The following is a 121,896-nucleotide window of genomic DNA, read 5'->3' as shown; positions in this document are numbered from 1 at the left end:
CTACTTTTAATTGGGGTTCCTGAGGGCCCCGAAAGGGCCAGAGGGCCAGAATATGTATTTGAACAAATCCTAGCTGAAAACTTTCCTAATCTGGGAAGGGAAACAGGCATTCAGATCCAGGAAATAGAGAGATCCCCCCCTAAAATCAACAAAAACCGTTCAACACCTCGACATTTAATAGTGAAGCTTGCAAATTCCAAAGATAAGGAGAAGATCCTTAAAGCAGCAAGAGAAAAAAAGTCCCTGACTTTTATGGGGAGGAATATTAGGGTAACAACAGACCTCTCCACAGAGACCTGGCAGGCCAGAAAGGGCTGGCAGGATATATTCAGGGTCCTAATTGAAAAGAACATGCAACCAAGAATACTTTATCCAGCAAGACTCTCATTCAAAATGGAAGGAGAGATAAAGAGCTTCCAAGACAGGCAGGAACTGAAAGAATATGTGACCTTCAAACCAGCTCTGCAATAAATTTTAAGGGGGACTCTTAAAATTCCCCTTTAAGAAGAAGTTCAGTGGAACAATCCACAAAATAGGACTGAATAGATATGATGACACTAAACTCATATCTATCAATAGTAACTCTGAACGTGAATGGGCTTAATGACCCCATCAAAAGGTGCAGGGTTTCAGACTGGATAAAAAAGCAGGACCCATCTATTTGCTGTCTACAAGAGACTCATTTTAGACAGAAGGACACCTACAACCTGAAAATAAAAGGTTGGAGAACCATTTACCATTCAAATGGTCCTCAAAAGAAAGCAGGGGTAGCCATCCTTATATCAGATAAATTAAAATTTACCCCGAAGACTATAGTGAGAGATGAAGAGGGACACTATCTCATACTCAAAGGATCTATCCAACAAGAGGACTTAACAATCCTCAATATATATGTCCCGAATGTGGGAGCTGCCAAATATTTAAACCAATTAATAACCAAACTGAAGAAATACTTTGATAATAATACACTTATACTTGGTGACTTCAATCTAGCTCTTTCTATACTAGATAGGTCTTCTAAGCACAACATATCCAAAGAAACGAGAGCTTTAAATGATACACTGGACCAGATGGATTTCACAGATATCTACAGAACTTTACATCAAAACTCAACTGAATACACATTCTTCTCAAGTGCACATGGAACTTTCTCCAGAATAGACCACATACTGGGCCACAAATCGGGTCTGAACCGATACCAAAAGATCGGGATAGTCCCCTGTATATTCTCAGACCATAATGCCTTGAAATTAGAACTTAATCACAACAAGAAGTTTGGAAGGACCCCAAACATGTGGAGGTTAAGGACCATCCTGCTAAAAGATGAAAAGGTCAACCAGGAAATTAAGGAAGAATTAAAAAGATTTATGGAAACTAATGAGAATGAAGATACAACCGTTCAAAATCTTTGGGATGCAGCAAAAGCAGTCCTGAGGGGGAAATACATCGCAATACAAGCATCCATTCAAAAAATGGAAAGAACTCAAATTCAAAAGCTCACCTTACACATAAAGGAACTAGAGAAAAAGCAACAAATAGACCCCACCCCCAGCAGAAGAAGACAGTTAATTAAAATTCGAGCAGAACTCAATGAAATCGAGACCAAAAGAACTGTGGAACAGATCAACAGAACCAGGAGTTGGTTCTTTGAAAGAATTAATAAGATAGATAAACCATTAGCCAACCTCATTAAAAAGAAGAGAGAGAAGACTCAAATTAATAAAATCATGAATGAGAAAGGAGAGATCACTACCAACACCAAGGAAATACAAACGATTTTAAAAACATATTATGAACAGCTGTACGCCAATAAATTAGGAAATCTAGAAGAAATGGACACATTCCTGGAAACCCACAAACTACCAAAACTGGAGCAGGAAGAAATAGAAAACCTGAACAGGCCAATAACCAGGGAGGAAATTGAAGCAATCATCAAAAACCTCCCAAGACACAAGAGTCCAGGGCCAGATGGCTTCCCAGGGGAATTCTATCAAACGTTTAAAGAAGAAATCATACCTATTCTACTAAAGCTGTTTGGAAAGATAGAAAGAGATGGAGTACTTCCAAATTCGTTCTATGAGGCCAGCATCACCTTAATTCCGAAACCAGACAAAGATCCCACCAAAAAGGAGAATTACAGACCAATATCCCTGATGAACATGAATGCAAAAATTCTCAACAAGATACTAGCCAATAGGATCCAACAACACATTAAGAAAATTATTCACCATGACCAAGTAGGATTTATCCCCGGGGCACAAGGCTGGTTCAACACTCGTAAAACCATCAATGTGATTCATCATATCAGCAAGAGAAAAATCAAGAACCATATGATACTCTCATTAGAAGCAGAGAAAGCATTTGACAAAATACAGCATCCATTCCTGATCAAAACCCTTCAGAGTGTTGGGATAGAGGGAACTTTCCTCGACATCTTAAAAGCCATTTACGAAAAGCCCACAGCAAATATCATTCTCAATGGGGAAGCACTGGGAGCCTTTCCCCTAAGATCAGGAACAAGACAGGGATGTCCACTCTCACCACTGCTGTTCAACATAGTTCTGGAAGTCCTCGCCTCAGGAATCAGACAACAAAAAGACATTAAAGGCATTCAAATTGGCAAAGAAGAAGTCAAACTCTCCCTCTTCGCTGATGACATGATACTCTACACAGAAAACCCAAAAGCCTCCACCCCAAGATTGCTAGAACTCATACAGCAATTTGGTAGCGTGGCAGGATACAAAATCAATGCCCAGAAATCAATGGCATTTCTATACACTAACAATGAGACTGAAGAAAGAGAAATTAAGGAGTCAATCCCATTTACAATTGCGCCCAAAAGCATAAGATACCTAGGAATAAACCTAACCAAAGAGGTAAAAGATCTATACCCTAAAAGCTATAGAACACTTCTGAAAGAAATTGAGGAAGACACAAAGAGATGGAAAAATATTCCATGCTCATGGATTGGCAGAATTAATATTGTAAAAATGTCAATGTTACCCAGGGCAATTTACACGTTTAATGCAATCCTTATCAAAATACCATGGACTTTCTTCAGAGAGTTAGAACAAATTATTTTAAGATTTGTGTGGAATCAGAAAAGACCCCGATTAGCCAGGGGAATTTTAAAAAAGAAAACCATAGCTGGGGGCATCACAATGCCAGATTTCAGGTTGTACTACAAAGCTGTGGTCATCAAGACAGTGTGGTACTGGCAAAACAACAGACACATAGATCAATGGAACAGAATAGAGAACCCAGAAGTGGACCCTGAAATGTATGGTCATCTAATATTCGATAAAGGAGGAAAGACTATCCATTGGAAGAAAGACAGTCTCTTCAATAAATGGTGCTGGGAAAATTGGACATCCACATGCAGAAGAATGAAACTAGACCATTCTCTTGCACCATACACAAAGATAAACTCAAAATGGATGAGAGATCTAAATGTGAGACAAGAGTCCATCAAAATCATAGAAGAGAACACAGGCAACACCCTTTTTGAACTTGGCCACAGTAACTTCTTGCGAGATACATCCACAAAGGCAAAAGAAACAAAAGCAAAAATGAACTATTGGGACTTCATCAAGATAAGAAGCTTTTGCACAGCAAAGGATACAGTCAACAAAACTAAAAGACAACCTACAGAATGGGAGAAGATAGTTGCAAATGACATATCAGATAAAGGGATAGTTTCCAAAATCTATAAAGAACTTATTAAACTCAACAGCAAAGAAACAAACAATCCAATCATGAAATGGGCAAAAGACATGAAGAGAAATCTCACAGAGGAAGACATGGACATGGCCAACATGCACATGAGAAAATGCTCTGCATCACTTGCCATCAGGGAAATACAAATCAAAACCACAATGAGATACCACCTCACACCAGTGAGAATGGGGAAAATTAACAAGGCAGGAAACAACAAATGTTGGAGAGGATGCGGAGAAAAGGGAACCCTCTTGCACTGTTGGTGGGAATGTGAACTGGTGCAGCCACTCTGGAAAACTGTGTGGAGGTTCCTCAAAGAGTTAAAAATAGACCTGCCCTACGACCCAGCAATTGCACTGTTGGGGATTTACCCCAAAGATTCAGATGCAATGAAACGCCGGGACACCTGCACCCCGATGTTTCTAGCAGCAATGGCCACAATAGCCAAACTGTGGAAGGAGCCTCGGTGTCCATTGAAAGATGAATGGATAAAGAAGATGTGGTTTATGTATACAATGGAATATTACTCAGCAATTAGAAACGACAAATACCCACCATTTGCTTCAACGTCGATGGAACTGGAGGGTATTATGCTGAGTGAAATAAGTCAATCGGAGAAGGACAAACAGTGTATGTTCTCATTCATTTGGGGAATATAAATAATAGTGAAAGGGAATGTAAAGGAAGGGAAAAGAAATGTTGGGAAATATCAGGAAGGGAGACAGAACATAAAGACTCCTAATTCGGGGAAACGAACTAGGGGTGGTGGAAGGGGAGGAGGGCAGGGGGTGGGGGTGAATGGTTGACGGGGACTGGGGGGGGCACTTGACCAGATGAGCACTGGGTGTTATTCTGTATGTTGGTAAATTGAACACCAATAAAAATTAATTTTAAAAAAATGAAAAATAAATTTTTTTTTCATCATAGGATGGGGAAAGAACTCTAAAGCAAAAATGTCCATTTACAGCAACATTGAAGTGATATCAAAACTAACTTGATTTGTATAATAAATTCTCTAACTGGCTGAAGCTTGTAAAGTAGCCTGAACCCTGAATGATGTTTGAGTGAGCACAGCAGACCCATACTAGATCTAACTATGAACATCCTTATGACCAATGATCAGTGAGACATGTTTTAACCAACAGTCCACAGACCTATATACTAAATACTTTGTCCTATTCTGGGTGCTGGTTTTCAATATGTAATTAACATATTCAGAATGCACCGCCCTTTTCTGGAACTTGACATCTCTGAGTTTGTCTCTTTAATGAACCACACATTTAATTTATTCAATGGATGTGTTTAGTTGCCATGCCAGTTAGTAAATTCAGTTTTGTAAATTTTTTAAGTTACAAAAATCACATCACTTGTCTGCAGAAAGTATAACAGTTTCTTTCCTGGAGTCAAATGATTTCTTTATCAAAATCCTATATTTCTGGGTCCAGGCAAGAGTTCCCCTATCCCAGATGGTATATGACTTCTGACTTTAGACTTCTGCTCATCTGCACTCTTGATTTTTGAGTTACAGGAAGAGTAATTTACACATGTACACTTTGGGGGTGGGGAGTCAGTGAGTGGGGACGTGAGGAATGGCAAGGGTTGTAAGAATGAGGAATAGAATTTGAGGACCCGAAGCATGCATATTCTAAGAAATAAAACCAGAAATAATTATATACTTTTACATTTTTGTCTCTTGGGAGCAATGTTTTGTTTTAGTCATTAGGTGTTGCAAAGTGACCACGCCTTTTACTTTACAATTCCCTTTTGCCTTCATATAAAAAACAAAAGGAACCAATTATTTTCCATTTTTGTTTTGACAAAGTATGTTGACATTAAATTCATAAATTATTTAAAGGAAATAGTACTGTGAATCAGTGTCCAATGTTTCAAGACCTGGCTCATTTTAAAAAGATACCTTTAAAAAAAAAAAAGATACCTTTTTATGAGTGGCAATGAGAATACACAAATAAAAATAGGATACAGGTATTTTTTAGCAGAAAAAAAATTCATAAATTTACTCAGGAAAGAAAGTTTGAAGCTGCAAAATCATTTTAATATGCATATAATTAATTGTCAAACTTTATATTGTGAAATTTAATTAAACATGTTCTAGCCATTTGGATTTCAAAATGCTAGGTACAATACTAAGTGGAAGATGTGAGGAATCGATATTATCCTTCTGGCATTTTTGTTTCAGCTGTATAATAGCTTTCTTATGAGGTGTGTAAGAGAGCTACTGATATTTTTACCTTGATCTACAGGAAAACGAACATTCTATAAAGGGTAAATCTATTAATTAGAGACCCGCACAGCTTTCTTTCTTGCTAGTATAATCGTTAAATTGATTTTTCCAGTCCATCATGTAATTGTTCCAGCGATAGAATCCTGCTCTCCATTCTCGTTCTGCTTCATCAATATTTCCTGTAAAACATGCAATAAGTTGTATAATCTAAATTTTAATCTGTTTACATTAATTGAAAAATAATTTTGGTTACAGATGCCATTTTCTCCAAGAACATGGCACAGTAATTTTTAATTTTTTATTATTTATTATCAGCTTCTTTCACTACTTGGAAACCTTTTAATAAAATTTTATACATTATATGAAATTGCAAATAATATACATGTATAAATTGCATATATCATAAAAATATGGAAATACATTGATATATCTAACTAGGTTACATAACATGTATTTAGTTTCTAAGAAGATGCATAGATATTAATACCTTTTCTTGAGCTTTTTTACGTAACAGAAATCTCACTTAATGTCTTATTTACATATGTAATTCTATAGCAAACTATTATTCCCGATGAAAATATTTATATATAGGTATTAATGCATAAGGGTAACTATGTATACCCTCCATATATATTTTTCTCTCACTCTGTATCAGTATACTTTAGTTCTGAAAAATGCCTAGTCATTGAAAGCAGTTTATTGAAACTACTACATGAAAGCAATTTATTAATTGCTTTGCAAATTAGAAAGATGACTAAGACAATCTCTGCTTTCCAGTAGTTTGTAAAGTGTATACATGTGTCAGGGGAGGGGAGTGTTGATGCCAGGAATAATGTGAGGCAATGAACCAAAAATGGTCTATGTACTACAAGCACCTTGAAATCTTGATTAATTTGAAAATGTGTTACACTAAAGAATAAAGTTTATGAACAACAGAAACTCTTACATTACAGCCTCTAAAATCATATATTCATGTTCCTAATATAAATACACATGATAAAGCTGGAAGATAGTTTAAATTATTCAAATCTATTAGTATTTTACACACTTGTAGTTCTCACACTTTTAGGATTCTGTGCAATCGTCATTGAATTAAAAAACATTTTGCGGTATTTTGGCTATTCTGAAAATAAGGAATTGACAATTTTTTGAATACATACTTTTCTGTTAGGAATTTTTTAAATTAATTACAACTGTGAGGTATTGATTTGGGGAAGACAGTTCATGTGATCTCACTACATTATACATGAAAATGTGTCTTTTCACTCATACTGTTAACAATGGAGCACACTCAGTGACTGATTTTTAATTTATGAAAATCAAAATGCATAAAATATTTTTATAGCTATTATAATATCCCCTGTAATTTAGGATATATTTAAGTTTAAAATGTTCATACTGCTTGGACTTTGGACAAGTATTTGCAAATATATACAAAAATGTCTTGTTTTAAAAATGTCTTTTAAAAGGTCAATGACTGTACTTATTTTGTGAATAATAGAACTTTTCTAAAAAACATTAGATGTGAAAGACATTAAATATCATACAAATAATCTAGTCTTATGGTGTTTTTTAGAATTAAATGCTTTTTAAAATGTTATGCAAAATAAGGGCTCTAAAGTTCAGAAAGAAAAAACTTATGTTATAACAAATAAATGATTGGTAATTTACAACTTACACCATGAATTTTAATACTCAGAGAAAACCTTTTAGATTTGATTTTTTTCTTGTTCATAGAATGATATCAAATTCATTGATTCATATAAATAAAAATTTATTTCCTTTTGTACCATAATCAAACACTATACAAGTTAGTGTACTGAAATACTTTGCTTTCTAGTGTACAAATGTTTTGTAATCCTGAGTATTTTTTTCTTCAATAATACTGAACATTGCTTGAGATAATAAAATATAAAACTTGATTGTTTTTAATACAATGTCGACTGAATACACCATAATAAAAAGATAACAAAGATTTTTAGTCCCATGACATAAATAAAAACCAAAATTAGAAGTTTTTATTTCTTCCCACACTTCTCTTCTTCCTCCATACTGGAATACTACTTAGATGGCTAGAGATTTATATTCTGTGAGATGTAGATCTATTATCTATTTGTTTTGCAGTTAGTGAGGTACTACAATGTGAAGTAAAGGACATTATATAGGTTTTGGGGTGACATGGGTTAGATTCCAGTTTGACTACTTACTCTGTTAGTGACATAGAAAAAATTCTTACTTTTGAAACTAGTTTTCCAGCTGTAAATGGGGTCAGTGATCACTATTTTGCCGTGTTACTTACCATGAAGGATAAATCAGTTGGTTTGTACATTATGAAATCAAGCTCTATAGACCTATTAGGAGCTCCACTAACAAATTTACTGCCCTGTTACAAAAATTTATTCTTAACTTTGCTCTTTATTGAATCCATGTATAGCTAGATCAATACCAGTAGTTTATAAACATATTGACACAACTTTTTCAGGACTTTTGTGATGTTTGATTTGTTCACATCATTGTCTCATTTGGAAAAGAAAAAGTCAGGCTTTCTTCCCTACAGAAAGAGTAATACTAATAAGGCTACTCTTTGACTTGTCAATTAAAAAAGAGTGAGCAATATTTCACCAGTGGAATCTATCAAGTCTGAGGTGTTAAGAAAGAATACAGGAGAGGTGAGTCAACTCAAAATTAGTCATGAAGGTAAGCTAGAAGAAAAGATTAAATTGGATATGAATTGTGCTAATCATTATAATAAAAAAAAATCACGTACTTTGAGATTTCATTGAAAATCTCTTTTGTTCCCATTACTTGCTTATTTTCCTGTTATCCAATTATTAAAGCTACCAAGGAATGCATAATTCTTTACGTTCTCTTACGTTCTTACGTTGCAGATCAGAAACGTATTAGTTGTCCTGTTATATTTCTGAGTGTGGGATGACAGTGAACTATGACTAATACTGTTGAGTGAACTACTATAAATTCAGGCAAAACTTTGTGAAGGCTTCGCATATAGAGATAATTATTGTATCGCACTTCACTATATTGTGCCTTGCAGATACTGCATGTTTTATAAATTGAAGGTTTGTGGCAACCCTGCATCAAGTAAGTCTATCCACACAACTTTTTCCAAGTGAGCATTTGCTCACTTCTTGTCTCTGTGTCCCATTTTGTTTGGTAATTCTTGCAATGTTTCAGACTTTTCATTATTATTATCTGAATTGCTGCAGTCTCGTGATAAAATTTTAAAGGATAAGGAATTGCTTCTTTTGGATGAGCAAAGAAAGTAGTTTCTTGAGCTAGAAGCTACTCCCAGTAAATGCTGTGAAGACTGTTGAAATGACAATAAAGAATTTAAAATATTACATAAACTCTGTTGATAAAGCAGCAGCAGAGTTTGAGAAGATTGACCCCAGTTTTGAAAGAAGTTCTACTGTAGGTCAAATTCTACCAAACAGTAACACATGCTACAGAAAAATCATTCGTGAAAGGAAAAGTCACTCAATTGTGCAACTTCATTGATGTCTTATTTGAAGAAATTGCCACAGCCACCTACCTCAGCCTTCAGCAACCATCAACCCTGAACATTTTGCAAGACTCTCCACCGGCAGCAAAAAGATGATGTCTCATTGAAAATTCAGATAGTGGTTAGCATTTTTAGCCATAAAGTGTTTTTAAGACTTTTTTATTTATTCATGAAAGACAGAGACATAGGCAGAGGGAGAAGCAAGCTCCCTATTGAAAGCTGATGCAGGACTCAATCCCAGGACCCTGGGATCACGATCTGAGCCAAAGGCAGATGCTCAGCCACTGAGCCACCCAGGCACCCAGCTATCAAGTGTTTTTATTTTATTTATTTTATTTTTTTAAAAAAAGATTTTACTTATTCATGAGAGACACCGAACAGAGGCAAAGACATAGGCAAAGGGAGAAGCAGGCTCCATGTAGAGAGCCCTATGTAGGACTGACTCCATATTGGGGCCTGGGGATCAAGACCTTGAGCCCAAAAAAACCAAAAAATCCTGAGCCAAAGGCAGAAGCTCAACCACTGAGCCACGTAGGTGCCCCCATAAAGTGTTTTTAAATTAAGATGTGTTCATTGTTTTTTAAAGATAATGCTCTTAAACACTTAATAGACTACAGCACAGTATAAATATAACTTTTATACGCATTGGGAAACCAAAACGTTCATTGACTCGCTATATTGCCATAATTGCTTTATTGCTGTGGTCTGGAACCAAACTGGCAATATCTTCCAAGTATGCTTATAGTTTTAAAATAAAACAAAGGAAAAACTACTGGAGCTAATATTATTCTTTCTTGGGAGGATTTAAAGGTCAAAGTGGTTTTTCCTTTAAATTTACTCTTCCACTTTTAGCGAAAAATGCTGATATCTTATTGGCATCAAATTGGTCATTTCTCTCTTTTCTTTTTCAAACAATTGTTAAATATTATGCAGTTACATTTTTAGGGAAAATTTTGAATTTGGTAATATTTAAAACAAATATCGCACATTTTATTTCTTGCAGGTGCACGCACTAATAGCACAGGCATATGCTGAAGTGTAGTCTGAAAGTTAAGTGCTAGAATTCCTGTGTTTAAACAAGTCTTAAGGATCATTTTATTTGAGAACATTTATTGCTCAAATGTAAACTACTGCTCAAGTGGTACTTATAAAGCTCATTGGGTTTCCATCTTGAGTGAGGTAAACATCTCTCTCTTTCAGAAACCCCGTCAGTAGTTTTTCTTTGAAATGTTCCTTTACATATAGAGTTGCTTTTTTAAAACATAATATTTCCATAGGAACTTCAGTCCAGGTCATGGGAATAACTCCAATTTTCAAAATACCAAATACTGAAATGTGTGAGGTTTTGCAACTTGAAATACACAAAATATGGTAAGAATGTGTGTTCTTAATCTTTTTTAATCCCCCTACATTATTCATTTATAAAATCCAAAAAACATATAATTTCAAAGTGGTTTTGTTTAAGTGTAAAAAAAAAAAGGAGGATGTTGATGTTACCACAGTCATATCATGCATTTACTTTACATCTTATAAAGTATATTTTATATAACTTTTACAGGGGAATTATCTGAAAAAAAATGCTAAAGCATAAAATGATGTTTTTAAGGGGCTTTGGAACTATCCCAGAGCACAATACTACCCCGGAGCAAGACCTGCTATGTCCATACAGCTCAATGTTGCTCAAACTAGAAAATCGTTCGGCACTGCACAGGCAGGAGTGGCAGCTAGCCAAAAACTTAGGAGTTTGTTTATTCAACCTGCTTTATGGCAGTTGAGTATTTAGAGACAGAGATTTTGAAGTAACATCTTCAAAAATTGCTGATACTTAAATCGACAAATAAATTGCAGGAGGCCACAGACGCTCGAACCAGAACAAATCAGTTTGGCTTGTAATAATAAGTTAATCATTTAAAATCCTCCCCATTCCCTCTCATTGTCCCTCGATTACGACCTTCACATTTAAAAATATTTTAAGTAAAGATTAAGAATGTGTAGTCTGTGTTATGTTAAATGGTACCTCTTTTGGTCTCTTGGCAGATTAAACATGTTACCTCATTGTTATTCACACCCGGAGGACACAAGGGCAGCACTGTAGCTTTGCCAAGGGATGCAGAAACCCATCTCTGGATATATATTATGTCACAGAACATTTGGTAATACACAGAGCACTGGTATATCAGAAACATCTCCCAAACAGATGGAGTACATAATTATAATTTTGGTGAGTAATGTCTGATCATTAAAAAGCATATTAAACAAGCAAATATAGCTCTGAGATGCCCATGTTTGCCTGAAACTAACCCCCACCTCTCTAAGAGGAAACTAGGGCATCTACTATATTGTGATACTGAACAGGGCCTGAAAATCACAGAGAGTATTACGATGAACGGAGTGGTAAAGTCTAAGGAAACTGGGCAGCAATCTGTCTGATGGTTGAGATTCGATTACTTTTCCTTTGAAAAATAAAGGCCTGAGGAGTCACATGAGTTAGAAACAGCTGGGCTTTTAAAAACTGGCAAGTGAGTGAGATATGTATGTCATTTTCCTCACAGAAGAGGCGATCATTCAAGCTGATGGTTCAAGTTGATTTAAATATTTTCTTTCTAATGAAGTTTGAAATAACACAATGATCTGAACCAACTTTCCTAGTGTTTCCTTATATAAGCTTAAGGATTCCCTTCCCAAAGTTAGGTAACTAAATCACTGTCTGGTTATTGTATTGTGTATTATATGTATGTGTTCATGATAAATGTCTCTAAGCTCAGAATATTTAGAAATATCTGGACTGCATCTTTAAATATTCATATTCTGGAGGTTTTTTTTTTTTCCTCTTAGAAATCAAGAGTTCTATTTATCAATAAATTTGTGTTTACCTCTCTTTGAGTATAAATTATATTCATTCTATATTTTAGTACTTATATTTTTAGTTCTATTCACTGCTTATTTTGTATGTGTATTTATTCATTTATCCATTAGTTAATTCCAGAAAGATGAGCTGAAGAGCAAGTAGTGCCCTATTTTAGTTCCCCTACTAGGTTTTATGTTCCTCTGGGGGAAAATTTCTACTTTAGTTTTCTTTATTTAACTACTAAAGTGCTGCTCATATAGCAAGCCCTCAAATATGCCTAAACTTGCTGGAAGAAAGTTGTGAAAGTGATGCACTCACTGCAATCAAGTAATTGTAAACTCATAGATTAACACCATCACTGTGCCTTGGACAATCTAGCGTTTCTTCCTTTTACATAATTCACAACCAATTATTTGACCAAATACTAAAAATACACACACCTGTCATTTCCAAGACTTTGGGAAAAAATATTGTCCAGAATCGGCATTGTTGAGCACGCAGTTTAGTGTATACTCGTGGTGAATCTGTATTCAAGGTTAAATATTTTTGGTCAGTGTTTTCAAAGGCAGGCCATCTTGTGCTATTGTTCTGGGTTCCATCTGGATGTCTAAAAAAATTAAAAAGAGATGTTATAGTTCTACTGAAATCATTTTTATTTTTAATTTTTTAAAAAGATTTTATTTATTTATTTATTCATGAGAAACACAGAGAGAGGCAGACACATAGGCAGAGGGAGAAGCAGGGAGCCTGATGAGGGTACTCGATCCCAGGACACTGGGATCATACACTGAGCCAAAGGCAGACGCTTAACCACAGAGCCAACTCAGGTGTCCCTGAAATCATTTTTAGATAGAAAGAATATTGTTCTAAAAAACCAACAACAACTTTTAAAAAGTCAGAAAAAATGTGGATTTGTTTTGAAGATGTCAAGTAAAAATGAACTGGGTGGAATGTTTTCAGTAACTCGAAGCACTAAATTAAAAGAATAGGAATGAAAATTTAAAGAATAACTTTCACATGCATTTGTGTTTACCATACAGGGAGAAAAAAATATTTCCTATTTCAAGAGTGCTGATGTTTTCTTCACACTTAAACATGCTCGAAGGGCAGTGTTCCTTTTGTTTCCTTTTCTCCCTTTACGTCAGACCCAATCTCACAGCAAACATTAATGCCATCTACTCCATATCTTGCATCCATGTCATTCCATATGTTCTTGCCATTACTGCCTGAGCTTGTGACCTATTACACAACTTATTATGTAATAACCATTACTGTAGGAAACTGCCTTCCGTCTCCCTTTCAGGTTGATCCTACATTCTTATAGATCTGCTCACCAATGAAAATTGTTTCAATAATTCCCCAATGAGTTCAGGTAAATTTACTGAATGTGGTGCCTCCCATATTTCCAAGCTTACTTTCAGATAGTCTTTGTATGAGTCGACCAACAGGAATTAGAGACAGTTCCCTAGGAATTCCCTCCTCTGTTTCACCTCTTTGCCTTTGTGCAGCTATTCTGCTTAGAATCCCTTCTTTTCCCAAAGGTAATTCAGATTCTCTTTTTCATATTCTCTTTTTGTGCTGATATTTCCCATATCTTTCATTGTGATTTTTGTATCAATAACACTTGGTTCTAATTTTTAGAAATGTATAGTTTGGGGTTTGTTTACCCCAAACACTCAATAATGTCTTACCTAGATCACACAAACATAAACTCAAAGAGTAAACATTTTGCAAGTGGCTCCAGATAGTTTAGTCCCTGGCAATTCTATAGATTTCCCTCTAATCTATTTTTATGCTATGATAATGAGTTAAACACTGCCCTAGGATTTGGAAATACAAATAAATATGGGAAACATATTTTCCCTCAGAGAATTTACAAGGAAGAACATTCATGAAAACAAAGAACCTGGTAGCCTAAACCAAACATAAACAAAGGGATACAAATTATCAGAAGAGGAAACAATCACTACCTGTTTAAAAGGTAATTACCTGAAGGAAGGAGATTCTAGCTTGAAGGAAGGAGAGTAAATAAGGAACCGAACCAGAAAGAGAAGTTGGGAAAGCTAGAGAAAGGGAACAGAACGAACATTGTTATAAATAATGAGTGTTTATCTCAGGTCAAAACACAATGAAAAAACTAGTTTCCTGGAATATAAGATAGAGGAGATTCTATTAAAGTCATAGATTTAGAACATTAGTGTTATCACATTAAGATCTAACAGCCCAGGAAAATGGTTTAGACTTTAACTGTAGGCATTTACCATTCTTGAGGCATTTTTGACTAAATGGCTTATTTTGAACATAACATTTTAGAAATGTTGACCTGGAGACTATCCAGAATAACCAAGAAGCCTATAAAATAGTCACAGCTTCTTCTATCATAAACGGAAGACTAAAGTGATAAGGATACGTAATTCGTTCCTTTCTCTTAGATTCATCCTACCTTAAAGTAAAATCATGTAAGAAAAACTCTTGGTTGACCTCTTCTAAAAGTTCAGCACGTGACTTTCTTCATCATTCAGATAGCTCTGTGGATTGGTAACAGAAAGTTGGGAGCAGTGACAGGAGATACAAGATTTCTTTTTGCCACAGGCCTGTGAATCCAGTAGATTTTGGAAAGAGAAGCAAGCATTCACTGAGCATGGTTATCTAGAGCAGATTTTGCCATCAAGAACTTGTATCGAATAAGCACCACAAATTCATATTTTATCGTAGAAGCAGACATATCCAACCATGAATTCAGGAGCTTTGGAGATAAATAGCTTCTTGATGGACTAGTTGATTTTATGTAGGAATTGGATGATTAAAAAAGAGTTATTAATAACCAGAGCTATTCAAGCTAAACCAATATCATAACAGGATTGAAACCTCCTGCTTTAGGGTATTATTTGAGAGAGGTCATGAAGAAAATTTCTCCAGATCACAGATGGCACACTTGTCTAGGTGAATTATGTCGTCTTTTCCCTTTCTTTTAAAGCTTTAGAAACTAACAAGTACAGCTGCTGGAGGCTGGATATGAAACCAGGAAAACCATTGGTCTGATTCGGTACAGCAATTCTTATGTTCCTAAATTGCCCACTTTCCTTCTAATTCCACTCTAATTAACTTATGGCACCATTTTAACTGCTCATTCATGTCTGGCTTCTGCAAATGGTGACTTGAACAAAGCTGACTCGTACTTGAGTTCAAGAGCAAAGCACTATTGGCACTGCCCGTGTTCATTTGACAAACTTTGTTCTGTGAAGTATCTGATGACATTCCAAAACGCAATTCAGAGATAATAAAATCCCTTTGCCTATGGATGCAGATACAGTTTTCAAAAAGTTATTGAAATAGCTATTGAAGTGATGGAGCATTTTACTGTATAATTTGAAGAAATCTTCAAAGACTTTAAAACTTAACAAGAGATATAATTCTCTTTCTATCTGCATCAATTAAAGCCTGTGAAATACAACATATTTCCCAGATACACAATTCTGAAACACTATATGAATTTAATCCCAAAATTATAAGGTATATTTAAACATCTTGGCTGTGTTATTTTTCAAAAATATTTCCTGCTCTTGTCACAAAATAAAGACTTTGAAAGGATAATACCTAAAATTTTCCATGAAACAGAGAAATCTTGCTCTATTTTTACTATGAGATTTTTGTTCTACTTTGTGGTATGCAAAAGTCGTCTAAAGATCATCTACTACACTTTTTCTCTTCAGTAGATTTGAAAAGTTTTCAAATGTAGCTTATTTAACAAAAAAGGCAGAGTATTTTCCTAACATCCATATTTCAGGAAATTACTTGCTTGTCATCGATATTTGAGCACAGATTTGATCTTATTTCATGAGTAGATTTATAAAAAAAGACATTAATTGACCCAGGATGTCAGATATGAAAAACTCGCATGTATTTAACTCCATATGTTTTCTTCGGATTATAAATCTCAGGGTTGCCCATCAATTCTAACATAGGAATTAAGATTCTTTTTGAGTAAGAATTCAGAGACAATGATGTCTAGGCAAGCTATACAATGATTTTAAAGTAAATATATTTCAGTGTGCCTTACAATCTAATAAAATAAAGCCAGGATTAGTACTTGTAAATTAAACGGATATCCAAAATTTTCTACCGTCATGAGAGGGCAAAGGGAATACAGATTATATTGGATAATTTCTCAAATATACAAGTATCCATAGATTTATATTTTATGCCAAGTCACACTTTAATAATATTGTATTTTAACTTAAAGAATAGAGGGGCTATAAGAGAATCTGAATTAGAAAAACAAAATTCATCTATTCATTCAACCAATATTAATTGAGTGCATATTATGTCAGGCTTACTTAAATTACAGACAATCAACAAAGACAAAAATGGAAATTCTTGCCCATTGCAGTTTTCTTTCTTTGAGGAAGATAGACAATAAAAAATATAAATAAGGAAAATATATAATATATTAGATTGTAAGAGTTGCTAGAGAGGGAACAGTGATGAAGGAATATGTGATAATGAATTTCCTTGGCCTTTGCCCATAGTTCCTGTGAGATGACCTCTAAATCTTTGGAATTTTGCACTATCTCTAATGGTTTACGCTAACAAAGCAACTCATGGTGAGCACCTTACAGCTTTTAATAAAGGCATGACTCAGGATGGGCCTGCTCACACTGATGATCTTGTGGAAGGAACAGCCATGCCAGGAGACCAACCGTGTGATTAGAAGGGTGGGACTTTGAGTCTGGTGATATCAACCTGACCTCCAGGAAGGGAGGGGGCTGAAGATCGAGTGCAACCACAATGGCTAATGATTTAATTCATTATGCCTATATAATGAAACTACAATGACACTCTGGACCTTAAGCTCAGGTGAGCTTCCTTCCTCCATGCACACATTGACACAGTTAATGCCCTGAAGGTAATGCATCTCTGAGGTGATAGAAGCTTTACCTTTGGAATTCAGTGAGTAGTACCAGATGCTACTTATGTGTCTCTTCTTTTGACTGGTTCTGATATATATCCTTTTATTATATAAAAATCAGAATTATAAATATGGCACCCTCCTGAGTTCTGTGAGTCATTCTAGGGCATGATTAAATCTGAGGAAGTCCTTAGGGATCTCAAATGTATAGCCAGCTAGTCTGAAGTGAGGGTGGCCCTGGTGACCTTGAACTTGCAACTGGTGTCAGAAATCTTGGGCCAACTTGGAAATCTGAAGGCCTAAGCCCTTAACCTTGATTTTGGCTACCTCTGGGTAGAGAAACTCTGCAATATTTTATAAGAAAGGAACTTTTAAGTGGAGATTTGAAGGAGAGGAGTGAGATATAGAGTGTTTTGGAGGAAGAGCATTTCAATAGAAGGAATAGAAAGCAAAGGGTGTAAGACAGATGAGCATCTGGAGTTTAACATGAAAAGTGAGTGAGGGAGTGTGGCTAGAGTGGAGCCAGCTAGGGAGGGAGTAGTCTGAGGCAAGACTGGAGAGGTGACAGGAGGCCACATTATTTAGTGACCTGTAGGTCCTTGTAAGCTTTTTATGTCTACTCTCAAGGAAGAAGTAATTGGAGGGTTTGCACAAAGAAAGGACAAGGTCTCACTTAATATTTTTCAAAAGATCATTTAGCTGGAGTTCTGGGAATAGTCTGCAGAGAATCCAAAGCCAGAGGCAGGAACACCAGCTAAGAGACTACTGGAATAATTTAGGTGAGAGATGATGGTTGCATGAACCAGGGAGGTAGGAGTAGAAATTGAGAGAAGTGTTTAGATCTTGAATGTATTTTGAAGGTATCTAACACCCTTGCAATTAGGCAGTGGAGTAGAAATAGAGAGAAGGCAAGGATGACACTAAGGATTCTGGCCAGAGAAATTGGAAGGATGAATGGAGTTGCCATTACTGAGATAGAAACTGCTGCAAGAACATGTTTGAAGGAAAATATTGAGAATTCAGCTCTTCACATATTAAATTTGAGATCCAAATACAGATTGGAATTTAGTAGTAACTTTTATTTTACTGAGGGAATCCCTGCCTTCCAAATGGATTCACAAGCTCTTTAATGTAGTATTTCTCAGGAACACCAAAATTGTGATGCAATTTCCAAATTTCAATATAGAAATGACTTCTAGAAATATATACATTGCAATATATTAATTCATAGCATACATAGCACATGTCCCTTCCTGGATCGTAGCTCTTTGTCCTATGCTTATCCTACCATCTCTTTAGATCTTCCCTTGATGACTCCATTAAAATAGCCAATCTTAATTTCCTCATGTTACTTTTTTTCCCCCAATTTTTATCTAAATTCCAATTAGTTAACATACAGGGTAATATTAGTTTCAAATGTACAATATAGTGTTTCAACACTTGCATCCAACACCCAGTACTTACTACAGCAAGTGCCCTCCTTAGTCCCTATCACCTATTTTACCCAACCCCCCACCCACCTCCTCTCTGGGTTTGTTCTCAGTTTGTTCTCTAGAGTTAAGAGTCTATTTCTTGGTTTGCCTCCCTCTCTTTTTTCTTTTCCTTTTGTTCATTTGTTTGTCTCTTGAATTCCACATATGAATGAAATTATATGGTATTTGTCTTTCTCTGTCTGACTTATTTCACTTAGTAATTTCTAACTCCAACCATGTTGTTACCAATGGCAAGATTTCATTATTTTTTATGGCTGAGAAATATTCAAAACTGATTTTAACTGTAACTTTTTTTCTTCCCTTATTACAGAGTGCTATGGTCTGAATGGTTGTGTGCTCCTGAAATAAGGTGATGGTACTAGGAGCTAGAGACTTTGGGAGATGTTTCAGCTGTAAGGGCAGGCCCTCATGAATGGGATTGGGGCTTTTATCTAAGGGGCTTCAGAGGGATTCTTTGTCCCTTCCACTATATGAGGACACATATATGTGGGACACATATGAGTGAGAAGGAGCTGGCTATCCATTGGGTCCTCACCAGAAGGAGACCATGCTAGTGACTTAATCTTAGACTTCTGGTCTCCAGAACTGTCAACAATAAATTTCTGTCATTTATAAACTAACACATCTATGATATTTTGTTATAGCAGCCAGAATGGATCAAGACAGAGGGTAAGTTCCATGCAAAACATCATTTGGCTGTTTTGTTTACAACCTGGAATTATGCCTGTCTTATAGTATCTAGGCAAGAAATATGAATAGAAAAATAAGAAACATCACAACGGATAGTTCAAGTTAGCTCATTTTTGTTTAACTATTGTGAATCTTCACATTTAGAAACTACCACCATGTGAGAAATTATACTCAAAGATGATCTTTTCTTCAATTTTAGTAAAATCAGTATCTGGATCCAAATAATATCAAATTATTCTTCAAATAAGTTTTTAATATGGCTATAAGAGACCATGGGATAGTTTTAACACATGCCTTACACATAAACTATTTTTATTATGATAGTTTAACATGTAAATAAGATAATTGATAACATAAACTTGTGCCTAGAAGATTGACATTTAACAAGGGAGATGTGCAGATTTAGTATTATTAGAAAAAGAATTAGGAACCAATTGAGCAAAAAGAAAATAAAAAGGAGACATTTATTTGGTATGATTAGTAGTCGTAGCAACAATGAAAATTTCACAAGTTGCTTCTATTATTTTGACATATTTATATAAAGAACAGGCAAAGAAATTTTCAAATAGTAAACAAACTTTCATATTTAAGTATATGATGATGAATATGAATCCATAATATAATCTTTCAGAAAAATATGAAGACACTGGTAAAACAGTGGTGCTGACAAATAGCAAAGGATAAAATCCTGTTTCTCTCAAGATCATATTTTTTGCTTCATTTTGTATAGGAAACTCCTTAGGATAAATACAGACATTAAAGACATTTTGAAGTAGTTTTTGATTCCTTCTAGAGGAATTTTATGTGACTATATTATATCTATAAATTTGACCAAGTGCCATTGCTGATTTCATTTAAGTGTTTTAGAATCTCTTCAGTCTTTAAAACTGACCCAACAATAGTTTTCTTAAATGAAAAAAAGTATGTGTACACTTATTCTTAATTATATAACTGACTAAATATCACTGAATTCTATTCAAGGCAACTTAGTATTAATTCATGAATGCATTCTCAATAATTTATTCATATTGGCTCCATTTGATTGGTTTCATAAAACTTATACTGAATTTTCTGGTTTCCAATCAGCTTCTAAGATGAATCTTTAAAGACAAATATAATCATTTAAATAATTTTTTTGCAAAAATAGACACATAACACACAGGCATGCATATTTCCATGTATCTGAATCCCAACATCGCGTGTATATGTGTATGTGTGTCTGTATGGATTCTGCAGCTTGAATATTAGAGGCAAAACAATTGAACAAATATCACTCACATACAAATTTAATTTATATCATCCTATTGAAACTCACAATAGATATACCATGTTATATAAGAGATTCTTTTTCTTTTTTTAAAGATTTTATTTATTTATTCATGAGAGACACAGAGAGAGAGAGGCAGAGACAGAGGCAGAGGGAGAAGCAAGCTCCATGCAGGGAGCCCAATGTGGGACTCCATCCCGGGTCTCCAAGGTCATGCCCTGGACTGAAGGCGGCGCTAAGCCGCTGAGCCACCGGGGCTGCCCTATACCATGTTATATAGATTTTGGGTTTTAGAGCAAATCACATCTTATTTACTTTTGCATATTCAGCATCTGTCATAAGGCTGCACAGAAAGTACATACTCTATAAATGAATGCTAAAATACCTAACTGAATAGCCTTCAGAATTTTGGATATATTTTAGATTAATTCAGTATCAGTTATAAAATACTAATTTTCACTGTATTAGAAGAGAGGAATTAAATTTAATCTCATGAGTTAAGATGACAAAAAAGGGCTTGTAAATAATACTATTTTCAGGTTGAAAACTTGAAAACTCATTGATTCTTCAGTGTCGGAAGTAATAATCCATTTGATGTCAAAGTCCTACATCAACTGAAGTGGAGTCACAATATGCTTGAGTTTCTTGTAAGCCTTATTTACAAACTGAAACTCAATTCTTTTCCAAGGCTCATTTATGCCCCTCATCTGCCCTCACTGCAGTTCGTTAGAAAGATTTTTATGATTGTACTGTTTTCCCTCTGTAGGCAATCAGGGCAAAAATATTAGTTACTAAAGCAATATGTAGTGTATAATAATATAATTGTGCATAGAAAGATTTTTATAAGTAGATTATTTGCAATTTATATTTAATGCAAATATTTAAATCTAGTTCACTTTTGTTATTTGCTTCCTTCTGCCTCCTGACATTTCCATTGCAAACTGTGGAGATGAGAGAAGTAATGATTGAAGAACAATTCCCTAGATTCATTGGTTTGTTAAGTTTCCTCCTTACTTCAACAGGTTTGTTTTTCTAGGTAGGAACCTGGGTACCCAGAGGGGCAGGATTGTATTAGTACCAGAGAAGTTGTCCGTGATTCAGAAGTGCTCTAACAAGGACTTCTTGCATCTGCACCTTTTGCGTGGGTAGAGTCCATGGTCAAGTTGGTTATTAAATTTTTATTATTTCATCATCCTTAAGTAGAGGATTGGGATACATTCTCAACCTCACTGAGAAATAGGGATACGGATCTTTATGAGAGAAAGAGACAACGGAAGAAGGGGAAGAGAGAGGAAGAGAAGGGAAGAAAAGAAAAGAATCCTAAAGGAAATATGTAAACTGTATGATCCTGTGACGGAATCTGCTCAAAAGGCAAAACATATCAATGGGGGTAAACCTTCTAGGGAAGAAAAAAAAAAGAGATTTATTTTCACTCAACATTAATAAAAAGAAACAGATGACATTTCCTTAAATAAACCCCATTAGGGAAGTGAGATATGTTTAATCGCAGATCATCTAACTTTGAGAATAATTAGCAACTGCTGTAACTGAAGGTATGCAGATTCTAGGCTGAGGTGTCAGTCCCGGCAATAAGCAAAGGCCAATTATGATATAAGGTAGCTAGAAATGTGCTATGAAAGTAGATGCCTGGGAGTAAGAAAGAAAAAATCCTATTTAAAGGATAATCCTAAAAAGCCAAGCTGGTGAATATTGCGTATAAAGTGAGAGCACTTGAGTACGTCCTGGTATCAGGAGCCTTCTCTAAACCTTTTTTTTTATTATTATTTTTTTAACTAATACCTAACAAAGAACCTGGCACTGATTATCAATCAGTATTGTTGGACTTAATTATATTTAAGAAAATAATAGAGAGTAAATAAATATCCCAAATACACATAACTTGTTTCTCATTTAAATCCAAATCTAGATCTCCCTACACATCTCCACCTTTGCTGAGGTGTAGTATTTTTTTTTCTATATTTGTAAGTAGAAAGAAGATGCTCACTTTAAGGCACATTTTCTGTTTCATAAGAACTTCTACACCTTAATTAGTATTTAAAAGTTCCTATTGTACTTAACCTACTTTCCTAAATACTTCACTGGAATAGTTGGATAGAGTCATGCAAATAAATTGTTTCCTAATGCTCAGTTCCCATTTAGCAATTGGGTTGCCCTGCACATCTTCAGTTGTTAATCAGCTGAAAGGGCAAAAGGTTGCCAAACAAAAGATCTCTAAGATCTTTACTATTCTGGCAAAGTATGGTATGATGGATGAACAAAGCTTTCATGGTCTGGAAGATTATTCTTTCTTCTTTCCTCTGCATTGTTTGGACAGAAGGATTTGCTTATCTGGCCAGTTAAAGAGGAATAGCAGACAATGTGTAGTGTCTTCCAAGCCTCCAGAAAATGAAAGAGGCTCCAGAAAATGAACTGGGCTGAGCACTAGACTGATTTATTAACTTATTTAGCATTTTAAAAAGTTTTTATTTAAATTCCAGTTAGTTAACCTACAGGGTAATATAAGCTTCAGGTGCACAATACAGTGATTCAACACTTCCATAGGATCCCCAGTGCGAACCACAGGAAATGCCCTCCTTAATCCCCATCATCTATTGTACCCAACCCCACCCATCTGTCTTCTGGTAGCCATCAGTTTGTTCTCTATGGTTAGGAGTCTATTTCTTGGTTGCCCTCCACTTCTCTTTCTTTCCCCCCTTTGTCTATTTCCTGAATTCCATATATGAATGAAATAATATGTATTTGTCTTTCTCTATCTGACTTATTCCTTAGCAGGATAATTTCTAGCTCCATCCACACTGTTGCAAATGACAAGAGTTCATTATTTTTTTATGGCGGAGTAATATTCCATTATATGAATACATCACCACTTCTTTACCCATTTATCAGACAATGGATTTTTGGGCTCTTTCTATAGTTTGGCTATTGTTGTTGCTGCTATAAACATCAGGGTGCATGTGCCCCTTTGAATCAATATTTTTATATCCTCTGGGTAAAGGCCTACCAGTGCAATTGCTGGATTCTTTACTGAGGAAACTTCATATTGTTTTCCAGAATGGCTGTGCCAGTTTGCATTCCCATCAACAGTGGAAGAGGGTTCCCCTTTCTCCACATCCTCACCAACCCCTGTTGTGTAGTGTGTTGTTGATTTTAGCCATTCTCACAGGTGTGAAGTGATATCTCATGGTAGCTTTGATTTGTATTTTGTTGATGATCAGTGATGTTGAACATCTTTTCATGTGTTTCATGTATTCATGTTTCCATGTGTTTTCTTCGGAGAAATGTCTGTTCATGTTCTGCCCATTTTTAAACTGGCTATTCATGTTTGGGTGTTGGGTTTTATAAGTTCTTTGTATGTTTTAGGTAGCAACTCTTTATCAAATATCTTCTTCCAACCTGTAGGTTGCCTTTTAGTTTCATTGACTATTTCCTCCACTGTGCAGAAGCTTAGAGAGAAGCAGAAACCTGTTCTTCCTGTCTTTCTCTCCTCTTCCGTTCTTTTCTTTCTTCTTTTTTATTAGCTTGGCAAGTGCATCCAGATATCTTGCCTAATTTCCAAGCGTCAAAATGCACCATATTGTACCTATTTTGTTTTCTAGTGACAGTAGAGCAACCGTTATCATTTGGATATGCTTACATGATTAGAGGCTACAGTCCAAGGGTCTGTAGAAAGTTCAAAGTCACTTTCACATAACGGCATCAATTACGGATAAGAACATAATCCCAAACTTGAAACAAATTGGCTTCTCTTTTGAGTCTTCAAATTCTACCAGTTTTGCTCTTCTTCGTGTTCATTTGCTCTAGTCTCTGCCATAAAATTAATGGCAGTGAGCCCACAGTTTCAGGAATAAGCCTAGGAAGTGCCAAGAAAAAGTCCTGGAAACTTAGTTTTGTAGTAGCATATATAAGTCTTAAAATAGCTGGATTTTAAGGGAACACTTAAACATTAGAAGGGACTTGGGAAATCAAATGCTCTAAGAAAATTATACAAAATTGTAATTATTGCCATTTTTTTTCCTTAATGGGTAGTTTGAGCTTATCAAATAATTCTCCTTGAATTCCAAGTTATTTTCCTTATATCACTATTCACTGGAGGTCCCTATATTTGAGTAATCACTTCCATTAGACTGAAAAGCTCCATGAGAGCAGAGAACGTGACTGTTCATTCCAGTGCCTAATAAAGTCAGTGCTCAGTAAAGCTACTTGGTAAAGGTTTTACCTACTAGAACTTGCTTAAGTAAGCAAACCATTAAACTGATTGTACTGGAACTTGGTGTAATTTTATGTATAGATATGCAAATATAAATTTTTAATGTGCAAAAAAAGATTTAGCTAAATGATGGATATATTGCAAAAGAAAATTTAAAACATATGTGTATGTGATTTTATTTATATACATATACAAGGCATTGTTTCTAGGGAAAATAAAGTAAAAGAAACAAATGTGCCACATTAAGGTACATGGAGAGCAATTAATATCATTTTTGGAGAAAACTGTCAGCATGAGAAATAATTTAAGTATAATTTATTGTAATATGCATACATACGGAGCTTCAAAATATGCTTAATGAATTTTCCAAAGTGAGTACCCAAGCATATTGAATTTCAAAAACATTAAAATAGTTATACATACAAAATAGTCTTATTTTATTTTAATGAAAGGTGAAAACGTGATCTAAGTGATATTAAATCTCTGTGAACATTGGAGAGATAACAGTACTTATGTGTTTGCTACCTACCATATAAAATATGATATTGTTTTTCAAGAATTTTTGTATTACATTAATCATTTACCCAATAATTAGTAAATTAAATTTTTTCCTGTCCACATTTTCCATTATTTAAAACTTTTTTCCTATCCACAGTTTCCATTATTTAAAACTTTTAAAACTTTTAAAACCCCTTTCAGCCTCCAATTATTTCTTATTAAAGTATTACATTTTACTATTTATTAGCATGGAGTTGGAAATATTTCATAATCAATGATTTTGCCATTCTTAACTCTTTTCTGGATATTTTTTCTAACTTTTCTGTTACTTAAATATCTTTTTTTTTTTACTCAAAGATGAATAAGTTTCTTGAAATAATGCTGTCTAATCTCCTGTGCAGTGTTTGATTTTTTTCTAAATCTGCATAAAGCACTTTCCATAATAGGATGTGCCTCACATTCTGGTGAAGGTCATTCCAATCCCTGAGAATTTTATTCACTACTAACTCTACCTGATAGAACTGTATTCAGGTTCTACTAGAATTCCAGGCATGGGGGCTATTTTTTAGTCTTTCTCAAAGAGAAATAAGTGTTTTTTTTTAATACTAAGCTAAAAAATATCTCTATATGAATTTTGCCCAAAGGTTCTCTGCTTTGTGTCTACATAGAATATACCTAAACTGTCTTTTATAATGCAATTTTTATTTTACTTAAAGCCAGATACACTCACCCTGTCAGCAAACACCTTTTTGTTGACCTTCAGAAGAAACATAAGCTTTTCATTTGTGAGACAATGAGGTTATTCTTAATCAAAGATGTATCACATTGATAGTGTTCTGTTGAATTTTTTAATCCACAAAAAATATCAAACTAGTTTTTCTTCAGGAAGCTGTTATTTATTCATTGAATTATATTGCATAGCATGTGCCAGGAACTCCTCTCTAGACAATGGATATGGTAGTGAGTAGGACTGAGAAGGTCCATGATCACAGAGATCCATTATTTTAATTTGTGGAGATAGACACTATATAAACAAACTGATAGATATTAAAATAGATATTAAACATTCAGATAGTAATATTGTCTATGAAAGAAACAAGTAGTATAACCAACATTTTTGGGAAGCATGTACTAATTCAGAACTGGTTATTTACTGAGTCATAGAAAAGAGTCTGAGGTGAACTGAAGGATATTGTAAGCAAACCTTCCTTTATGTGCTGCATCTTGACTCTAGCTTCCTGGCCTTTCCTTACAAAAGGAAATGTGGGAAGGATGAACACAGTGGACTGTGCAGTTCTCATAGATGCTAAATACAGCTCAGACAATTCCTTCCAGACTCTTCCTTAGTGACGATGATGAATGTAACTTCTGAATGACTTGCAAATTGCAGTCAAGTCAGTCACAGGATTTTATTTCTTATATCCAAAGCAGATGTACCATAATAAGAACTAAAAAGATAATTATTTTATACTGGCAAGTAGGGTTTAATAACTTATGAATATAAAGGAAGTGTTCCTTGGACACTTCTTCATGAATTTCATGCAAAAATATCTGAGGTAATGCTGAAGAATTAAAAATATTTTCTCTATTAAATTGTGTACTATTTTATGATTAAAGCTAAAGAAATAATTATCTTGCTATGATCAGATATATTTTTAATATTTTATATGAATATATAATTATGAAGTAAATGTAAATTGTGAAATATAGCATCTAAAATTAATAAATATATGTATTTGAAATTAGAAATCCTAAAATGTCCTTAATCTGAGAGGTGGGATTAGAAGTTTATTTTTTTACATAGAAATAGTAGCTATTTAAGAAGATAAGGAGTATCCCTGCCAACAATATATTTATCTCACCATTTATAGTTTTCTAAACTGTTATTTCAGGTACCATAATTTAGAAACAATTTTAGTATCAAGAAATGAGGCAGAAGAAGTATTTATTGAAAATGTTATAGGCTGTGTGACCTTGGGCACTTTGCCTAAACCCTCCAATCATCAACTTATTTGTAAAATAGGAATATGAATGCATTTTGCATAGGTTAGTTGTAAAGAATGCATGAAATTCCTATGCAAGACACTTAAAGTCATATCAGTGTCTTGATAAAATATTTAATAAATGACAAGTGTGATGATGAAGTGGATGACAACAGCAACAGTAAAGATAACAGTGTTCTACAACCACCAAAACCATTCTGGCTATTTCTTGCAGGCTTTCCACAGTAGGTTACATATGACTCACTGGACAAGTTTTCCCAATAAAGATGTGAGGTAGGTTTATTAGGGAAACAGAGACCCAGAAGAACTAATCACCTTGGAAACTGTATGGCAAACATGGACTTCAGTATCAAATGTAACTTCACTAATGACCATATCCTTTCTGGTCCATCATAGTTGAAAACTGAACAACAAAGCCAAAGGTACTTTTTGTTGGAGGTGAGAGAAAAACCAATAAATCCGCAGTTCAGCTCTTGTTTGAAATTTCAATTTTTTAAGAAAGATTTTATTTATTTATTCATGAGAGACACAGAGAGAGGAGGCAGAGACATAGGCAGAGGGCGAAGCTGGCTCCCTGTAGTGTGCTTGGTGTGGGACTCGATTCCACGACCCCAGAATCACACCCTGAGCCAAAGACAGATGCTCAACCACTGAGCCACCCAGGTGCCCCCAGATTTTCACCTTTTAATGTAATTTATTTCAATATTTTTAAAATTAAAAATGAAATAGCGTTTCATCTTTTAAACATACTTGTAATTTTAAAAAATCTTCATTCCAGCTTTTTTAGAAAACACATTCCTTCAGACGTGCATTTCCAGTAATTTATCTTATCTGCTCATCGAAGAGAATATTATTCATGATAGAATTTTTTAAAAGATTTATATATTTATTTATTTGAGAGACAGAGAGGGAGAGCAAGCACGAGTGGGGAGGGTACGCAAGAGGGAGAGGGAAAGGGAGAAAGTCTCCAGCAGACCCCTGCTGAGGGTGGAGTCCCACAGGGTCAATCTCAGGACCCTGGGATCATGACCTCAGCTGAAATCAGGTGTTAGATCTTACCCACTAGCCCTTTCCCCGCCAGCACCCATGTGACATAGCTTTTAATTTAAATACATATCTTTATGCTATGTCTCTTTTGCTACTACCATAATTTTTTTCTTATATTAACCAACTTTTTGTCGGTGTGGCTTGAGAAAATATTTTAAATATGTTTCTGTTTCCTATGCTGTAAAGCAGTGATTCTTAATGGGCAGAGAAATAAGAGAGGAGAAAGCAGTGGTGATAACTCTATTTAAGGGTTGTTCAGATTTATTCGCAGGACTTTTAAAAATTGCCCATGCTCACCTAGAGATTTTTATCAAGGTGTATGTTCTCTTCCCTATCTTTACAGTCACTGTCATTGTGCCCTAATATTCCAGAAGCAAGTTGTTATTCAAATGTTTGCAATAAACTAAAAATCAAACTGCCCTTTGGTTCTGGATTCGCAAGGGATAACTTTGACTCAAAAAATTTTTTTTAAGATTTTGTTTATTTATTCATGAGAAACACACAGAGAGAGGCAGAGACAGAGGCAGAGGGAGAAACAGACTCCCTGTGGGGTGCCCCATTCAGGACTCGATCTCAGGACCCCAGGATCACCCCCTGAGCTGAAGGGAGATGCTCCACCACTGAGCCACCCCGGTGTCCCAACTTTGACTCAAATTCTTTCTGCCTCTGTCTGTTCCCTTGACAAACGTATCCATTCTCAGTTGTAACTATTCTTGTCCATGATGTCTCTCTCCAGATTCAGTTCCTACAAACACTGTGCCGGGCTCTAGTCATGAAATCCCAGCCACCGCATATACACCTACATGCATCATTCTGCTTTTCCTCCAACTCTATGGGACCACACCATATTTAACCTCCACAAAAGCACTTTCTGTGTTCTCAGATTCAATTAATGTCCCCAACTTGCTCCCAGTATCACATTATACCCCGAGGGGCTGCAAAGTACGTGGTTGGAAATCACAAGCTTTGAAAACCAGACACTACTACTAAAAACTGCTTGAACTTGCATGATGTTATACAATGTCTCAGAGCCTGTTTATCCATACATTTTTAATAAGTGATCTCAAGAGGACCACAAGGTTGGCTGGAGCATAGTGAGCAGGGAGAGGATCTTAATAGAGATAGCCAAAGAACATGTCTTATAGGCCCTTTTAGATAATGATAAGAAATTTAGATTTTATTCTAGATAAAATGAGAAATCACTAGAGAGCTATTATCTAGGCAGTGACAAGATCTGGCTAACATTTTAAAAAGATAACAGCAACTATAAAGAAGGAAAATAAACTATAAAGAGACAACGGAGGGACCAGGGAGACTGGCTATTGTACTAAACCAGAAGAGCTACAACGGTGGCATAGAACAGGCTTATCTCTGAAAACAGTGAGACCTACGTTATATTTAGATCATTTTTGAAGATTGAGCCGATAGAATTTGCTGATGTAGAATGGAGGAACTAAGGATTTAAAAAGAGGGAAGGTTTAAGTTCTAGACAACTTATAAATGGATGAAACATTTCCAGACCTATAAGTAGAATTAATGAACATATACAGTGTTTAGCATCATAGAAATAGATAAGATTACTTAGGCTCCTTCCACAGTTTGGCTATTGTGGCCATTGCTGATAGAAACATCGGGGTGCAGGTGTCCCGACGTTTCATTGCATCTGAATCTTTGGGGTAAATCCCCAACAGTGCAATTGCTGGGTCGTAGGGCAGGACAAATACCCACCATTTGCTTCAACGTGGATGGAACTGGAGGGTATTATGCTGAGTGAAATAAGTCAGTCGGAGAAGGACAAACAGTGTATGTTCTCATTCATTTGGGGAATATGAATAATAGTGAAAGGGAATATAAAGGAAGGGAGAAGAAATGTTGGGAAATATCAGGAAGGGAGACAGAACATAAAGACTCCTAACTCGGGGAAACGAACTAGGGGTGGTGGAGGGGGAGGAGGGCGGGTGTTGGAGGGGAATGGGTGACGGGCACTGAGGTGGACACTTGACGGGATGAGCACTGGGTGTTTTTCTGTATGTTGGTAAATTGAACACCAATAAAAATTAATTAAAAAAAAAAAAAGATTACTTAGGGAAGAGTATAGAGAACGAAAAGGGAAGAGATCTAAGAACTGAGCTCTGGAGAGCTTTAGACCTAGGGAAGTTGAGAAGAATCCATTTGATTACTTATTTACTCCTTGACTACCTATTATGTGCCCAACAATGTTACATGTCCTGGATATACAGTTCTGAGCCAAATAAACAAAATCTCTATTTTTTCTGGGTCTCATATTTTGATGGAGACTGAGATGATGAATAAGATTAACCTGCTAAATAATACATGTTAAGAGGACAAACATACGTAGAGAAGGAAAATGTTAAACCCATAGAAAATTGAGAGTGTGTTAAGGCAGCCGGGAAAGGCTCCAATGAAAAGGTGACTTTTGAGTGACCTGAAGAAAATGGAGGGGATATTCATGCAAATATCTGGAGAAGGAGGCAAAGAGATCAGTGAGGAACACTCTGCAGAAGTTCTGAGCATAAATGTGTGAGTGTGCCTTCAAGAAACATCAAGGAAACATCAAGGTGTGGAATGGAGATGCCCTGTTGAGAACAGATGAAAGTTGGAGTGAACCCAAGAAAACAAATACCAGCAGAAAGCTGGTGAAAAAAATATATATGGGACACGATGATGGTTTGAACCCATGTAGTAGCAGTGAAGGAGTCAAGAGCCTTCCATCAACTCCTTCCACTCATTTATTTGTTTTATGCTGTAGTACAGACACTACATTCTTCACCTAAGTGATTTATTTATTTATTTATTTATTTATTTATTTATAAAGATTTTATTTATTTATTAATGAGAGACAGAGAGAGACAGAGACAGAGACACAGGCAAGAAGGAGAAGCGCTCCATGCGGTCCTGATGTGGGACTCGATCCCGGGCTCCAAGATCAGGCCCTGGGCCAAAGTCTGCGCTAAACCACTGAGCCACTCGGGCTGCCCCACCTAAGTGATTTAGCATGCATTTCCCTCTCCCTAAAATGGATATATTCCTACTTAGCTAAAACAACACTGTCACACCTAATAAATTTAATAACAATTTCTTAATATCCCTGAATGCCCAGCCTCTCCTGATGACTATTTTAGATTCAAAGATATGTAATGGGCATTAATCATTATAAGCAACACGTACTCTTTAAGAGAATTCTGGCTTGGTTATTTTCTGAAAGGTCAAGTTGACATAATTTACTGACAAACTGGATGTGAAGAAGGTTAAAAAGGGAGACAGCAACATTGTCCTGAGGTTTTAGGCTTAGGCAAATGGAAGAATGGAGCTGTTCTTAACTGAGATGAGAAAGCCTGTGAGGAGAATATGACAAGAAAAGTATGGCTCTTAGTTTACGATACTAACTATCTAAACAGACACAGACGTAAGGTCTGGAGTTCAGGGAGAGATCTGGTCTGCAGATACAACTTTGGGAGTCATTAGTATATTGATGGTAGTTCAAGAGATGAAGCTGGATGGGATCACCTATGGGATGAAAATGAACAGAAAAGAGAACACATCCAAGGACTAAGGTTGGGAATGCTCCAACATGCAGAGGTGAGAAGAGGAGAAACACCGAAGGGGACAAAAGTAATTTTGGAAAGGTTAGACAAAGCCTGGTGATGGCTGGGTTTGTAGGACCCAACGGGAGAGGATGCTTCCAGGGGGAGAGGATGCATGAAGACCAAACACTGGTGACAAGTTAAGCAAGAAGATTGAGAAATGGTTATATAATTTACTGACCATTATGAGCCTGGTCAATTTGGGGTGACTGGGGTAATGGAATAGTTTAAATATACAATGAGTGAAGAAAAGTAGGCAATTGTTAGAGATAACTCAGAGAGTTTTGCTGTCAAAGAAAATAAGAAAATGAGAAAGTACCCATTGAACAATGTGAAGGCTTTTTTTTTAAAGATAAGAGATATTATATATTAATAAATAATAGGAATGATACGTAGAGAAAAATGATGATGAAAGGGAGAAGGAAAACAATTTAAAACCGAGTTCTTGCAGAGTTAGGAGTGGAGGAGCTCTACGGAATCCCACTCACTGTGGGGATGGGAGACAGAATGTTAACTACAGAAGGAGGAAGGGAGGGTGCATGAGTTCTGATAGGCTGATTGATTCGGTGAGCTGACTGAGTCTGGGTTTATTTGTTTGTGTGTTCATTTGGTGTTACATGCAAGTTTTTAACTGAAAGTGTGACTGGAGGAGATATTTTTAAGCTTTGAAGGGTGAGAAAAATATACATATTCGCTAGAGAAGCTGGAGAAATAAATTGGCTAGCGACACTAAACACCAGGTAACATTAAAGATCTTGATTTTTAAGGTCTTGAATTTATTAGCTCAGTGTGTGTGTGTGTGTGTGTGTGTGTGTGTGTGTGTGTGTGTTTACAGCCACATTAAACTGTTTGGTTGCAATTATATATTTAGACATAAATAAAGCTGTGTTTCCTGCAGGTGAAAAAGATTGAAAAGTGTCAAAGCATTGGATGGATTATTGTTATGAACACTAAGATAATTAAAAATGCTTACAGGATTTATGGTAGAGAGAGGGCAAGTAGGCTAGATGCTAGAAATCTCCAGTGAATGAGTAGGATTCACCAGGGTTCATGCCGATGACTACGGCAAAAATGGGGGAATGAGTAGCATAGTCTGAGAGTGTTTCATAGACTTTGTTTCAGAATTGACTTATTCTGAGGGAAATGGGAGGAAAGATGTTTTGGAAACGGTGATGAGCACTCAGGTAGATATTTGTACAATTCTGTGCTACATGAATACTGGCATAAAAACACCCTCACTTGAATGGGCTGAAGGCTAAATGAAATCTTCAGGATCAGCCAGGTATCACTGAACACCAAAGAAAAGTTTAAAAACTAAAACTGCCATGAATTTTGTTGCCAGATAGGGGATCCCAGAAGGGAGAGTTGGAGAGGTTTGGAAGCTTAGAAAAAGTGGACATTTGATTAGTGCATATTTCAGTATAGGTTCCAAAAGACGTACAAATATATTTCCAAAGGGATTTTTAGTAAATACAAGATTGTTGCATAGTGGTATAAGATGTTTTATTACATATTTTGAATATTTAACTCGGTGTTTACACACTCATATGTATATAGGCAGAAGAAGAGACATTTATATTTTTTCATAGGATTCTAAGTTACAGCACAGATGAACGACACCAATGGCCTAGATCATTAAATATATAAAGGGCATTTTTGGGTGCTTATTTTGCTCATTTTTTTTACCTTTCTTTTAAAAAAAATGTACCCCCATTGTCTTTAGAAATGCCATAAATTTATTTTCCTTTTTCTTTCTAATTTTCTAGCCACTTCTTTCTACTCTGAATTTTAGCTTCCTTTTCCTTTGCTTCCTAACATTGGTTATTGTCAAGTATCATAGGCTTCTCACTGTACATAAAATATCTTACTGATTACCCTCATTTTAGTTGATTAAATCACTATTTATATCCAAGTACCTATCAACCTATTTCCTTGGTTGTTTCATAGGCACTAACTCAATGTATGAAGGACTGAACTCATTAATTTTTTTCTATTTTATTTAAATTCAATTTGCCAACATATAGTGTAACACTCAGTGCTCATATCATCATGTGAACTCATTAATTTAGTCCTTTTATCCACATGTACCTAACTCTGGAAGAGGCCCTGACTACTTAAGTCTGAAAACTAGGTAACATTCATTGATTTCCCCTTCTTTTCAAATGCCCGATATATCTAAGTAATAATCACCAAACCCTATGGCTTATCTCCACTGAACTTCACAAATCCAGTATCTGATTGGTCTTTTCATTCTCACCAGAATCCTTCTAATATAGGTTTATTATTGCTGCCCTGAATGATTGAAACACATCTCTAAATCATATTTCCTGTCACCTCTCTTGCTCATCTCTAGGCCATCCTTTACCCAGCAGACAGGATGACCTTAGTAAAATGCTAATTTATAGTAATTCTACCCAGACTTAAACAAGCAGAGAAACAACAAGACAAAATGTTTCCACATAGTACCCTTCTGATATAATCCCAAGCTACCAGGGTGGACACAATTATGATATCTCTGGTTTCTGTATATCTCTCCAGACTCATGTCCCTCCACATCAGCCTGCCTTCTTTTTTTCACTTCTTTTGCTCTATCATCTTTGGGTCTTTGCAAATACTATTTCATCTTCCCAAAGGACTCTCTCCTTGAGAAAGGTTTCCTTAAGACTCTAGGACAGACTTGAGGTTCTTCTAAGTTTTATTCCCCAGAAGTCTATTTTTCATACATAGTATAACCCTTATCACTGAGCATGGTAAATTGCTATTTGCTGCTCTCTTTCAGCAGTAAGTGGCGCCTCCTCGATGGTAGTTCTGCATTTTTTTTCTGCAGTGTATTTCTACTGACTCTACAGCCTTTAGCAGTGCCTGGCTTATAATTAGTGCTCAATAGTTTCTTCAATGAATAAAATTATAAAATATTATAGAGATGTGGGGTAAAATTTAATACAAAATATTTGATTTTTTATAATCATAATTTTGGTTCATAATATTGCATGAAGCAAAAAGAGACTAGAACCAGATGCCCAAATAATGGTATAATTGTATCTTGACAATCATGATTATGTAGTTTATTTTAATCTGCCTGAATAATAGTCAAAATGGATGAAATATTGTTCTGATTATTTTAATGACCAAACTAGGTTCTTCCCATGGCTGTGTTGCTTGAATATCCAAAACTCATTCGTTAAATCAGAGAAGAATAGTGTGACTAGAACACTGTAGTCTTATAGAAACAACTGTTATTTTATGTGGGCTATTTGGGGAGTTAGATGGATAACATTAAGCCAATATAACTGAAAATAGGTACAAAAAATAACTAAACCCAATTTCTACCTGGTTTTAATTTTAAAAATTTGATTTTTTTTCAACTTTTAGGTTGAGACCAAATTTGAATATTCATAGACCTCTTGTGTGGCATACTAAATACAACTCAAATACAGGACGCTTTCAACATTTTTTTTAATTGTTATATAATAAGAACATATGATGAATGAGTAGATTTTAGAGAATTTTTTTGACACTCAAGAAGCTTTAAATGACATTCAAGAGGTAGGTTACTTCCCTACCTCTGAAACTAATAAGACACTCTATGTTAATTAATTGAATTTAAATAAAATAAAATAAAATTAAAAATAAATACTAATAAAAGAAATATCTTACTTCCCATTACATATGTATCTACATAATCACACACGCATTACTGTTTAGATCCAATGCTTATATTTAGCATAAGTTTAGCAGGGTTAGTGAAGGCCAATATTTGTTAGGTATATTTTCCTCTATCTCATTCATATTATGATGCATTTTTATAATTCAGGTACACCATACTTTCATATTACAGTATCTTCTAAAGTAAAGTGCATAATATGATGATGTTAATACAAGTTCTCTAAGAAAAGTGATATGGTTTTTCTGATAATTAAATGAATAACAGTAAAGGGTGCCTTTAAGCACGTCCAGTGAGCATGGCCCTTAGTTAAATTTCCTGAACTGTTATGCTTTAAAAACAAAAAGTGTTACCAAGCCAATTCTTTTATTATAATTTATTGGAAAATGCTCCCTATTTCTTTGGTATTTTAAAGAAGTCACTAGAGTTTTACATTCCTAGGATGCACTTGTATTTATGATTATCAATAATATTAAAAATTATTGTTCTTAGTCATGCTTACTATATGATAGACATTGTATTAGATGACTTTGAAAAAAATATCTCTATTTTCACATCAATTACAGAAATTGATATTTATTTCAGAGACAAATATAGTAAGTTTCAGGCAGGCTATATTCTTGCATGCTGAGTTTTTAAAAATAAATCTCTGATAATAACAGTTTTATTATCTATAGTTATACTGAGTATGAGTTGAGGATAATATTTTTCTGTTCAAGTTGTGATTTTCTAGCAGCTGATTCCAATTCACAGAGCAAATATGTATGACATTTTGCATACTGATGCTACCAGGAAGATTATGTCCCCCTCAAAATATCCGAATATATTTAGTGTCCTGGGAGCCTGCTCTTTTCTAGTACTTACACCTCCTTTTCTTTATTCTTGTGCTAATGTTGTATTTGGAAGGAGTCTCTGTATACTTTGCATAGCTTTCTCACTTTATAACATTTGTTTCCATTTTTTTCCTTGGGTGTGTTATTTTGTTGCCGGTTTTTCAGTTTTGAGACGACCCTGTGATATTGTGACAAATACCACTAACCTGTGGGATTAAGGATGCATGGTGCCATCAGCTCTGTCTGGGTAGACATTTGGAGAATCACGTCCCTCCACTTGAAATTGATAGTAAATTGCTGGATATTGGTTTCCTTAGCAGCATTTGAAGCAAGCTGTTATTCCTTTTATCTCTTTTAAGAAGTTTTCTTCTTTAGTATACCATTAAAAGAATTGATGTGGAGCTCTTATCTCAAAGGACAGACTGTGGCAAGATTAGAAGATAAAACTAAGGGGAAATTTTTGGAAGAATAGAAATATCTAACTCAGTGTTAATGCATTAAAACATGCAGTTAGCAAGCACCTCTTTCTTGAAAAAAATTGCTTAAGAGCTATATGTTAAATTGACTAAAATTTACTTCACAGTGGTGATAAAAATAAAGGTACACAATAACCTAAGATACAATAAATCATTAATTTAAAAAATCAGTCATAACAGCCATGATGTTAAATGTTAATTAGTACAATACAGCAACTCAAGAAATGAAACAATCTCACTCTAAAGTGAAAGAAGACCCAAATTGCAAATGAATCTAAAGTTGAGAGATTTAGAATTCCATTTAATATTTAATATGCAATGAAGAGGTGAAAATTAGAAATGACTCTGCATATATAAGTGGAGGTCTAATTCTTCTTTTAACCAAATTTTCTTTTAATACCAAAGGACAACAGTCTGAAATAAAACTGAAGACATATCTACCTATATATTCATGAATAGATGCCCACCTTGTGCAAACATGCTTAACAGAGGAGTATACGTGTGTGAGGGTGTAGAGAGCAAAATGGAGTCTCTCATGTCAAGCAGGCACCTGGGTCAAACAGTGATGCAAGCAGTGAAAAGGGACTACGGTTGAGACATCGCCAGGACCAGCCTCAGCTGGCACCCAGAACTGATAACAAGCAGAACCAGAAGAGGTCTGCAGTGACCTAAGACTGATTAAATCCCTTTCAAAAGGGGAGAATTTTGGCAGCAAACTGTCACTCTTCAGACTTGACCTCTCTGAATCTGATCACTTAAAAAAAAAAAAAAAAAAGGCAACTACTGCCAAAGGCTCTGCCCTATTGATCCCCAAACAATTGAGATCCTTCATTGCTTGAACACAAGAAGTAGTAAGTGTGGACAGCTGACCTAGACAGACAGGACCTTATCTCAGCTGAGCCCCCTCAGATGGACTTCGTATTTGGTTTGTTAACTTCCTACACCCTTCTGATACCTTGTTTGTTGTGTGGTTTGTCTTCTGTCCTGCTCTGTGTGCTGAGTAAGAAGTCAAGTTTTTTTTTTTTTTTTTTTTTTTAAGATTTTATTTATTTACGAGAGACAGAGAGAGAGAGAGAGACAGAGACACAGGCAGAGGGAGAAGCAGGCTCCATGCAGGGAGCCTGGAGCCTGACATGGGACTCTATCCCAGGTCTCCAGGATCAGGCCCTGGGCTGAAGGCGGCACTAAACCGTGAGCCACCTGGGCTGCCCAAGAAGCCAAGTTTTATCACATGGTGAAATGTCATTGAGTTTGGAATTCTGAACCTGCTATGTAATTGTGATCGACTTTATAATTGAATAAAGCTGACATTGTGGAAAGACCCATCTTGTGTGTATGTCTTCAGAGCATGTTCATGATGGGGAGATTCAAGAATGTGGCATAAGGGAAAAAAATTACAAAATAATTTTACTGATGAGAGAGAAGTCTTGCATGAACGAACAGATGATGATAATGTTTCAGGAATAACTGAATTTTCTGCACCTACCAAAATCAAAACAAAACAAAACTCTTCAACTGACCAAAGACATTAATTTGATTTGCTCTTCAAAAATTCCCTTTTTGTATTTCTACTTTTAACATTAAAATTTTAATTTGTAAATTTGAAATAAAGATAATTTAATCCAATAATTCAGACATTATTTCCTCAGTAAGATGGGAGGGCATATAGATAGCCATTGTTTTACCTTTCTATTGCATGGAGTGCCAGTCTCAGCCCAGAATTATAAGTACTGAGCAGAATGGGGGTTAGCAAATCATAGTTAAAATAATAGAATCTAGAGTGATGAGATGGTTAGATGATCTACTGGCAAGAAATGGGCTTCGATGTCAAAACAGCTTCCATAAGCTTTTTATTTCAAATCATGACTTTGCTCAACTTAAGTCACCCTACATCTTCAATTTAATCAGTAGAGACAATAATTTCTTAGCAAATTTGTTATGGAAATTAAGTGGGTTAATATGTGAGTCCAAAGCTAGAAAACCGATAAAGTTTCCTCTTTTCATTTATTTCCTTTCTTCTTTTTCTCATCATTCTCTTTTTAATGCAGATTGGCTCAAGAGTTCAAAGTATCTTCAGGCTGGATCCTGAAGACTGTGAATATTGACTTTCAATAACAGATAAGTGACCACTTCAATTTATCAGGAACAGATTTTAATAAATAAACAGTTTTGATTTTATCCATTCTCAACACTTTGGTACCACATCTGAAATATGCAACTTTACAATAGTTAAACAGTTGGAAAAGAAAAAAAAAACACTAAAATATCCTCATCCCAAGATTTCTTAGAGATGAATCTATAACTGGAGAAAAGTTGGATCTCATAAGTCTTTTACTTTTTTGTTCTGCTACAAATCTGAAAATGCAAGCATATTTAACACCATTTATATTTTATGTTCAAGTTTTAGTTATTAATTTGCTCTTATTGGAATGATAATATGGCCACAATTATTTCACATGCTAGACATGAGAAAACTATAAAGCTATTATAGTTTCAAATAAACAGCATGTTCAAATTTTAAACTGTGTTTAGATACACCTTTCTAATTTTGTGGATTATAATACTTTTATTTCTTTTTAATTTATCTCTTGCATTATATTTATAACTCAGCTAATCTAGAGCGCCAGGGAAATAAAAAGAAAATTAAATATTTTCCAATTGTTTACTAGTTACTAGTAATATAATTGTTACTTATTTGTGCTCTCTTTAATGTGGTATTTTCCCATGATGAAAAATGTTTAACTAATATTCCATAAAAGAAACATGACACCATGAAGGCATACAGTCTAATAGTGTGGGACGGCATGCCCTCTTAAATAGGGATGAATATAATCTAATCATTACAGACTATATGCTCCAAAGTATTAAAAATTAATATTAGTTCCTCCAGATTTTGTCTAGACCTCTTTCTGTATTGTCTGTCATTTCAAGCTATTAAAAACCTTCCAATGTCTTTCATAATGTCATATGATTTCCACAATTCTCTAATTGCCAGACCATCTTTACTTCTCATTCTCAACTATTCAATAGGGATCATCTGCATACATTTTTTGTAGGGTTTGGGTGCAGTTTTTTTTTTTTTTAAACCAGGAAAAAAAAATGACAGGAAGAGAAGCTACTGTGAATTAAACAATACAAACTACAAAATTATAACAAATCAGTGCTCTTTGGTATGCTGATAAACAAGAAATTAAAGTTCACTTTGATGATTTACCAATAGAATTTTAAAGATACTTTGTAGGTAGAATCTTTTTGATGTTGAAATAAGTTTAATATTTTTGTAGGTATTGAATTATCAAATATTTTTGTTGATCATTTTACTACAATTATCCTTTATGGCCTTTGGTTTTCTTCCTTATTAAGTAAATAATTTTCAGTTCCTAATCACTAAAAATTGAAGATCAATTCTGATTTTTCCATCTTATTTTCCATTTGTAGATATCTAATTATATCAAGAGTACATTCACAATGAAATAACTTAAATATGTATACCAATATTTGGTAAAGTCAATACTGCTTTAAAAAATAAAAATAATTGATCTTTAATCAGGTGGAAAGTTGGTGGAGGGCATATTCTGTTTATAACGTAATTGATTCACCATTTAGATTCACTATTTACACAAAATATCTCCCTAGTCCAAAAGATGAAGAAGAAAAGCATGTTAAAACACAATGTTGAAATAAATTTCTAAGCCCAAAATGGGAGTTGTTTCTGCTTGGGGTGCTAGGTCAGCAAAACAAACTCAGATAACTATTGTGTTCCTGTAAATGCTCCACTTGATCAGAAACATCCAGTCGGCTAATCACCAAATGCCAAGCTAACTCTTGGCTCTATACTTATTTCTTTTGTTCCTTGATCTTTTTAAATAAAGTCAGACATGCAAACCCAGCCAGTAAAGTCCAATCTCCATGTTGCTGTATCTAAAGCTCTAGAAAACTTGCTCTTGTCCAAGCATACCTGGGGAAAAACGCTCCACTGCTTGGTAGGCACTATATACTCCACCAATCTAAGGATTGTTTTCCCCCTAAATAAAGGACATCAAACTTGCTACTACATTGTTTTATTTTTATCATTTGATAATAAATCTAAATTCATAAATTTTAAGCGAATTCTGTAATTGTTTTAACATTAGAAAGGCCAATTGTAAAGACGATGTTCAATTTAATGTTAAAAGTTAATAATTTTTCTCACTGTAACATTATTTATTCATTACATATAAATGCTCTCCATTGTACTAATAGTAGGAAAAGAATGTAATTAAATAGAGAAGCTATAAAACAATCAATGTAGCTCAGTGTAACAATTTAGGTAGAGGTCAAAAAGCCAGTCTTAATTTACACACAGTCTGTCATAAGTCTAAGTAATAGAATATCTGAACCCAAATTTGATGGAGAAGACAAGATTAGGACTTGTACTCCCTTGAGTTTTAATCATTTTTACAACTGTTAGGTTTCTTTGACTTTCACAATGTTTACTTTGCAATAAAACCCTTTATATAATTACAAGGTCTGAATAATTTATTTTCTAATAACTCAAATTTATAAGTAAGCAGAGCATTGTAAATAGTTATCTTTAGTAATAAATAACATGAAAATGAAATTTGAGATTGCGAAGTCCAGTGTTACAAGTAGAATTAGTTTGAAAATCCTGCAAATAATGTGCTTTCTGGTTTATGCTATTTTTCCCTCATTCTTTATTTCAGGGTTCATTGATATGATTCAAAAGTCTTCAAAAAAAAAAAAAAAAGAAAAGTCTTCACAAGTACATGTTATGAAACACTCATTTCCCAGAGGTTACCTTTTCTGAGGTGGAAAAGGAGAGTAAAAGATTCAAAAATAATAAAATAAATTCAAATGCATACTCAGAGCTTTGGAGATTTTAGGTTGCAGGCTACAGGAGAAGAAAACCTTACCTCTTTTTAATTTAATTTTATTTATTTATTGTGTAGATGTTATTTCAACTCAATTGGCCAAATTATAGTGTGACGCCCAGGGCTCATCTCATCAGGTGCCCTCCTTAACGTCCATCACCCAGTCACCCCCTGTCCCCATCCGCCTCGGCTTCTGTAACTTTTGTTTCCCAGAGTTAGGAGTCTCTCATGATTTGTCTTCCTTTCTAATTTTTTGCCACTGAGTTTCCCCCCTTCCCTCATGGTCCCTTTCACTAATCCTTATTTCTGCTATGATGTTAATATTTAGATGAACTTTTGCCTTTACGATGTTAATCTTTACTTATGTCAGCTCTAGACACTTTAAGTAAGTCCTAAACTTGCAAACCAAGCCCCGCCTCGCCCCAGAGCTAATCTTGAGAAATGTAGCCAGACTCCAGAAAAGCAGGGTGTCCCTTGAGAGCCCCATTCTGCAATTCCTGCGAGCCTGATACAGTCCTGAGGGCCAGCTCTCAACTCAATGCTCTGTATTTCCTTCTATTTTTCCTACCGACTTAAGGAGTCGGTACTTTTACCAAACTTTTCTCCGACACCTTGCTCAGCTTTTGCCAAACCCTGCTCCAACTGGGAACACTTTCTGTAGGCCATCTGACTCCCAGTCAGTTACACCAGATTTAGCAAAAATGAGACAAAAAAGCGACAGCAAACAGAACTCCCGGTTCAATATGAATATGTTGTTAAGCTAAACAACACGTAATTTAATTATTTTAGTATAGTATGCCCCATGCAAATTTATGGGATGTATTTAAACTTGGAAAAAATTATTTGCTGTTTAGTTAAAAATCACGTTTACCTAGGTATCCTCTAATCTGGCAATGCTACCTGTAGTATGTGTTTGGAAATATGTTCGCTTTTGTGCACAAAGTTTTTTTTTTTTTTTTTTTTTAATTTCCATGCCAACTCAGGAGATAGGTATTAGTATTCCCATATTAGAGGAAATATGGGCAAAAGGGATTCAATTATCTGCTCTTTCTCTTTCCCAATGGCACACACAAATTCTAACAGAGAGGGAACAAAGTATAGGGAAGAGAGAGGTACCTGCATTCTCCCATCAGACCCCAGGATTCAAATTGGAGCTCTGGTTTTTATTAATACCTTAGGATTTGGGGCAGCTGAAGCTCTGTAAGCTTCAGTGCTCCATCATATCCCCTGTTGATGATGCCCATACTTCCTTAGAGAGTTGCACAATGGAAGTGAAGTTCTGAGCAGACAGCTAGTCACATGTTAGCAGGCAATATATTTTAATTGATGCTAGTAATACAAACAATACTATGGACTTCAAATTATTAATCTGGAAGTGAGTCAGTACTTTCTTAAATGGATTCTGACCACACAATAAGGATGACTTGTTATTCCTTACAGGTTATGTGCAAAGCACAGTCCTTAAGGCCTCAGTTATTTTAATTATAACCACATTCATCTTATTTTGACAAATTAATTTTCCTAACAAGCATCACGCAATATTTCCTTGAATGTTAAAGGACACCTAGAAGGTACGACATAGCATGTGACTCGGTGTCAGCGTCAATTTTGTGTTACTACTGGCACTAGTTGAATAGGGAAAGGATGGACTTTAGGTAGGGAAAGGTTAGGGGCCCCATCTAGGCTCTGGGGCTATTTCAGGTATACAGATATTGGGACAGAACAAAAATTAAGAGAAGGAAGAAAAATCAGGTGCCCTATCCCAAATGCTAGGGTCAACATGGTTTTCGAATAATCAAATTGTAACCACAGAAAATAGGAAATAAGCACAAAAAAAAAAAAAAATGACCAGGCTTCAAAGGAGAAGTTAACTCTAAAGATTAACCAGACCTAGCAAAACCTATCTCTAGATCATAGATGTCACAGAAACAAAGACTCTCACGCAATGTATAAGCGACATGTCTGGTTCCAGATCACTGACCTAAGCCCTGGGAAATTCCTGGTAAGGTTCTAATAAGAGGCCAGACATAAACACCCTTTGGTGATCCCTCTCATTCTTGAGAGCTTTTTCTGTATCTTTGCTTAATAAAACTCCAAGCTCTACTTACTCTCCTCTATCCTGGAAACTCGTTTTTGGACTTCGAGAGACAAGAACCTTGCTCCCCTGCTTCCTAGCTAGCATATCAGAGGTTATTCCCCCCCTGCCCCAGTTGCTTCTCTTCCTGTTCCCATGATCTCTCAGACTGTTGCAAACTTGCTTGCTTTCTGCCTCAGCTCTCAGAAAACAACTGCCTCTGATTTGTCTCTCATTTTAAAAAAATAAAGGAAATAAAGGAAAAGGACTCTTTTAGAATCTAGGGCACATTACAAATCAAAAGATTCCAAATGATGAAATAACCACCTTTCTGGTGGAATAAATCTCAAAGGAATATTTCATGATAGCTTTTTTTTTTTTTGATGTTTAGAATATTTGGGTGGGGGTTTTGTTTATTTTCTCTTTGGTTCTCATCTCTTGGTTCCCTTCCTTTGTGCTCTGCAAAATCCAAGTTAGCGACAGCCTGACTTGGAACTAAGTGGTTTGCCTTATATGGAGATGCATTGTTTTCTAAAACAGAAAATAAATACATGAATACCATTAGGTAGATGATGCTGCTGCTGACGCAAAACCAAATTAGTCACATTAATCACTCACTGTACGAGACCCATCAGCACACAGACATGTTGCATATCGCCCATAAAAAAGCAAAAATGATTGTGGAAAAAATGCACATGACCGGATCCACTTTAAAACAGAGCCTGAGCAGCCACTGCAGAGAAACTGCCTTCTGTGCCTTTCTCTGCACTGGGCCCTAACTTTTGTACTGAGTCGAAAAGCAAGTGTTTAAGGCAATTGTTTCAAAATCAGAGGGACAACAGATACCCGGGTCACAGGACTGAGACTTGTGGACTTTCAGAAGATAAAATCTGCATCTGTTAATGGATAACCCGGAGTAGTTTGTGACTTAACACCCACAGAAAGTTTGTTAACACCCATAGAAAAAGTTTGTCTTTCCTTCAATTCCTGTGATTGCCTCCCTCCCTTTCCTCATATAACTGTCCTGGTTTCACCTGTATTTGAAACACTATTTGGGTCTCCACCTGAGTGTGTGCTTCCCAAATTGCCATTCTTTGATCTCAAATAAATGCTCCTCTGCTTCTCATCCTGGCTTTTTTTTTTAAAGATTTATTTATTCATGAGAGACACAGAGAGGCAGAGACACAGCAGAGGGAGAAGCAGGCCCCCTGTGCGGAGCCTCATGCGGGACTTGATCCCAAAACCCTGGGATCACAACCTGAGCCAAAGGCAGATGCTCAACCACTGAGCCACCCAAGTGCCCCTCTCACCCTGGCTCTTAATTTTAAGTTGACACAGTCCAAAAGGCTCCTGCCCTCTGTTTTTCCCTACATCACCGAATTTGATTTACCTGCTCGACTTCAGAGCAAGCCTCTCACATGTCTTTGCCACCAATAACTTCCACGTTTCCAAACCCACAGGGCTTTGTACACGTTTCATGTCATTTTCACTGTACTTCTTCTATATGTGATACTTAGATGACCCCTGCCTTGGGATGTTTACCTCACTTGCTCTTGGGGAGGTAATTTGTTCTCCCAGTTGCCTTTCTAACTCATTGGCTACTCATTGGTTGCTCTTTCCCTCCTGACCCCTGGCCTAGGAGTGTTCAGAAATCTGCTCTGTCCACAACCTCTGTCGCCCTATCTTGTGCCTTTAAGTACCATCCTCATGCTGTTAGATACCAGGTTTATATCTCTAACCCCTACCCTTCCCTTGAGTTCTAGACTGCAGTGTCAGAATTACTATTTTATTGCTCCAAGAGTCTATAAAATAGACACCCTGCACTTAAAATGTTTAAAATACCACTACTGGTTACCAAATCCACACCACCTCCTCCCAGAGGCATCTCTCTCAGAAAATGGTACCTCTGGTGGCCTGGGTCAGACACTTTGGGGCATCCTTGCCATCCCTTATTCCCTCATATCCCACATCCAATCTATTAGTAAGTCCTACCAAATCTTCCTTCCCAGCACAGGCATATCTTGTTTTATTATACTTCTCTATATTGGCCTTCACAGATGCTGCAATTTTTACAATTGAAGGTTTGTGGCAACCCTGCCTCGAGCAAGGCTACCGGCATATTTTTTCCAATAGCATTTGGTCACTTTGTGTCTCTCTTGTCACATTTTGGTAATTCTCACTATATGGCAACTTTTTTTCACTATTATTATATTTTTTTATGGTGATCTATGATCAGTGACCTTTGACGTTACTATTGGAATCGTTTTGGGCCACCACAAACCATGCTCGCATAAGACAGAGAACTTAATCAACAAATCTATTTATTTTGACTGCTCTATTATTCTTCCAACTTTATAAGAAATGCAGATTTTTATATCAAGGAGTTTTATGAAATGTCTAATTTTCATACCTCTAGAAACATTATGAAACCAGTCAAAGCATGATTTGAATTATGGCTTTTAAACAAAACATGGAATCCAAACACTTGTGACATCATTGGGCTGTTATGTTGGTTTGTACTGGTTTATCAGATAAAATATATCTTTGTAGTTAATATTTTAACTCTAGTCATAAAAACAATTACTTGGGTATCAATCCTTAGGGACGGATACACCAAAAGTAATGTTATTTGTATAAGAAAAAGACTCAATTGCTATTATATAACAGAGGCTATGGACAAGTTAACACTGACATGTCACTCACAATAAATCTACAGATTATCCTACCAGGTTAATAGGAACTGTCATCCAATATGAAGGAGTGTAGGTAAAATATTAACATATAAAAAATAAAGATAGGGTAAAGTTATGCTTTTTAGCACTCATATCTTGAGTGTTATTGACAAGGAAGGAAAATTGGAGCAAGAATGGTTCCTTGGAACTCATAAGTCTGACTAAACACATTTTAGTTATATCTGATGGTGAAACAGTCAGAAAAATAGTATTATATACAGTAAAATATTTAAAATCACATTTCGGCTACAGCATTTTGTTACCTAGTGAAATATGACATATTGTTGTATCTGAAGCCCTTTTGAAGTATTGCATTTGTATGTTACTGAAATAATGACTTTAATTTTTTTTTAAAAAGTGATTCATTCTAATTTCAGAATCAACTTCAGATTTACAAGTTCACTGAATGTTATTTTTTCCAAATACAGAAAACATTTGGAAAAACATACAGAACAAATCACATCGTTATTTCCAAGTAAATGGATCCTATTATGTGATTTTTTCCATTTTTTAATGAGCCCCTTTATACTATAAAAGCAAGAGTTTTCCCCTATTTTACTGTACTGAAGTATTTCAAAACAGTCAGATGTATTTTACTTTTATAGCTGCTTCATAGATGCAGCCCCTTGGGGGCATCTGGTTTCTCCTTCTCGTTCCACTGTCATGGAGGGTAAAATATTGCTGCATCCTGAAGTGGTTTTGCAAGTGATCTCATGTGCACTTCAAACTGTCCCATAATGTAATTCCTCCTTTTCAAATAGGTTGCACTAATGCATGAACATTTTTTTAAACCTACATTTATATTCTTTCTGTTAATCTCAGGGTACTTTACAGGAACACTGCATCTCCTATTCATTGTTTTATTCCTTACTGGGTAATTTCTCACCTAATTCCTGAAGCGGGGGCAGAATTTGAAGTGAAAGAACACTGATGCTGTCATGATAGCAATAAAATAAATCCAAGGGGATTGGAACCCTGACCCTTTTGCAAAGTCATCAAAATGTTTCAGTTAGGTTAATTATGATAATGTACCACAAATAATTACAGAATCAGAGGGTACGGATTTTTTTCTTCACTCCGGAAACCACATGAACTATTATCTGTCAGAAAATCTAATTATAAGCCTGATAATAATTGCACTAGATGGCCAGATGACAGTCTTTGACAAACTTAAACGTGTCTCTACATCTCATGATGTCTAATTTTAGTCTGTTCTCTGCCCTTACCCCTGTAGCATTAACCAGGCAGGTATCAGCATGCTAACATGTTAAAATTATTAGTTTGCAACCAAATGCATTTCCTAAGGCTGTTTAATGACTGCTTTCAATAATTCATGGTGAAGGCAGCCCGGTGAATGGATAATACAAGGAAATGAAAGTTAATAGTCTTGAGTCATAGTTAATCTTTGTTCTGTCACCTATTAGCTCCAATTCACTTTTCTTCTATGGACCACACTCTTCTCATCTGAAATGTTAGACAGCGTCATCATCTCAGCATTTTTTCATTCTAATAATAGAACCTATATACTTCATACCTTACCAGTGTAACGGTATCATTCACATTAACACAACTGCTATCCTTTTGCTATACTCAAGGCAACGCTTGTTAAGAAACGTGTTGTAATGAAGTCCTAGACTATATATTTGGTTCAGCTGGAACAGAAAATAAAAATAATTCTAAGTGCAATTTGAAAATTATTTTTTTGGTGAAGGGATTCATACAAACTTTACATAACCAGTAGGGACACATATTAATTCCTACACTGAGATTTAGAAAGAAGCAGCACTGGTTCTCTACTTATGCTTTCTCTGATTTTCCTCAGTTTTTCTATTATCTTTTGAAAACAAAACGATGGCAGGAGGTTAAAAAAAAACACACACACTAAGAAAATACACTCACTTGAAAAATAAGGGGGGGTTGAAATATTGTTCTTTCAATCACTTTATTTCCTGTGTCAAATATAAGTAAACAAGATAGAATTCTACCTATTAAACCCTACTATTATTAAATCCACTTCACATTATGAATAGTAGAAAATACATTGTTAACATGTGCGTTCTACTAGTATAGTGAAGTTATAGCCATGTATATGAAGGACCCATCCCTAATGTGTGTGTGTGTGTGTATATATATATATTCCAAATCAGAAACAAAGGTCATTGCATTAGAAATCTGGCAAATCTGAAATTTGTAATCATTATAATTACAATTTAGTACATGGAAGCATGCCTATTTTTAAATTGTCTCAATTACTGAAAAAAGTCTTGTGCACTAAGAAATTATGGCTTAGCTTTTAATTTAATCACACCTACTCCCCAGTACAGAAATCAGGAACTGTTCTTATTTTTTTAATAGATTGGTGAATCATGCAACCAAGAGTTTAGTAGTGAATTTTTATTTCCACTTAATAATTGTTCCATCTGTGATAAGGTTTCTTCCAGTGCAAAGGAATAAATAAATAAATAAAATACATGAGAGTAGCAGCAGATAAGCTGCAGTCAAGTTACAAATACTTTGTCAAGTAGTCTTTTTTTGGTTTCATGATGTCAAAATAGGACAAAAGAAAAGTGTGCCATAACATTTATTTCTGGCAAAAAAAAAAAAAATATGTTAGGAAATGTTAACCACTTTAGAGGGATTCTGAATACATGGATTATTTCCAAACAAACAGAAGTGAGTTAACTGCCTAAATTTTATTTATTTGAAAACGTGGATCTGGGAAGTCAAACAATTGTACATTTTTGGGGGAAAGGCAAGTTTGATCTTAGATAAGAATAGATTGAAGTGGTTTGTGCCTGGAAGGGGAAAAATAATTTTTTTTAATGGCAGGGAGGAATGCAATTAACCGTAAATAATTAGGTACTATTTAAATATGTCAGTAAGAGGGATATATTTATAGCACCATTTTGCAGAAAGGGAAAAACAGTAGGGAGTTTTAAGTAACTAAAGTGATATAAACATAAGATCTGTAGGAAGATTAACACTGGACCCATCAGAGCTGTCCCATACAATTGGGACACCTGTGTAACTAGGCCGTGAATGGCTCCCCTTGAAGCTGTACACGGGAGGAGCTTTGAATATAGCACCTGGAGAGGACAGAGTAAACAAAAGATGATCTGAAATAGTAGGAAGCAACTGGAAAGGTCCTGGAACAATGATCCTCCACTATCTTACATTCTGCTACTAATTATATTTTGGCTATTTACTTTCTTTAGCTGCTCTGGTTTCTCTGATAAATCAAGTTTGATTTCACCAATTTCCTGTATAATTGGAATAGTGCTGAATGGATGTCATTAAATTTTGCTTAATTTAGTTTCTTGGCCATCAAGTTATTGCTTGGATGAATGATTGATGGATATATATGTGAATTTATATTTCAACATGTGTTAGTATAGAGTATTGGATGTAATGCATATACGGACCTGTGTGCTATTTGGGTAAGGTTTTAAATTCATTTTCAAAGATGGGATTGAGGGAAAAGCAGGAGTAAGCAAAGTACATACAGGTGGTAATTACAACTAGCAAAAGCTTACATGATATTTTGGCTTCTGTTTTATAAGGAATTTAAAACACTACAACTAAATATACTAAATTTGATTACAATTTAGTGCTACCACAGAATAACGTTCTCTTACTTTTGCCAAGAAGTCAAACTAAAAAGGCTTTTATATGTCTTGGAAACTAATATGATATTCTAAAGTAACTGCAAAAAAGGAATTTCATATAACTGAATGAGAAATATAAAGGTTAAGGTTCCCTTAAAATACAAACGTGGGGAGTTCGGGCCTTTATGTTCATCTATGATGAAGTGGTTTGAACTGGATTAGCTTTTCCACCATAAACGATTATAAAAGTAGACAAAAACAAAACAAAACAAAAACACAAGGCAGTGGGTTTCAGGAACTGGATAACAGGCAGCACAAGTCTGTGTTATTTGAGAGCAGGGAAATCCAAAGTGAGCCCATGTTTACCCTGGTTATCCCATAAGGAGAATTTCTTGTCCAAGATGCAGGGAGCTTGAACCTAAGCAGTAGAGTAGCTCCAGCGAGGTTAAGACAGAGAAATAAGAGCTCCTGGATACAGAAGCTGGAGTCTGTGGGGCAGGACTTCAGAAAAAGGAGGAGTGAGGCTCAAAGTCTCTGCAGGGATTCCCTACAGATCTTTAGCTGAGTCCTGGGCTGAATATATACAGGGAGAGAGTCTAAAGAGGCTGATCAGAGAAGATGCTGCAGGGCTGAGAGCAGAAGAGAGATGGGGAAAGTTGGAGAGCGAATAACTATCATAATGTTGTCAGCATTCCGGCAGCCCCGGTGGCTCAGTGGTTTAGCGCCACCTTCAGCCCGGGGCGTGATCCTGGAGACCTGGGATCGAGTCCCAAGTCAGACATCTGGCATGGATGGAGCCTGCTTCTCCCTCTGCCTGTGCCTCTCTCTGTGTCTCTCATGAATAAATAAATAAGATCTTAAAAAAAAATGTTGTCAGCATTCATTTATATCTCACTAATACCTCTTCAATACTTAGCGTCCACCTGGATGGAGGGCCAAGCCTTAGAAGTAAGGAACACAATAAGACCTAGGCTACCCCATCCTAGCAGACCCTTAAACCAAGTACTTGCCATATCCTCAGTGAAGACGACTTTTGTGTTTAAGTTCTGCCAAGTTAGAGGATCTATATAATATCTTGGACCTCCTCTGGATCCACTCTAACAAAATATAAAAACATGCCTGTTACACATTTGAGACAAACTCAAACCTACACACACCCTTTAATTGAATGGCCTGGTAAAATAGAAAAGCATTCTCAAATGCAAGCATACATTCTTCAAAAAATGATACAATAATATAGGATTTTTGCTGCGTATAATCCACAAAGTCCAGTATAAATCCATAAATTACTAACCATGCAAATAAATAGGAAAATGGAAACTGAATCTATGAACAAGATATTCGATGAGCAAACAAAAATTTAAAGCTATTTTAAATATATTCAAGAACTCAAAAAAATAATATCTTTTTAAATAGGAGACAGGAAGGGACTCTTGGCAAATAAATGAAATTATTTTTAAAAAAGAGAAATTTTTATCTGAAAACTAAAATTAAATAAAGAATTCGTTGGATAGTTTCAGCCACAAATTGGAGAAGATTAGAAGGGTAGTGAGCTTGCAGAGAAATCAATTAAGAGTATTAATTTGAAAAACAGAAGCAAAACTGAAGAAATGGGAACAGAAATTTAGTGACCTATGAAATTTTAAACAATGTAGTATACATATAATTGGAGTTTTAGAAAGAGATGAGAATGGGAAAGAGGCAGAAAGAATATTCAATGAAATGTTGACCCAAAATATCTCAAACATGACATTAAAAATCAACAAGAAGAATCTAAGTGAACTTCAGACTGAAAAAAAATTACACTTAATGTCATGGACAAACTATTGAAAATTCAAGATAAAGAGAAAAATTTAAAATCAACCCAAAGGGGTGAGAAAAAAAAAGATATTGCATACAGGGGGAAAGTCATATGAATAAAAGCTCACTTTGCATCAGTACTAGAGAGACAAGAAGATAATGGAAAAGAAAAAAAATCAACTCAGAATTCTATATTCTTAAAAAATATCCTTCAATGGAAGTAAAAAAAAAAAAAAAAAAAAAAAAAAAAGCATTTCCAGATAATGGAAAGTGATGAATTTGTAACTAGCCAACCTACACAATGAGAAATCCTAAAGAATGTTCCTCAGCATGAAGGGAAGGATAACACATGAATACTGGAATCCATAGGTAAGAATAAAGGTTAGAAATGGCAATCCTTTGGGTACATAGACCATTTTTTCTTTTATTAATTTACACAAATATAACTGATGGTTCATTTTAAAAAAATTTTCAAAAAGATTTTATTTATTCATGAGATACAAAGAGAGAGAGGAGAGAGAAATGAGAGAGAGAGAGAGAGAGAGAGGCAGAGACACAGGCAGAGGGAGAAGCAGGCTCCATGCAGGGGGCCCAATGTGGGACTCGATCCCGGGACTCTAGGATCACACCCTAAGCTGAAGGCAGACGCTTTACCTGCTGAGCCACCTAGGCATCCCATAACTGATGGTTTAAAGCAAGTAATATATTAAGAGAGATTTTGTACTACACATTGCCTAAACATACGACAGCAATACAAAAAACATTGAGAATACATGGAACAGTATTGTTAGTTTCTTGCATTTGTGAAGTAGTAAGGGGAACAGGGAAAATGGGAAACGAGAATTGTGAAGAAAGTGGGAAATGCCAGTAGCAAAATGCAAAATGTTTCAGTATTAACTCTAGGTTGACTTCACAAGTTAAACAATTGCTAGCCCTAAGCAGCCACTGGAAAAAAAATACTAAGGGCAAATTAAAATGTCTTTATACAAATAAAATGGAATGATAAAAAACATTTTAATTAATGCAAAAAAAAAAAAGAAAGCTGCAAAGGAGCAACAGGAAAAATGAATTAAAAAAAACCAGGATGATATACCTAAAATCATATTGAAAAATACATTAAATATTAAGTGAATCAATCATACCAACTCAACTGTAAGGAAGATTTCTTTAAAAATACAAGTGGGATAAAATATGTAAACTCAAGTATGAGAAACTTGGCATGTCTATCTTGATATTACACAAAGCCAACTTTGGGATGAAAAGAGACATTTCATAATGATAAAAATAATCAGGACTAAATAATCCTAAATATGCATGGAAATTAATAGCATGGATTTAAAATTAATACCACAGTTTGAAAATATTAAAAGAAATTAGCAGAGCCAAATGGATAAATGATTAATACCACAATTACAGTTGAAGATGTCAATACCTCTCTCTCAGTATTTGAAACAAAAATATTAGGGAGAATATGAGAAGACCTGAGTGACCATCAACTAATAAATTTACAGAACACACCATACCAGGTAATGGAAGAGCACATAAAATAATCACCAATATAGCTCATATGCTGGGTTATTAAATAGTTTTTAATATATTTCAATGATGAAAATCTTACAGAGTATTGCCTATTACTAAAATGGAATTAATTTAGAAATCAACAACAAAACATCTAGAAATTATCCAAATAATTGGGAGTTAAATAATAGTTTACTAAAGGAGCCATTGGCAAAATAATACAAATCACCAAGAAAAATTCAAAATTATTTTGAATTAAAAATTTTTTTAAAGTAGGCTCCACTCCCAGTGTGGAGCCCAACAGGAGGGGTTTGAACTAACGACCTTAAGGCCAAGACAGGAGCTGAGGCCAAGATTCAGACACTCAATCAACTGAGCCACCCAGGCACCCCTTATTTTGAATTTAATTGCAACAAAAACCACAATGCATACTAGACAGGATTTAAGAAGGAGAATTTGCTAAAACATTTTATGAACCATGAACTTGAAAACTCGTTTTCCTGAGTAATTTATTACAGATCCTAGTTCTGCTTTTTCACTTTCTTAATGTGTCATTTTGGGCTTATGAAGAAGCCGAAACCTGCAGTTTCTCAAGCTTGGTATTACTAACATTTGGAATGAATAATTTTTTGTTGGTGTGGGGGCTATTTTGTGTTTTGAGGAGGTGTAGGAGCATCCCTGGACTCTACCTTGCTAGGATCAGCCTCACTCTCCGTTGTGACACTCAAATCCAGCTCCAGACATCATTGCATGTTCCCAGGGGTGGGAAGGTGAGGGGCTAGGGGATTAATCTCCCTGCATTGATAACCACGGAGTTAGAATATATCACTTTTGTGGTCAGATAGATGTGGATGGATTTATAAACTGTACATTTACCACCTTTGCTTCCACTGGAGTTTACTCGACCATTCTAAGCTTCTATTTTTATTCACGGTTGTGCTTTGAAGACAGATAATGTATACCAGGAGATTAACATCATGTTTGCCATCAACTCTCAACACATAAGAAGTATTATTATTTCTGTTGGACTATGCAAATATGGACTGTAAAGTAACTTCCCAGCTAAAATGACCTCTTGTGATAACTAAACTGCTTTAAAAAATTTCCCCTAATCTTTATAGTTTATAATCTTATTTATATGAATTTATCATTATAATTGAAATATGTCAACCTCCATGTATTTCCCACGAAAATATGTTAATCACAGAAGTAGATTAGGGTTAGACAATCTATTCTACTAAGTGTCAAAGACTGTCTTCAAAGACATGTAAAATTTAAAGTCTTTTAAAAATTACAGGCATCAATAATTTTAAGAAACATATCTCCTTAAATTCTTTATAATATCTAGAATCGTAAGAATTTAAAACATATTAAAATGATTTAATATAGATCTAGCCTTTAGGGTGAGAACAAAATGAGTTAGAAATAACTGTACCGCTGCTCTAGAAATGATGATCCTTCTTTAGCAGAAATTGAAGCTGATGTGGAGAAGTCATAAGACATTGCACAACTACAGATAAATTAATAGTCTGCATATCTTGAACATAGGTACATTTTTGCTCATTCTAGCCTTTACTTGTTTTTGTTCAATCATTTGATAACCAGATGTCTGATGAATTTGTCATATGCCTATGCCAGTACTTCCATGAGTTTCCAGTAAAACCAGTTTCTCTTTTCAGAAGCTACTTCATTATAGTCTGGGAGGCTCAGCATACAGTGAGAAAACACACAGAGACAAGTTACAGTCAATAACTTCTGTTGAGAAGGAAAAAGAGGTCCAAAGCAATTACCACTCTAGGAATTAAAGATACACTTGGCGACACATGTGGGTGCTCAGGACCTCAAATAAAGTAGGACTTGTGTCATTAAAAGGGAGAGGGGAACATGTTCTCAGCAGGGTGCAGAGCAAGAGCAGGCTCCAAGGTATATTAAGCTTACAATCTTCGGCTTTCATGAGATCATTGGAAGCCAGGCACTGTTGGGGAAACTGAGCCGCAGTAAGATTATAGAGGTCTCTTAATGACAGACAAAAGAATTTTCGGTTTAGACGCAGTGGATAAGCACTAAAAAACGTTTGAGAAGAATTATATGATACAAGTACTTTGTAGAAGATTTATATAGTGACACGAAGAGATAATGAATTTCAAATGGAGGTTGGAAGAGAAAACCAGAAAGCAATAATATCACTATCAACATTCTTTTCAATTATAAAAGATAATATGACAGATTGGATTAAAGCATCTATCAAGTTGTGAGTTTCTGTCAGGACTCCTTTTAAAAACAGATGTATGAAAAAAAAATTAAAAAAAAAATAAAAACAGATGTATGTCTGAACTTCTCTTTCTTTTGTTTTTCTCACTGATACAAATGATCCCAATGCATAAAATTATTTTGGGGGTTGCAAAAAAAAAAAACCCTTATTTTCTCTACCATGCGTTTGTATATTTAAGAGATACAATTTAGAAAATATATTTGAACAGATTATTTTCTTCTGACTCTTGGGGACATAATATCACAATATTTGTGACATAGGAAGAAAAATAGTTTCTTCTAACATACTTCTGATTATCTAATGTCGGCCATATAGCTGTTCAAGTGGGAGGCAGCTTAGCTAATGCGAGAACACTCGTAGCTTCTCCTGTCCAATACACATCACCTGAAAGCTCTGAACAAACCTATTAGGGAAAAAAATCGATAAAATGCGGAATTCTGCATTTGTTTTCGAAGTAATCTGAGGGCCAACTCCACCACCATCCTGTGCTTTGATTTTCCTGAATGGCAATATGTTTTTCTACCTATCGGTTACCACTATATCTGCTTATGAGCATGAAAGAAGACATATTCCTACTCTTCCCTAAACTGGAAACTCTATAAACTCTCAAGTTAAAAAGTGTGGTCATAATAACTTTAGTTTTCAAGGTAAACATCTATTAGCATATAAACTTTGGCTAATATTACGAAAGTACTTTGCAGTCCTTTGGAAATGATATCAGAAAATATTTTTCATAATAGTTCTTCGCTGATTTCTTTTAGCACCTTGATGCAAGAAATTGAAATCCATTATATTAATAAAACCCCAAAGTAGCCTATGGTACAAAAAAGAATAAATAATAAAATAGTAAAATAAAATAATAAAACATTTCTGTGCCTTTAATGAAGTCTATACCAGAGAGCAAGCCGAGCTAAGCAAAACCAAATAAAAATCAAACAAGAACAATTACAAAAAATCAGCACTTACCCATATTTTGCAAAAGTTGCCCAGTATTTCATTATGGATCTACTCAAAATTTCCTCAGCTTTTGTGTAATTAGCTCTTCTTTCCAGAGGTAAACCAAAGACAAATTCAATTTCATAACCATGCATCACTCCCATCCATTCTGGCCAAGGAAGTTGGGAGGATCGGTGTTCAAAATAGTAGAAAAAGGCATTATTTCCCAATTCTGAGAACTTTTTGGTGAACTCCAAGGCAGGGCATATGATATTGTAATCGCCAAGAACATCGTCCAATGCGTCACGGTATTTTTCATCCCTCTGATCATCTAACAAGTCTACATAATAAAAAAGGATCGATTCCCTTCCAAATTCACTCACTCCTGGAAAATACATTTTTAAGCCTTCTTGAAATTCTTTTCTAGTTATGATACTGTCGTTATCTTTGCTGAAACCAGGAGCACGATATACTAAAAATGCTGTCCCTTCATCTTTGTTAACACCCACCAAGATCTGGGCTTTTTTGAACTGTCCAAGTTGGAGTAGTGTGTCGGGCATGTCAGTGAGAAAATCCCCATCCACAATTGGACCAAAGTTTACAGACAAAAGAGTATCAGAGGGGACAACCAATACTTCATTCAGTAGAATTTCCTGGGGATCTTTGTTTCGAAGGCATCTGATTATCTCCGTCTCATTTTCTCTAGAGCAACCAATAAATTTAGCCAAGGTCAACGTTCTGTTCCTGGCTTCTTCAAGAGACATTACTGCCCAAGGGGCATTAGAGGATCCACTTTGCAGAATGGCTCTGGTAAACAGCGGTTGGCTTCCAGGAGAAAGTAGGTGAAGGCCAACCGAACCTGCCCCTGCACTTTCTCCAAAGAGAGTTACACTTTTAGGATTTCCACCAAAGGCTGCTATGTTCTTTTGCACCCACTGAAGTGCCAGTTGTTGGTCAAATAAGCCCAGGTTCCCTGGGGCCTCGGGATTTCCTGGTAAAGCTAAGAATCCTAGGGCCCCCACCCTATAGTTCATTGAGACGACAATAACTCTTTCAACCCGAGCCAGAAATTTGCCATCATAAACAGGTAAAGATGATGTTCCTGTTTGAAAACCACCACCATAGATCCATATCATTACAGTGGCGTTTTTTGGTTTAGGTGTTGGAATCCACACATTCAGATATAAACAGTCTTCGCTGAGATCAGTGTTTGGGTTCCACATCTCGGATCCAGGGAAACCTGGGAAACTTTGATCTGTGTTCTGATAGCAAGAATTTGCATATTTTGTGGCATTCCAAATATCGGACCATTTGGTCAAGAATTGTGGCTTTTTGAATCGAAGTCTACCAAGAGGTGGCTGTGCATAGGGAATTCCAAGAAAGGCTGTGACTGTGCCACCAAGAACCGGCAAGTTCATCCCTCGGACTTTTCCATTCTTGGTTGTAATTACGATGTCTTCTTCGGTGTGTGACTTCCCGATAAGCACCCAGAGCAGAAGAAACCACAAGAGAAGTCGGATGCTTAGGATTGTACCCTTGCTCTGCATATTGATTTCTGAAAGAGAGGTAATTAGGAAGTTTTAAAAGCCTCATGCATCAAATATTATATTTTATTTATGATAATTAGCCGAAATACAGTAGTTCTTATTAATCCTACCAATTATGAAAACTAATAAATCTGCTAGTATGAAACAGGTTTTGTAAACATACACACATACACATACACACAGAAAATGCTTGGAAATATTTCACTTTTCAATTTAGAATAGAAATAAGTGGAATGGGAGAGTAGAAATTGTTTCATTTTAGAAAGATTCATTATTAAGTCTCTGTAAGGAAGATTAAGTATTTTATTTTATTTTATTTTATTTTATTATTTTATTTTATTTTTTGGAAGATTAAGTATTTTAAAGCAGAAGTTTGTCCCAGGCATGTAGATTTATACTTTTTTTACTGTACACAGACATGCCAAAAGGGGCATTAAGTGGCAGACAACTTATGACAGTTATAATTCTACCTCAGTTAGAGGAGGAAACATAAGGTCATGTATTGTCGGAAATGTGTGCGGTGCTTTCCCGGTCACCCAGCTCTTGACAGAACTGTGAAGTAGATTGAGAACCTTTAAGGATCCCCAGACTTCTGTTACTGGCTTTTTCTGTTTCCATGGTCCCTTCTGTGGTCCTTTTTGTTTCGTGGTTTCTTCCTCTCCACAACCCAGAAGAGAATTTGGATGATTTATTCATAGGATATTAAGTAACAAAAATACAGCAGTTGTCATTTCTCCTAAAAACTGTGAAAATTAACATATCTGCTACCACAAATCTGCTACCACTTTAAAGAACTATGGGGGAAAACTGGAAGAGAGGGCTGTGGGTGTATACCAGACAATTTCTTTGGAAGTGAGTAACAAAGAAAGCCTTCTCCACCTGAATTACAATGTCAGTGGAGAGAAGCAGCAGCTGATAATATGATGTGTGAGAGGAGATACTTTGAAGGAATTTTACACTCAGAGATTACTCAATGTTATTTGTTAATTGATTAAAGTATATGCGACTGGTGAGGTTAAATGTGTCAACATGGTTGGATCACTTGTGTTTTGATAGTGGACAAAATAAGTGAGATTAAGAGGACTAAGGCTAAGGAACTACTGGGAAGAGTAGAGGAAGAAAAAGGAATCTTGAAGACCTATCAAATCATAACTTTTGACATTTTATTAAATAATATTTATTGATGACATGAAAAGATTGCTGGTGGAAATCAGTTTTATTAAAAATTCATAATGTGGGGCACCTGGGTGGCTCAGTGGGGTGGGCATTCTACTCTTGGTTTCAGCTCAGGCCATGATTTCATGGGTCCTGTGATCTAGCAGCATGGGGCTCCACGCTCCCTCTCCCTTATCGGCCCCTGTCCCCACTTGCACTAGTGCTTGTTCTCTGTCAAATAAATCAATCCATCGTCTAAAAAATTCATAATGCACACCGAGTTGCCTTAAAGTTGGTAACACTTAAAAATCAGATTCTGAAACTTCACATGACACAGAGGGACACAGAAATGTAATGCCCATATTATTTTAAAGAACTAACATCTTTATATAACTGGAATAAAACCTGATTGAAACAGTCAAATACAAACACCGATTCTCCTCCACACAATGATACCAAAGGTCCGCAAATGTACACAACCTTTTCTGTATTATTTTCTCATACTGTAATTGTAAATACAATCTATGTGCCTAAGAAGCTAATCCTGTGAGCTTTGAGAATTTGTATTAGTGTTTTTTTTTTTTTTTTAATTTAGGTTGTCTCAGAAGGTAGAGAAAATAAAGTATTATCCTGAAAACTGTCACAAGATTAGGATTCTCAAATGTTAAATCAACCTCATTTGCCACCGCTAATGGTATAGCTAGTGATCAGCCAGTATGTTTTGAGCCCCCAAAAGATCTGGATAAATTGATCAACTGTGTACAGTATTTTGTTAGTGTACTTACAGATATCTCTACCTCTGTTTCTGTTTATATCTATATATCTAGATTTAATTATATCAATGTCTATATATTTATGCATATATATACACATATATGTCTATCTATAATGATTATTAAGCTAATAAGTTTTTTTAAAAAACTGATTATTTTATACTGTCAATTTTGATACAACTGAACCTGTAAAGACCATTAAAATGTTATTGAAGTATATAATACTTTAATACTATTTCTGTACTCTTATATTTATGATTTCTATACTATTATGATATGCTATAATATTTATGATAAATTATGATAACTATAATATATGATATCATAACATTGTGATAATGTAGTAATAATGTGAAGCTTCTGGTAGACTTAGCACTTACTACTGAAATTTTATATTTCTGACAGTTCAGGAGTTTTAGAGGCATACCAACCGCAGTCTTACTTTTTAAGTCCTTCTGATAATTTCTAAACCCTTTCTCTTAAATAGATGGAGGGGACATTTGAAGAAAAAAGTGCAGCAATGGATTTTTTTTTTCTTTTTTAAAAACCTGCTTTGCAAAGAAAATAGGAATTAAGACACAAATCGGGTTAACTCTAACCTACATTTCAACAGATTCATTGCAGCATGTCTGGTTGTACTCATTCCTCCCTGTGGCCCCGCTCAAGCAATGTTCTTCTGAGTGTAAAGATTGTCTGTTTTTTTTTTCTTGGTTTTATATAAACATTATTTTACCTTTATAAACCAAACACTTAATGCTATGTGATTTTTGGTCTCTGATAATTTTCAAATGTTTGTTGTATGCTTTAATAATTATATTGCACAGCAAGTATAATATACTACCAAAACATTTTGGTTTTGTATGTAATTAATAAATGCAATAATTTTCCTTGAATACTAAAAAGAATATCTATTATAACACTTAAAAGGTTATAGTATCATTCCATGTCACTTAGCTTGGTTTACATAGCTGTGTCTTGTATGTTTTTATTTATGCTTGTGCTGAATAGATGTTAATGTTATATAGTATGATTTAGGCAAGTAATTATCTTGCTTTCTCAAGGATGATCTGTGAGTCATCAGCTCACAAATAATGTGATTAGTAACATTCAAAAAAATCATTGTAAGCATGCATTCACTGTGAGAATGGCAATATAATTCCAACTCACCACCATGCTACCTGTTGGAGCGCTTATATACCATATTATTAAGTTTAGACTTTAACATGAAAATATGCATGTCCACATTGCTAGGTTAGTGTAGGCTAATATTTTCATAGTTAGCTGCAGCCCTTATTTAAATAAGCATTATGTTGTCCTTTTCATAATCCAGTATTCTCTATTTTAACAGGTTGCTTTATGTTTTTAGTATATGTTATCACATGATTAAATAATCAAAGGAGGAATAAAGGAGACTGAGAAAATATAATTAGCCTATATATCCAAATCTTTATTAATAATTAAAACATTAACGAAAACTTCATTTGTCTTTCTTCAATAAATTCTGGTGCAAGTTGAATAATGTCACATTAAATAAACAATTTAAACTTCGGGAATATATAATCCATTTATCATAAAGAATGGGGAAATTTTCCATACCAACTACAAGTGAGTATTGGAATTTAATTCACTTACTGCCATAGTTTTTGAAAGAAAGGCAGGAGTCCTCCTTTGGAATTGCAAAAGAAAATGAATGAAGGGAGTGGGAAGAGGGAAAAACCTAAGATAATGAAGACTACAGTATCCCTAGTTTGTCAAGTGCTTCAGGATATCAAAATCTACTGGCAATTTTTGGAAAATATTCCAAACTTTTAACAATGTAACTTTGAAAATTAAAAAAAATGCAAAAAAAAACCATTATTTTTTCATTTTTGAATTAATTTTGAAAGTAGTATCAATTTTAAGAAATATATGTTATGCCCTAAGATACGGATGTAATAAAATGATTGATAGAGCTACTTATTTGCCATAGCTAATTGTCAACCACCTTTTCAAAATAATTGGCCATCCAAGGACTTCTTAAAAGATGGTCAAGCAAATATTGATAATAGTTTTCTCCGAGTGTAATTTTCCTGTTTTTTTTTAAAGTTATAAAATTCATTTCTATATAAAAATAAGCCTTCTTAAAATAGTGGGGCAAGAGCCATCTAGATAATATGATCTAGAACAAGCGCCTATAAATGTATTTGGTCAAAATAAAACAACTAAGCCTTTATACCAAATCTAAAAAGCTTGTTTTGTTGTAGGCTATCTGAAGTGGGGAACTGAGGAAGTCTGTTTATAAATAGACTATAGCACTGTCTTTCAGGGATCCTTCGGGTACCCTAGGCACTGAGAGAATGTGTACAGATATAAGACACTATATTAGGTATGAGAAGCGTAAGATCCGAATCTGCCCTCAATCAGGAAGAAGATAGTTGAAGTAATTTTTTTTTTTTTTTTTTTTTTTTTAGTTGAAGTAATTCAAACATTTACTATTAGAGAGATATCTTGGGTCTTTGAAAGTTGAATCTGGTGTTTGACTGATGTCTATTCAATTACGACCCTCTAACAACCTGCAGTGTCTCTAAGAATGAGCAGATTTTGGCATGAAAGCATTAATTTAAATATGTTATTATTAATTATTATCAAAAAACGACTCAAAGCAGAAACTAAATTTATAAACAAGAAGTGACTTGCCAAAACATTATTAGTTTATATTTTAAAAAGTGAAAAAATAAAGTGAAATGTGGATCTCAAGACATTTTCTTACAGTTAAAGAAGCAGGTCATTAAAAATAAACAAGAATAAAAATAAATCTAGGATGCTGAAACAACTTTGCTAATCCAATTAGCAATTTTATTTGTCATTCAAAGGTGATGTTATTTCAAATTCACAGAGAATTCTAAAGATTTTCATTTAAAGTCACTCTTCAAAAACTCATGCCCATCCCCTAATAAGTAACTATTTACATAAGTGAAATACAATTATGTTTATCATAAGTATGAGATAGTTTTTATTATGGAAAGCATAGACAGACTAGTGATGGAAACTCCTCGCTGAGTTTATTATTGTGTAATATATTTATACAAATTTGGAAGGCCTACTTTTGAAATAAAAAATAAATTATAAATAGAGATCCTAAACCATGGAATAATTTGGGTCACATTTCAGTTTAATTTAATCATTCACACATTTTATATTCAATGCTTAATCCTCTGATTAAACAAGAACTGATGTCACTAAAACAAAGGCAGATTTACAAGACTGTAGGATGAGCAGAAAAATCTAAATTTGCTAGTTGTTTCTATAATCACAGAAATAATAGCAAATTCACAATATATTGCTATACTTTAAATGCAAATTTTCTTTTTCCTAAAGGGCACACAGGACACAGGGAGAAAAGTTTGCAAACCAAATTAGGAAACAGAATTTTCTTTTAGATATAAGAAACCTAGACCTCATTCTTTGCCAATGATACTGTTAAAGTTTCAGATGACAAAATGATGATTAGGTACAGTGTCAAGCCAGACAGTAAGAGAACTATTCTTTCATGCCACTTAAAGAAAAAAAAAAAAAAAAAAAAAAGAAAAAGAAAAAAGGAAAAAAAAAATAGAGTAAGACTGGCCAGGGACCACTTTTGTCACTCTTTTCAGGAGAGATTCCCTGCATCATGCATTTAAGGGTAAAACACAGCGCAGAAGTGTCCCCGCGCAGGGAGGGCGCTCAGAGCGCGCATCCCAGGGATTCCACAAGTGCTGCTACGGTCCTTCGCACAGAGCTGAATACATCTCGCTATTTCCTCCGCAGGCAAATGACTCGGTTTAGGTCCCTTGAATAACGGGCAGATGGGATGCATGTGTCCGCTCGCTGGCTGCATCTGTCCCACTTGCAATAACCGTGCTCCACGGAGCACCCAGGGGCACAGCACACAAGTGCAGGGGTGACGCTCCTCCTGCCGGGCGAGCCTCGCCGTAAGGTGCCCCTGGACACCCGCAGCTTACCTGACGCGCTGCGACGCGGCGCAGAAGTTTGCAGGGAGCGGCGAGCGTGCAACTCCTCGGGAGGCGCGGTTTGCAGCGGCGGCTCCAGCCTGCAAAGTGGGCTGCCCTGACATCGCGATCCCCTCCCCCGGACAAAGCTCGCGAGAGTTGGCAGCCGCCCCGGCCCTGGACGCAGCCAATCTGGACCTCCCGACATCTGTTCCGAGGCTCAGGGTTCCAGCGCCGTAGGGATCGGTCACCGAGTAGGACCCGACTCCTGCTTCGGGCGCGGGCGCGGGCGCGGGCGCAGGCGCTGGCTGCGGGGGCGGGGGGGGGGTGCAGAACCTTCAGCTACCAGCAGCTGAAAGGAATAGGAAATGCACGTGTTTTCCCTTTTAAATACTACCAGAACTTTTAAGGTGTTTTCCCCCCTTAAAAAAAAGAAAAAAAGAAAAATATATATATTTGAAACTGTTTGAAATATATATATAATATTGAAAAAATATATATTTGAAACTGTTTGAAATATATATATAATATTGAAAAATATATATATTTGAAACTGTTTGAAAAATATATAATATTGAAAAAATATATATTTGAAACTGAAAAATATATATATAATATTGAAAAATATATATTTTTGAAACTGAAAAATACATATAATATTGAAATATATATATATTTGAAACTGTTTGAAAAATATATATAATATTAAATATATATATATTGAAACTGAAAAAATATATATAATATTGAAAAAATATATATTTGAAACTAAAAAAATATATAATATTAAAAATATATATATTTGAAACTGAAAAATATATATTGAAAAATATATATATTTGAAACTGAAAAAATATATATATAATATTGAAAAAAATATATATTTGAAACTGAAAAATATATATAATATTAAAAATATATATATTTGAGGGATCCCTGGGTGGCGCAGCAGTTTGGCGCCTGCCTTTGGCCCAGGGCGCGATCCTGGAGACCCGGCATCGAATCCCACGTCGGGCTCCCGGTGCATGGAGCCTGCTTCTCCCTCTGCCTATGTCTCTGCCTCTCTCTCTCTCTCTCTCTCTCTGTGACTATCATAAATAAATAAAAAATTTTGTTGTTGTTGTTTTTTGAAAAAATTAAAATATATATATATATTTGAAACTGAAAAATATATATATAATATTGAAAATATATATATTTGAAACTGAAAAATATATATAATATTGAAATATATATATATATTGAAACTGTTTGAAATTCTCCCCTCTCTTTCTAAAATAAGTATATCTTTAAAAAAAAAAGAAAATGTCATTCTGATGACAGTTCGTTGGTTTAATAAGTGTGATTTTGTATGCAAATGTCAAATGTGCTCATTTTAAGATTTAAAGACCTAAAGCATAGTTCTAAAGAAATTTGGTATTGAAATTCTTTGCACCTTCAATCTGTGCCTTTCATGTGGTTACAAAGGAGTGTGAAAGAGAAACTTGGAAACAAAGTAACTACTCTGGATAAAGGCCTGCAGATCGCTGCTCAGTTAGGTTAGCTGCCTGCAGGGCTCAGATCCCTGGGCTCTGGCAAGCGCGGTGCCCCGGGGGCATTCCAGGTCTAGGAGGGTCAGCACTGCTGATTTCCGACCAGGAGCCCCGCAGGCAGGCGGTCAAGTGTGATGAGAAGCCACAATTTTCTGGTCAAGACCAAAAAAGTACAATGGACGATCTCCACCAAACTTTTAAAAAGATACACTTGTCAGCTGGAAGAGTGTGAATTCTCAGGGATGCATTTATCCCTTTCAGGCTTAGGGTCTTTGAAATCTTATGTTTGGGAAAATGGAAAAAAAAAAAAAAAAGACTTTTAATGCTTGATCTCTCAACGCAATTGCATTCTTTATCTCTTGCAAATGATAGCTTTCACTTTTAAATCTGTCACTTTTTGGTTCACTATGGACCAATCATTAGGCATGTAAGTGTAGGTGAACCCATTTTTGTTTTTAATATTGTGCTAAAATTTCAAATAGGCACATATAAGAACTGTCATTTATTATTGATACTACCTTGTGCCAGTCATTATAATTGACAGTTACGTCTATTATTTTACTTTATTCCAAAAATACATTAATTAAATAGTACTAACCATGTTTTTCAGAGGGAGAAGCTAAGACTTATAAAGATAAGAAGCTTATATATTCCACCACTAGTAGTGGTTGGAATCAAAATTTTAACTTACATCTGTCTGATGTCTTTTCATGTTAATTGTTTCCAGGATAATCAATAGCCACTTGGGTCTTAAAAAATATCTTTTCTGCAAAGATTGCTACTGAGGAGATATTTAGGAGATAAAAAACCTCCCAACTACAATGATTTGTAATGTATTTAGAATATAGTTTAGATGATGACAACCTAGTCACATAAAAGTTACAAAATACATGGTCCACCTAAAGGCTTTTTAAAAGGTAGTACAGTGACAATTAAGCAATGCTTTATAAAGTGATAGTATTTCTAATGAAAACGTAGTCATTCTGGGGTGCCTGAGTGGCTCAGTGGGTTGGTTAATCATCTGACTTAGTTTTCGGCTTACATCGTGGTCTCAGGGTGGTGAACTTGGAGCTCTGCCTCAGTTTCCACAGTGGGCGTGGAACCTGTTTGAGATTCTCTCTCCCTCTCTTTCTAAAATAAATAAATAAATAAATAAATAAATAAATGAAAGAAAGAAAGAAAATGTCATTCTGATGACAGTTCCTTGGTTTAATAAGTGTGATTTTGTATGCAAATGTCATAATTCTCTCCAACACAGCTCTGCTGCAGTGTTTTCTGTGCTGGTGTGGCTTATTCTCAAATCCAGCAATTGTCAAGGGATGTGTTTGATGTTAGTGAATTTTGGCAGAGCATTTTGCATACTCCTAATATCAACTCCCCACCAGGTAAAATACATCACATATATACACAGATTTTCTTTTCATCAGTAAATACGAAGCTAAAGAGTAAAAGTAATCTGCGACAAGTAGATTTTTATTTTAAATACAACATCGTGTTAAATGTGACGTGGCTGGCTGGCAATACCAACTGACTACAACACCTGGCAGTTTTTCCTCCGCTCAGCATTTGTGCCTCAGCGGACCACCTTTCGCTACTACAGCCCCTTTAGTTTGTTCTCTCTGATTTCTCAGCTATGCTACATTATCTGATGCATTATGTCAGTGCATTTCTTTCCTCTCATTTTATTTGAGGGTCTCTTTCTTTGTGGCTTGATATACAACAGCTGTTTTGCTCCTGTGACATCACCATTTAAAAAAAAAAAAAAACATATATCCAGCAGACCTTGTAGGTCAAAGGTTGTTTGAGAGTCATGTTTCAGGGTTAGGGAAATGTTATTTTGCTACTAGTCACTCCGGATGATTAAGATCATGCTGTTACCTGTCAAGGATGCCTTGTAAGCGACACTGCTAAAATACCATAAGACTCTTGACACAGCATTAAACTGCTCAGATTTTGCAGCCATCTATGCTGGAGCTCAGGCCACACATGGTCTTATGGTCTCATTATGGTCTGGAGTCTATGCTCATTGTCAGTTAGCCTGTCACAGTGGCTTTTTGCTTTTAAGCTTTTATTGTGACTTAGTTACCATTGGGCTGGTTGTTTTCTAGACAGCAACATTCAAGGAGATTTGAAAAGAATGAGAAATACTAATCCCATATTACAATTAGTCTTCCTTAGTCATACTGATGTCACGAGATGCCCTAATCTTTTATTAATCCTTTGGGTTTTCTTGAAAAGAACAAGACCTCCTCCTAAGAAAATATGGATTGACATTTTACATATCACAGAGATGAAAAAGATCATTTGATGTATTTCATCTAGCCTTCTACAAAATATATGTACATAATTACAGTTATGTATAGTAATAGTCAGGAGGTGTCATAATTTTGTTTCCTGTTTTAAAATGTATTTCGTGATATTAATTTTTACTAAATATTTAATGACTGAGTGATGTATTACAATGAGTATACCATAATTTATTGCACCATTTGTTATTTTTATGATAATTTTAGCTAACAACTACTCTTCGCATACATTGTGCCAGGCACTTTAAATATGTTGGCTCATTTAAAACTCAAAACCACCTTTTGAATGAGAACAATTGTTATTCTTATTTTATAGTTGAAGAAATTCAACCACAAATGGTTTAAGTAACTTGCCAAAAATCATACAGGCAATAAAAATACTTTTTTTTTATATATAAACACTATGGCAACTGGCATTTTTGTGTATGGATATTTAGGTGTAACTTTTGCTTATTTTCTTAATTTATTTTCCCAGAAGTGGAATAATTGAATATGACTAGTACAAAGTAGATTTTTTATTTCGCAATCTTCTGAGGCCCTCCATAGACCGTTTCCAATACTTCTGGCCAAAAGGCGAAGTGTTCTTAATCAGAATAAATCTGATGAAGTCTCTGGAGCTGAGACTGTACGTTCACACATGGATGTGACAGGTGTTTAAAAGTGGATTTCTGGACAGATTTTCAAGTGGGCCAGCACTGAATACAATGGAATTAAAGTGTGATGCCAGCTATATGGAAGTGCCTGCGGGTGATTAGAGATGCAACAAAGATCTTTTGAAGTTAAGGAAGACTGAATGATGAGGAGTCTGAAGTAGCCCTGTGCTATTTATTTGGATATACAGGTAGTTTGTATAAAGGAGTTCTGGAGAGAAATTTATAGGCACCAACAATTTGGTTAGAGTCTCAAACACCAGACGCCAAGAAGATAATTAAAATCAAGAAAAAAACGTGGCTTCTGATGATATGTGGTACCAAACTGATTTTCATGGAAATCAAAGGAAATACACTCTGAAACTAAATCACACAGTGCTTGAGCAAAGAAAGGAAGAGAAACTCATTGTTTTAAACAGACACACAAAAAAGAGAGCGAAAAGAAGCAGCACCCTTCTTTGTTTATAATTTCATTTATTGATATGGCTTAAATTTACTCTTGCCAAACATTTGATTAATCTTAGAGTCCTACTTTCAGAAAAGCTGTACATGAACATGTCACAGAATCAATCCAAGTGCTCTTTCAAAATCCTGATTCCTGGACCACATCATGGGCTTTGGCTTGAATAGATCTGCAGTGGGATCTTCTAAACAAGCCTCCTACTATCCATAAGAGACGCTGAACTCTAGGAAACAAAATGAGGATTGCTGGAGGAGATGGGTTGGGGGGATGGGGTAACTGGGTGATGGGCCTTAAGGAGGGGATGGGATGTAATGAGCCCCGGGTGTTATATATAACTGATGAACCACTAAACTCTACCCCTGAAAGTAATAATACACCATATGTTAACTACGTTGAATTATAATAAATAATTAAAAAATAATTAAATAAACTAGCCTCCTATATGAGGCTTATTAGGGAAGTTCACAGGCCACACTCTAAGAGGCAGAGTCCAAGGGCTGGGCTCTTCAGGAAATTGTTATTCTATCATATGTATGGTTTATCTTTTTTTCTATCTACTCATATGCAATTATACCTTTAAATTTAGGCTAATTTGGAAACATGTCAAATATAATATTTTGTAATATGCTTTCATGTAACTGATGCTATCAAATATTTCTCTTCAACTTCATTTTATCATTTTATTGCCTGTATTTTAATCATTTCTATGGATGGACTATTATTTTATTAACTTATCTTTGTTGTACAGGTAGCTTGCTTTAAATTTATGACAGGAATAGTCATATAAAAATGGGCATTACAATTGTAACTATTTTTATACATTTCTTATATTTCATAGGATAATTACTTAAATCAGAATTGTTCAAAAGCAATGTAGATGGGAATCCCCAAGTGGCTCAGCGGTTTAGCACCTGCCTCGGCCCAGGGCATGATTCTAGAGTCCCAGGATCGAGTCCCACATCGGGCTCCCTGCATGGAGCCTGCTTCTCCCTCTGCCTGTGTCTCTGCCTCTCTCTCTCTCTGTGTCTTTCATGAATAAATAAATAAAATCTTAAAAAAAAACCCACAAAAGCAATGTAGACTTATGACTAAGGCATATATGACCACTTACCTCCACAAAAATATTACCAATTTATATCACAAAATATATCAATTTATATTTCCGCTGCAATTTAAGAAAATGTTTCTTTTCTAATGTTCAAAAGAAAATCAATTATTTTCCCTTTTCACTTGCTAAAATAACACTATGTTTAATTCATTTGCTTATTGCTATGATCAACTGTATATTTTCTTTTTTTTAAAAGATTGATTTGAGATAGAGACACTATAGAGAGGGACAGAGAGAGAGAGAGAGAAAGAGAGAATTTTGAGCAGACTCCCTGTTGAGCATAGAGTCTGACACTGAGCTCGATTCTGCAACTCTGAGATCATGACCTAAGCTGAAATCAAGAGTTGGATGCTGAACTGACTGAGTCACCCAGATGCCCCACAACTGTATATTTTCATGAGTTTATTAGTTTTCTGAAACGTAACTTTAGATTACTTTCAAATAGAGGAAAAGTTTCAAAACTGTGTAACGAACTCTTAGATACCTTTACCCAGATTCACATGTTAGTATTTTGATCCATTTTGAATATCATTTTCCCTTTCTTCACATATATATGAAGAAAGGGAAAATTATATTCATTAAATATATATATTTATATATATATACACACACATATATATATGATAATATGCATATATATGTATAGACACATAGGGGCCTATTATTTTTTCTGAACTATTTCAGTATTATTTGCAATCTCACCATTACTTATCCCTAAACACTCCTGTAAGATCTTTGGAAATATACCTGCTCTCTGGCTGTGTATATAACTGAGTTCAATCAGCAGTCTGACAAATAGAACACAGGCTAAACAGCCCTCTTACTGAGAGACAACTCTAACTTTAAAAAGGACAACCAATCAATGTAGAAGGAATCATATTCTAGAAGCAACAAGAGTTTGGCAAACCCTGATGAATATATTGAGTCAGGCACGGATGAACAATTGATATCAAAATCATTAGGTGTATGCTTGATGAAGAACTGGATATTTGATATTCCTGAGAAACCACACGGGTTACATTCAGAATTTCATAATTTAAGCAGGGGGGTCAAATTTAGCATCATGGACGGTGGGATCAATGGAATATGAGGCATAGAACAGTATCTAGTCTACCTAAAAATAATTAAATTGAGTGTTTTATCAAGTTTTAAGATATGGCTTATAGTTTATATGAAATAAAGAAAATAAATGAAAAAATAAACTATATCACAATGAAGTAACCAGATAATCCCCACAAGTGGGATATTCAGGTCTGGTCATTTCAATAAAACAGTGAAGAAAGCTTGAGTTATGTAAGACTGGGTAACACTTAACTGACTTAATCAGATGCAGTGCATGGTGCATGCTAGGAATGGGTTCGAATATCAGAAACGATATCTGGGAGGTTGGTTTTGAAAATCTGAATAATTACTGGTGTTACATTAGATGAGAAAACTGTGGTGGAAATTCTTGATTGAAAGAAGTGAGTCGGGGCAGCCAGGGTGGCTCAGCGGTTTAGCGCCGCCTTCAGCCCAGGGTATGATCCTGGAGACCCGGGATCGAGTCTCACGTTGGGCTCCCTGCATGGGGCCTGCTTCTCCCTCTGCCTGTGTCTCTGCCTCTCTGTGTGTGTGTGTCTCATGAATAAATAAATAAAATCTTAAAAAAAAGAAGTGAGTAACAGAAGACTATGAAAATATGATGCTACTGTGGTTTGTGCACACACACATACACAAAGATTTGAAAGCCTAAGCCTGTGGTGGTTGTTCCTGTATAGTGAGCATATATAATATTAACTTCTAAATGTTTGCTTCTCTCTCTTTTCAAGTTTTCTGTAATGCAAAACTATCATTCCTATAATCCTATAATCATTATTTATATATAATCAGAGAGAGAGAGAGAGAGAGAGAGAGAGAGAGAGAGTCAAATTCAAATAAATAACAGTTAAAAAAATTCTGCCCTGGACCTCATGCTCAGGTGATCTAACGAAATTTTAGCTTGCGTTAACTGGTTCAGCATATTGGAAAGGGGAAAGATTCCCATTTGATATTATTAAAATAATATAAACTTTGTGGCAAAATAAGTTAAAGGCAAAAAAAGAGAAAGAAAGAAGCTGCAGTTTGAAGCAAGGAGATTTTAGGGTAGATACAGGGAAAGCGCTAACAAGAGGGGAGCAATTTGGGGAACTGTCCTAGAGAGCACAAGTGCTGGGGAGTTGTGTGCATAAGAAAGACATTAAGGAAGGGATGATGTTTGTAGTGAGGTGTAAATCCCTCCCGAAAATCCTTGAGCTTGTTAGGACAAACTAACATTATTTTTCAATGATTCTGGAACAAATGTGTGTGTGAGTGCGTGTGTGTGTGTGTGTATGTGTGTGTGTGTGTGAGCAGTAGAGAGACACAGGCTGCAAAATATGCAGAGCGAGACCTGAGATGGAAAAGATAGAGATTTAAATCTCTAGGGTCAAATTGTTACACTTATTGGGGCACCTGGGTGGCTCAGTGGCTGAGCATCTGCCTTCAGCTCAGGTCATGATCCCAGAGGTCTGGGATCAAGTCCCACATCGGGCTCCCCACAGGAAGCCTGCCTCTCCCTCTGCCTGTCTCTGCCTCTTTCTCTGTGTCTTTCATGAATAAATAAATAAAATCTTTTTTAAAAAAGGAAATGGGGTGGGAAATTGTAACTTTTGTTTTCTTCATTTCCATAATTTGACAAATTCCCTAATTTGCATATAACATGTTTAAATAAAAAATAAACTTCTTAAAGAAATTTGAGAAGCAGGAAGAAAATAATTGGAAGAAAGAATGAAATACTACCTTTCTTCAGACTGGCCTAAAGAGATGTGAAAAGGAGTACACTCAAGTTAGTGTTCCTTCTGTACGCCCAGGTGTCCACATCTGCATCGATGTCTCCCCTCCCGGAGGTTGACCATGTGTCCGTGCAGGTGTGGTAAGATCACACCATGGCTCTGGTTCATGTAGAGAAGTGTCCATCTCCTGTTGGCCTCACATGCTGCATGTTCCATTGGTTATAACATGACATTCTCCTGCCTCTCTGGGCTCTGCATTTTCAGTCCTCTGTATTCTATATCTTCAAATCAGTTTGCCCCCACCCCCACACCTGAACTCATCATCCCATTAGTAAAAGAAGTGTTTTTATGAAGCATGACAGGAAATTATCTGGATGACAGCAGAAGATTCTTCCTTCCTGTTTGGGGCTCCAAGAATTCACATCCTTTGCCCTGGAAGCCAAAAATGTGTTGGATCATGGAAAACCATAAATAAACAATGAAGGAGGTTTGCTTGGAAGTGCATTGTCCTGGAAGCTTTCATTGGTCAATGGCACCCACCATGTCAAGCAATGGTCCTACTCAAATCCTGCTCAGAGACAAAGTTCACAAAGATTTTATAGCCTGAAATGTTGTGAAGTTTTCCCAATCCCCTCCCATCAGGCTTCTGTTTTGCGTAGGGTTCTTGCCTCTTTTTAACCCATCACTAATGTTGACATCACATTAAAATCCAAAATTATTGTAACATGAGAGACACCTAACTCTAGGAAATGAACAAGGGGTAGTGGAAAGGGAGGTGGGCGGGGGGGGTTGGGGTGATTGGGTGACGAGCACCAAGTGGAGCACTTGACAGGATGAGCACAGGGTGTTATGCTATATGTTGGCAAATAGAACTCCAATAAAAGAGTATACAAAAAAACCCACAAAAAAATAAACTTCTTATAAAAAATTTTGATCATCATTAAAGCACATTTCGTACACTGACCTCTGAGACAATAGTTAGAAGAAAGCAACTGGTGGCACCTTCCCTGGCAGGATCTTCCTTTATTCCCAGGGTAATCTCTCCTCAGTTTTTTCCCCACTAACTTCTGTCTCCTATGTCTTCTTTCCCTTCATCCTTTTTGCAATATGTCCAGATTCCTCTTTCTGCTTTTTAGAAAAAAAAACCCTTTATTTTTAATTTTTATCATCTCAGGATGACTTTTCAAGTGCCAGTATTTAAATCTTATTTTTTTGGAGAGAGGAGGGAGAAATAGAGGCGAGAACCACAATGTAGGAACTGTAAATTGCTGAGATTTACCTTTGTTGTAATGCCAAAATAGCCTGACATTTAGCAAAGTGCTGGATTGCTGGGCCATTACTGCAGTTACTAAATATACTCAAGCAAACAATAATTAATCTTCCCATGTCTTAGTACCGTCTGCATCTTAATATTGTTTTTCAGTCTGTTCATTTTGGTGATCACATTCACAGAATAATTTGACCATATACAGGAAATGTATTCAGAGTATATTCTTAAATATGAGGGAGCTTATTTTGGCCACGAAGAGGCTTAAGATAATTTGCTGTCTTCCAACAATGGTTCTACCTTTGATTTTTTCCCCTAAACCCATCAGATGGCACTTTAATTCGTTTCTGTGTAATCATTCCTCTGATGTGAAATTTCGGGCTCTGTTTAAAATAATCAACATGTCATAAAACATAAGTTAGTGCTGCAAATCCCAAAAAACATAATATGAAAGGGTGACCTATTTATAACCTTACAAAATATTCTTCTACAAATAGATTATACATATCTAAATTATCTGTATGCAGTAATTTGTAAATTTAAAGACATAAATTTATGTCCATCTGTATCACTAGGCATAGAAGAGACTTGAAGAGGCCCCAGCAGAGACTGTGTACTTCTGTTTAACTACTTTACTCAATTTTGGGGGGAAAATCACATGAAGTGATGCATAGAAAGCATGTAATAAATTATTTTGTTACATAGCTTCATTTTATAGCTTATACAGGTAAATAACCAGAAAATATTTTTATTTCTATTGCTAATCATACTCTGCCTCCTAAAGCACATAAAATTGTAGCACCAGGCATGATCCAGGCCATTTTTCACACTTGGTCTTACAAAAGTGAGAAATGTCCCTGCCTCTGTTATAGCACCTGCCAGTGGAGGATTTCCAGGAGTTGCCACGTCAAAGTACAAGAAGGAACACAAGCACATTGGAGGGCAGTCACCATGACCTTGAAGAAGGATGGCCATATCACAAGAACATATCACTTTTGGAGCGAGGATGTGAAAATCAAAGGATGGGGCTGGGTCTATTTTTATTTCTCCTCCCTTTGGCATTCTTCAGTCATTTTCGAAGCAAACGTTGTACTCATTGATGACTTCAGTTAAAACATCTGAGTAGGCCAGGGTAAGTGGTCAGAGAAAAAAAGAGAGGGCCTGTTTTTAGAGCAAATACCTTCCTGTAGTTTCTTAATTTCCTTGGGTCACCTTCTTGCATTTGAGTTTATAAAATGGACACAATGTTATCTTTGTATCCTCAGCACCTTGCAAATTCCTTGGCACATGGTAAATACCATATAAAAACGTGGTGGTTGTTTGAATGTATAGATGAATGTATGAAATGTATAGAACAATTTGCTCAAAACCATTTAAACGTACAGGGTGCCTATCTCAGAGTTTCATTGCTAGAAAGAGAAACTACACTTTTTTTTTTTTTTAAGCAAGAAATGTTTCCCATCGCTGGGGATATCTTTGAAACCTTCAACTATTGCAGGTGGTACTTACTACAGGAATTTGTCAGTCCCTTCCCGATGATGATTTCTGAACACCCTCTATTGCGCCTGGATACACTCAATGAAGCAGTTTATTTGAAGGTCACTCATGTGTCTTTTGTCTAAGGAATCCAATAGGAGATTTGGAATATCAAATTCAGGATGCTCTTGAACTAGCCGTGCATATTCCTAGAGTGGCAGGAATGGTGACTGTGGTATCATGAAACATATTGCAAAGAGAGACTTCCTGGAATGTTATAGGTACAACATGACTATTGATCTTACGTATGAGTAATTATCACTGAAATCAACACCTTACTTATCATTGCTTCGAGGCAGGTGTGTGTAAAATTTCATCAGTCCAAGCTGAAACAACACCTGATTATTTATGATTTTCTGAAAGCAAACCATTAGTAGTATTTTGAAGACATTTTTTTTTTAAATTTATTATAGTCACAGAGAGAGAGAGAGGCAAAGACACAGGCAGAGGGAGAAGCAGGCTCCATGCACCGGGAGCCCGACATGGGATTCGATCCCGGGTCTCCAGGATCGCGCCCTGGGCCAAAGGCAGGCGCCAAACCGCTGCGCCACCCAAGGATCCCTGAAGACATTTTGATAAGAACTGAAGCCTTGACTTGAATGTTACAATATTTAATGGGACTCCATTGCCTCGAATTACAGACTTTTATTACATTTGTCTGGGACACTCCTGGTATATGCCCGTTTTCTCTGCATGCTATCTTCTACTCTCCGAAGTTTAAAAGAAGTTATATAGGCCCCTACTGATAGGTAAAAAATGGATCAGATATATTAAACATAACTAAGTGGTAAAGAAGCAGGTAGGAACTCAGGTTTTCCAGTAACATCTTTTTATGGAGTGATATAAACATTAATAAGTTTTATATATTCAATCCCAAGTAAAGAACAGTATCCTTTCTTAGAGGTCACTCAATAAACAAAGCAAGATCTTCAAAATCTCATTGGAATGATTACTTTTCGTCATATTTTCTGCAATGTATTGCCAAGGCATTTCTTCACTTGGTGGGATAAGCCTGGCATACCAAGGATTTATTGACTGTGGAATCTGGACTGTGATATCGTGATAAACACAAACCCTGCTTCTTGCCACTCACACTTCACCTTACAGTGTTGCAGCTGTGCTTAGCAGCAAAATGCCAGATGGCACGGAGACATCAATTGATTAGTACTCAAGAACAATGTCACCTACCAGAATGGACTACAGACAAATTGACAAAGACAATGCTATGTTTGCAGGCCTGAATGAAGAAGCCATTAAGTAGATTTATGGCTGCATGCTCTCAGTGTGTGCTGTTTGGAAATATTTGTTTGTAGGCTAAGGCTACAATCTTAATTATATAACCATGCAATGCATGTTTTGCTGAAACTTTTTTTTTTAGTGCCTAATCCTCTTGTCTACACTTTTAGAAGGATAATATAACCTAGTAAAGCTCCTAGTCACCACTGAAAATCCCAAATTATCCACACTCCTTTTAAAATGCATTCCTAGTCACCTTTGTGTGATAATCAGTTAACATTGTAAACTTGGGCCAGAGAGAAGAGCCAATAGAAGTATTGCTTAAAGAATTCTGGAATTCACAAGCTGTCAGCATGGGTTATCTGTCCACAAAGAATGTCTTTTAGGAATAAGTCTTGTTTTTATAGAGGCATTTATTATCATTTTTGGCATCACTTTATATAGCATGTCTTGAATTGTTTGCACTCAAACTTTGGCTATAAGCTATATCTGATGGCCTTAGAATGGATGCCAATATTTGAAAAACACACATGTCAGATTTCTCACCTTAGCTTTGGTAAATAAGCCATATTGATTTTTCAAAAATGTTCCTGGGAAACTTTTCAGTTGCTATAGCTTCTTAAATTTATTTTAAGAGATGTTAACATGACAGTGAAATTCTACTTCAATAAACACAATTAGTTGCTATTATTTAAGATGCATGGGTTGCCTATAATTTTTTTTTTCAGTTAAAGAAAGTGCATTTTTAACTGCAACTATAATACCACTTTGGACATGGAATTGATCTATTTATCTGAGATGTTACCAAAATATCTCACTGGCTGCAAGGGAAGGCTTTACTTGGAAGATCTAAGAAGATTGTTGGAAAAGACAAACCATGAATCCTGACTCCTGTGTTTAGTTACACATTTTACCTCCGAAGTTAGGACTTTATTATCTGTACCTGAGACCTCTGGTCTCTTGGCGCATATACAAGAGACCTCTGGTCTCTTGGCGCATATATTCCTGCTGATGGTGACAGAGGAGTGGCCCCTTCTTTGCTTATTAAATGTAATCTAATCTCTTCTGCTTTGAAATACTGGCTTTCCTTTAGATATTCAGTCAATAAAAAGTTTAAGAACCTATCAGGGGTATTTCCTCCAGAAAGTCCCTTCTCACTATGACTTCCTGTTTTGATAATGTGGTTCAAAGTGAAGCTTTCTAATCTCCACAGAAGGCATTGTCTGTGCATTCCTTCTTGTCCTCCCTGACCTCTGCCCTGATGGTCACCCAAAACGGATGACTGCTCAAGTGCATCTGGTTTGGCCTGGCTTTTGACCATCAGGCTGATACTCACTGATGATGACTGGGTAGCTGTCCATTGCCTCACTTCACGTGGTTACCAGATTCCTCTGCTCCCCTATTCCAACTTGAAGCACCTGGCAGCTCACAAATTCTCAGAATTACCTCATGTTTGCATGCTCAGAGAATGATTGAAGAGCTCTGTAACTCTTCATGCTTCAAGAAAGCTCCGGGATGCATCCCTGTGGCACCATCTCTAGCTCTCCTTCTGCCTACGAATGTCAAGCTGCTACTTCTATTTTCTGTGGTTATAACATGTCCCAGGTTCCAGGTCTTTGCTTTCAGCTTGCTCTGTGCCTTATCTTGTGTCTATTTTATCTTTTCCTCACCCCCAACTGGGGGCTTTGGTCCCTTATCAGAGACCTACTCCATATCTTAACAAGCCTTCTCTTCTATATGTTTATACTCCTGTTACTTCTGCACACATTTATTTCCTTTCAAAGTCACAGTAAAGCTGTCCTGATATCATTTATATACTCTGTTTTCTCTACACTTTGGTTTTGGCAAAAAAAAAAACTATGCTCAGACCTCTAAATTTTATATTGATATTTGGAAAGGAGCTCTTAAGATGTAGGAAAAAATTAACAGTAAAGTCTATTATCTTCTGGTAGATTAAAAAAATGTCTAAATTGAAACTCAAAATTAACCTATAAATATTTAGGCTAAATGTAAACTTCCTCTGATACAACGCATAATCAATGCATGTGGAAGCCAGGGGTTATTGGGAATAAGATTCTATTGCTTTTTCTGCCAAAATGTAACCTCGGTTTCATCCTACCCCAGTAAAACACTGTTTCCTTGGAAAAGACACTTAATCTTATGCCATTTTGTACTAGCAGTTGAAAGCGAAGTATTGCCCAAATTGTTTTTCTATCACTTGTCATTTCTCTCTCTGAACACTAGAGGCCATTAGTCTTACCCTAAGAATGGTGATTTTCAGTGATTTTCAACTTGCATCAGAATCACCTGCAGAGCTTAGTGAAAGCAAATTCCTGGGACTTGGTTTCAAAGTTTCTGATTCAGTAGGTCCTGAGTAGGCTCGAGCACATTTATTTCCTTCACTAGTATCCATGCCACCAGCACAAGCAAAGCTTTCTTTGAGTACTTATGCATCATTTTTCAGTTATGAGTCGCAATTGCATCTTATTCAAGAGGAAGGAAGGTGTCTTCATTCTTCTCTGACTTCCCAAGACATCTCCAGAGTGACTTAGTGTCCACCTTACCAGCAGCACATTTCTTTGTATTCCGGTTATAGGGACCAATCATTGCCTACAAAATCCAACCTCTTTAAATATTCTCTTGGCCAAAACATTTAGGGATTGAGCTGTGGAAATTTGTATTCTGTACCTGACTTTTGGGTTCAAATAACTAGGCTATGTTTTTTATTCCCCTCAGGAACTAGTAATGCCTCTGTGGTGCCAACATAAATCCCCACAAGTAACAGGTCTGGGATGTTTACACCTCTATAGTCCAGAAGTAGCTAAGGTCTTTCCCTTCATATCATTCTAACTTTGTAAATTCTTTTATGTTATTCAAAAGGCTTACACAAAGTCTGGAAGTAAATACTGGAACACCATGTTGGTCATTTTGGATGGAACTCTGAACAATTGTGCAACATAGTTGAGGATCACTTCCCTGAGATGATTCATGAGCAACCTGCAGGAAATTTTTGATGAAGGCCCTTAACAGACAATGATAAGAAAGGTAACTACACGACTCCTCAGCCCAACACATTTGAAGCACATGCTCATGGGAACTGATGTGCTTCAAGCATTGATGTGAATCCCATGTAGTTCTATGATGGTGGTGTGACCCATGCTGGCCAGGCTTACGATGCTGTATTTGCTTCTCCGTACATGGCCTCCATTAAGTCTCATCTCTGATAGCAGTGTCTCCTAAACCTCATTCCATGACAGATAAGTTACATCTTCCTGGGGCCAAGTCGCGTCTTCCATCATCTCTTCAATTCTTGTTGTGACATAAGCTAACATTCTATTAAGGGAAGTGCCTTCATTTTTGTTTTTCAAGAATATTTTTTTTCTCTTAACAAAGCCAAGCCTTTATAAATCAAAAGCTTGAACTTTAAAATAAACTCTCAAAAGTCTATATTGTGAGGAGATTTTTCTTTCTTTCTTTCTCTATTCCTGCCATAATAAAGTCTCTCAAGGCGGTGTGTTTAGCCCAGGTGTGGTCTGGATTTTCTGTAACTAAGGCAACATTGCCTTAGGTATAGGAGGGCATGATTCATTGCATAATAATTAATGTAAAAATACAAAAAGCATTAGTCTAAACAATGCTTTATATCAGATGCATGCTACAATTTCACAAGAGGACACCTCTTAGTTGTAAGAACATGATAATCCACAACATAGTTTCCTTCTGTGATAGACATAGGATCTTACTGATCATTCTAGACCTAGTGCTTAGCATCGTGATTTTAATATTAAAAAAATCTTAATTTGTTAAAAATTAAGTAAATTACCAGAAAATTAAGTAAATTACCAGAAGAGATAGATACTAGGGCCACTTTGGTTGTTTACATGTGTGGAAAATGGCAATAATCTCAGGCATTTGAGATTCATTTATGGTAGAGGTTCTTACAGTTTTGGAATTCTGCATTCCTTTATATATTTAAAGATAATTGAAGATTTTAAATAGCTTTTTAAGGTGAGTTATATCTATTAATAGTCACAGTGTTAAAATGTAAAATAGAGAAATGCTTATAATATGTATTCATTTAAAATAGTAATAAATCCATCATGTGTTCATTTAAGTACATTCTTAAACAAAATAACTTGACTTTGTAGACTGCGAAACAATTCAGTCAAAAGAGTAGCACTGACATTTTTGAAAATATTTTTAATGTCTGTGTTAATAGAAGACAGTAGGATTCTCACATCTGCTTCAACATTCAATCTGTTGTGACATCATGTGCCATCTAGCTTCTGGAAAACTCCATAGTACACTTAAGAGACAAAGGGTATGAAAAAAATAAATGAAGCCTCAGTGTTAAGAAATAGTTTTGATATTATAAGACCCCTGAGAAAGTCTCCTAGAACCCCAGGAATCCCCAGACCTTATTTTGAAAATGTTGGCCTGGGTATTTCATGATAGTTTTCTTATTTTGTTATAGCCACTAAACACAATATCTGGACATAAGAATAAATAAAAGTAAAGAGTGCAGAGAGGAAAGTTGAGAAAATACAATGAGCTTAAAGAATTAAAAAATAGCTTCTACATTTTTCTACTGACTCAGTAAGGGACTATTATATTCTTAATCAAAAAATGGCAATTTATCTTCCACATAAGAGATACCAAAATATTGTGAATTTGTAGGTTCCAGTTTTAATACTTTCCCTGATACTATTTAAATTTTTTTGTAATAGAGACATAGAGTTATTGCACATCAATCAAATGTATACCCTGTTCAAGAAATTCTCAAGTGTGCCTAGGTAAAAAGTGGTCACAATTTAGTCAAGACATACACAACTGAAAGACAGGTGGCACTTAATTTAGCTTGTTTTCATCACAATTGGTTTCTAGATGTAAAACTCAATAAAGACTGCCAATATGGTAAAGATGTGGACATATGAGAATTTCTCATGTATAATTTAGAAGTATCAAGTTTAAAATAAGTTAAAATAATTAGTAATATTTGTGAAAGTTCCTTATGGTCCTGTATCTGATATGTGGAAATCTTAGAAAACATGTTTGTATGTACATGTGGTATGTAAAGGAGAGACACACGCAAAGAAAGAAAGACACAGAGACGGAGAGTAAATATAGATAAATGAGGGCCTAGAATATGCTAGGACCATGTGTTTTTCTCCATATATAAATCAGAGAAAGTCAGAATTTGTGTTTGGAGTTGAGACTCGGCTACTAGAATATTAGCGACTTAAATATTTCAGTAGTAGAGAACCAATAAATAGATTGCTATGATCCGTGTTTCTGCCAGTTATTTGTATTCATATTATGTCAAGTGATTTATCTGTCTTCCTTGGGAATCATCACTCAACATTCCAAGTCACTAGCTCCCTATTAATATCATCTTAAAGTCCTTTACAACTCAAGTTGAGTGGCTCTGTGCCTTTGCAATAAAAGATTTTTTTTTTCGGAGTAGTTCAGCTAACCTGCTATTCTATGACCTGTATTTCAAGGAGAATTAACATAACATCATAATTCATATATCTTGATAGCAACATTTTATTCTTCACTTGAAACAATATTTTCTCCATATAACAAATTGAAGTTTTTCTCTTGACAGCCTGGAGAGCACTATGGTTGAAAATTAAAATTGTATTGAGATCTGGAAAGCTGGCCTTGTAAACTCCTTTAAGCCAGAGTATTTTCAACCCCTTTTATTAAAATAAATAATGTCTAAATTGATCTTTTCCATCAAAAATTTCTCTTTAAATTATTTGCCTGAAAGGTTGAGACCACTAAACATACTTACTTCCTAGGGAACACAACACCCTTAAAGCAAAGCAGCATCACTAAACATTACTGAAAGAAACCTCACCACATAAATGTCTTTCACAACAGAAGGCTCTGTCATTCTCTGAATGTGCAAGTGGTATGCGATCATGAACATCTCATTATAAGCATCTGTGCAAAGCTTCCAGATTCATGCCATGATTTCTACATATCGGAAAATTTATCATAGTGCCATCTGTTTAAAAAACATAGTTGCCAACGTGGATGGATTATCAAGAAAATAAATTATTTTGTGTCTTTATGTAAATGCTCTTGATGATATGTGCATGCGGAGTCTGCATAGATCATTAGTTTTTAAAGGCCAAATAACACTGCAAAGATGGAGTAACCGCTGAAAATAAACATCATTTCAATCAAAGCAATAACTCTTAACTAAAATGATAACCAAGTGTTAGTTGGTTTGGTCAGTTCATGAAAAAAAAAACAGTATAAAAAGTAACAAAGTGGTAATATTTTGGGAAAAATCTCTATGTAGCTCTCTCTCTCTTGCATTTGTGCTGGTATCCTATGGGCATGACTGATTTCCTTAGGAACAGGGTATATCCACATGATTATTTAGTTTGTATATAATTATAACTTTTGCTTCTAAGCATATTGTGAAAATAGAATGCAGCTCATCCAAAATCTCATCTGTCACAATTCTTTTAGAATATGACCTCAAATTGTAGCTCATAGAAAGTCTGGCTATACAGAATTTTGAAGTCATGTGGTCTGTTTTTTTTTCTTTCATGGATGGGGAACTTATTATTCAGGGTGATTAAGTATTCACTGGGACAGAAACAGTTGTATTAATCTAGGTGAGATCAGAGAGAAATGGAGAATCGGAAAATTTATTTTAAGATTTTAGGAAATCAGGGCGGCCCAGGTGGCTCAGCAGTTTAGTGCCACCTTCAGCCCAGGGTGTGATCCTGGAGACCCGGGATCGAGTCCCACATCAGGCTCCCTGCATGGATCCTGCTTCTCCCTCTGCCTGTATCTCTGCCTCTCTCTCTCTCTGTGTGTCTCTCATAAATAAATAAATAAATAAAAAGGATTTTAAGAAATCAGCTCACGTAATTGTGGAGGTGCAAGTCTAGGGTCTGCAGGGTAGGCCAGCATGCCAAGACCCAGGGAGGAACTGCAGCCTCAATCCAAAGGCAATGTACAGAGAGAATTCTTTCTTGCTCAGGAATGGTCAGTCTTTGTTCCTTTAAGTCCTTCATCTGATTGGACCATATCATAAAGTAATCTGCTGTACTCAAAATTTAATGAGTTAAATATTAATCTCATCAAAGAACCACCCCTTCCTGAAACTTCCAGAATAATGTTTGACCAAACATCTAGGCATCATCACCAAAGCAACTTGACACATAAAAATTAACCATCATGCTAATGTATGTGCTGCATCTTCAATGCTTTATTAACAATGATTTGGGAATGGTTTGGGTTTTCACATATTTTCTCCCACAAGTATTTGTGGCAAAACACCCTCCCTTTTGGGAATTCCGTATGAACCTGCCATTGCAAAGTATGTTTTAAAAAAAAAGTCCTAATTACATGACTTCCCTATCAACTGGACTAAGATGGCTACTTAAGTTAAATAACCGGTTTTCGGACATTATATAAATACTAGGTAATGCTTTTGTCTAGACATTTTTACAGTGGTTGTAAAATCTGTATGTGATGTTTACTCTAGATCTGTTGTGAAAGAAAGGAGACATTAGTTAATATTAAGTAGAATATTCCTAAAACATTTGCACCATAAATCACAGATGTTGAAAGAAACCTTCTCAAGTAGACTCGGTGAGAATATAGTTTAATTAAAGGTACATGTCAGCCCTTAATAGACCCTCCTTTTCTATTTCTGTGCCTACTTCTGCTATCCCTTCTCTGCTTTTCAACTGAAGCTTATCCTCCAAAATAAAATTTCACCATCTCCTGTTCTTCTATTTTCTGTGGGCCCCTTTTCTCCCTGTTCCCAGGTAGTGATCCTGCCAATCTCCTGTGACATCATTTACAAGTTTAAATGGATCCATATTCTCTCAACAAATAGTTTAACACACTTAGTTCCCTACGAAAAATATTTATATTATCAAAGTACTAAGGCAACAATGTCTGGAACTAGGAAAGGAAACTTCTCCATCATTTAGGACTGGTCTTGGGGAATTTATTAACTGAAACAGACAATTCAACCTTCTGATGAGAGTTAAGTGTAGATTTCACTATGCCAGCTACATTTGTTCTGTCTCCCTTCCTTCTTTATTAAAAAAGTAATGTTTATCCAATGTTATATTTTGAGATACAATATTAAAGTTTCCCTCACGTTTCTCTCAGTAATAATTGAAACATGTGGTGTTTGATTTCAACAATTTTATTAAGGGTTGAGCAAAACGTGTTTGAAATATATAATGTTTATTATTCTAGGTGTAAAATATTTGATGAAGTGCATTGTGTCTCATTCATCCCTTTCTCAGTGGCACCTGTCATCTGCTATCATTGGCACTACGGAACAGCTGATATTTTAAAAACACTAAAAAATCAGATATACTATGTGACTGCTATTAGGAAGACTTGATTTTGAATTTCTACCAAGACTAACTATAATAAAATTACAAATTTACTTTTCTATACCCTCAGCACTTTTTAAACACTCATTTTTCCACTAGCAATTTTTCATACATCACTAAATTTGGGGGCCCCATGATATTTTTGTTTCTACCCATAAAAAAAGATTCTGATTTAAATATCTCTCACTAGCAAGTGTTTAATTATATAAGTGGATTCATTACCAAGGACTTTTTAAGAATATGTCTAATATAGAAATAGTAACACAAGTTGGTAGAGACAAATGTAAATTTATATCGATTATGAAGGCTATATTTGACATTTAGTTGCCTCTTACTTTGAAAATTATGAGAATAAAATACCAATATCTTATATGTGGAAAGAACTGCATATTGTAGTACACACATTCACTTATGTTCTCGAATGTATTCCTCCTCCCCAAAATCTATGAGACACTTAGGGTGCTACTTAGTGTTAGCTGTGTGAAGAAAATCTAATAGGCATTGTTCTGTTTTCAAGAAGGATTACCAAAGTTACATCTTTTAGTTTAGGAACTAGCAGTTGGCCAATCCTAGTATGGTAAAATGTGGCTTGGAAAGTAGAGAAAATGGCTAACTTTGGTAAAAATCACAGAAGACTTTGGCATGATGGCAGCCTTTTGTGTTTTACCATGGGTAAATGACCAGGGATTGCAAATTCAGTGTACTAGCTACCTGCTGTGTATCAAATTACCATAAACTTAGGGGCTTATAACAACACGTATTTATCATCTTAAAGTTTCTGTGGGTCAGAAGTCTGGGTCCATCTTAGCTGTCTTATTTGCTTATAAGTTACAAACTATTTGCTTGCAATGATATAATAAGTATCACAGTCTCATAAGGCTGCAAAAAAGGTAAGCTTGAGGTGCAGTCTCATCTGGAGGCTTGATTGGGGAAAATTGTTTTTTCAGACACACACAGGTTTTTGGTAGAATTCATTTCTTTGCAGCTGTAGCATTGAGGGTCCTTCTCATTCTAGCTGGCTAAAGGTTGGAGGTCATTTTGCTAGAGGTTTCTGTAGTTCCTAGAGGTTGCCACAGTTCCTAGTCATGTTGGCTTTCCCAACATGCTGTTTAACTTTGTCAAGCCAAGAGGAAGAGCCTAGAACAAGTGTGCTAGCAAAATGGAGTTTTATTTAATGTAACATAACCACAGGAGTGACATCCATCAACTACCTTTGCCAGTTTTTATTGATGAGAAGCAAGTCACTGGTCCTATCCACTTTCAGAAGGAGAGATTTCCACAAAAGCATGAACTGTACTTGCCTGGAATCACAGTGCAGGAGCACAGGGCCCTTAGAGAAGGTCAGTTGGATTCCATCGAGATAGGTTTTATCAGCCCCAGATGAAAAGATCTAAAGAGCTGAATATTCTCTCAAGTCTTACACGACCAGCAAATGAAGACTCTAAGATTTAAAAAATAAATCTTTCTTGTTCCCAGAATGAAAACCTGAGTATGGTGAAAAGTTTATATCTGGATCTTTTCCTCAGCCCTGTGACTTCTAGTCCACATTTTAGCATCATAAGTCTGTTTCACTCTGGCTCTAACCCCCACCGCAGCTTCATCCCTGGCCCCACTCAGTATTCACCCCGGCACCTTGTTGGTGGATGATGTGTTTCAGATGCCTGTACTCCACACCTGCTTCTGAGATTCAACATACAGAGAGGCAAGCTATGGAAAATAGGCCCCTAGGATACTGTCTGGGATGAGAGACCTCAAGGCAAGCAGAAAATAAAATAGCTCAATAGAGAGCAGAGGAAAATTGAAGAACAGAGAAAATAATATGATTAAAAGGAAAAAGAAGCCTCTTTTCCTTATGTTCTGCGTGTTATATCTGGGATTTTAAAAATTACAGACATGGCTATAAGTACAAAATTGTAGGTGGCAAATTACTACCCTGAGGGCTGAATATTTGAAAAATGCAACAATTAAGGAGGCTGCTTTCTATTTCTACCCCTTTGTGCAGAATGAGAGATGCCACTGGGGGCAGGTGAGCATGGAAATAATATAAAGATCTGGATGAGAGGGCAAGAAGTCCAACTGAAGCCCAAACCAACTGTCAACATGAAGGGAGCAGAAGCTGAGGTGCAGGCCTGAAGTATGAAGCCAGGGACCAAAAAGACAGGGTCAGAGACGTAGCTAAGCACTAGGTCCTTTGTAGTGTCATCCTGGGAAAATACCTAACCACTGGGTTGTGCTTATGGATGATTCCACCGCTCGAGGGGCCAGCTGCATGCAGCAGGGGTAAAGCAGCATGGCAGACAGAAGATATGTATCCTGTTGCACCAGGGAATCCTGAATGCCCTTTGCTTTTGTCTTCCTACATGTGACTACACATTCATTCATCAGATATAGTGGTGACTAACAGAGACAAAAATATCTTCTCTACTGGAGTTTCTACTCCAGTCAGGGGACTCAAACTCTCACATAATGAACATGTACGTTATATAGTGTTGGTCATGCACTCCATGGGAAACAAACAAGAGGCCAAAGGGTCCAGGAGTATTGAGCTAATTATTAGGCTTCACTGAGAAGGTGACATTTAAAAAAACTCTTGATGGAAGTGAAGGTATGAGCTAAACAGATACACTCTGAAGTGAGGTCCCAGCTGCTGTGTCTGAGGAATAGCAAGGAGGCACGTGTGTCTGGAGTGGAATGAACAACAGGGTAAGTAATGTTAGATTAGGATAAAAAGGTGATAGGAGGCCTTATCACACAGGATCTTGTAGGCCACTAGCAGGATTTGGGCTTTTACCCTGAGTGAAATGAGAAGCTGTTGGAAAGTTTCAACATGCAACAAGAAGCCCGAAGGTTCCATTAGTCATGTTATACCCAAAGGAGACTTCAGTGAACTCCCCTGTCACTGATTTCTGTCTCTACCCCTTTTGACCTCCAAGTAACCATAATCCTATCAGATATACAGAAGTCTTCTGACCTTGCATTGGCCCTTAATTCCAGCAGCAGATAGCCACAGGTGTCCTTTAAAATGGTTTGAAAAATAATATACAGCGATTGACAAGAGACCTTTTTAACCAATCATTACTGGACAAATTGCTTTATGATTTTATTTATTTCTCATGCTGATATTTGGCATTGTAATAACATTTTAAAAGTCTGCCTAAGTCTGCAAAGAACTCTTTTGATGAATCTGTACATCACTGAAATCCAATGAGAGTGATCCAGGGTACGTAAGACTGAAGTCAGCCCTGCTTATAATTCATATCCTGATCTCACATATTTTCTGCTTATGTATTTTATCTCTTTTGAGGGACCCTCTTTGGCACTCCTGATTTCATTGTTCCCTGAATATTTCTATCTTCTTCTTCTCCCACTTTTACTCACACAAGTAGAGCCAGTTGTCTGGTTGCTGGGTGAAAGGTAGTATTATGAATTTTTTGTTTTGACCTATCAAAAGATAGGGGCCCTGGGAATTTTATCATCTCTCCCATCTTCATCTTCAAACCAGTGTAAGACAGACACAGAATGAGGATGTTTCCCTCTACAGACTTTACCCTTTCCCAGCTCGAATTGAGATTGGTCCTTTCAACTCCAAAGTAGCCTTGAAAAGCTGACATATTGACCTTTTTTGGTCTTTTTCTCAATGTTAGCAATGTTGGAGGTTGGTCAGAGATGTTTACTACATTTCTTTGAATCCAAGATACCCTTTTTAGATTAAAATCTTACATTGGTCTCAAGATACAAAATATTTGGAACTATGGTAACTAAAAGAGGATATTTTTGAGAAGCCATGATTTTCCATTATTTGTAGCTATGTGCTGCGATTTTCCTTGTAAATCTCATTTTTGCAATGGTAATATGCTGCTACTGGGTGACAATATTGCCACAGGATCTAGACTTCAATGCTTCATCTCTTTTAATCGAGCTAGAAGAAGTAGGCATGTAATTCATGACACGAAAAAAAATAATGTGTAGAACTCTATCTTAAAAGGCAAACAAAAGACATCAACACAGATCCTTCTATTTTTAATTGATGAACATTTATACATGGGAATTTATGCAAATACTTATTTGTGTAACCTGTGAGTTTTTTACCAATGCATACACCCATAAAGCCAACACCCCAAATGAGATGCATAACATTTCCATCACCTCAGGAATTTTGAGGTAACTTTTACATTATACATTTTTTATATTATCTGATTTTTTAAGGGGCTACAGTATACGTGAAAGTGTATTTCTTATTTATATAACCTGAGAATATCCAGTGTTAAGTGTAGTTCAAAAAGCATCCCTCCTCACAAATCACATGCAGCGGAGGAGGATTATATTTCCTAGCTCTGCTTGTGTAGTGTCAATTATGAGACTATTGTTGTTCAAATGAATGCTCTGAATGGAAAAAATGGGTGAAAAAAGTAGAACATTTAATGAAATAATAAGCCTCCAGAAACAATGTGACACTTTGGTGTTTCCCAATGACTATCTCTTGTTGAAACATTAATCTTAAGCACAAATAGACTCTATTTATGGTTTAAAGGGAGAAACCCCCCCTGGGATGTTTAGCCTTGTTGGTAGACCCAACTGCAGGACAGATGCAGTTTGGCTAAGTAACAGGGTGTCTCTCCATCTTATCAGTTGTTTCCCACATGTGGCACAAGTGAGTAAAGAGCTAGCTGTGTGGAAGCATCCTCTCCATAGAAGAGCTTCCACTAGTCTTGGGATATTTGCTCCCCCTCCCAGCTTTTTTGAGATATAAATGACATATAATGTTGTGTAAGTAATAGGCATAGAAGGTGATGATTTGATACAAGTATATATTGTAAAATGACTACCACAGAATTAGTTAACACCTTTTATCATCTCACATAACTACCATTTGGCGTGTGTGTGTGTGATCAGAATATTTAAGATGTATTCTCTTAGCAACTTTCTTGTATATGATATAATATTGTTTACTATAATCAGCATACTATACCTGAGATCCCTAGAACTTACTCATCTTATAATTGGAAGTATGTACCCTCTGACCAACATTCCCTCATTTCTTGCAACTTCCAGTGCCTGACAACTATTCTGTTCTCTGTTTCTGTGAATTTGTCTTTTTAGATTCCACATATAAGTGATATCATACAGTATTTGTCTTACTCTGTCTGAGTTATTTCACTTAGCATAATGTGTGCTTTCATCAAAAGGAAAGAGATATAAATTCACTCTTGAAGATTAACAAATTGCTCTTTCTAGACATTTCAGCTGAATTTTTCCAGCTAGATATATTTTGATATTTATTTTTTGCTCCCCTGAAATGGCTTAGCAATCTGTAATATTTACAAAAATGTAAATTGCTTTCATAAAATAGCTCTAAAGATTTTATATGTTAAGAAAATGATCAACCAAGAAACAAAACAAAACTCAAACAACTCAAACAAACAAAGTTTAAATAATATACTATCAAAAGAAATAGTAAGCATTACGAGAAGCTGCTTCCGAGTATCTTTATTAATATAAAGTGCTATTCTACACCTGTTAGGTGATGATGAGGATGACTGCAGAACTTAATGACACCCTCCTAGTGCCAGACTTTGAGTTAAATACTTTGCATGAATCACCTCATTGCATCCTCACTTAGAAATAGGCACTATTATTATTCCAATTTTGTGGTTAAATAAGCGGAGGGTAGCTGTATTAAATAAGTAATGCCTGAGGTGGCTTAACTGAAAAGTGGCAGACCCAGTAAACAAAACTAACCAGTATGTCTCCAAAGACCTTGATCTCAACTCTCATGGCAATCTTTCTCCATATATGAGCCAAGAACCATTTGCACCAGTGTTAGTGAAAACTGGAGGCGGGGGGGGGGGGGGGGGGGGGTTTGGCCTCAAACAAACTCTTCCATGTATATGTTCAAAGCTAACAGTTGAAATTGGCCAAGTTCACAGTAATTCTTAAAACACAATTTCAGTGCATATGCTCTCATAGTAGCCAATGTATCTGCAAAGACGAAGAATGAATAACAGGAACCATTTTATCTATTACATCAGTTTGTCGAAGGGGGTAGAAACGATTTGTGTCTACTTTCCTTATCTCTGAAAATTACCTAACTATGATGCCATTAGAAGAACTGAATTGTTTTTACTCAATATAGACTTCTTTTTAATGTATTTTAATGGTTATCAAATATTTGCCTTTCCCTCCACACACCTAAGTAACAAAATGTATTGTTAATAAGAGTGGCTGGCTGAAGCAGGGGGATGGAATACAGTATGTATAAAAAAAAGAACACTTTTGGTGTGAGGGAGTCTAATTAATTAAAATGACCTCCCTTGATCATTCTGATATAACCCCTAGTTTGGCTGAGAACCCTTGATGTCATTTTTGTCAATGTCTACTACTGCTAATTTCAATACTGTGATATTTTGAATCTTGGTAAAAAAAAAATCACAGACTGTATCATTGGCAATATTCATAAAAGTATTTATTTGTAAAACAAACATCCTATATGTAGTAACTGAACTGCAAGACTTTCAGAAACTAGCCAAGAGGAGAATTCATTTTATCTTGTTTCATTAAAGGAGGATCAAAAATTATTTGTGATTCAATGACAGGGAAATCTCATGTGTTGCTTCAACACAAAATTGTAGTTAATAAATTTTGTGATGTAAATTATATTTATAAGAAAAAGAGATGTATAAAATATTGTCCATGCAGACAGCATATTCTGTATGATGTGAATATATAATTTGTAAAAAAAAGTTCAATTATTTCACAGATCATATTGTACTCCATCAGTATAACTTCTGAATATTTTGATGCTGAAAAATTAATGATCAGTTCTAGTTCAGAACTGACAGATATCCCCAAATGACATCGTCAGATATTTGAGTTATTTATTCTGAATAAAACCACGATGACAGAGTGTAGAGGAAAGTGTCATATCAACTAAGATGAAATCAGTAATGATCCATATGTTAAAAAGCCATAATTGTCAAAGCTGAGTCATTACTTAGGAACTTGAGTTTTATATGTACATGAATATATCAGTGACATAGTAATTATTTTTGGATGTATAGAGAAGAGTGATACAAAAAAAAAAACAATTACTTTTTTGTCACCAAATTTCAAGCATTTTTTCAAGCATTTTTTGAATTAAAAACAAAACTTCTTGCAAATGGATGCCCATCACTCATGTCTCTATAATCATAGCTCTACATTTCCACAGGGATATAGGTATTGTCACACGAGAGTGTCAGAAATCATTTTCTTTGTGCCTTTTACATGGCACATTGCCTCTTGAAATCTTGTCTGTGTCGCAGCTCTCTGTGAGCATCTTTTATCAATCCTACGGAAATATAAGCTCTTTGAAGGTAGAGTCATAGTGTTATCTTTGTTTCCATGTTTGTAGCATAGAGACTTGACAGTGGTAGATTCTGAGTAAAAAATTGTGTTTTCCTGTATTTGTTCTTCCCATGAGTGACCTGAGCAGAGAGGTTATGAAAACAACTCTTCCGTTTCCATGATGTAAACCATGGGAGAGCCAGGACCTGTGGTTTCTACAAGCCGTTATCACAGAATGAGGCTATTTATAGTTGTCATAAACACTCATCTCAACAACACAGAAATTTAAAAAGCACTTTCTCATGTGGATATGACTGCATTAAGATTTTTGAAGTTTATTCTTCTCTCTGATACATTGTAAGAATTATTTAATATACTTATTCACCATCTGCTCCGTGCCAGGCAGTGAAGAAGCAGGAGAGGAAAATGTAAGCATGTTCCCGCAGCACCTACAGACCTTCCTGAGCATCTCAGAGCTATCCCAATCAGGATTCAGCCTGAGATTTCCCAGTGAGGAGCATTGCAATGTAGGACAGAGGGAGTGAGAAGTGGAGCCCAGACACCCGAGTGAGCCCACTAGAGCTGCAGAAACACAGTGCGTTGTTTCAAAATATGTTTCCAACAGAGGATTCTGGGTCATGCATCTAATAGGAAGTCAGCTCCTCCTTCTTGAACATTTTCAAAGTCTGAATGGGATTTCAGTTTTATTAAGGACCTAATAGGGATTTTATGATCGAGCGTTAGGGTTGATGTGCAAGGTTAGGTGTGATGGGAGGAGAGAAGAAGCTGAAGTAGTGAATCTTCCCATACCTCACCTAACCATGTTTCTATGTCTCTGGAATCAGGTTGCCACACCAAAGTCAGAAAATATGGATAAGATTCACATATCTAAACTCAGGTCAGAGACAAAGGATATGGAAGTACAAAGATGGATTCAGTAAAGTCCTAAGTTAAATAGATATTCTCAAGTATTATTAATTTAGCTCTATAATTATGTTTATCAAACCCAAATTAGACTAACATTTTATATATTAGTGATCTTATATTATAACTTCCATTCTATGTAAATAATTGATAGCACATAAATCATTAATATCTTCCTATATTAATTGAAAATTGTGAATCAAAGTATATCTTCTGTTAGCATTTGTATTTTGATTATTAAACCTCAACAGCTGGAACTTTTGGCTAAATAATTTTTTTCTCTTACTAAAAGAGAGCTGTGAACAAACATATAATAAAAAAGATTTTTAATTCTGAACTACAGACTATTTTTGCATTTAACCAATCCTTCAATACAGAATGTAATCTTAACAACTGTTCAAGAATGTGAATCTGAGATACTTCTATAATATAAATTACAAACAAATTTTATTAACTTTTACCTGCAGGGATGGAAATGCAGTTTGATATAATTTAAAAATATATTCAATAAGAGCTAGGACAATAAAGAAAAAAAAACAACATTTTAATATATTATGTTTCTAGAAAAAAAAAAAAGGAGCAGGAATTATTTTCTTTCATTAGTAGAAAAATGAGAGAATTTTCTAGTGCTGGTTCATAGGCAGGAGCTTACCTCATTTGTACCAGTAGATTTCCTGTATTACTTATCACACATGTTCTATCTGAATGCAAGAAAAGATGAACATATTATGGAAGTCTGAAACAAAATTACTACTGTTAAAAAAATTTCCCATATACTTAGATTATAATTCATTCCTCTTTTTGTTCCCATGACCTATTTAATTTATTCAACACTTAATACTTTCTACTTTTATGCTGAAATAAATCATCCTTTATACTAGTATCTAAATATAATAACATGGGTCGAAAAGTTAAGACTAAGAGAATGTCTAATCTTCCCTTATTTTTCCTACATAACCTATTTGGGGCTCACAAAGGACCTCATAATTGTTAACACTAATTCAGTGATTTCCCAATAGTTGGCTGGTGTAGGAAAAAGTGTAGGAAGTAAAGAAAAAAATGCTCTTGTGCATTGAATATTGTCATTATCTGAAATGATCCACAATTTTCAAAGAATTAAGAATAAAACAGTTACTAATAAAAAGAAATTGAATGTAATCTTCTCCTTATTCAGAGGCAGAATCTGAGAATCAACTAAACAGAACCTCCTGATTCTGTTAATCTTGCATTAATCATCAGGATGACCTTAGAGAGAAGTTTCTGTGACTCTAGTGGTGAGTCAGACAATTTTACCAATAAAGATTTAGTCGTTCTTTGGACTATTTTAAGGTATTTGCATTGTGGATAAACTTATGCATTCCAGTGTTTCACCAATAGCAGCCGAATCTGCTAGAGTGAAGAAAATGTGTTCAAGCTTTTAGTCACTTCACAAAAGGTTGATTTAAAATTTAGGTGATAAGGAAGCCTTGGTGGCTCAGTAGTTGAGCATCTGCCTTCTGCTTAGGGTGTGATCCTAGGTCCAGGGACTGAGTCCCACATCGGGTTCCCTGTGAGAAGCCTGCTTCTCCCTCTGCCTATGTCTCTGCCCCTCTCTCTGTGACTTTCATGAATAAATAAGTAAATAAATCTTTAAAAATAAAATAAAATTTAGGTGATAGAATCAGCTAATAACTGGCATAGGTATTTTTCTAAATTTATATATTAAAAAAAAAAATCTCCTGTAGTAAAATGGTAGACTATGAGCACACAGAATCAAAGCAGAGTTCTGCTGAGTCATCTTAAAAGGGATGGTGGCACTAAGGTCTGGTTGACCAGATTCAGCTTCAATAAAGACTCTTTAGTAGAGAATAAAGTAGAAGGATGTTATTGAAGGAAGAACAAGATATCACCAAATCACATTCATTAATTCATCCACATTTTCTATGGTCAAAAGGCTGTGCTAATTTTTGAGAGGGCAGAAGTAAACCCTATCGTATGGTCATGAAATTTAATGGGGACACAAAAAGTAAATAAATAAACATATGATAAACAAATGTGCTTATAAAATAATCATATACATATAAATATAACAGATTTATGTACTGTATGTTCATATATATTCAGATATGTTCCTGTATGTATGTTGTGTGTATGTGCACATGTCTGTACATATAGGCATATCTTGGAGATACTGCAGTTCAGTTCCAGATCACTGTTGTATAGCGAATCTTGTAATAAAACAAGTCAAATAAATTTTTGTGGCTTCCCAGGGCGTATGTAAAAGTGATGTTTAGAGTATACTGTAGTCCATTAAGTGAACAATAGCGTTACGGTTAAAGAAACAATGTACATGCCTTCATTTAAAAATGCTTTATTGCTTAAAAGTGCTAGCCCTCATCTGAATTTTTAGGGAGTCATAATCTTTTTGCAGGTAGAAAGTCTTGCCTTGATGTTGATGGCTGCTGACTGATTAAGTGGTTGCTAAAGGTTGGGGTGGCTGTGGCAATTTTTTTTAAATAATAATGAAGTTTGCCACAGCCATTAACTCTGCCTTTCATGAATGATTTCTCTGGAGCACATGATGCTCTTTGGTAGCATTTTACCCACGATAGAACCACATTCAAAATCGGAGTCAATCCTGTCAAACCCCACCACTGCTTTTGCAACTACATGTACTTAATATTCTTAATACTTTATTGTCATTTTACCAATCTTCCCAGCATCTTTACCAAGAGTAAATCCATCTCAAGAAACTACATTCTGTGTTCATCCATAAGAAGTAACTCTTCCTCCATTAAAACTTTCCATGAGAATGTGGCAATTCAGGCACATCTTCAGGCTTCACTGCTAATTGTAGTTCTCCTGCTGCCGTCACCAGAGCTGCAATTACTCCCTCCACTGAGGTCCTGAACCTCTCAAGTCTCCCATGAAGTTTGGAATCAACTTCTTCCAAACTCCTGTTCATGTTGATATTTTGACCTCTTCCCATGAATCGTGAATGTTCTTAATGGCATCTGGAATGGGGAATCTGTTCCAGAAGGTTTTCAATTTACTTTGCACAGATCCATCACAGGAATCACTATCTGTGACAGCCATAGCTCTACAAAATGTATTTCTTAATAAGACTTGAAAATCAAAGTTATTCCTTGGTCCGTGGGCTATAGGATGGATATTGTGTTAGCAGGCATGAAAACTCCATTAATCTTATTGTACGCCTCCAACAGAACCCTTGGGTGACCAGGTGCATTGTCAATAAGCAGTCATATTTTGAGAGAAAGCTTTATTTTGAACAGTAGTTCTCAAAGGTAAGCTTAAAATATTTAGGAAACCATGTTGTAAACAAATGTCAACCTGTCAGCCTGTCAACCAGGCTTTGTTTTTCCATTTCTAGAGCAGAGGCAGAGCAGATTTAGCCTAATTCTTAAAGACCCTAGAATTTTCGAAATGGTCAATGAGCATTAGCTTCACCTTAAAGTCACCAGCTACATTAGCCTCTAACAAGAGTGCCAGCCTGTCCTTTGAAGTTTTGAAGCCAGGCATTGACTTCCTAGATGAAAGTCCTAGATGGCATTGTCTTCCAATATAAGGCCGTTTTGTCTACGTTGAAAATCTGTTGTTTAGTGTGGCCACTTCCATGAATTACCTGAGTTAGATCTTCTTATAAGTTGCTGCAGCTTCTACATCAGCAATTGCTGCTTCCCCTTGCATTTTTTGGTTATGGAGATGGCTTCTTTCCTTCAACTTCATGAACCAACCTCTGTCAGCTTCCACCTTTTCTTCTGCGGCTTCCTCAGCTCTCTCAGCCTTCACAGATTGAAAAGAGTTAGGGCCTTGCTCTGAATCAGGCTTTGGCCTAAGGGGATGTTGTGGCTGGTCGGATCTTCTATCCAGACCACTCAAACTTTCTCCATCCCACCAATAAGGCTGTTTCACTTTCTTATCATTTGTGTGTTCACTGAAATAGCAGTTTTTATTTCCTTCAAGGACTTTTCCTTTGCGTTCACAGCTTGACTAACTGTTTGGTGCAAGGGCCTAGCCTTCGGCCTATCTCAGCTTTCGACATGCCTTCCTCACTAAGCTTAGTCATTTCTAGCTTTTGATTTGAAGTGGGAGACAGTGCGATTCTTTCTCTCACTCGAATACTTATAGGGTTCTTTTTTTTAATAATAAATTTATTTTTTATTGGTGTTCAACTTGCCAACATACAGAATAACACCCAGTGCTCATCCCGTCAAGTGCACCCCTCAGTGCCCGTCACCCATTCACCCCCACCCCCCGCCCTCCTCCCCTTCCACCACCCGTAGTTCATTTCCCAGAGTTAGGAGTCTTCATGTTCTGTCTTCCTTTCTGATATTTCCTACCCATTTCTTCTCCCTTCCCTTCTATTCCCTTTCACTATTATTTATATTCCCCAAATGAATGAGACCATATGTTCCATTGTATACATAAACCACATCTTCTTTATCCATCATCTTTCGATGGACACCGAGGCTCCTTGCAGTTTGGCTATTGTGGACATTGCTGCTAGAAACATCGGGGTGCAGGTGTCTCGGCGTTTCATTGCATCTGAATCTTTGGGGTAAATCCCCAGCAGTGCAATTGCTGGGTCGTAGGGCAGGTCTATTTTTACCTCTTTGAGGAACCTCCACACAGTTTTCCAGAGTGGCTGCACCAGTTCACATTCCCACCAACAGGGCAAGAGGGTTCCCCTTTCTCCACATCCTCTACAACATTTGTGGTTTCCTGCCTTGTTAATTTTCCCCATTCTCACTGGTGTGAGGAGTGATGCGGAGCATTTTCTCATGTGCTTGTTGGCCATGTCCATGTCTTCCTCTGTGAGATTTCTGTTCATGTCTTTTACCTATTTCATGATTGGGTTGTTTGTTTGTTTGTTTTTTTTTTTTTTTGCTGTTGAGTTTAATAAGTTCTTTATAGATCTTGGAACTTATAGGGTTCTTAATTGACCTAATTTCACCAGTGTTATGGCTCAGGGAATACGGAGGTCTGAGCAGAGGTAGAGAGATGGGTAAATAGTTAGGACACATGTAACATTCCTTGATTAAGTTCGCCATCTTACCTCAGCCTGTTTTGTGGTGCCCCCAAACAATTCCAATAGTAACATCAGAGATCACTGATCACAGATCACCACAACAAATTTAATAATAAGAAGACATTTTGAAATATTGTGAGAATTACCAAAATGTGACATAGAGACATGAAGCAGGCAAATTCTTTTGGAAAAATGGCGGCAATAGACTTTCTGAACACAGGGTTGCCAACAAACCATCAATTTGTGAAAAACACAATATCTGTGAGGTTCAATCAAGCAAAACACAATGGAATGATGTATGCTTGTACTATAAGGCAAAGTAGGTGAGTTAACAGATATCAGAATGTTCTACTTTAGATTGGGCCATCAGGGAACAAAGCTCTTGGGAGTTAATAGTCATGCTAACACCTGAGGGGCGAGCAAAAGCTAGCTAACGGAAAAGGAGGAGCGTTTCAGACAACTGAACAGTAAGTTCAAAAGCCCTGAGGTAAGATAGAGCTGCATCTGTTGGATAAAAAGAAAGCAGGTCAGTGTGACTGGAACCTAACAAGGGAGAGACCACTGAAAGATAATTCTGAGCTTTTTGTGAAAGCGATTTTATCCTTCCAATTACTTGGGTGCAAAAATAGTGTTATCGTTGGCTCTTCTCTCACACTTCATATAAGCTCTAAGCAATTCTTGCAGGAGACATCTTTTAAATATTTCCAGTTTCTGCCCACTTTTCCCACCTGTCCCAGCTATCATCATCTTTCACGTGGATTATTGCAAGAGCTTCTCGGTGATCACTTCATGCATGTTCTGCTTCAGTCTCTTCCCAGGGCAGCAGCCACTGCTCTGACCTTATCTCTACCTCTGTTGTCCCTCCTCTTGCTCACACAGCTGGCTCCAGGCATATCACAAAGCCAGAAATGTACACAAAGTTGTCTAAACCTTGGTTTCTCAGATCGATTTTATAAAGTTATTTAAAGAACTTTTTGATAATATACACGTAAATGTTTATTATAATGATTCCTAAGTTCTAATTAAATATTAGCAACTATTAACACTATGATAGCTGATTATAAAGTTGACCAGTCAAGAGAAACAAAACGTGCCATTTACGGGGACTTTTATCATTCCATTTCTAGTTGTTGCCACGAGTTTATACAATACCATCAGAATTTAAACAGTGCATTTTCTTTTATAAAACACCTAGTCGAAGGAGTTCTTATTCTTGTCCTATGTTTTTAGTAAATCTGGAATGAGTAGACAAATACTACTTTTTAAAAATCGAAGTGTAGTTGACACACCATGTTACATTAGTTTCAGGCATGCAACATAGTGAGCCAATAACTCCATGGGCTATGCTGTGCTCACCACAAGTATAGCTACCACTTGTCACCAAACCACACCATTCCAATACCATTGACTGTGCTCCCTAGGCTGTTCCTTTTATTCCATGACTTAATCATCCCGTAACTGGAGGCCTGTATCACTCACTCCCCTTCACCCATTTTGCCCATCCCCTCGGCCCCTCCTGTCTGGCAACCACCAGGTAGACAAATATCACTGAGACTCACTTTTTAAATGTTAAGTGACTGAAAAGCTACAAAATCAGCACCCCCTAAGGAAAACTGCACTATAAGCCAGGGGCATGGGGACTTTAGGTGGCATGTGGCTCCTATATACTTAGAGAATGAGTGAAAGTGACACGAGATAACCCCCACAGACACCGAAGCTGAAGACTGTAATCAAGAGGATATCGCAACAAGTGTATAGGCTTCTGTTTTACTCGTTTGCCATTTTTCACTTTCAGTTTCTTATTCTTGTACCAGGTAGCTGAGAGGAAGTTAAAAAAGGGTCTTGAAGAAAACAACTCCAGAGTGACTCTCCGTATGTTATTTTCAGACTGTTTGTTGCTTTTTAGATTTTTTTTTGTAGTATTTTTATTCTTACTTCTTAAAGAATGAATAGAAGGCACTTCAGGATAGGGACCAATCATGTTTAAAAAAATAATATTTTGTGTACAATAGTGAGAACACTACCAATTTAGCTCTCTGCACTACTTACTTGAAAGAAGCATTATGAGGCTGATTGCCTCCTCTGGTTCATTCTAAGGCCGGTGAGCTATCTCCAGTCTCTATGCATTTAAAAAAAAATGAGACATCTCTTATGTTCTATATTCTAATTAATCAATTATTTATGAAGTGATAGCACAAGAGGGAAATATGAATAACAAGGTTCCTAAACTCCTTTCAGGAAGAATTTCCTGCCAAGAAAGAATTTAACTGTGTGTGTGACTATAAAATATGATATTCTGAACTGGTATTTGAGCTCTACAAGAGGAAAAGTGCATTCCTGATAAATAATAATAGAAATACATTGTCATTTAAAACTCTCCATAATAGGGCATTCCTAATGGGTACTTCATGTGAATTCATGCTCCTTTTCTAGCAAAAAAATGTAATTTGCTAGACAAAATCTAAACTTCATTATATATGAACGTAAAATATGTCTATTGTAAAGCAGGTTATTTTTCTCCAGTGTGTTTCACAAAATTTACCATGGCAAAAGTACAATTCTTAGTTTGTCCTGGAGTTTGTTTCTCATTTTTAAATAAGGCTTATATTTAAGCATATAAATTGAACTAGCTATATTCACTGTTTGGGAAACTATGATCATCATCTTCTAGAGACATGGAAAATATATAATGGGACCTTATAGAACATGAGTAAAGTATAAAAATATAGAGCAAAAATAATGTCCATATTTATATCAACATTATCATGTTACATGACTTTCTATAGTGTTACACATGTCATCAATTTAAAAGAAATATGAGCATAGGACAATATGTAAACTTAATTAGGGATAGATTTCTTGTATACTATAAGAAAAGCGCATAAAATTCTTATCCTCTAATAACATGGATTCTTTTAAGTTACAATTCTCTTTAAATTTTTTTAAAAAAGTTTTTATTTATTCGAGAGAGATAGGAAGAGAACTTGAGTGGAGGAGAGGGGCAGAGGAAAAGGAAGAAACAGACTTCCCACTGAGCAGTGAGCCTGATGTGGGGTTGGATTCCAGGACCCCAGGGTCATGACCTGAGCGAAGACTGATGCTCAATTGACTGAGCCACCTAAGATTCCCTTAAGTTAAAATTCTTAATGCATCACTGATTGATTAGATATTTTAATTGGAAAGTCAGTGAGAATAAACATATCTGTTCAGTTTGTAACATTATAAATGAACCAGAGAACGTATTTTCATTTATATGTACATATAAACATATATTTCCAATTATTTACCTATAAGCTTGTATATATTTAATATTTACACACGTGCATGTTTATTGTATGTTACATATATATCTGAAAAACGATGACAATATTTAAGAACGAAGTTTGTGGTACACATCATCTACCTCACATTGAAGAAGTGGCAGCCTTGGCAAATATGTATTTTGTCATTTTCTCATTCATTAATAGGGTTGATGGCAATAATTTCAATCTTAGTCAATTGACAAAACAGCTAATTAGAACCTGGGTCGCCTGGGCCCTAAATAAGGTGGGTTGAACACAGTATATTTGGTCCTAGATATCAAAGTTCTTGTAATCAGGCTTTACAAACAAAGATAAACCTCCATATAGTGAACTGAAAGTCACATATGTGCCAGAGCAAGGCCAACCAGGCAGTAATTGTTGGTCAGCTACAGCTCATAAAGAGACTTGATACGAAAGCTGAATCCAAATAGAAGTGCCAAGTACTACCTGGACCACTTTTATTCTCTTCCTCTAGGTATTGACCTGGAGATGTGGAGACAGGAACAGGCATCTGGAAGCAGGAGTGCCAGGTAAGCAGAATGCCAGTAGATAGACTTGTGCGTCAAAACCACAGGGAAGTAGGGCAAGGGATGCATAAACAGAAGCTAAAATCAAGCAAAAGCCATGAAGTGCAGGATAGGGGTGCAGACTAAAAGGTGAAGAGTTACTAGTAGTCATCGGAAGGGTGTAGTCCAGACAAAAAGAACTGACTCAATTTTAATGATAAAACATAACATATTTCCGCTATTGTGGAGAGGCTTGAAATACATTCAGGAGTCCAGGAGACAGCTTAAATTCAAGCTGTGGAGGCTGGCCACGTTCCCGGATCCCATGACATGAAATAGAGCTGTGTGGCTGCCACACCTGCCCCTTTTATTCCATGTGCATCTTTACAGTGAAGCACCCATCTCATTATTAGACGTGGTTAGCTCAGGTATTATTTTCCGATTGCTGTTGCAACAAATTACCACAAACATAGTGGTTTAAAACAACACAAGTGCATGACTTAGAGTCAGGAGGACAAAAGTCCTAAGTGGGCCTTGCCGTGGGAAAATCTAGGTGTTGGAAGGGCAGCATTTCTTCACAGAGGAATGCTCTAGGGGAGACTACATTCCCTTGTCTTCTCCAGCTTCTCGCCTCCTCATTTCTTCTTCTTTTTTAATTGAATGATAAGAGACACATAATATCCTGTTAGTTTCAGGTATACATCACAGTGATTTAATATTTTTATATGTTACAAAACGATCCCTGTGATGTCCAGTTACCATCTTCTGCCATACAAAGTTATTACAACATTACTGCCTATATTTGCTGGGTTCTACATATCCATGGCTTACGTATTTTATAACTGAAACTTTGACCTTTTAACACCCTTGTTCAACTTTTTCCACCCCCCTACCCTCTCCCTCTTCTGGTAACCAACAGATTTTTTTTTTACCTGTGAAAAAGGAAACATGAGCCTGTTTCTGTTTTGTTTTGTTTGTTCATTTGTTGTTTCTTTAGATTCCACGTATATGTGTAATCAAACAGTATTTGTCTTTCTCTGTAAGGCTCAGCATAATACTTTCTGGATCTATCCATGTTGTCACAAAAGACAAGATTTCTTTCCTTTTTATGGCAAAATGATACTCCAGTATATATGTATGAGTGTATATATCACATCTATTTTAGCCATTCATCTACCAGAGGATACTTAGGTTGCTTCCATATCTTGGTTATTGTAAATAATGCTGCAATAAACATGGAGGTGCACATATCTCTTCAAATTATTGTTCTTATTTCTTTATAAAAATATCTGAAGTGGAACTGCTAGATCTAATGCAATCACAAGAGCCTTGTGACACTGTTTTTAGTCAATGGTTATGTGCTAAGACAAAAACATTTTTATTAGCTTTTCATAAGATTCCACATTGTTTTCCAAATCTAACTTTTCCAGCTACCTTATAATTTGGTAGCCTGGGCTCAGAATTTGGGAGAATTTCTTAAAATTCTCCCAATCTCAAGAAAATTTAAACACATCTGCAAAGTCCCTTTTGACATGTAAGATAACATATTTAAAGATCTCACAAGTTAGGAGGTGAATATTTTGAGAGGGCCTTTGTTCTTCCAACCATACCTCACATAATGCACATTCCAGGGGCTGGTTGACAAACAGTGTTTCGGAAGGCTGTGCTATGAGGCTTTATTAGTAGGAGAAAACCTTTGGGTTTGGCTCACCAGAGAAGTCATTACAGAAGAGAAGCAAGCAGGGTAGGATTATGAAGGTTAGATGAGTTTTTACTGTGAAAGAAGAGGATGAAATCAAGTCCAGGGTGTAGAGAAAAAAGATGAAAGAAGAAACAAATTCAACAGAGGCATTATCAGCAGGCAGATGGGGATAGAATATTTGTGGAGGAGAATGGATGGAAGGTAGCTGGAAAAGTTAGATTTGGAAAACAATGTGGAATCTTATGAAAAGCTAATAAAAATGTTTTTGTCTTAGCACATAACCATTGACTGAAAACAGTGTCAAATAGAGAATTCCAGGTAGCTGTTGCAGTGTCAAGTCCTGAAGCGTACCTTCCTGAGCTCGGGAGTAACAAATACAATGGAAATTGAAGGGAAAATATAAAGAAAAAAATTTGTTTGTTAAATACATATATAGAACATTTACTTGCGGAATGCAGACAGATGCCATTAAAACACATTTTATTTTTATTTTTTTATGTATCAACATTTATTGTCAATTGGTATGAAGTAATGGTATGAAGAAATCATAGCGACAAATATAAAGTAATATTTATATCAAATTATAATTTATACTGAGGCATAAATATATGTTTATATCTGTCATTCTTACATGTGAACATGAGTAATATTGCTGATAGTCAAGGTAAAAACTTAAGTCTCAAGAAAAGAAGAGAACTGTTTTGCTTTTACATTTTGATTCTACTTAGAGGGCTTTCTGTTTCTTCTTGGCTTCACACTTTTAGCTTCATCTTCACATATAGGCTAAATCAGAGTTGGCTCTATTGCTACTAGATTGGTGTACCATATTCTCACAGGAAAGAAAGGGGGTGGAGGAAGGAAGGAAGGAAGGAAGGAAGGAAGGAAGGAAGGAAGGAGAGAAGGAAGGAAAGACAGAAGAAGGGAGGCGGGGAGGAAAGAAGGAAGAGAAAAATCTGTTTGGTTTATGAAGCCTTGTTTTGGAAACATTCTTGTTCTAGTAATGCAGAAGTGACATTTGTTCATGCCAACCAAAGCTACCTAACCTCTAATATAGGAAAATAACAATATCTGAAAACAAGATCTATCTCGAATACTATTGTGTTTGAAACTAGACAGTAGATGACAAGGTACTCACAGTAAAAAAATGATGGGGACCAGTTCAAAGAATGATGCCATGTGTCAGGTCCTTGACGTGGTTTAATTGCATGATAATACCACATTCTCCTGTGAGGATAGTGAGATTCAGAGAGATTAAATGTTTGTGGTCACGTAGCTAGAAATTGGTGGTTGGTGTGTGGAGGATCAGCTGTGGTATTTTCACCCCTGCTATCCCATCTCTGAAACTCTTTATTATTTATTTATTTTTTAAGAAAGATTTAATTGATTTATTTAAAAGAGAGGGAGAGAGTGAGAAAGAGAGAGATAAAGAGAGAGAGCAAGAGCACTAATGGGGTGAAGGGCAGAGGGAGAAGCAGAGTCTCTGCTGCAAAGGGAGCTGGATGCAGGGCTCAATCTGAGGACTCTGGGATCATGACCTGACCCGAAGACAGATGCTTAACTGAGCCACCCCAGCACCCTTGAAACTCTTTATATTAAATAGCATTGCCGCTCTGAAACTTAAAAGTTTGAGTAGTACTTAATGGCAAGAGCCATTATAAACCTAATCTCAATCCTCCTTTCCTTAAAAAGAAAGAAGAAAGAAAGAAAGAAAGAAAGAGAGAAAGAAAGAAAGAAAGAAAAAGAAAGAAAAAAGAAAGAAAGAAAGAAAGAAAGAAAGAAAGAAAGAAAGAAAAAAGATAGAAAGAAGGAAAGAAAGAAGTTTGAGTAACATGTTCTCCAGTGTCCACCCCAGAGCCAGTATTTTATAACTACTAGTGTCGCTGGGATAGGAAATGGACTCTTATTTTTCTCGCGATAGTATAAAGGATCTTTTATAACAGTTGTTTTTTATTTGACTTAACTTGATTTAGTCTGCTTGATTCAAGAACAGGCGAGTACAAGCCATGGGGTAAAGCACAATTCGTAGTAGCTAAATTATTTAAGTAGTTGCATTGATGCACGTCATTTAGTGTTTTTGACTGAGTTGTTAATGATTTGTATTTAAAATTGAAACACCCAATAAGTCTTATGGTATTCAGAAAAGCTTACGAGTCTGAAAGGAAATAATGGTTTTCTGTACCCCAATCAGCACTTAAAAAAAGCAAACAACAACAGAAATGAAGCTGTCCGACAGTCAGATTGTTGGTCTGTGTAAGTGGTTCTCAAACCTGTCTGCACATATGAATGATCTAGGGTATTTTTTTAAAAGACCAATATCTGGACTCCTTTACCCTGAAATTCAGATTTAATTGGCCTATTGCAAGTATGGATGGTCTACATTTTTAAAACCTCATTATAAACAGTAAGGAAAGAATGTTCTCCCTGCTTGGCAGCACCCCAATACTTATTTCTGTTACAGTAAGCTATTAAGTTAAGAAGGGATTTTTCAATGGACTGTAGACATACTAGACATTTCAGAACATGAGAGGTTCTTACTGTTTGCCAAAATAAAGCTCTGGGACCATATGATAAAAACACAAGCATGGGTGATTTTCTCTAAGGGCCATAGAAACCAATGCCACTTAAATAATGTGTTTTTTCATTCCTCGAGTGTCTGTTTGTCGGTTTTGCTTTGTTTTTCCATAGTGGATGAAAATGTTTTCAGATTTCACGTTTCCAAATGGGCAACACTGAAAACATTGAATCTGCTTGGCCGTTTGATACAAGGTGAGAGGCCTGAGGGAAGGAACGGGTACAAGGAACTTTTTGACTCTGTTATGAGGATTTACAATTATAGAAGGGTCACGTCTGGGTTGTGTTTTCTAAGATGGCTTTATATTTTTATGTGCTCCTTCCAGGCTTTGCAGAAGGCTGTTACTCATCCTGTTAAACAGACAAAGGGAAAGCCAGAAAGGATGTAATTGTTCTTGGACTGGTTTCTTCTAAATGGTGTTCGGTTAGGGTTTTGGTTTATAATTTAAATGTTAGCATTACTATCGCACCAACCATTGTAAAGGCCTGTAGAGAAATACTTAAAATATTGCAGCATGCGTAGGCTTCCCCTACAAGCCAGCATTTCCAAATCTGTGGTTTTATTTGGGAATTTACTAGCTCATGTGGTTAACACACTTAGATGAGCGATGTACGTTTGAACAAATCGTTGTTCCGAGTTCAAAACTACCACCCACTGCCTCAGAAAACAAAGTGAAAACAAAAATTGAAGCTGGAAAGCAAATGTTTTTACTGGTAATGCTGGGTAAATAAGGGTGGAGAGTTTCGAGCCTTCTCCAGACCAACTAAATCAGGAAGAATAAAAAGAAAAAGGAGTATATCTTATGAGTCATATGTGAAGTTAATAGGGATCCATCTGTACTTGTTTGGTTTTGACCTTTTTCACATAAAATGGGAACTAGAAAGCTACTATTTTATAAAAGAATTTGCTGTTCTACAGAATGGAAACAGTATTTTAAAGCATGCTGGACACGAGACATCTCAAGACTGTCCTCTGCTGAGGGCCGGACTCTTAGGAATAAGAATTGTCAAATTAGTGGGTGAGCTCTCTGGCCCCCTTGTCCTTTCATCCCACCATTATGGGAAAACATCAGTCTTCAGATGGAATCCCCCAACCACAACTATGTCCTGGCTATTGGACCAATGTTGCAAGAGGGCTGATTGGCACTCACTGTTCTCGATGCTTTTTGGCAATTTTACATTGGTATCTCATTGTAAGCTCACATGCCCATCTTTCATAATCATTTCAGTTTCCCCCATTATTCTTAAACTGGCATTAACTTCATCTCACTCATCCATTTCCAAAACTGACCCATCTTCATTTCCCCTCCCCACCTCTTATAATAGAAAGGTGTGGTTCCCCCTCAGAGCTGTCCTTACACCTGTGTTCTGATTCCACCTTCAGTGCTATCACATAGAAAACCTGGTATCATCAATGCTGATGTATAGGTTGGCTAATCCACGGGCCTCTTTGACAGAAATACTGGTTCTTTACGATTAACGGTAGCGCTTCACAGTTAATACAAAGAAGCAAATTATATTAGGGTATTGGGAAGAAGTGATGATTTTACCAACAATTTTGATGGGAATTGAAGTATAGCTTTATGTCAGATGCTGAGTAGAACTTCACTCGAAAACCCAATTTAAGATGTTTATTATCTATGCCTCAGCCTCTTTAGATTTTTGCCAGTATTTGGTCCCTTTTCTTTCCTTTGTACAAAAAGAGCCCAGCCGTTCTGGTTCTACTTTTTTCCACTCTCAGGTGTTCCCCATTGGGTCTCAATCTTTCTTTTTTATTTCATTCAAGTAAAGTGAGCTAAGTCAGATTTCTTTTAAATGCATACTTGCTTCATTTCTTAAAACTCGTTTCAGCGGGAAAGCAACTATATTGACAATAACAACTCGTACTCCATAGATTAAGAATTCTCTACTAAGAATTTTCTGCTTACCAGAAACCAGTCTTCTTAGGATGAGTGGATAATTACAAATACTCCCAAGATTGTTCAGCTACAAAATTATTTCTTTTTAGTTCTACACTAAAGTCTTGCCTTCGTTTGTTCTCTTCCAACCACTGTTAAACATGCTTTAACTGCTTCTACATTAAGGGATAAAACAAATAGTCACACATTTGAACTCATACCCATATGCATGGATCCAGTCCACTGGATCCACCTATCAACAGATAGTTCCCTAATTCCATTCTCTATATGCTCAATGGACAGCTCATTATACCTCGAACTCAGACCATCCAGCATCAGATTTATCAATTTTTCTCAACTTTTCCTTCTCTGCATTTCTCTATCTCATTAAATAACCTGGAATTGCTCAATCTTGGAAATACCTGTGATTCTATTTTTCTGTGCCCCATTGTATTTAACAATCACCAAATCCAGCTGATCAATTGTACCTCTGCAAGGTCTCTTAAGTCACATACTGTTTCCGTGTACTGCCCCTGGCATGTTACCGCATCTTTGTCCTGACCGTTGCACTAATCTCCTGTTGGTCTCCCTGCATCCACTTGCCCTGATCTAAAACATTATTTTCAAATTAAAATTCAGCTGTGTTAGTTGGGCTCTAAGATTTCCGATGAATTCCTATTGCTCTTCTGATAGAATCTGTAACATTTAATGAAATGTAATGTCAGCTTAAAAGGGTCTCCACATGAAGTCTTAACTTCCTTCCCAGACCCATTTCACCAGACTCTACACCCAGATAATATTCTAGACTCTTTTACAATGCTTCAAAGATGACACATTCTGTGCTAGTCCAGGGCTTTGCCTGTGCCATATCTGCTGTTTAGGTTGAGCCAATCCATCCAAATATGTAGTCTCGTTTTAATACAGTCTGTTTTCCTTACTATCTGAGCAAAATGTCTTTTTTTTTCAGAAAATCTTCCCTAATCCCATAGACTAGGCTAAGGTGCCCTGATTTATGCTCTCATATCACAATGCTTCTCTTTGTACATTATATATGCAATTATCCTATCTCTATAATCTACTCCATGAGGACAGCTACTCTCTCTGTCTTTTTCTTGACTGCATTCCAGTGATTAGGACAATGCATAAGTTACAGAATTACTTTTATAGCTGGCCATAAGGTCTAAACACATAGATAACAATCACACAGCTTTTTACAGATCAGATCCCTTCAGGGGTATATTAAAGGTCTGCATCAATTTAGCAAAAATCAGAGACACAAAGCATCTGAGGCAACCCAGGCATTGAAGGGAATGCAGTGCTAATGAACTGAGTTTGCTGCAGCTTTGCACAGTGCGTTGTATTATGCGTTGAAAATAAGAGACAACACATCAAACATATTGTGTAATGTCATTGGCCACGTTATGTATTGCAACGCGATGGTGATCAATATTTTGCTATCTATATTCATTCATGTTTTCAGACTCTGGCCATGCTGTAGAATGAACATTTTTGTCCTGAAAATTGTATACTTGCTTATAGTCTTTACTTGAACAAACACTGGTTCACTGCTTTTTTTTTTTTTTTTTCACCCTAATAAACTTTCAGGACTAAGTGCTGGGAAGACTGGTCTCCTTGGACGAATAGATCAGTGAGGCATAAAGACAGAAAGGTAAGCATTTGACAAGTTGTATTTGGAATAAAAAAGGTGTACAAGAGGGGGTTTTGGCTTCCAGATACCTTAAAACGAAGTATTAAAAAGTATATGGAGAGAAATGCCTTTCCAGAGATCACATTTATGGTTCCTTTTTTTTTTTTTTTTTTTTTTCCCTGAGACATACTGAGAAGAGATTTTGTTTTAGCCAGGGATTCATTTACAGTGTTTATTAAATGTGATTTTTTTTAGTAACTTGCACCTTGTCCTGAAGTTTGTAACAAAGGAAGGAGAGGAAAGAGCGATCAGTCATTTCAGAGACTGAAGAAGCCACAATAAATGTTCTTCCCGAGATACTGATAGTCACTGCAGAAAATAAAATAAAATAAAATAAAATAAAAAAATAAATAAATAAAATATATATATAATTACAATTAAAAGTTTAGTTTAAGTAGAGGGGAGAGAAATATTTTTTAAAGATTTTATTTATTTGTTAATGAGAGACACAGACACAGAGGCAGAGACATAGAGAGAGAAGCAGGCTCCCTGCAAGGAGCCGGATGCAGGACTCAATGCTGAGCCACCCAGGTGTCCCAAGGGGAGGGAAATATTAACACTCTTTTATAAGCCCTTGAGTTAAGTTCCAGTATAAATAATGTTTGTATCCTTTAATGGCAATGCTGGCCATTGTCATTTGGCAGAAATGCAAATATCTATGATAAGAGAGATATTTGGGTGTGGGAGGGCTTCCCCTGGGCAAGTCACAAATGTCAGAGAGGTCCCAGGCATTCATTGTTCCTGGGTCCCACCTGAGTACACATGCCTGCCAAATTTGCTTCAGAGGTCCTAATCCTTTGGAGTTGAGGAGGCCAAAACAGTGAAGTGGTGCACGTAGAAGCGCTAGGCAATGTAGTGATGGTGAGGAGTGGGTTGCGGGTGCCATATATTCAAATTACTTTTCTGAAAAGCACTTCCTATGGCAATTATTGATCGGCTCATCTCCTCGAAGCTCAAATACTGAAGCCTATCCTCACTTTAGAGACACGGTGGCTCTAAGATGAGTAAGCTTCTGCTATGTCCAGACAAAGGGCTCATGCAGGGGATACTAGACATGATTAGGACATGCTCCAACTTTTAAGAAGTACTGTCCAAGGACTTCAGGCAGCTGGAAGTCATTCCCATCTACATTCTACGGATAGAAGATGTCAGAAAGTGAAAGTGTAACAAAGAAAAACAACACTATCGCTGCCCTTCTCCTAGGTTTCCACCAAACAATCATCCCCAAAGTCCCCAATCTAGAGAAATTTATTTTTCAGAATACTCTAAAAAGGAGAGGTCACAGAAGGCTTTTTCATATCTTGAATGTGCTCAGAGAAAGTGACATAAAATAAGGCTGCAAGATGTTTGACTCTGTAGGGAAACATTATGCTTTTTGAGATCAATAATTTGTGAGCACACAGAAAACATACTGATCTAGTGTGTATTCCCTGAGTTCCATGGCCTTGTGCCTTCTCATCATGGAAGTGCATTAAAAAAAAAAAGTTGTGTGGCTGTGAGTAGATTATGGTAGTCTGAATAGGCTCATTATTAATAAATTGTCACAATATATCCTGAATTCAGAGTGCCCTAGGGTGTTTAGGAGGAAGCAGATGATTTTCAGTACAGGATTTGAAGAAGAGATAGTATTAAATACTTACGGCTAACAAGACTGAAGAAAAATGCCTTTGTTGTCTCACAGGGTTTTATTATTTTGACAGGATTCTCAAAGGCAGTGCTTCCCAATCTTCCTGGCATAGTATGCATAGAGAATAACACTGGTTGGGGACACAAGAATAATTGAGAAGAATGCTTCGGGCAACAAGGTTGCCAGACCAGGTGACCCCAGAAGCCACAGGCCCCACCCTCAAAAGTGCTGAGAAGAAATGCATCAGGGCCCCCTGGGTGGCTCAGCAGTCAAGAGTCTGCCTTTGGCTCAGGTCGTGATCCTGGGGTCCTGGGATCAAGTCCCGCATCGGGCTCCCCACAGGGAGCCTGCTTCTCCCTCTGCCTATGTCTCTGCCTCTCTGTCTCTCATGAATAAATAAGTAAAAAAATCTTAAAAAAAAAAAAAGAAATGCATCAGCACTTGAAAAGAAAACAAAACAAAACCCTCTTTATTGAGATAAGGTTGATACAAAAAGCTGAATGAACATACTTAACGCATATGATTCGATGAGTTTGACAATAAATATACACTATGAAACCATCACTACAATCAAGGCCATAAGCTTATTCATCACCTTCAAACGTTTCCTCCTGGCACCTTTAGTATTATTTTTTAATTAATTTTCTTTTCTTTTGTGGAAAGGGCACTTAACGGATCTACTCTCTTAGCAAAATTTTAAGGATGGGATATGGCATTGTTAGTTATAGGCTCTGTGTTATAGAGTAGTCTCCAGAAGTTATTCATCTGGCACACTGAAACTTTGTACCCTTTGATCGACACCTCCCTGCTGTCCCCTTCTCACAGCCCCTGGTAACCACTATTCTACTTCCTAGTTCTATGTGTTTGACTATTTTAGGTTTCTCATAAAAGTGGGATCATACAGTATTTGTCCTCATGAGTCTGGCTTATTTCACTGAGCTTAGCGTCCTCCAACATATAACCTTCACTGCACGCAGCCCACACTGGCGCAGACTGGGGAGGTCCATCCCCAGATGTTTCAGGGCAGTTGTTACTTTATCTAGACAGACCAGCTCCTTGGGATCACAATTTCACTGGAAGGCTAGTTCAAGTATGTTTTCAAATTTATTATAGCATATTAGTTTATGTTGCTTGTGATATTTTTCTTGAAATATTAATTTTTCCTGCTCTCCACAAGAGATTATTCACAACTTCTCTCTGTTTGTCTTGGTTCAACTTGCCAGATTGTGTATCTAAATTAACTAATCTTTTTTTTTTTTTTTAAAGATCCAGCTTTTGGTTTATTTAATTTTCTCTAGTTTGTTTTTTGTTCTCACTGTCTCATTGATTTCTGCCATTACCTTTATTCCATTTCTTTTGGTAGACTCTGGCCTCTTGATTTGATTGATTTATTGATCTTGGCACTTTTTTGAAAGTCTTGCTCATTTAAGAATATTTATTATGATTATGGAATAGTCTATATGTAATAAATTGCCCTTATTTGTGTAAAATTCTGTAAGTTTTGATAAACACATATAATTGTCTAACAACCACAATCATTACAATATGGAATGTTCCATACTCAATTTCTCATGTGTCTCTTTGTAGTTGACAATTTCCCTGTTCCCAGTCTCTAGCAACCACTGATGTGCTTTCTGTCTCTATTGTTTTATCTTTTCCGGAATGTAACATAAATGGAATCATATAGTACGTAAGCTTTGGATATGGCTTCTTTCACTTGGCATGATGAAAATAAGGCATAGACGTGTTACTTCATGTATCAGTGTTTATTTCTCCCTATTGCTGAGTATTCTATTGTACAGATATGCCACAATCTGTTTATCTAAGTAAGAGACTTTGTCTCCCCAAGTGAGATACTTCGTGTAGTTTTCAGGTTTTGCTGATCATTTAACAAGCCGTCAAGATCACCCTTGTACAGGTTTTTGTACTTGTCTAAGTTTTCATTTCACTTGAATAAGTTCTAATTGTGAGATTGCTGAGTTGTATGTTATGCATATGTTTATTTTTATTTTATTTTTTAAAGAACTATTTATTTATTTATTTATTTATTTATTTATTTATGTATTTATTTGATAGAAACAGAGAGAGACAGAGACAGTAAGCAGTGGGGGGGGGCAGAGGAAGAGGGAGAGAGAGTTGCAAGCAGACTCCAAATGGAGTGTGGAGCAGAGGGGAGTCTGGATCCCACAGCCCTGAGATCACAACCTGAGTCAAAATCGTCAGATTGCACCACCAAGGTACCCTGAGTATCTTTGCTTTTAAGAGAAACTGTCAAATTGATATCCAAAATGTCTAGAATATTTTTCTATTAGCAATGTGTGAGAATTCCAGGTGCTCTGCATCCTTCTCAGCACTGAGTATTGTCAGATATTTTTTGTTTCTATTTTTAGAACTATTCTCATCAGTAAGTAGAGGTATCTTATTATAGTGGTGTGTGAAGTTTTCTTATTTTTTAAGAATGCGAGACATATCATATCATTTGTTGGGCCAGAGGAAAGTCAGAAGTTGGTTCTACAGGCAAAAATGGGGGAAATGCAGTTGTAGTGTCTTTAAATAGAATAAAATTTAGCTCACAAATAAAAAGATTGGCTTTGAGTTAGTTCATTTGTGGTGAAAACATGAACAGACATATGTGTGGTTTGAGATGTACACATGCAAGTAAATTTATTGAGACCTTGTGGAAATTCTCTTCTGATTGTTAACTTTTCTTTCTTTTTTTTTTTTTGATTGTTAACTTTTCTTAATAAACCTGCATGTGATACCCTGAGCTGAAAGTAAATGAATGTAAGAGGTTGGTTAGTCTGAGAGAAGAGGTGATGGTGATTAATTGTGATAGAGTAGAATCAAAATGAGTAGATATTGGAAAACTTTTTGTAAAGGAGCAGGTAGTGACTACTTTATATCTTGCAGGTCATGTGGTCTTCTGCTGCAACTATTGAACTCTGCCTTGTAATGTGACATCTAGCATAGATAACAGAAAAAGGATAAATGTGGCTATGTTCCAATATATATTTATAGATACTACATTGAATTTCATGTCATTTCACATGTGACAAAATACTATTACTATTTTGATTTTAATAATCAATAACTGTTAATGTAAATTTTTAGCTTACAGACCATACATATTATGATAGTTACCAATTATTTGCCATTGTCAAAGTTCTGAACCTTACACATTAAAGGCATACATTTCATTGAATGTAAATTATGCTTCTAACAACTGATTTTTAAATAATGTCACAAAATGTCTAGTAACTACTTTTCCAAATCACGTAAGACCCTCTTGGAGAAAAGTTTGTAAGTGTGATAAAGTATATAAAAGATTACCTACAGAAACATAATCTATGTTCTTGGAGGTAATGACATGATAACATAAATAAGCTCAATTCTTTTCAAATTAATCTATAAATTCAACTCAATTAGCATTAGAATTCAACTTTTTTCCCCCAGAAACATGATTTTTTTTTCTAAAATTTATGGAGGAAAAAGTGAGCAAGAATTGTTAGCTCAACGTTAAAAAGTAGAATAAAGAGAAGTTATTTGACTAGCATAAGACATGTTACAAAGACATAATAATAGAAAAGCAGCATAAAGAGAAAAAAGAGCTTGAAAACATTTTATTCATAAGGTAGCTAGTAAATAATGAAGGCAACACAAGTCAATGGAGGAAGAGGTAAATTCTAGGTAGATAGTATAGAAAACTAAGTTAATGCATCCAGATGGCGAACAGACACATGAAAAGATGCTCGACATCTTTCATTATCATACAAATGCAAATCAAACCACAATGAGATACCACGTCACTCCTATCAGAATGGCTAAAATCAGTAACACAAAAAACAACCAGCAATGGTGAGGATGTAGAGACAAAGGAACATTTCATGTACTGCTGATAGGAATGGAAACTTGTACAGCCATTGTAGAAAATAGTATGATGTTTCCTCCAAAAGTTAAAAATAGAACTATCCTATCATTCAGTAATTGTATTACTAGATATTTATCCCCAAAATACAAAAACACTAATTCAAAGGGATACAGTTGTAATAGTCAAGATATGGAAGCAGCTCAAGTGTCTATCTATATAGATGAATGGATAAAGAAGATGTGAAATATATGATATATACATATATATATATATAAAATAGAATATTATTCAGACATAAAAATGAATGAAATCTTGTCATTTGCAAGATGGAGCTAGGAGCACAATGTTAAATGAAATAAGTTACGGAAAGAGAAATACCATAGGATCTCACTCCTATGTAGAATTTAAGAAACAAAACAAATAAGCAAAGTAAAAGAGAGAGAGAGAGAGAAGAATGTAAACCAAAAAACACTCTTTACTATAGAGAACAAACTGATGATTACCAGAGGGGAGGTGGGCTGGGGGATGGGTGAAATAGGTGATGAGGATTAAGCAGGGTGCTTGTCCTGATGAGTACTAGGTGGTGTACAGAATTGTTGAATGACTATATTTTACAGCTGAAACTAATATTACAGTGTAAACTATACTGGAATTAAAAATAATTCTCAAAGAAAACTCTAAATACATCCTAAAACCATGTACAAAGGTGAACTCTACCTGGATTATAAACCTAAATTTGAAAGAGGAAACTATAGGAAAATTACTTGAAAAATCTAAATGGAAGAAAAAACTATAATTTTTCAAAAGCACAGAACAGGAAGCAAAATATTGTGAATCTGATTATATCATTTCTTGTCCGTGGAAGGCCATATAGAAAAGTTAATGTATAGCTGAAAGAATGTGAGAATTTATGTATAATGCCCCAAACAAAAAGGGAATATTTAACGCATAGAAGGAGCTTCTGTGAGTTGACAAAGAAATTCATGATCCCAAGCCAAAAAATGGATTATGAGCAGGTCATTCCCAAACAGGGAAACCTCAAATCTAGAAAGCCTATAAAGGGAGATTTAAAATAGTTAATATCTGGAAAAATGCATATTAATGCAATAATAATAAAGCCGTGAACCTATTTTATTGGGAAAAAATGTAGTTAGATAATGCCAAAAATTGGCAATGTGAGGATATATGGAAATTGCTGGAAAGGCTAATGACTGGTGAAGCTATATTATAGAAAGCAAACTGGTGCCATTTGGTCAAATTAAATATTTTCATATAACTCAGCAAATCTCCTGGAAATGTAGTCTGTTAGCAAATATAAACTAAAAGTTTTTTCCTGCGTTTCCTGTGATGTCAGGCAATTAGAGTCAACCTGGAACTTTAACCCTGGGAAAGTGAATGGCATTTTGTAGGTCTGAAATGAGATACAGAAAGATTGTATTTTTTTTAAAGAGATTGTGTGATTATGATTAATAAGAGGAAAATAAATCCAGAGAAATGTGACATGCCCAAGATCAAAGAGCTGATAGCAGTAGGAACCAGAAGCCAAGCTTTTCAGTTTCCTTTTCTTGATCTTTTCCCAGTGCTGTGTGGCTTCCCATGATAGGCAACTTCAAACCAATTAAATTGATTCGCCTGGGCCTTTATGTCTCATGAATATTGGGCCGTGACCCAGGAATAGCCGTGTAAGTGGGGTTTCCTTCTCATGTGCCCAGCAATCCATCTCCCCCCATTTTCTCCCCCTTCCTTTCAAAATCCCCACTTCTCTCTTTGCTCTGGGACAAGAGAACAGTGGGGTTGATGTTGCAGATTTGGAAGATCATGCTGAGGAAAGAGATAAAAATAAATCCACAATTTTGTCTTAACATGATGAATTCAGGTATGTTATCATTATTTTACTGTTCTTAGCTATTTCCATTTTGTCTGCCTGCCTTTTCAGTTCTTTCTTGGTGTCCCCTCTCTCCCTATCTTTCGCCCTCTCTCTCTCTTTTCTCCTCTCTGAGATCATGCTCTTAGCTCTTGAGAGGCTCTTCAGAGGAAGGTCAAATAAAGCAGAGTTAATATTACTATATTCTACAATATCTGTTATTAATGCCTGTGCAAATATTTTGTAACTAAGATAACTATGTGGCTACATGTCACAAAGAGAGGAAGAAATAAAGGAGTAACTTGGGAGAAAATTTTAATGTGTTTTACTGTGACCTTTTTGATTACAGGATCTTCATCCTAGTTGGCTTAGAGAACACATCTGGCGGGGAACAGAATCACTATCTCTTTGCAGAATGAATAAAGTGCATACGAGTTCGTGATTTAATATGGTGATTAATTACATGAGTTAATAGTTGTAAAGAGCTTAGAACTATGTCTGCACATAGTGACACATAACATAGTGCATTATAAGTATTATTATTATTATCAAGTGTTATTATTATTATCATTAATATTACTGGGGGAGTCACAATGTAATTTGCCCTCATATTACAATAGCAAAGACACTTCTGCCTCAGTTCTTGAGATCATAAGGTCTACTTCACTGTGGCTGAAGTGTAGATAATATTAGGGGATGACAAAAAAAATTTTAGGATGGAAAACAAGAGATGGAGGCAGGGACATAAGCTGACAGCGACCAGAACATTCAACACACAAAGTACCATGGACTCCCATTGCTTTCCTACCAGCAATATGTTGGCCACAGCTTCCTTCAGAAATAATCTTGGGAGAGATTATTGAGAGACATAGTATTTTTTCTAGAGGCTAAATATTAACTGAAAGGACTGTTTAAATGCATAGGCAGCAGAGAGACTTCCTGCAGTTATTCCTTTTCTATCATGTTGTATTTGTAGTTTTCTTCTGAGCATCCATCATGCATTCTTCCTACAACTGATCACCTCACTTGGCGATTCATCTTCTCACATTCTCAATCCATGTGGATGGACTGACTGGGGAGAGTCTATATTGTATCCTAACAAATCAACTCAACTCTTTCCCCTAAGGGCATAAAGATTAGTTGTAGGCCTATGATGTAAACCAGCCTAATATGCGAGTGATAGTAATTCAAGAATAGGATGATAGTATTGTTACTAGAGAAGTAATTGCACTTGTAATTTGCTTTGTATTTATTGAATGTGAGTGGATCTTGGATTTAGGGAATTCACTAAACTGTACGTATGGTTTCATTTCTGTGGTTCCACTTAACTATATGTAAGTGTTTTATTTAGAACTATAATTCTATTTTGTAGCACTGATAGCAGATGATATTTTTTTCTGATAGAATCCAATGCAAAAAGACTTAATTTACTTGACACATATTTCTAATTAACCCAACAGTGCCAAGGATAATTCTGAAGCAGTGCATTTGAACTCACAAAATCTTTTCATATGGAACTACTTTTTTTAGTAGTTATATACCTAAGAGTAATATACCCTTCTAGATCATAAGCACCTTGTGGATAGACATACGCTGTGTTCTGCATTTTGTATCCCATGCTATGGGTTAAAATCAATTTTCCCTCTCGGATATTTAATAGATTGTATGATCCCCCACTTCTTGCACTGAAAATATCAGTTGCCTTTGATATAAATGTCAAATGAACAATGTTAAGGAAATTCAAATGACTGTTGAAATAAATTTCTAGGCCCAAGATAGAGCCTTTCCTGCTTAGAGGAATCACATCAGCAAATCAAAACTTGGATAATTTTCATGTTCTTGTTAATGTTTCACTTGACCAGAAATAGAAACAGATTATCTAGCCAGCCAATCTCCAACTGACAAGAATCTGTAATAATTTCCTTATTCCAATATCAGTTCAAATATACATCCCCATCCAATCAACTTAACCTAAATACTCTTTTATTCCCTGATTGTCTCCTAAAGCCTTTCCTTACGTTGCAGTTCTCTGAATTCTTGAGAGTGGAGATGGTCCACTTCATGAGGTGTGAAATAAAATTTGCTTAGCTAAATTGTTCTCTTTGATTATTTTAACACGGTACGTTATATAATCTTGCCTCGGCATAGCTTTTACTAACAATATATGTCCAAAGGTTTCATATCACTTATGATTTTGTGTTGTAAAATGTACGATGGAGGTTTTCTTATGAAAGAGCAAGTAGAAAGAGAATCAGTAGGTAGAGAATCTCAGGAAGTGATGTATTAGGGACTATAGGCTCCATCTCCTCCCCACAATTACATATATATATAAAATAGAGCAACATGAAATAGCTGTCATGAGGATCCTTTGACATTTCTAGAGATACTCCACTGAGTCGGGAACTGAGGTCTGCCCTAACCAGACACACAGTAATGGGTAGGGTGATGTAAAACAGTGCTGAGAAAGTTCATTTAATCTCATCCACTACTTTGTTTCTGGATTTAGAATTTCCACAACCTAGCAGAGAAAATATTCAGAGAATTAGGTGGTAGAAAGATAATTTGATAATCGTAAAGAGTTGTAGTTATTGTTTACTATTGCTCATTCATCTCGAAATGAATGAATGAATGAATGAATGGCTATAATTTACAAAAGCATGAACATCAAGATTGCTTAATTTGGCTGACCTTATAGTGAAGAATGGAATTAGAAATCATAGAAAATACCAGAGGCTATAAGCTTCATCAGTGATTGGACTTCAGGGATCATCTATTTATAATATCTAAAATAGAGATGCTTATAAAGGAGGTACTCAAGTATTAATGATGCCAATTAGTGAATGAATATTTGAGATCGTGCCAAAGACATTATAGCAGTGTATATCTAAAGGAGTACTTGCCAGTGGTCATTTGTAGAAACAAAGTTATTAAACTTTAATTATGAGGAAGGGAGTAGGGGACTTAAAGATTTGCAGGGTCAATTATTATCCCCTTTTGTATGAATTCAATTCATTTTGTATTTGAGAAGAACTTGGATATGGAAAACAGGATTCTACTCAAAGGGCATCTGCAGTAGACGCATTCAGAAGGAGACTCCAGTGGAAATTCAGCTCAATGGAAAGTCTACTTAGTTCAGTGGTTCCCACGTTTGGAATGTGCATATTCTAATTTCTAACTGTCATAGGAACAAGTCCTTTAATAGTAGAAAGTTTTAATACCATGGAAGGGAATGTAGAGTGGCCAAAACTATTTTTTTTTAAATTTTTGTTTGTTTTAGACAGTGTGAGAGACAGCATGAGTGGAGAAAAAGGCAGAGGGAGAGAGAGAGAGAGAGACTCCTCAAGCTAACTCCCCAATGAGTATGGAATCTGAGGCAGGGCTCCATCCGGACCCTGATACCACAACCTGAGCCGAAGTTGAAAGCCAGACATTTAACCAACTGAGCCACCCAGATCCCCCCAAAACTATTTTTTTAAACTCAGAGGTTTACATGGTATCCCACAATAAAATACTGAAAAGAGATTTAAAATGATTATTCAGTCATATTGATTTCAATAAAAATGTAATAGTATCTCTGGAGAAGGACTGTTTCTGTGCTGTTAAAGAAAATCTCTTAAATTATTTATTTCATCTTTTTTTGCTTCCTTGTAAATTTTTCAATTTTTGTGTTGTTTAATACAGTAGTACATAGATATAATTCTCAAATAAATGCATGTGCATTTATTAGAATTCACATTCAAGTCTTTAGGTGATGAAAATACATGTCAGAAATGTTTGGAGACCATACATCGATTGTCCTACCCAGTGTTCGCCTCAGGTACACGGATCTCTAAAGCAGCAAGAGGCAGTCCACACTATAAACATTTCTGGGACCAAGAAAGATTGAGGGAAACTGCAGATAAATTGAAACAGCAGCTTGACATTTTTCTGTTGTCGTCTCCATCCCCTTCCCTCTGAGTATGCAAATATTTATGTCTTTCAAAACATAAATGTCACATGTTTTTAACCAGCA

At 35.9% G+C, this 121,896-nt stretch overlaps 1 protein-coding gene across 1 annotated transcript; it reads right to left on the bottom strand.

Annotated features, from left to right (window-relative positions):
• Nucleotides 1–5,748: 5,748 nt before the first annotated feature.
• Nucleotides 5,749–64,609, bottom strand: BCHE (butyrylcholinesterase). Its single transcript, XM_026007705.2, has 4 exons — nucleotides 64,304–64,609; nucleotides 56,879–58,403; nucleotides 12,768–12,934; nucleotides 5,749–6,138 (listed from the first exon to the last, which is right to left on the bottom strand). Exons 1-4 carry the CDS (start codon nucleotides 64,497–64,499, stop codon nucleotides 6,014–6,016), a joined length of 2,013 nt encoding a protein of 670 aa, XP_025863490.2. The 5' UTR covers nucleotides 64,500–64,609; the 3' UTR covers nucleotides 5,749–6,013.
• Between the last annotated feature and the right edge of the window lie 57,287 nt (nucleotides 64,610–121,896).

Source organism: Vulpes vulpes, chromosome 3 (genome assembly GCF_048418805.1).
Source record: "Vulpes vulpes isolate BD-2025 chromosome 3, VulVul3, whole genome shotgun sequence".
NCBI lineage: Eukaryota > Metazoa > Chordata > Mammalia > Carnivora > Canidae > Vulpes > Vulpes vulpes.
Note: the sequence above shows the minus strand (reverse complement) of the source record. Positions and strands in the feature narration are given on the sequence as shown.

Bases quoted from the DNA above. Each gene is read 5' to 3' on its own strand.
- BCHE (XM_026007705.2), bottom strand. From the start codon at position 64,499: ATGTCGGGAGGTCCAGATTGGCTGCGTCCAGGGCCGGGGCGGCTGCCA. The intron at 12,935-56,878 runs GTAAGTGCTGAT...TAATTTTTTTAG, and splicing joins GCAACTTTTGCAAAATATGG to ACATCCAGATGGAACCCAGA. The intron at 6,139-12,767 runs GTGTGTGTATTT...CATGTTTTACAG, and splicing joins CAAAGTCTTGGAAATGACAG to GAAATATTGATGAAGCAGAA.